Source organism: Rissa tridactyla, chromosome 7 (genome assembly GCF_028500815.1).
Source record: "Rissa tridactyla isolate bRisTri1 chromosome 7, bRisTri1.patW.cur.20221130, whole genome shotgun sequence".
NCBI classification, from domain to species: Eukaryota; Metazoa; Chordata; class Aves; order Charadriiformes; family Laridae; genus Rissa; species Rissa tridactyla.
This window is the reverse complement of record NC_071472.1, coordinates 22,476,698-22,600,244: the sequence shown is the minus strand read 5'-3', so window position 1 is coordinate 22,600,244 and position 123,547 is coordinate 22,476,698. Positions and strand designations below refer to the sequence as shown.

General features: G+C 51.8%; 3 protein-coding genes and 7 non-coding genes across 12 annotated transcripts; 8 read left to right on the top strand and 2 right to left on the bottom strand.

The window, feature by feature from the left end:
* The first annotated feature begins 13,849 nt into the window (after positions 1–13,849).
* Positions 13,850–13,921, top strand: TRNAP-CGG (transfer RNA proline (anticodon CGG)). The gene has a single exon. It is a non-coding gene; the product is annotated as a tRNA-Pro (tRNA).
* A 672-nt stretch (positions 13,922–14,593) lies between these two features.
* Positions 14,594–14,665, top strand: TRNAA-UGC (transfer RNA alanine (anticodon UGC)). Its single transcript has one exon. It is a non-coding gene; the product is annotated as a tRNA-Ala (tRNA).
* An 884-nt stretch (positions 14,666–15,549) lies between these two features.
* On the top strand, positions 15,550–15,621 carry TRNAP-AGG (transfer RNA proline (anticodon AGG)). The gene has a single exon. It is a non-coding gene; the product is annotated as a tRNA-Pro (tRNA).
* Positions 15,622–16,863: 1,242 nt separating this feature from the next.
* On the top strand, positions 16,864–16,935 carry TRNAP-AGG (transfer RNA proline (anticodon AGG)). The gene has a single exon. It is a non-coding gene; the product is annotated as a tRNA-Pro (tRNA).
* Positions 16,936–18,464: 1,529 nt separating this feature from the next.
* TRNAP-AGG (transfer RNA proline (anticodon AGG)) lies at positions 18,465–18,536 on the top strand. Its single transcript has one exon. It is a non-coding gene; the product is annotated as a tRNA-Pro (tRNA).
* Positions 18,537–19,584: 1,048 nt separating this feature from the next.
* Positions 19,585–19,656, top strand: TRNAA-UGC (transfer RNA alanine (anticodon UGC)). The gene has a single exon. It is a non-coding gene; the product is annotated as a tRNA-Ala (tRNA).
* A 593-nt stretch (positions 19,657–20,249) lies between these two features.
* TRNAS-CGA (transfer RNA serine (anticodon CGA)) lies at positions 20,250–20,331 on the top strand. The gene has a single exon. It is a non-coding gene; the product is annotated as a tRNA-Ser (tRNA).
* A 334-nt stretch (positions 20,332–20,665) lies between these two features.
* On the top strand, positions 20,666–26,932 carry FTCD (formimidoyltransferase cyclodeaminase). 2 transcript variants are annotated; one of them, XM_054209649.1, is made up of 14 exons: positions 20,675–20,852; positions 21,625–21,808; positions 22,151–22,279; positions 22,477–22,565; positions 22,818–22,997; positions 23,086–23,223; positions 23,541–23,672; positions 24,336–24,397; positions 25,154–25,283; positions 25,422–25,583; positions 25,842–25,885; positions 25,965–26,103; positions 26,497–26,592; positions 26,789–26,932. In XM_054209649.1, the coding sequence occupies exons 1-14, from the start codon at positions 20,799–20,801 to the stop codon at positions 26,873–26,875; spliced, it is 1,626 nt and encodes a 541-aa protein (XP_054065624.1). In that variant the 5' UTR covers positions 20,675–20,798; the 3' UTR covers positions 26,876–26,932. The 2 variants fall into 2 exon arrangements, 1 of the variants encoding a protein (XP_054065624.1); XR_008467790.1 differs by having other exon boundaries at positions 20,666–20,852; positions 25,965–26,592.
* A 5,081-nt stretch (positions 26,933–32,013) lies between these two features.
* On the bottom strand, positions 32,014–61,253 carry COL6A2 (collagen type VI alpha 2 chain). Of its 2 annotated transcripts, none has more exons than XM_054209647.1 (28): positions 61,043–61,250; positions 56,295–56,429; positions 54,771–55,369; positions 54,163–54,183; positions 53,379–53,444; positions 52,750–52,803; positions 52,594–52,638; positions 52,395–52,421; positions 52,097–52,123; positions 51,952–51,996; positions 50,629–50,682; positions 50,170–50,232; positions 49,842–49,904; positions 48,838–48,927; positions 47,910–47,972; positions 47,450–47,512; positions 47,245–47,307; positions 46,638–46,700; positions 46,173–46,223; positions 45,760–45,795; positions 45,328–45,390; positions 45,020–45,082; positions 44,699–44,734; positions 44,399–44,444; positions 43,702–43,854; positions 42,991–43,443; positions 42,623–42,661; positions 32,014–33,586 (listed from the first exon to the last, which is right to left on the bottom strand). In XM_054209647.1, the coding sequence occupies exons 2-28, from the start codon at positions 56,398–56,400 to the stop codon at positions 32,979–32,981; spliced, it is 3,060 nt and encodes a 1,019-aa protein (XP_054065622.1). In that variant the 5' UTR covers positions 56,401–56,429; positions 61,043–61,250; the 3' UTR covers positions 32,014–32,978. The 2 variants fall into 2 exon arrangements, with proteins under 2 accessions (XP_054065622.1, XP_054065623.1); XM_054209648.1 differs by lacking the exon at positions 32,014–33,586 and adding an exon at positions 33,673–39,609 and having other exon boundaries at positions 61,043–61,253.
* A 23,135-nt stretch (positions 61,254–84,388) lies between these two features.
* Positions 84,389–109,722, bottom strand: COL6A1 (collagen type VI alpha 1 chain). Its single transcript, XM_054209724.1, has 35 exons — positions 109,461–109,722; positions 108,522–108,651; positions 106,460–106,660; positions 105,978–106,137; positions 105,659–105,781; positions 105,547–105,567; positions 105,309–105,329; positions 105,164–105,208; positions 104,834–104,887; positions 104,005–104,049; positions 103,875–103,901; positions 103,549–103,575; positions 103,406–103,450; positions 103,107–103,160; positions 102,266–102,328; positions 101,764–101,826; positions 101,538–101,591; positions 101,414–101,449; positions 101,176–101,238; positions 98,986–99,048; positions 95,031–95,093; positions 94,485–94,547; positions 93,964–94,014; positions 93,844–93,879; positions 93,307–93,369; positions 92,755–92,820; positions 92,003–92,038; positions 91,628–91,664; positions 90,738–90,746; positions 89,775–89,908; positions 88,590–88,699; positions 88,099–88,282; positions 87,702–87,876; positions 87,238–87,267; positions 84,389–86,471 (listed from the first exon to the last, which is right to left on the bottom strand). The coding sequence occupies exons 1-35, from the start codon at positions 109,567–109,569 to the stop codon at positions 85,861–85,863; spliced, it is 3,072 nt and encodes a 1,023-aa protein (XP_054065699.1). The 5' UTR covers positions 109,570–109,722; the 3' UTR covers positions 84,389–85,860.
* Positions 109,723–123,547: the final 13,825 nt, after the last annotated feature.

The following is a 123,547-nucleotide window of genomic DNA, read 5'->3' as shown; positions in this document are numbered from 1 at the left end:
TGCTGGGACGGTCCCGCTGCCGCCAGGAGCGAGGTGCTGCCCCATGGGGCAAAGAGACACGGCTCAGCCGTGGCAAGGGCTCGGCCCGTCCTGGGTGGGGAAGGGGCAGTGGGGCACAGCAGAGCAGGACGGTGCTGCCACCTTGTCCCTGGTGGGCAGCTCTGCCTGTGGTCTGAGTGCAGAAAAACATGTTGCGAGTCTGCCCACAGCTGTCCTCCCAGTCCCAGTCCCCTTGCCGGCCTGCCGCCACCTAAGGGACACCCAGTGTCTGCAAACCCCTGAAGCCCAATGTCAGCAGCTCTGCAGGGCTGGGGAAGGAAAGAGCAACTGGGATTTTCTGGGAGAAATGAGAAAGCCAGGTAGAAGGGCAACATTGGTTCTGGGGGATGCCCCATGGAAGGCAGAAATGATGCTGCAAAGCACTGGCCATTTTAACCACTGCAATGGCCAGGGACGTGGTTTTGAGGAGGAAAACCACCGGAGACAGTGGGAATTGGAGATGCTGGGTACTAACACCCTGAATTCACCTCCAGCTTCTGGCTCCATGGACCAGGGATGGCAAGAGGGACCTCCTTGCTCCTAGAGTGTGCCAAGAGCTGTGTGGGCACCAGAGACTGGGGATGTAATCAATTGCAGCATACCAGCACATTGGTCTAGGGGTATGATTCTCCCTCTGGATGTGAGAGGTCCTGGGTTCAACTCTTGGACAAGCCATCCTTTTGGGGGCAGCCACCTTCCCCAGCAGCACAAGGGACCATGCCGTAACCAGGGCACAGCAAAGGCAGAGGTGTGCAGAACAGTGGGTTCGATCCCATGTCCTAACCGGCATGTCCCTGTGGGCAGGATGGACCCCTAAGAGCCATCAGCGAGATGCTGCTGGGTGTTTGGGCAGGGAAGCAGATGGAGGAAGGGGTGGGAAAGGGCAGTTGGAAGCAGCACTGGGCATGGTATAGCAGAGTGGGTACTGCGAGCAGCGTGTGCCCTGAGGGTCTGTTTCTGGGGTCAGGGTGCTGCACGTAGAGCAGGGTGACCACTGTGCAGAGAGGCAGCAGTGGGGTGTGAGGGGAGTTGGCCAGGCCCATAGTCTTGCCCATGCTTAGTGGGAGAGCGCTTGCTTTGCATGTAGGAGGCCCTGGGTTCAACCCCCAGCATCTTTATGTCCTTTTGCATCCCCAAAAAAACCAGAGCAGGGCAGAGGGTGTCTAAAAGGAAGGCTTGTCCAGGAGTTGAACCTGGGACCTCACACACCCCTAAGCAAAAAATCATAGCCCTAGACCAACAAGCCAGGATGTGGGACTGTGCCCCAGGAGAGCTCCTGTCCCCCACAGCCCTATAGGGTCCCTGCCCCAGCCCTGCCTGTGTGCCAGCACAAGTACAAGGGAGAGCAAGGAGTTCCCTGTGCCCAGGAGCTGCTGATACCAGGGGTTGGGGACCTCCTCCCCAGTGGAGGTCCACCTTTGGCAGCTGGCATGGCTGGAGGGTGCTACGGAGCTGTGTTTGATCCTTGGCGTTTTAGCCTCCCTGCTGGGTGGCAATGACTGAGCAGGGGTTGGTCCCCTACCCAGCTCCCCTTCCCAGCGCTGGGGTTGAGCCAGGCCAGGAGGAGATAAATGGAGTGGGGTGAGCACTGGATGTCACCGGCACTTGCTGCACCAGGGCGTTGCTCCTGGCCACTCTGTCCCTCAGTGTGTATCATGCACCTCTCAAAAAACTGAAGACTTTGGGGGTGCCTGAGCCCTCAGAAGCTGCACTGAGATTGTTTGGGTTGGTCTTGTGCACTCATGGGTGAGCCGGGCAGGCAGGTGATGTCACGGGGACCCTCAGGGTGCTGGTGTTAGCAGCCAGACAAAGAGCCGAGACAGATGCAGTCACCTCGGGGCAGTGCAGGGACGGAGGGCAGCTGGCAGGGCTCTGCCGGGGAAAGGGGAAGGGGGCAGCATGTGCCTGCAGGGGCTGGGGCCTCAAAACCCAGCTGGTGCTGGTAGGGAAGGTGTTGGGCTCTCTGTGCCAGGGGCCTGGGTCGGTCAGCAATGAGGGTGCTCCCAGGGGCAGATAGAGAAGTATTTGGGGGCTGGGGTACTCCAGACCTGGGGCAGCGGTGTGGGGCATGGGAGGAGAGGGTAGGCAGAGGGTCAGATGTGTTGGGGGGCACCCCACAGCTGAGGGCAGGGGGGCACCATGGCTCAGCTGGTTAAAGTGTCTGTCTAATAAACAGTTGAAAGAGTGGTGCCTGGGCCTGCAGGCTGTTTTTCCTCCCTGCCTCAAGCAGGGGGCTCTGCTGGCAGTTTCTGCCCTGTTGGAGCCTCCCCAACCCCTCAGTCCCACCAGCCCCACTTGGTCGAAGGATTTTCCTTCTGACCCCTTTCCCTGGGCAGCTCACACTGGAGACACGACCCAAACTATCTCCAGACCCCAAGGGATTTGGGAAATAAAGAGGTATGCTGGCTAGACCCCCACCATCTTCCACATTAATTTGCACAACTGCTGCTGAATCCAGCAGGAAAACCCTCTGGACATATGTTGAGGGAGGGTGGATGGGTGATGGTGATGTGATGGAGACGTGCAACAAAGCCTGGGAGACACAGAATTTTATGTCAAAAACAAATGCCACCTTGCCCTTTGCCATCCTCTGAATACAGGGACTGAAGGGAGCATGGAGAGGGGCAAATGAATCGCAAACACCTGCTTGCTGCCCTGCACCAGGCTGATGGGTAGCTGGCTGCCATGGCCAGGCAGATGGGCTGTCAAGGCTCTGCCTGCCCAGCCTGGCTCCCCAGAGGACACCTGAAAGGACCAGTCGCAGCTCTGCAGCCTTTGGTCAAAAAGGGGAAAAACATTCCCCAAAACAATGGGAACAGAAGGTGCTGAGGGGGCTGAGGGGGGAAGGTGATAGACTTCTAATACGTTGTGGTCTGCATGTGTGGGTTCAAATCCCACCATTGTTGCGACTCTGGGTTTTCCCCAAGCAGTGTGAGCCTTTCAGCCCCCAGTATGGCCAGCTTCCTTTTGCCTCTCTCTGTTTTGATTGTGCATGTTAAATACACGTCTGCCTCTGGATCACTGTTCCCACCTGACAAACCTGCTCCCTGTTGCTCAGGGACCTGTGTTGCCCTTCTGCACAATGTGCTGGGCTCCATGCTCCTGTGCAGGAGCAGGGTACTGTGCCCCATTCCCTGAGCCCTCCTGCCAGCCAACTGTGTGGTCTCCAGGAGGCAAAGCACCAAACCATGGGCATGGAAGGTCAGCAATGTGCTGGCCAGGCAGCAATGTGGGCACACCCTGAGCCTGGGCACTGCTTTTTTCCCCTTCTGCTCTGTCAACCAGTTTATTCCTTTCTGCATCTCATACACAAGCCCTGGGCATCCCTGTCACGCCAGTGGAAGCCAAAAGCCAACCTGGACAAAGCTGTGCCTTGCTGAGACATCGCCATGTCCTAGAGGTGCTTTCTCGAGGATGGCATAGCTGCTGTGTATTGGAAGTTCCCTCCTGTGTCTGCAGCAGTGCTTGCAGTGGGGGTTCCCATGGCAGGGGGGTTGGAACAAGGTGATCTTTAATTGTCCCTTCCAACGCAAACCATTCTCCAATTCTATGATTCCTGGGGAGAGGAGAGGGTGAACTACTGCAAGATGAAGAGGAAAGAGGCAAAAAGACCCGCTGCTGGGAGGTTTTTGATTGCTGAAATCGTGATCTTGCAGAGAGGGAAGCCTTGCATTTCTCAGAGCATGTCTGTGCTTTGATGCAGCTGGGGAAACACGTTGTGCCAGCCTTGCAGGTGTCTTCCCTGCTCCTGCTCCTTTGTTCCGTGGATGAGGATGTGGCCAAGCAATGCTGTGGCTTGGAGGCAAGGCAAGGACGCTCAGGCTTAGCTGCCCACGCTGAAAGCCCTGCACTGGCTTTTTGACCTTCCCTGGGGCCGCATTTCCTTCCTGCACCTTGGGGAGATGCCCCTGGGAACAAGCTGGGAGCTGCTTCCCTCTCCTGAGCCAGAAATGGTGATCGGGCTGCAGGGGAACACCAGCCCTGTCCCTTCCTGCTGCCATGGGGCACTGTGGTGCTTGGCCAGCTCTGCTGCCCTGGGAAAGGGGGATATCTGCGCCTGAACAGCCAGGCACCCTGCAAGAAGGATGCAGGGGATTTCTTGTGGAAAAGGCATGGGTTTTGGTGTACAGGGGTTAGAGCCCTGGAGGAACACCAGCTTGCAGATGGAGACTGTGTCCATGCCAGCACATGCCTGCCTCTGCCCTGGTGTGTGGTGACAAGGCCTCCTGGGGGGGATGTGCCAGCCTTGGTGACGCCATGGAGCATCAGCCCACCCAGGGACCTGACAATTATAGGGGACATGTGGCGGCATGAAACTGGATCATCTGCAGCCCCAGGGCGGCACATGGCAGCCGGAGCCTGGCTCTCCCCAGCGGCACTGGCCGGGCTCTGCTCCCAGGGCTGCACACAGTGGCCCTGAAGCACCCCCGAGTCTGCCCCGGCAAGCGCACAGGCAGCCAAGGATGCTCTGCGGCTGCAGTGGAGGGGCAGCTGCCCGGGTGGGTCTGTCTGCCTCAGGATGCTGCCTCCTGGCACTGGGGTGTCCCGCTTGCCCATCAGCTGCCTGGGAGTGGTCCCTGCATGTCATACTGCTGGCAGGTCAGGTGTGGGCCTGGGGCGAGCCCTGGGTGAGAGCGCTGGATGCAGGTGTTCCTTGGAGATGGGATGCAGTGGGTCTGTTGCTGCTGCAAAATGTGCCTTTGCCTTTGGCTTTCAGAAGAAATTTTGGGGCCAGGGCAAGCTTCCACCCTCCAACTGGTCTCAGAGGCATCTAGCCCCTGGGTTGTTGGAAATAAAAATGCAGAACAGTGCAACTGGAGTTGCAAAGTGCTGCTGGGGCTGGTGATGCAAAGGGAAACACAGAAAGTGTTGGTCCAGGGCCATGTTTCTCCTTGTGCCCTTATCTGCAGGAAGAACCAAAGCTTAGATGGACACACATCTTGGATCCAGGATGTGCAGAAGTTAAAAAAATGGGTCTCACATGTTTGTTTTGGTGAAATTTCCTCAGATTTGTTGTTCCTTCAGAGAAAGCCATGTCTTAAGTAGAAAGTGCTCATTCCCCAAAATGAATATAGGTTGGAAAATCCAGTCTTTGTCTTTCTCCCAAATACCTGCATTTGTGGGAAGAGCTCTTTCCCATATGGTTTTTCTTTGTTTCAATCTCATTCGTTACACAAATCTGATTATTTTAAATTCCTGACACATGCCTTTTGTTTCTCTTGTCCCCTTCTCCAGGCAAAGGACTTGTTTCAGTACACAGATCCACTCACATTCAGTGACATGCTGTCTCTAATTGCTCCTGTGCATCCATGGATATTATTCTGGGATGCAATGCTTCAATGTGAGCAGAACCTCAAGCACTTAAACTGGGTTGCAAAACTGAAACACACAGTGAGGCTGCAAATCAGAAGATCCTCGCCTGTGTCTGTAAACCTGGAAGAGAGTCCCTCAGGAAGGGCTGTTTTCCCCAGGATCACGTGAGAGCACAGAGGCACAAAAAAAAGATAGAAGATGATTAGTGAAGGGGAAGAAACCCTGACTGACAGAAGAAGAGTTTAATTCTTAGGCTGTGGGTCCAAGGTGCACCTGTGGCATCATTTTGTTCTCCAAGAGTGGTGCAAGAAACAGAAAGGTAAAGCTTAAAACAAAGCCTCATCTTTTCCTGCTCACCAAATTGCCACTTAGGAGGTTGTGATGAACCCACAGCCTCCTACCTTACTCCAGCAGGCTGGAAGGTTGCTTCTGGCTGAAGCATGTGTCCTCTGCTGCACCTTGGAAAAGCTGATTTCCTCTTTCTCCTTCCAGAATTATGTTAAAAATAGCTGGGCTTGATCCCAGCCCCTCTGAAAGGCTTTTTTTCCCTTGCAGGCAGGGCAGGAAGGAGTCACTAGGGACAGTTCAGTGCTATCAACAGTGCCTCTACAAGGCCAAGTCACCCTAGGAACTAAAATAACCCCAGAAATCCTACAAAGCATATCTTTAACAGTAATGCTGACAACCCACAGCCCCACACATGCATAGTACATGTGCCCTGGTACTACCACGGTTTATTCCAGGGCAGAAGATATTTGTGCCTTCATCTGGGCTCTGCTGGCATGAAATGAGAAGTCTTCTTTAAATTTTCTTTGCCCCTAGAGCCTGATGGCTCATTCCCCTGCTTGGGACCATGTCAGCAACTCCGTCTCCCCAATGTGCAGGTGATTCATGTTTAAGTGCAGGTCGGTATTTTTGCGACTCCCTGGCTGTTTAGCAGCTAACAGGCTTTCAGCAGAGCAATCTGGTGTCATGCCGCAGCCTGTAATTAAAAATGTCTTGACGATGTCACTCCATCACAAGGAAGAACAGCTGTGAACTTCTGTCTCACTGCTGTTAGCATATCCAAAGAGCAGGATGGAAAGGCTTTTGGACTCGGAAGTCAGCTCACTGTGCAAAATTAGTAAGTTTTAGTGTGTGTCACCTTCAAGGAGTGGACTCCAGAGCCCATGGTTACTTTGCTTTTAAAATTTGATGTGCTGTCCAAGCAGAATTCATACCCCAGACATGAGGAATAAAATCAAAAAAAGGCAAAATCCTCTAAGCGGATCCAAAAGCATAATAATTTGGTCATGCTGGGCTAGCTCAAGTCCCTGCGTCTGCGTCTTTAGCACCTGGGCAGATGGGGCAGCAGAAATGTCCCTCTGGCATTTTTCTCCCAGCTGTGCATGGTCCCCCAGCGCCCTTACCCCTGCAGCCCCCCTTGGTTTTCCCGCCATCAATGAGACCGCCGTCGCAGGGTTTACCTTCAGATGTGTGTTTCTCATGTTCAGCCTAAACCCCTGAGCTCACCTCAGGTGCACTGGGGAGCTGAATCGGTTGTGCTCGGAGGAAGGTGGGGAGTGATGTGCCTGCCCTAAATTCTGCTGAAACACTCTCCTGCCTCATGGCGTAAGACCTAAAATGTACTATGGCCTTAGGAAGCATGGTAATTAATGCCTGTAGCCTGAATCATTTCAATCTTACTCAATATTAAATGGAAGCAAAACATGACAGATGAAAGAGGGAACTGTTTAATCAGCCGGGGGAGCTTTCCAGGAGAAAACTGCTGGTTGTTGGGGAGTTTCAGGTGGAAGGTATGCACCTGCTCCCCCAGGGGCCGGAGCACCCTATAAAATCCTGACGGGCCACCTGGCCCCACCACCTGCTCTTAGCCACTGCTGCTGCCTCCACTGCCTGGGTAAGTTGAGACAGGCTTTGTCTCCGTCTCCCCATTGAGCTATTGCTTTCACCAGTGCCTTGTGCCTGGTCCTACACAAGAGTACAAGGTTAGTTACCTGACTCCCTCCTGCATGTGGAGGATGTTGGGGAAGGGTTTATTTCTGCCGCAAAATGAGGAGTCGAGGTTCAAAGTGCGAGGGGTTGCGGGATGCAGGGCTTGCAAGGTCCATAACTGCATAGCTGGGTGCATCCTGCACAGTTTTACTTGCCGAAGAAAAGAATAGCATGTTCACGGGTTGCAGGGAACGATGTGTTCCTGTTTGCAGAAGGGCAGCTGAGGTCCGTTGTATTTTGGGATGGGATAGCTCAGCTTACATTAAGTCTAGCTTGCTCATGTTGTATTGATTTTAGTGGGTTTTGCTGCAACTAGTTGTGTCTCGGTGAGTGTTTCGCTTGCTGAAGGCTTGCCATTAGCTCGAGGGCAGGCAGCATTCAGAAGTGGGTCTGCTCTTGGTGTTTTCAGTATTTCATGCCTCCAGCTTCCCCAGACATGCAGCTCAAACCAAACTTTCTCCTGAGTGGCTTGTGGGGTGAGGGAAGGGGGAAGCCAATTCCTGCCCATTTGGAAAGCCTTCCTTCAGGGTTTCTAAACCACCCAAACTCACCCTCTAGCTATCTCTCCCACGCCTCTTATTATGGAAGCTGCTAAATGAGAGCTCAGCGGGAATGGACCAGGCTCTGCCTTGCATTTACACCCTGGCTCTGGCTTTCAGGTGTACGTCCTCGTGGAGCGATGTCCTGCTACGACCTGTGTCTGCCCTCCTCCTGCAGTCCCCGGCCACTGGCCACCAGCTGCAACCAGCCCTGCTTCCGCCGCTGCGGGGACTCCACTGCCGTCATCCAGCCCCCCACCGTTGTGGTCACCCTGCCTGGGCCCATCCTCAGCTCCTACCCGCAAAACACGACGGTGGGGTCCACAGCGTCGGCGGCGGTCGGGAGCTACCTCCGGTGCTGTGGGGTCCCTGTGGCCTCCAGTGGTCCCCGGGGGCTGGGGAAGGTGGGACTGCTGTGCTTGGGTAGCAGGCTGTAGGGGTGGCCCCAGTGGTCACCTCCTCCAGCTGATGCCAGCAGAGCATCTGCGTTGGGAAGGAAAAACAAAGCGCAGGACCAAGACTGGGGAAGAGGACTAAGGAAATGCCCATGGGTTTCCCAGCTGTGGGGGGTACCTGCAGCTCCCCCAGGAGTAAGGGAACCATGCGAGCTTGTCATTCAAGACCATGCCTGTGTATACCTTTTCCTTGCTAAGCCTTACTTTATATTTCCACATAGGTGTCACACCGTGTGGTTCTACACAGCATTTGCTACTGGCTGGGTGAAAATGCTTATAGTGGGTTGTAGACAGAAGATGATAGTCGTGGCAGAGGAAAACCTTGTAGGGATCAGCTTGTCCTGGAGTGGGGTTTATCCATTTCTTTACTGAGCACTGGAAATGCACTTCTCATACTCTGAACTGGTTTATTCTCCTTCTCCTCATTAAAGTTATGCTACATCATAGCCTGAGTCTTCTGGTGTTCCTTGTGCCTCTGGTCTGGAGGCAACTTGGTTTTTTGTCTGAAATGGGAGTTTCTCCTGTTCAGCTCCTCACTGAGCTGAAGTGTGTGTTTTGCTGTGACCAGCCCAAAGGCAACTTTCTCAGCCTGCAAACATCTCCTTCTGCCCCATAGCAAGCACCTGCTTAGGGAGAACTTCCCACAAGAGGAGATTTGTTGCCTGTTTCCTTGAGGAGATGGGAACATGAAGGTTTGACATTTCAAAATGGCATTTACCCTGTGTTTTTCAGCAATTTTGGGGGTGAACTAAGAGGATATATGTGGGGTCAGGGAAGAAAGTCGGAAGTAGGCTTCTTGGGAGATGGTCCTTTGGATGGTCATCCTACGCCCAACTCACCCAATGTTTTATGGGTGACGATGAAGAGTAAAAAATTCCTAAGATATACCAGGGCAAAACCAGACCTCAAGCATTAGGCTGTTCATTCTTGCTTTTTATAACAGCATGTGGAAAAAGAGGCCTTATACAAATAAGTGGGTGATGATTCAAACTCAGATAGCCCAGATGACAGTGAAGTGTCTGCATCTAGCTGTATCTCTTAATGAAGCAGCAGAAATGTTTTGCTCTGTGCTGCTGCATGCATACGCACAGGCGCCACTGCAACATTTGCTTCAAGTGAGCCCTGTGAATAACACGACCTGAATATACCTGTGTCCTGGTGCTAGTATGAGAGCTCAGGGGATGGCGTCCCACCCCAATACGACTGCACCTTTTCCAGCAGCCTATGCCCATAGTACCATCCCTAGCCCCGTCAGAGACAGAGGGGTGCCTGCAATGTGAAACACAGTGCAGTGTTACCCAGCCTTCCTCTAGACACACAGACATTCAGGTGCCCAAATTTGCTGAGACCTGTAACCGAGTGCTGATTGATCAGAGGTGTCATGGGGAGAGGCATCCTAACGTTTGTAAGAGATGCCAAGCATGATGGCCACTCAGAGCTGTGGTAATGCCATCAGGAATGATACATAAACAGAATAATAAAGATAGGAAGAAGAAACTATAATTTCCCTATGCGCTGCAGACAGAGGTGAGAGCAACAGCTGGTCTGGCACCCAGCAGGGAACTTAGCTCTGCTGGTGAGTGGAAACACCTGCAGGTCCCATGCCTGTGAGCTGGTCAGTTAGAGGAGGACAAAGATAACCCCATCCCTGGCCCCAGCCACATCACAATGAGCTCCATACTGAGCTTTTCCCAAAGACTGAGCCCAAGATTTTAGTTGAACGCATCAGCACATAGGAGAATAATTGTTTTACAGGGAGGGCGTGCAGGTGTCTCTGGGAAAAGATGCCAGGCATTGAATAAAGCATCTTTTTAAGGTTACATATATCGTCAAGCAGAACCTTTTCAGCTGATGGAAGGAGGAATAACAGCGCAACTAAGTCCTCCATGGATATTGTTTAAATCTTCTTTCATACCTTAAGCATTTTGGTAGCATGGCAATTTGCATAAAACTTATTAGTGTTTATAATGAGGGATTATGCTGAGCTTGAAAGCATGTTGGTCTTCAAAAGTCTTTAACCAAGCTCAACTGGTTTTATTGCTCAGGAGATCTTCACAGAGGCACTCCTAATTTGGAGAAAATTTATGTGGCAATTGCCAGCAGTCAGAAAACTGGGAGAAGAGACATGTGGTTTCACATCCCTCATCCAAGGACTGCTCAGATATTTTTATCCCAGCCAATTGTCTGCAGTGATGGGATGCAAAATTCTCCTGAACGCTGCAATGAGGAAATGCACTGGGTCTCCAGCAAAAGCTTTGTTAGAAAGCTGGAGGCATATGGGACTTGCGCAACTGTCTTCCACCAGTCTGCCACATAGGACAGTCCAAGATGGAGCAGGGGGACAGAATAATGACATTCTTATGTGGCTTTTAACTGAATGACTCCACCGGTGAGATTGTACAGGTATTTTTTCTGAAAAGCTGGTGTCTCAAAGGAGACTAAAATCCACACAGATCCTTGATTTGACTTGAAAATTGTGACACCTTAGTGTAGACAGAATCGGGGAAGTGAGGCCTGTGGTGCCCTGCAGGGATCCCTGTCCCAGGGGACCTGGCACGCTGTCTCCCACAGGCACTGTGACTCCCAGCTGGGAGCCATGCTGTCTTGGCTCCCAGCTCAAGAGCTGCCCTGAATTCGTGCTGCCACATATTCCCCCCAGCCAGTGCTTGCCCAGGGCAGGACCCCACAGACCTGCTGATCAGGCCCTAAAAGACAGGTTTCTGTAAAGACAGTGCAGCCAAAGGCCCTAGTGAGAAACAGGGAACTACACACCAAGACTGAGATGAAAAATAATGCTTTGTGGGTGGAAGAATACACGTGGAGGGAAAGAGCTGGGTCCTGGGTTTTGGTCCCAGCATTGCCTACTTACGGCTTTCAACAGCAGCAGCAGCAGAAGCACTTCTAATAAAATCCTGGAGCTTAGCCCAAAGGTAACCCATTGGCCATGCCTGCATCTATTGAGTTTCATGTCTTCTCCTCACCTCCTGTCTTCCCTCATCTGCTCACGTTCTTGGAGGAAGCCTTCTCCCTGCTGTCACTCAGCATCCTCCTCTGGCAGCTTCCTGGACACCCCTATTTCCCTTCATTTTCTTTCTTTGGTGAACCCAGCTGCACCAGCAAAACTTACAGTGCATTAATTACAGTGGGATATACCAGCTCAACAGGGAGCAGCTGAAACACACTGGGTGAGGTGATTGTGTTAGCTCCCCATTGCAGGGTCACATCCATGGGAGTATTGATCTCCTCTTTGGGATGTGTGTAACTATGGGGACACCCCGGCCTGCACCACCACATGTGGCAAATGGGCTTTCTCAGGTTTCTTTGCGTTTATGTACTTGAGGAAGCCAACAGAAGCATGCAGTTGGCACCTCTGATGGTGTGTACCTTATCACACCAGGGATGGATGAGGTGGGGAGGAGGGTGCAGTCATGGTTTGAGTTGGAACAAGTGGAGAAGCGTAGAGAGTTGCCATGGAAAATGGAAGACTGGTGTGAATAGCAAGTGGGTGTGACTGTCAGGAGCGGATGCCCTGGGCAGCATGGGGCTGGTGATTGGGGTGGAGGGGACTGGTAGTGGCTGGATGATTGCTGGGTTAGCAAGAAACCAGCACATTGATCTGTGGTCTCTCTGCACATCCAGATGAGAAGACAAAAATCCTGGTGAATCACAGCAGTGGGATAGGATGAAGAGAGAGATCCACCACCAGAGCCTTTGCTGGGTTGCAAAAGGCGTATCTCACCCCAGAACTTGGGTGCCAAGTTGAGGGCAATGCCAGGAGGGCAAGCTGGCCTCAACAGGCAGCATCCCATGTCTTCCTCACCAGAGCAAGGACTCCTGTCCAGAGCGCTTGGCAACACACATACTGGAGACAGCCAGGTGGAGAGACAGAGGCCCCGGAGCTGGAGCCTGCAGGCATGGCAGACTGAGATGGCACTTGTTTGCCAATAAAAATCTCCTTCCTCACCCACCAAATCCTTACAACGCGATTTCCCATGAAAGCAGAGAGGGCACTTGTGATTAGGCTTTAGGAAGGAGAGAGAAAGTGGTTGCACAGCTGAGATAAGAGGAAAGAGAAGGCACCACCAAGAGAACATCCCACCCCAGGCACCCATGGACTGACTGCAGGGCAGGGACTCACAATGTTTTCTCGGTGCGCCCGCCCTGCCACATAAAGGGCACTGCTCCAGCCTGGGGAGCCAGACAGGTGATGGCTCCAGCAAGGGCTACGGTTCTCCCCCAGGGCTGAAAATCCTATAAAGCAGGAAAATAACAAGCCACCCGTGCATGTGAGTCACCGGGGAAGAAGCATGCAAATCAAAAAGCACTGGCATCCTGGTCTAGCCCTCCTGGTACTACCCGTGGGAGTGGGGTTCACAAGGCTTGCACCCTGGTGAGCCTGCAGCCCTGTTGGCTCCACCAGCACCATGCCTCAACCTGAGCCCAAATCATCACCAGACACTGCTCCGGGCTGTCCTATACCTCTTTCTCCTCTGAGCTTCTCCCCATGGGGAAGACAGTTCTGGGGGAGAGACAGGAATGAGCACAATGAAAGCGGAGCCCAAATCCCAATGATTTACAAGGTGAAAATGGGAGTGAAATACTTGGGGATTTGAGTTTCAAACTCAAGAATTGTTGAATTAAATATTCCAGGGCTGTTAATTCTTGTTTACTGAGAGTTAGGTGTCTGCACATTTCCCAAAGAGGAGAAAGATGATCTGATTATTGCTGCATAAGGTGGCTGTTAGCACTGGATGTGTGGGGTTGAAGGAGCGGGGCAGCTGTGGGGGGGTTATGTGACCTGGAAATAACAGGGGTGCAGCACTCCCCCTGCCTGCTCCTCCCCACACCTCCGTGATTTGCAGGGCAGGGGAGAGGAGCAAGGCTTGCCTGCACTGCCTGTGGCTGATCCTTCCTCCTGATTCCCCCCTGGTCAGCTCATGGGGTTTGGATGTGCCCCAGGGAGCGAAGCCTTGCTCTGACACAGCCTGCAATGTGGTATAATTAGCATCAGAGGCTTAATCCGAGTGGGCTGTCTGAAGATCAGCGCTTGCCCCTGTTACCCCTACAGTTGTCCTGCATGGATCCCCGCCAGCGGGAGCTCTGGCAGCAGCTCAGCTTCCCACCTTGGCACAGCTACAGGTAGCCCTGCCCTTGGGACTGCATCCTTGGTCTGCCCCAGAGCCATCCTCCCAGTCCTGTCCCCCATGGCACCTGTGGGAGCCCCAGCACCAGCACCTGCACCCTGCTGACCCCCAAGGTTGGCAGCTCCTGGGGGCTGGGAAAAGGGAATGGCTGGGTGCATTTCCCAGGAACCTGGCACTCTCAGCTCCTGTCCCTTGTCCCAAAGCCACACTGGCACCTGTGGGGCAGCGGAGAGGGAGATCATGTGAAATGGGTCTCTGAGGGGCAGTGATGGGAGATGGGAGCACCTCAAAGCCACCATCCTGTGCCCAGTACAATGGATGGCTGAGGAACAGGAGCTGAGGGCAAGAGACACTGCCTTGTCATGGCTCGTTGGTCTAGGGGTATGATTCTCGCTTCGGGTGCGAGAGGTCCCGGGTTCAACTCCCGGACGAGCCCTCCTTTTGGGCACCCAGCTTCCATGGCAGCAGCACGTGTGACCAGGGCAGCAGTACCCAGCATAGCTGGGGCAGTGCCATGTCCTGGCTTAGCTTGTCCCCATGGGCAGGATGGACCCCCAATAACAGACTGAGTTCCAAGTGGTGCATGGGGATATAGCTTACCAGGAGAGGTTGCTTTGCGTGCAAGAGGTCCTGGATTCAACTCACAGCATCTCCAACTTTTGCCTACCCAGATGCCTTCTTGATGTCTGCAGGACTGGGAGAGCCCCCCAGAAGCTTGGGCAGCCTGTGGGCACAGCTGGCCTGGGGATGCTTCCCGGCACCACAACCCCAAAATGTGGGGGGCAGAGGGGCTGGGGGTGCAAAAGGGGTGCAAGCACTGTGGCTCGTTGGTTTAGGGGTATGATCCTAGCTTTGGGTGTGAGAGGCCTCTCCTTCAACTCCCAGACAAGCCCTCCTTTTGGCATAATGCCTCCTTTAGGGGACTGCATTCCTGCTGCTCTTCAGACCCAGTGGAAGAGGGTAAGCCCTGGCATCCCCCAGCTGCCTGCAAATGGCACAATGTAGCGTGACCATAGGGTTTCTCTTTCAGATAACACTGGTTTTAAGTGTCTTGGACACTGTCACTGTGGTGTCAAAGACAATAGACTCTACGTGGGCCATTTTCTAGGGGGATGTAGCTCAGCGGGAGAGCGCTTGCTTTGCATGTAAGAGGCCCTGGGTTCAACCCCCAGCATCTCCAGTTTTTTCCTTGCTCCCTGAAAATACCCACTTTCTTGCTGCATGGGACATCCCCAAAGCTAACCTCCCTCTAGCACAGCGGTCAGGCAGGGCTGATCACTGTGGATGTGGTGTTAGCAGAGGGACGCTACCCTGACAGCCCCTTCGACAACCAGGAGGGGCCGAGCCCTGGCCACGGCTGAGCCGTGTCTCTTTGCCCCATGGGGCAGCACCTCGCTCCTGGCAGCAGCAGAACTGTCCCAGCAGAGGGGACAGGCAGCAGAGTTGATGCTGGATAGTGTGCCCCATCCCTGCAGGGGCCGTGCCCAGCGGTGAGTGGCCCAAAGCAGAGCTTGTCCAGGAGTAGAGCCAGGGACCTTGCGTAGCCTAAGGGCCAGTCCTACCCCTGGGCCCAGAAACCCCAAAGTGCAGGCTGTGGCAGGTACTGGTGGGGGGAGCAGTACAGTCCCGGAAGGCCGGGTGCCGCTTTTTGGGGACGGGCCCTGCCATCAGGCCCTGGGGAGCAGAGTGGGTGTGGGCGATGCACTGTCAAGGGTGGAGACTTTCTGAGTTTGCAGGACAAGGGTGTAGGAAGGAGAAGGTGAGGGAGGGGTGGAGAAGGTAGGAGGGTGCCAGGCGGCATGGTGATATTTTCCAGAGTTTGTATGGCTGAGGTAGGTGGGGAAGTGTAATTTTCTCAGGCTGCTGAGTGGAGTCCCCCAGGTGTCCGTTTTCCTTCTGCGTGTGTGAGGTGAGGGAGGTGACGGGTGGAGAGGAGAGGGGAGGGAGAGGGCATGAGCGTGGGGCAGCCCCTGCGTGCACAGTGCATGAGGTTGTCCCGTGCAGTGTGTGGGGCTGTGGGGCTCCCTGGGACAGCAGGTGGGTCAGGTCCAAAGGGTGCACTGTGGCTCGTTGGTCTAGGGGTATGATTCTCGCTTAGGGTGCAAGAGGTCCCGGGTTCAACTCCCGGACGAGCCCTCCTTTTGGGCACCCACCGCCCTCCTCCTGCCCAGCTGCTCCCCCCTCCACTGGCGTTCACCCCAAGAAAGACCCTGAGCCCCCTCGGGAAGGGAAACCATGTGCCCATATGCCCTACGTAGATCCCAGAGACTCCACCACCTCTCTGGGCAGCCTGTGCCAGTGCTCTTATAGCCTCAAAGTTCCTCCTCGCGTTTAGATGGAACTTCCTATGTTCAAGTTTGTGCCTGTTACCTCTTGTCCTCTCGCTGGGCACCACTGAAAAGAGCCTGGTCCCATCCTCCTGACACCCACCCTTGAAGTATTTATAAGTGTTGCTAAGATCCCCCCTCAGTCGTCTTTTTTCCAGACTAAAAAGACCCAAATCCCTCAGCCTTTCTTCATAAGAGAGGTGTTCCAGTCCCCTAATCATTTTGGTAGCCCTTTGCTGTCCCGTCTCCACCAGTTCCCTGTCCTTCTTGAACCGGGGAGCCCAGAACTGGACCCAGTACTGCAGATGCGGCCTCACAGGGCAGAGCAGAGGGGGAGGATGACCTCCCTCGACCTCTTCTTGATGCAGCCTGGGACTTCTGGACAAGCCCTGCTTTTGGCCACTGCCAGCAGAGGGGACAGGTGGCCGAGTTGTGGCTGGATAGTGTGCCCCATCCCTGCAGGGGCCGTGCCCAGCGGTGAGTGGCCCAAAGCAGGTCTTGTCCGGGAGTAGAGCCAGGGACCTTGCGTAGCCTAGGGGCCAGTCATACCCCTGGGCCCAGAAACCCCAAAGTGCAGGCTGTGGCAGGTACTGGTGGGGGGAGCAGTACAGTCCCGGAAGGCCGGGTGCCGCTTTTTGGGGACGGGCCCTGCCATCAGGCCCTGGGGAGCAGAGTGGGTGTGGGCGATGCACTGTCAAGGGTGGAGACTTTCTGAGTTTGCAGGACAAGGGTGTAGGAAGGAGAAGGTGAGGGAGGGGTGGAGAAGGTAGGAGGGTGCCAGGCGGCATGGTGATATTTTCCAGAGTTTGTATGGCTGAGGTAGGTGGGGAAGTGTAATTTTCTCAGGCTGCTGAGTGGAGTCCCCCAGGTGTCCGTTTTCCTTCTGCGTGCGTGAGGTGAGGGAGGTGACAGGTGGAGAGGAGAGGGGAGGGAGAGGGCATGAGCGTGGGGCAGCCCCTGCGTGCACAGCGCATGAGGTTGTCCCGTGCAGTGTGTGGGGCTGTGGGGCTCTCTGGGACAGCAGGTGGGTCAGGTCCAAAGGGTGCACTGTGGCTCGTTGGTCTAGGGGTATGATTCTCGCTTAGGGTGCGAGAGGTCCCGGGTTCAACTCCCGGACGAGCCCTCCTTTTGGGCACCCACCGCCCTCCTCCTGCCCAGCTGCTCCCCCCTCCACTGGCGTTCACCCCAGGAAAGACCCTGAGCCCCCTCGGGAAGGGAAACCATGTGCCCATATGCCCTACGTAGATCCCAGAGACTCCACCACCTCTCTGGGCAGCCTGTGCCAGTGCTCTTATAGCCTCAAAGTTCCTCCTCGTGTTTAGATGGAACTTCCTATGTTCAAGTTTGTGCCTGTTACCTCTTGTCCTCTCGCTGGGCACCACTGAAAAAAGACTGGCCCCATCCTCCTGACACCCACCCTTGAAGTATTTATAAGTGTTGCTAAGATCCCCCCTCAGTCGTCTTTTTTCCAGACTAAAAAGACCCAAATCCCTCAGCCTTTCTTCATAAGAGAGATGTTCCAGTCCCCTAACCATCTTGGTAGCCCTTTGCTGTCCCCTCTCCAGCAGTTCCCTGTCCTTCTTGAACCGGGGAGCCCAGAACTGGACCCAGTACTGCAGATGTGGTCTCACCAAGGCAGAGCAGAGGAGGACGATAACCTCCCTCGACCTGCTGGCCACGCTCTTCTTGACGCAGCCCAGGACGGCTGGACAAGCCCTGCTTTTGGCCACTGCCAGCAGAGGGGACAGGCGGCCGAGTTGTGGCTGGATAGTGTGCCCCATCCCTGCAGGGGCTGTGCCCAGCGGTGAGTGGCCCAAAGCAGGGCTTGTCCAGGAGTAGAGCCCGGGACCCCTAGGCCGTGATGCGCAGGTGCCTGGGCACCGCCAGCCTGTGCCAGGCACTGGGGCGCTGGGGGGCCCCAGGAGCCCCTTTTCAGGGATGGTCCCTGCTGCCAAGCCCTGAGGAGCACAGTAGGGCTGAGGGTGTGTGCAGGGAGGCACCGGCCACCCTGGAGACTTTCCCGCTTCCCTGGACAGCAGGGTGCCCAGAGGGGAGCAGGGGGTGCCCTGGGCGGGGGGCAGATGTCCCTCCCCGTTGGCAAGGGCTGGGGCTGTGGTGGCCGAGGAGTGAAGGTGTTGGCCTTGAAATCCACTAGGCATAACCTGTGCAGATTTGCTCATAGCGAGAGATTTTCCCTGGTGCCCTGGTGGGTGCCCAGGCAAGGGAGGTGAGGTGGGAGTGAGGGGAATTCCATCCCTGCAGCTTCTGCCTGTCTCCTGCACGAGGGACCGTGCTCTGCTCCCCGTCTGAGTCACCCCCAGCAATGCCTCAGGCAGGGCTTGTGATGGCCCCAGGGCAGGAGGGTGAGAGTGTCCTCTGTAGTTTTCCAGGTTTTGCAGACCCAGGAGAGGTGAGGAAGCAGCCCTTGATGTGAGCGGGGTGTGGGGGTGTGTAGCATTTTGCTGAGTTGCTGAGCGACAGCCATTGATGACCCTGCGGCATGTCCCCAGGAGACCTGGGGTAGCTGATGGCCAGAGGGCAGCAGTGTGGGGTAGCCACCACCTGTAGTGTGCATGAGGTTCTCCCGTGCAGTGTGTGGGGCTGTGGGGCTGTCTGGGACAGCAGGTGGGTCAGGTCCAAAGGGTGCACCATGGCTCGTTGGTCTAGGGGTATGATTCTCGCTTAGGGTGCGAGAGGTCCCGGGTTCAACTCCCGGACGAGCCCTCCTTTTGGGCACCCACCGCCCTCCTCCTGCCCAGCTGCTCCCCCCTCCACTGGCGTTCACCCCAGGAAAGACCCTGAGCCCCCTTGGGAAGGGAAACCATGTGCCCATATGCCCTACGTAGATCCCAGAGACTCCACCACCTCTCTGGGCAGCCTGTGCCAGTGCTCTTATAGCCTCAAAGTTCCTCCTCGCGTTTAGATGGAACTTCCTATGTTCAAGTTTGTGCCTGTTACCTCTTGTCCTCTCGCTGGGCACCACTGAAAAAAGACTGGCCCCATCCTCCTGACACCCACCCTTGAAGTATTTATAAGTGTTGCTAAGATCCCCCCTCAGTCGTCTTTTTTCCAGACTAAAAAGACCCAAGACCCCTAGACCAATGAGCCAGGACCAATGGCAGGACATATCCCTGAAGAGCAGCTCCTGGAGCCCCAAGGTCCCTTGGACAGCAGCTCCCAGCGCCCCAGTGCCTGGCACAGGCTGGGGATGCCCAGGCAGCTGCGCATCATGGCTCGTTGACCTAGGGGTATGACTGTCGCTTAGGCTACGCAAGGTCCCGCGCTCTACTCCTGCACAAGCCCTGCTTTTGGCCACTCCCAGCAGAGGGGAAAACCCCTGCAGGGACAGGGTGACAGTATGCAGCACAGGGGGGACAGACAGCCTCAACAGCTCGGCCGTGTCCCCTCTGCTGGGACGGTCCCGCTGCTGCCGGGAGCAAGGTGCTGCCCCATGGGGCAAAGAGACACGGCTCAGCCGTGGCCAGGGCTCGGCCCGTCCTGGGTGGGGAAGGGGCAGTGGGGCACAGCAGAGCAGGACGGTGCTGCCACCTTGTCCCTGGTGGGCAGCTCTGCCTGTGGTCTGAGTGCAGAAAAACATGTTGCGAGTCTGCCCACAGCTGTCCTCCCAGTCCCAGTCCCCTTGCCGGCCTGCCGCCACCTAAGGGACACCCAGTGTCTGCAAACCCCTGAAGCCCAATGTCAGCAGCTCTGCAGGGCTGGGGAAGGAAACAGCAACTGGATAAAGCCAGGTTTTTCAGGAAGGTAGTTTCAGGGGGATGTAGCTCAGTGGGAGAGCGCTTGCTTTGCATGTAAGAGGCCCTGGGTTCAACCCCCAGCATCTCCAGCTTTTGCCTCCTTAGACCCTCTCACTGACAGCTGTGGGGCTGGCAGAGCCCACAAAACCCCTTAGAAAAGCTCTGGGACTACTTGTGGGCATGGCTGTCCTGGGGATGCTGCCTAGCACCTGCAATGCACAGGGCCCTTTCCCTCTCCTGCCCAGGTGCTGCAGGGCATGGAGGCACCTTGTGTCCCTTCCCCACGGGGTTCAGGGTCTCTAATATGCTGAATTTGAGGAGGGTGGTGGGTATCCAAAAGGAGGGCTCATCCGGTAGTTGGACGCTGGATCTCTTGCACCCAAATCGAGACTCATACCCCTAGACCAACAACCCGGGGTGCCCAGCTCTCTGGGTACCCCCATCATGTGGTGGCCACTGGAGTTTCTGGGGGGGCAGTCCTGTCCAAAGACCCCAGGTGCTGCTTTTCGAGGATGGGCCCTTCTGGCAGCCCCCGGGGAGCACAGCAGGGCTGAGCGTGTGTGCAGGGATGCACTGGCCACCTCAGAGACTTTCCCACTTTCCAGGAAAGCAGGGTGCCAGGATGAAACATGGGGTGCCCTGTGTGGGTGGCAGCTGTGCCCCTTGGGTACACAGGGGTGGGGCTGTGATGGCCGAGGGGTGAAGGCGTTGGACTCGAAATCCAATAGGGTTTCCCTGCGCAGGTTCGAATCCTGCTCACAGCGAGAGATTTTACCTGCTGCCCCAGAGCCCACGCTGGGGGCCCTTGCCAGCAGCTTCCCCCCAGCATGGCGAAGTGCTGGTGGGCCTGTTATTGTGCCCTGAGCAGGACTGGGCTGTCCCATCTAGTAGCCATGGCATGGTGTTGGGCACAACAGATGCTTTATTGGCGCCACCTTCTCCTAGCAATTAATTGGCACCTGTGGGTAATTAGTGTTATAGGCTGATCCTGGTGAGCTCGCAGTGTCCTTGTGCCGACCTGGAAGGGTCAGTAGCACATTGTTTATTCAAGACCTGTTCTGTCTCCTGGATGCAGATCGATGCAGTTAATGAGAAACCCCGCATGGGGAAGAGGCAGTGGGTTGGGTGCTGGGAGGCTTTTTCTCCGCAGTGGGACAGGAAAGGGCAGGAAAACCCACAGAGCGCAAGGAGCCGAGCGCAGGGCCGTGGCGTGCACGCAGACCCTGGGACCATGGCCAAGCTGGTGGAATGTGTCCCCAACTTCTCAGAGGGGAATAACAAGGAGGTGAGGGAATGCGAGGAGGGGCTGACGGGTGGGCAATGCTGGGGTGCAGACGGCTGGGCTGCCCCGGCGGAGAGGCCATGCAGGCAGCACCTGCTGCCAGACTCTGCCCTGCCTTCTTTGAAGTGCTGCGCAGCTTTCCCTGCCTGACTAATGCCAAAAATGCCCAAAGGCAGCCCCAGCTCCCTTGGTGAGAAGTGGGGCCTCAGACCCCCTCCTCCCCAGTGCCTGCAGGTTGCTGTAGCACCAGGGCTTGGGGCAGTCTGTCATACCCCCTTAGAGAAATATCGCTTGCAGTTGTTGTGCCAAAACACACTGTCCAGGTTAATGGGCATCAGCCCTAGACAGGATTTTGGCCCTGCTGGGGGAGTTCAGCAAACTTAAAATTGGAATAAAACCACTGCTTCCCCCAGGGAACAGGCTTTATAGAGACAAATCTGGTTTGAATCTGGCAGGGGACAATATCCTCAGGAATAGCAATTTGTGATGGTGCTCTCTGACGTGCAGCAGCAGCCAGGCAGCTCTCCAACACCATGGCGGGTTTGGGGCTTGCTGGGAGTCAGGAGTGTCCCAGACTTCCTGGGTAGGAGTGGGATGCTCATGCCTCTGGATCCTGCATTCTTTGCTGCACAGGGCTGCATCCCCACTGATCCCCGACCCCAGTGCCGGTGGGAAGCGGGAGAGCTGAGAAAAGGCATCCCCCACCTTGCGAAGCCAGGGCTGTGATGGGGGTCTTGCTGGCTCAGCTGCCTTGCCACCTTCCACTGTCCGGCAGGTGATTGATGCGCTGGGGCAAGCCATCTCCCGGACACCCGGCTGTGTGCTGCTGGACGTGGATGCCGGCGCCTCCACCAACCGCACCGTCTACACCTTTGTGGGGTCTCCCGAGGCCGTTGTCGAAGGGGCGCTGAGTGCGGCCCGCACAGCTGGGCAGCTCATTGACATGAGCCGGCACACGGGTGAGCTCGGGGTGGTGCAGGAGCCAACCTGGTGCAGAGCACCCCTTGGCTGTGGTGCATGGTTGGCTCCAGGTGCACCTTGAACGGCTGGAGCTAAAATCAGCTGCTGACAGCCAAGCACCTACAGCAAGCAGCGCTGCCGGGACAGATGGTGGTGGGACCATGCAAAGCTCTTGCTCATCCTCCCAATCCAGAGAGGCTGGAGTAGACATTACTGCCACAAAAACATCTTTTCTTCCAGTGGCAGTGCTCAGTTTGCAAAAGAGGCTGGGAAAGGGCTGTCCTCCCTCTTCGTCTGCTTGCTCGTCCCAGCTCCCATCTTCATATCTGTCCCATCCCCAGGTGAACACCCTCGCATGGGGGCCCTGGATGTCTGCCCTTTTGTACCGGTGATGAACGTCAGCATGGAGGAGTGTGTCACCTGCGCCCAGGTCTTCGGGCAGCGCTTGGCAGCAGAGCTGGGGGTGCCTGGTGAGTGAGAGCCAGGAACCTCTGCCCATTCCATCCCACCCCACGTGCTTCCAGCTGCGGAGAAACTGCACACTTTTTGCAAAAGATTAACCAAGGAGAAAATGAGGTTTGCTCCCAAATGGGCAAAACCAGACCCCACTAGGATACGTACCGCCAGCCCCTGGCTGGCAGCGCTCACCCTTGGCTCTGTCTTGCAGTTTACCTGTATGGAGAGGCGGCGCGGCAGGAGAGCAGGAAAGCCTTGCCCACCATCCGTGCCGGGGAGTATGAGGGGCTGCCCGAGAAGGTGAGTCTGGCAGCACACGGCTGGGCAGCACGGACCGGGCAGAGATAAGCCGCATCTCCCCAGCTTTGGGGAGGGTGCTGGGGGCTGGCATAGTCCCTTCATACTAAGAGAAGCTGATGAAACACTTTGGGTGCTGCTGAATATGGAGGTGGCTGTGGCAGATGCCAGCTGGGGAGGGAAATGCTGTCCCTGGGAGGGTGGTTCATGCTGCTTGGCAGTGCCAGCCCATGTGCTCTCCTCCCTCCTCCCCAGCTTGCAAAACCAGAGTGGGCTCCCGATTTTGGGCCCCCAACTTTTGTCCCCCGGTGGGGGGCCACAGTGACAGGTGCCCGGACGTTCCTTATCGCGTACAACATCAACCTGCTGTGCACTAAGGAGCTGGCTCACCGCATCGCCCTCAACATCCGCGAGCAGGGTCGCGGCACCGACCAGGTAGTCCCATGACAGTGGCACATTGGGAGCAGACCTGCTTGCCCCCATGCCTCCTGGGCCATGCCTTGACTGCAGAAGTTCTTGACAGCCTGGGCGCTTGAAGAGGGTGCAGGGCATCGGCTGGTATTTGGAGGAAGAGAATATAGCCCAGGTTTCGACTAACCTGCTGGACTTTGAGACCACGCCGCTCTATGCTGTCTATGAGGAGGTCTGCCAAGATGCGAAGGTGGGTGGCACGGGACAGCACATCATGCTTGTTTCAGTGGGGGCTTCACAGAGAATGTCTCCCTCCAAGTTTTTCTCCTCATCCCCAGGGCAGGGTCTGCTTGATCTCACGCTCAGTTCAGCCAAGCTAGGCAGAGCAATGAATAGCACAAAACTCCCAAAAGCCCAGCAACTTGCTGCTAGCTCCCAGCTCCTCCACTGAAGTATTTTCCATGAGCTTCCCAGGTCCTGGGAAGGGATGAGGACAACAAGGCTTGGGTGGTAGCAGCAGCAGAGCAGATGGCTCTGGGGACAGCATATTTCTGATGTCCTTCGCAGGCACTGAATCTCCCCGTGGTGGGGTCCCAGCTGGTGGGGCTTGTCCCCAAGAAGGCCATGCTGGACACGGCCGAGTTTTACATCAAGAAAGAAAAACTCTTCATCCTGGAAGAGGAACAGAAGATCAGGCTGGTAATGTGGCTCCTCCTAGTACCAAGACAAAGGTGGGATCATGAGAGAGACACCCTCCCACTCCCCCAGCCTCCCAAAGCGGCACTGGGCAGACATTTGGGACCACAACAGCCCCCAGGCATGACACTTGTGTCCAAGGATGGTGCCTGGAAAGCTGTGAGGGCACAGTGAATGGGACAAGTTGTTTTATTGTCGTGAGGACGCTGAGATGCTCAAGGAGCAGAGAGCCCATTCTGTGAGGACAGAGTGTGGGCAGAAGGTGCCCAGCTTGCCTGCATGGAGGCCAGGAGTGGAAGGAGACCTCCCCAGAGCTCAAGGACAGTGTGTGGCATTATGGGGAACTGCTCCAGGACCAGTGTAAACTGGCAATGAGGAGACAAGCTCTGTTTTTCAGCTGCAGGAGGGAGGGACTTTTCCACCCTATGGGGAATGTGCTAGATAAGGGCAAGCTAATTATTTATCGGTGGAGTTTCCAGTCATTTGCAGGCAGCTGCACACCGCCCCCAAGTCTGGGATGGGACGGGCTGGTGACGCTGGCTGTCCTCTCCCTGGGTGGTGGCCTGAGCAACGCTGTCCTAGGGCTGGATCACCCACGGTTAATTAACAGCAAGGAATGAGGGTGCAACAGGACTTATTGTGACATGGGTGTGCTGCTCCTTGCAGGTGGTCAGCCGGCTGGGCCTGGACTCCCTGTCTCCGTTTCACCCCCAGGAGCGCATCATCGAGTAGGGACCCCCATCCTGCTTCTCATCATGGTGCCCAACCCTGCCTGGATGGGGGGATCCTGCTGCCTGCCTCTTGCATTCAGCTTGTTTGGGGAGTGGTACCAACTCCTCTTCGCACCCAGCGGACACCTCTGCCGGGTGTTGTGCAGGCATGGGGTGGTCCCTGCTCCCAAATGCTGATGGTTGTGAATGTGGGGTGACTCAGGCAGGCAGTGGGAGCAGGATCCATGGCCAAACTTGAGCATATACACATTAAATCCTCCACCCTATCCCCAGCCCAAATTTCAATGCCTCTGGCTCACATGCTGCCTTCCAAGGAGAGACGCCATGGTGCAGCGCCTGGTGTAAAATGCATGTCTGTGGGGGTAGAGGAAGGGAAATCCACCTGTGACAAGGTGAAATCAGGACTTGCGCTTCAAGTCCTTGTTGTCCCTGCCTGGGGACATGGCTGCAGGCGTGTTTCTGTCCCACCAAACGCTGTTTGCACAAGCCCACACTTTCTAATGCAGAGCAACCCCCCACACCACCAGGACATGCGCTCCCCAGCTGGCTGGCTGTCCCCATGGGGCTCTGTGTCCTCTCCCTGACCTTCCCACTCGTTTTTTTTGGCCTAGTCCCCTTCTCGGCCACCCGCAGAGCCAAGGGGTGGATGAAAACCTGTTGGAGAGGGCAGTGCCGGGTGAGAAGGGACCAGGTGGTGGTGGTGGGTGTCCCTGCACCTAGAGGGCTCTGACCCACAGGGCCTCTGTGCCACAGGTATCTGGTGCAGGCAGGAGAGGCGGACAGAGGGCTGGTGGCCAAGCCACTGGGCACCTTCGTGCGAGCAGTTGGTGGGAGGTCCGCAGCGCCAGGAGGAGGCTCTGTGTCTGCAGCCGCAGCCGCCTTGGTATGTGCCCCACACCAGGAGGGGGTCCCTGCCTGCCTGGAGGGTCCTCTGGGTGTGCCAAGCCTTTGAGGGGAGCCAACATGGCAGTAGCAGTGGGCGCTGTTTCCTGCTGGAAGACTTCCCCCTGTGCTTTTGCAGGGAGCGGCACTGGGATGCATGGTGGGGCTGATGAGCTATGGGAAGCGGCAGTTTGAGGAGCTGGACCCCATCATGAGGAAGCTGATCCCCCCCTTCCACCAGGCCATGGACGAGCTGGTGGCGATGGTGGATGCCGACTCCCGCGCCTTCAGCAGCTACATGGTGAGGTGCCACCAGCGGCAGATGTCCCATGGGGAAGTGGGGCACTTTCCAGCTGGGAGGGGCCCGGCATCACGTTTCGCTAGTGTCCTTAGGAGCAGGGCAGTGAGCTTGGCCCAAGTGAGGGCCAGGGGAAGGGACATCATCACCGATGGAGGTTTGCAAGAGCATGGGAGCTATCAGGTCTGCCCTGGCCCCTGATGCAAGACGTGCGAGGTCTTGGAGCAAACAGCAGCAAGATCTGCTTTTCTTTGCCTGCAGGAAGCTATGAAGCTGCCAAAAAACACCCCTGAAGAGCGGGAGAGGTGAGCTGGGATGGTGGGGACTTGCAGACCGGGGGAGTATGGCCACCCAGCACTCAACCTGGGGCTGTCCCCCTCCCAGACGCATGGTTGCCATGCAACAGGGGCTGAAGACAGCCGTGAGGGTGCCCTGTGCCCTGGCAGAGAAGGTGAGTGGGCTCTGGCCTGCTCTGAAGGAGCTGGCACGTCACTGCAACCTGGCCTGCAAATCTGACATCCAGGTATGGCCCTGGGCTGGGGCTTTGGAGGCTGACGGGCTCACCACTTTTCCCTGCATGGTGTCCCATCCTGTCCTGACCTCTGGGTTGCACCTCTCCAGCTGTGCTTCCCAAACTGGCCAGTGGTTTCCACCCACTAACTTCTTTGCAGTTTGCAACCCTTGTAGGAGAGCTGATCTGCACCAGCCCTTGCCTGAGTTTTCCCACCTGTGTGGCAAGGCCATGAATGGTTCCCAGTGCTGGAGCCACATCCTGAAAATACCGTGTTGGAAAGCGTTGTGTGCCACTGTGTCACAGAGGGTGGGAGTCCTGCAGCATAAGGGCCTGCCCTGCTGCAGGACTGTATGCGAGTGCTCTGGTTCAGCAGGAGAGATTCTCGCAAGTCTCTTTTCCTAGGTGGGAGCCAAAATGTTGGAAGCGGCTGTGTTCGGAGCTTACTTCAACGTCATGATCAACCTCAAAGACATAACGGATGAGAAGTTCAAGCTTGCGGTAAGCCTGGGCTGTGCATCTGCCTCAACCCTGGTCGGGGGGGTGAGGTGGGACAGAGATCGAGGTGAAGCCCCTGGGACCCCTCATGCCCAGGTACCCCCTCCCTTGGCCGCCAACAGAATGCATGGGGTGGGCGGTGGACAGCTCTTCTGTCTTGTCAAGCGGCAAATGATGCACCTTCTCCCTCCCCGTGCAGATGTCGCAGAAGATCTCCGGGATGCTGGAGGAGGCGAAGCAAGGCTCTGCACTTGTGCTGTCACTGCTGGAGAAGCGAGCACCCTGAGAGGGTCTCAGGGATGGACTGGGGTCTCTGGAGTGGCAAATACAGCTGGGAAACATGCTCATCCCTCCTGGGCTCCTTTGCTATCTGCCTCGGGAGACCTGCTCCACTCAGGCAGATCCCAGAGTCATGTCCCCTCCTAGCCTTTCCCTGGCCAAGGGTGATTTTAGCTGTCTGGGGTTCAGACCCCAGTCTTCATCCCCCCATCCCCAGGGCAGAAGGAGGCAGCTGGGCTGACAGTGCCTGGGGCCACAAGGGGATGACAACAGGGATCCTACGGCACTGCCCGGGAGGAGATGCCTGCGCACGTGCACCTCCTGACCCCACAACCCCTGTGTGTTTCTGTGCCTGGAACCCCAACTGAGACAGTCCCCTGTCTGCAGGGTTGGTACAAGACCTGGTGCAGTCCCTTTCTGCAAGGTGTCTTTTTGATGGTACATCATGAGGCTGGCCTGTCGCATTGCTCGCTGGCCTGGGAAGAGAGTGCTGTCAAATGCAGGGCAGCATCAGGGGTGTTAGCGGGGAGATGGGGATGGGATGGGATGGGAGGGGCTCTGCCCCCTCCTCATAGACGCCCTGAGAGGAAGACCTGATCATTGGCACATCCAGTCCTGCCTCCTGTCTCTGTTGACTGTGTCTGACAGCAGATATCACCTCCTCCACCCACACACCATGGCAGCACCCTGAACAGTGTCACATTAGCTGGACCCTGAGCTCCACTGTCCCACAGCGGTGCCTGCAGGCAGGTGACCCCCTCCCTGTCATTCCTCCCCTCCACCCCCGGACACTGTGCCCGTGCTGGGAGCACTGAGCCAGGGTTCATGGTGGGGACGCCTGACTCACCTCATCACCTGACGCTGGGAGGTGAAACCACCACCCTCCAGCCGCTGTTTTTATCAGCCCCGTGGGACCTTTGTGCCAGCTGGGAGCGGTGGTGTGTTGACATTTCCTGCGTGCCCATGGTGACGGTCATGGTGCAGGGAGTGGTGTGGTGTCAACCCCTGCCCACCACACCCCTCCTCGTTTGGGCAGAGCCCTGGTATTTAGAAGGTGCCTGCCACCCCAGGAGAGACGTGCTGAGGACAGCGATCAGGGGTGCTGCTGGCAGCGGTGCTTTCAGAGAGTGCTGCCAGCATCTCCTCTGCTGGGAGCTTTTTTGCAGGTCTGGTGAGTGAAAGCGTCTTCCCCAGGCCGCAGTGACTGGTGGGGTGCAGGGGAGCCGGGAAGCACAGGGGCAGTGGGAGCATAGGCACGCACGGGTCAGGGGGCACTGTCCCCATGGCTGGCCCTGCACCAAGACATGGTGTCCCCACTCCTTGTGGTCCACAAGGACATGGGCTGGGAATCCAGCCTCAGCCCGAGTTGGGTTATTATTTCCATTAATAATGGAAACCACATGCCTGGGCTTTGGGTGTGCACAGAGGTGGGGACAGTCACTCTCGGGATTGGCACTGTCACTCAAAGAGATGGGGCATCTGTTGGGGTCTGCGGGGGACGGCGCTCCCTGGGAAGCGAGCATGGTCTCTGCCTGGGGCAGACATGTGGGGCAGAGGAGCTGGGTCCCGGCTGCTGGAAGGGCGATGACCTGCCCATGACAGGAGGTGTCGTGAGGGAGCACTGACAGTGCCTGTCCTTCCCTTGCAGCTTGGCTGCCACGAAGAATGTGGAACCCAAATCCAGGTGAGGGGCCGTGGGGCTGGGCAGGGGTGCTGGTACCACACAGCCATCGGGGCTCAGAGAGGAGCTCAGTGTGATTGCCACAGGCACCCTGGTGGATTACCTGCATACCAAAGGGGAGTGGGGCATCATTTGTGAGGAGAGGGGTAGACTGGGAGCGTCCTTTGGGTGCAAGTGTACACCAGTTCCTTGCAATGCCTGTCTGGGGAGAACCTGCCTCTGCTTGCTAACAGCCACACTCTTCTTCCTAGGCATGCCCGGAGGGGTTCCACCACCACAACTGCAAATTTGCCCACCTGCCCCTCCAGGATACCCTGGTCCGGGCACCCCAGCAGGTCCCTACCCTGGCTACCCTGCAGTGCCACCTGGTGCTCCTGGAACCTATCCCCCAGCACCCCCAGGCGGCTATCCCTGTGGCCCCCCTCCACCTGGCCCCTACCCACAGGGGCAGCACCCCCATGGGCACCCCCCACAGGGTCATCATGCCCATGGGCACCCCCACCCAGGACCACCGGGAATGCCAGGGTGCCCCCCTGGCCACCATCAGAAGCACCATAAGAAGCACAAGAAGAAGCACTCCAAGCACCATGGAGGGAAGGTAAGAGTGAGGGGGCAGTGGACCTTTTGGAATCTCTGCTGTGGTCCTTTGGACCCCCTCATGCATACCAGAGCGTCCAGCCTGGGCAGCTGGAGCTCCCCTCTTCCACCCTGCGGTGGCTGGAGCAGGCTGCGGACACCTCAGTGGCTTTTTTTAGACATGGAGACTCCTGTTTGGTTAATAAATAGGCAAGCATGAGTCATTTCAAGCAACTCTTTTGAAATGTGATCCATGAAATTCCTTGAAGCCATTTGAAACAGTGACACAGCTCAGGGTGGACCACACAGTGTATTAAATCCCAGGACTTTGTCCTGCTCACCAGAAAGAAAGTCGTGCCTCTGTAAGGGACATTTGCTCAGTGTCCTGCAGCAGACGAGCAGTTCAGTTCCCTCTTAAAAAACAAAACCAACCCCAAACAAACAAATAAAAAAGCAATTCTCTGTGCCAGAGCAGATGCTGCAGAAAATGCTATTGCAGGGAGTAGGTCTGAGTGAGGGATTGCTAAACAAAACCCCAATTCCACCATTTAAATGCTCCCAGTAGAAGCATTTTCCAAACAAAGCAAACCATCAGCTCCTCTCAGTGTGTAACAGCTCTGAAAGTGATCTGTCTTGATGTTTGGCCTTGCTGGCAGAAGGCAGAACCCTTCTGGAGTTTGCTTAATTGGCCTGAACAACTTTGCAAAATAATAATAAAAAAACCAGCCCTCCCACGATATGTCCATAATTGTATTCTCTAAGCAGAAAAATAATGGCTCCAAACTGTAAGACGTAGGTTATAACAGCATTGCAATAAACATTGTGCTGATGTTATTAGTAGCCATTTTGTCTTCAAGTCCAGGTATCCTGGCTGGGGTTTGCTGTCTGAGGCCCTGGTGCTGTGCTGACTTCCACGCAGGCTCGCCCTCCGCGTGGCCCCCAGGGCCTTGACATTAACTAATGACCTTGCAATCCAGCCAGCGCGCAAACCTGAGGGCACCCTTTTTGCTAGCATGCAAAGACACCTGGGGAGAGGTGGGTCTGCAACCACCACTGCTGCAGGCTCAACCTGGACCCAGCTGGGCACCAGGAACGGGCACCCACCACAGGATCGCTAACATCTATCAGAAATGGTGTGAAAGAAGGTTGTTTCCACGCTACCCTAAAGTTGTTTTCTCTCCTCCAGCACTCCGGCAGCTCAAGCAGCTCAAGCAGCAGTTCTGACTCTGACTGAAGAGGACATCTCCCACTTGCACGGTGGTGAAGAGAAGAAACATGAAGCTGAACGCCCCATGGGAACCACCTGCATGTTGCTCTGCTCCTTTCCTCTTTCTCTCAGAGTGGCGTTTTGCCTACTGAGTGATTTTCTTGTTTTTAGCTTGTAAATTCTTTGACCTGGAATTGCTTTGAGATGATGGGCAGCAGCTCCACCCTCTGTATTTCGAGAGAGTCCACTGCAAGTCACCCCTGGGGCTGCAGGTAGCAGCGCGGGTAGTATCATATGCTGGTTTGCAGTCTGCCGGTGTCTGAGTGTTTTTTCCTTTGCAATGATGTCAGCTGTGAACGTGGATCTCAAGGCCCATAGAAGTCCTTACATTTTGCATGACCTTTCCCAGCTGTAGCAGAATGGCTGGCCAAGGAATGCCGCAACTTTCCCCTTGCTGAGCTGTATGGGTTGCCATCTTCCACACCAGGGTAATAATTAATACGAAAAAGTAGTGAGCTCTCTTTCTGAAGCCTCTGAGCCATGGCCATGGGACTGTGGCATGCTCACTAAGAAAGGTTAAAAGCCTGGCAGTGCTTTCACCACAACAATTTTAACACAGGGCTGCTTTTGCTGCCCTTTTATTTTTGTTTTGCCCATTGTAATGGCTCAAGAGGATCCTTCCCAGCCCCATTATCAAGAAGGCTTGGCCGCCAGCCAGCGTGACTGGCTGCTGGACCCAGTGGCATACACACAAGAAGCCTACTGTGGCAGAAGGAATCTCCAAAGGAGGTGGGGCAGCCCATCTCAGCCAGATTCACTGCCAGTGCAGCCTTGTTCGTCCCTGTTGCACTGCTGGCTGGGGGTGCGTGCGTGCTGGGGCAGTGGTAGTTCACTCCTGCAGCTCCTCTCTGGATGCAGTCATGTTTCATCCTGTGGCCCTTGAAGCTCCCTGACAGCTCTCCTTTCCAAACAAGGGAAAACATGGCAGTGACACTGCAGCACACGTGGGCACAGCTGTCCACTGCCATGCCCTTCCCTGCACCCGTGCTGCTGGCTCCTCTGCACCCTGTCCCTGGGGTCCCCTACGGACAACCCAAGCTCTGTCCAGCACCTCCTCCACATCCCACTTCCACCGCCATGGATGTAATCTTACCCCTGTCCTTGGAAGGTTCCCCTGCCCCACTATCCAGCCTTGAGACAAACAACTTTTGGATGGAAGAGGGGCTGAAGAAAGTGTTGGTAAAGGCTGACTCAGGTGCAATGCCACCTTCAGGGTGGGGAAGGGCACAGCCCTCCTCAAAGAGGTGCACCTGTGGACCTCTGCTCTCCTCACCCATGAACAGGTGAGGGAAACGAAGCAGGTGAGGAGTGAAGATAGGGTCTTTGTTGTGCTGAGACACCACAGTTTGATGGGCACTGGGGGCATGTGGGGACAGAGGAACAGGTCTGCAAGGGGACTGCTGTAAGCAGCAGGAAGAACTGGAGGAACCTCACTAGCATCCTGTGGTCCTTCAGGTCCTCAGCGGTGCCCTGTGACCCCTGTGTTGCAGGGACCCCAGCCTTTTGCTTCAGCATTTGCAAGGAGAGGCAGAATGCAAAGTTATCTGGACTTAACAGCTTAGCACCAGGAAAATAAGCTGCTCATTACAAATAATAAAAAAAAGACACACTACAGAATAAAGACAGTGAAAAGAGTTTATTTCTTTATTTTTGCAGACAGCGCAATTCAAGTTCAAATCTGGACATTGCTCAGCAGATACTGGTGGGAAAAAGGCACCGTGGTTGCTTTGAGCAGGGGGGAGGCAGCTCTGGTGGCTGCCCAGTATTCTGTGAGATGCTTTGGGGCATGCTACCCCTCTCAGCCAGGATTTTGGGTGCAGTAATAAATGAACCGGTTCTGATGAAGGTCAGAATGGCAGAAGGAAGAAAGGGAGATATGGCTCACAGGAAAATGAAGATCTTAAAGATAATCTGTGAAATTTAGGATAGATAGAGACCCGAAGGAGACCCAAAAGGAGCATCTGCAGACAACTGTAGAAGGCAGCACCACCTCTCATCATCCCGTTGCTCCCAAGAAAGAAGAGCAAGCCACCAAGGGCCATGCAAAAGGAAAGCAAGTTGATGACCATTTCAAGCAGGATGTGATAAACTCACTTGGTTTTCAGGACAGAAGTACTGAGAGAACAAAAAAGGTGAGATAATCTGGAAAAAGGCTTGCTAAAGAATGCGGGATGTCACAACGGTAAAGCTCCTCACAGGATGCTGAAGGATATTGAGTCTTTGAAAATTAGAGATGATCATTTGTCCTACTACACTGGAAAGGTTTCTCACTTCTCTGACAAGCCCTCCTAGGATTACAATATGTACGCAAGGTTTAGTGTGTGTAAAGCTTTACAGAAGTATGTCATATGGCTCTGTATCCTGCTTTGATCTTCATTTTAATTAGCACCATAAGTGTAAGACACACAACTTTTCATCATGAGAATCAAAAAAGAGCTCTGGATTTTGGCTAGAAAGGAGGACCCAGAGGGCAGCTGTTCTGGGCCAGCTCAGAGTTGCTAGCAACCATATAGAGGGAAGAAAATGAAACAGATAATATCAGGGGTGTGTATACTGGTGAGAGGAGGACATGTGTGCTCCCTTCATTTAACATATCCACCTAATGAACCTGTCGAAAAAGCTGGGTTGGGAGAGGCTGTCATAGTCCTTCTCCCGGAAGATGGCTGCCCGGTCCCCGAGGCCAAGCTTCAGCAGGACGTCCATGTCTACGTCACTCCCAAGAGCCACTACTGTGGGCATGACATCTTGCTTCTTCATGGAGTTGATGGCCTCCTCAAGGTTCTTGCTTCCTGTGATGCCATCAGTGATGAAGACAAAGGAGAGCTCAGCATTGCGCCGGGCGAGTCGCTGCCCATTTCCCGGGCTGAGCACGATATTGTTGATGGCATGTATGATGGCTGACCCAATGTTGGAGGATGAGTCCAAGTACTTGATCTGCGCCAGGGCGTTGGAGATTTCCGTCAGGTTGTAGGTCAGTGGGAAGACCACATCCTGGTCTCTCTCACTGCCGTACTGCAGCAGCGCAATCCGGGCATTCATGTTGTCACTGTTGCTCCTGGCCAGCGTGAGCTGTCGGGCCACCTCCTCCACAAAGTGGTGGGCCCTGTGGAAATTCTGCTCTCCGATCCTTTCAGAGCCATCGAGCAAGAAGACGACATCAACAGGGCGCTGTGTGCACTGGGCCACTGCAAGCTCTGCAGGAGAAAGAAGACAACAAGGGTTGGAAGTGTAAGAAAGCCTACACGATAAGGTTGGAGCTTGCCCTGGGCAGTTTGGGCTGGAGTCACCTCCGTGCATCTTTGTCCAAAGAAGGACCAGCCCCACGCTGCTGCCAAAGCCTGCCTTTGCAGCTGGTAATGTAGGAGCTTTGCTTCTGATTCCCTCACCTCCTGGGCACTATGTCTTAAAGAATGTTAATTCTGAGGCCTATGACAGACCTCCACAAGCACCCATGAGATTAGACTGGTTTGTACATTTCAGACCCAGAATTACATTCACCTTTTTACAGCAATGTCCAGCTCTTATCTGTAACAGGAATATTCAGAGATCGATATCAGGCAGTGTCTGCAAACCTCTCAGTTGCTTCTAGAGAGTGGTTTACTTTCAGAGTTACTCTTCACACATAGGTTTGTAGGACAAAAGCCATATTCATAGCTTTCACCCGGATTAGTTTAATCAGCAATCACTAATTCCTGAAGAGTTTATCAAGGTTAGGTCATATGGTTGGAAAACAAGACTATCCTTGCTGATGAACCTGTACTTAAAGCAGCTTTTGTAATATATAACAGACCAATATTCAAGTGAAACACAGTGGGACATTGTTCTTCAGTCAGTCAGAACAGCACTTGTCCACAAAGTGGGCATGTTGGCATATAAATATAGACAGTGAATGAATTCAGAAAAAAAAGGGAGAAGAAAATAGCAATCTTTGGAAACAGCTGTTAGTTAGGGACCATTATTTTGTTCCTTTGCAGTAGTTATACATATTGCCTTTGGTGTTCCTCTGCATGCAATGCTACTCCAAGAAACACTTACATTACAGTACTATTGAATTTTCTTCTTCTTTGAGTTTCTTTTTCTGCTGAAAGCACTAGCCAGGAATATGATTGCAACAGCAGTATTGACTTGTAATGTACGTGCCGCAGCTTGCCACCCCCTGAGTGGGCAGGGCAATGGCCACATCACTGTCAAGCAATTCTTTGGCTCTAAGACTGAATCTCAAAAGGGTGAAGTACTGGAGCCAATGTCATGTTGTGTAGCATGACTTGGCAAGGAATAGGAGATTCTGGAGTGGCCCCAGCTTGAGCAACCATTTCTGGCAATGAGGGGTAACTTTCGGGATAGGAGTACCACAGTAGGTGGTACTCACAGAATTTCCGTACTGTGAGCAAATCCAACTTGACAAAGTGCTCCCTCAGTGCTGAATGCTGTTACACCCGGATTCAACATGGCAGGGTGCTGATCCGGCGTAACTCCTTGTATGAGCTGAGCAACAAATGGATCACTGTTTAGTACATTAGTGCTGTGTATATAGTCAACATTCGGCAAACAGTGAAGTTATATTTTAAGCAAAATAGACCCATGCACTCTTGAGACTACAGAGACAGTATCCAACAGCACAAGATAGCGTAGCAGGAGCTCTGATCGTTGAATTTGGCATCACTTCCATCCATGATAAAACAGTCAAACCTGATATAGGAACTTCTGCTGGTACTTGTGGTTTAACCTAGCTCATTGGACATCGCAAAAGTCTGTGGTTGGTTCTGTATCATGTTCCCATACCTTGTAGATTAGCATTTCTCCTTAGCCCACACTGTAAAACATATCTACAACAATAGCATGCCTTGAACTGCTGGAGAGGGGACAGCAAAGGGCTATGAAGATGATTAGGGGACTGGAACATCTCTCTTATGAAGAAAGGCTGAGGGATTTGGGTCTCTTCAGTCTGGAAAAAAGATGACTGAGGGGGGATCTTATCAACGCTTATAAATACTTAAAGGTGGGTGTCAGGAGGATGGGGCCAGGCTCTTTTCAGTGGTGCCCAGTGACAGGACAACAGGTAATGGGCACAAACTTGAACATAGGAAGTTCCACCTAAACATGAGGAGGAACTTCTTTTCTTTGAGGGTGGCAGAGCACTGGAACAAGATGCCCAGAGAGGTGGTGGAGTCTCCATCTCTGGAGACATTCAAACCCCACCTGGACACGTTCCTGTGCAACCTGCTCTAAGGTGACCCTGCTCTGGCAGGGGGTTGGACTAGATGATCTCCAGAGGTCCCTTCCAGCCCTGCCATTCTGTGATTCTGTGAATGGTGCTTACTGTATATTATCTTACTATGAACAACAGGCTTCTGCAATGCCAGTTCTGACTGCAGTAGAAACCAATCTCCAAGTGATGCTTTTTTCCCCCATGAGCTTTTTGAATATCACATTTCAAAATTCAACTGTGAAACTCCACTCCTTTACAGCAATAAAGGTAAATACTCACCTCTGCCCAACCTTCCTTGAGAAATGTTGTCTAAAGGTACGCTGGTGCTGCAGTTCCTGGTATGCAGGTACTGCTGCCACAAGGATACTTTGCCTTGACAGTACCTGCACTCCTGGTCCTCACCTGCGCTGTGCAGTCATAGAGAGGAAAAGGAAGGCAGGCATGCCCCTTGCAACCGCACAGTCTGAAATCTATGCAGGGTCTGCAAAAGCAGGTGGAAACAAGCGGGTGGGAGTGAGGGCTGCATATCGTGTTGGAGAAGTGTTACCAGTCTGTCTCCCCCAATGCTTGTCTACATGTAGTCATGTTCCTTGAAACAACAGGCAAGACCCACCCACCTCCCGCATGACCTGAAGCAAACCTTAAGAGCTCCTAGTTAAGCAGACCGGGGCTGAGTAGCATCACTCCATGGAGCTTCAGTGAGAGCATAACACACGTCTGGCTCTCGAGGCAGCCTCAACTGCAGGAGCACTCCCCAGAGACACTCTGATTGCTGCTCAGCCCTCACAGCTGGAGAGTCTTGCCTTCAAAATGTGTGATAAGACGCCTTTACATACAAGTTATCCCATGAGAACATAACATATGCGAGGCAGCGCAGCAAAACCTTGGGTTTGTCCTGTTCAGTGTCACGCTTCAGTTGTGGCTTGTTCCTGTTTCTGGGAGGCTGAGGACCTGAGCGCCCTTTGCTGCATCAAGGAACAAGATTCTCATCCTTAACTGGGAGATAAGCTCTCAGAGGCACCACCACGAATCAGGCCAACTGAAATCTTCACATCATGCTTTTATAATTGCAACACCAGTCCTTCTCATTTAGCTTACAGCAAGGCACGAACGCCTGCAGCTCACTGTACTGCATACCATGTACTAGGACACAGCTGAGGACATCTAACAGAGATAGCACAAAAAGCAGAAATACCATCAATTTTCCTGCCATTAGCAACCCATACAGTTACGGGCATGTCAAAGTAACCCCACCCATTCACATCATGTTCCGGCTTCTTCTAAAACCTGGGTAACTTGTGTTTCCCCTATTGTTTCACAGCATTGACAGTGGAGATCGGGACTGATCTCCCAGCCCTTTCTGGGGGTACCCCTTTCACACCACACCCACACAGCCCCCCTCTCCATATCTCTGAGGGTGTGGGACTGTCCCTTCACCGCCCCCTGATCTGTGTCCTTCCTTTACCCAAGAGCTTTGCTGAAGGAGCTGCTGCAACGATGAAATCTATCTGGTTTTGTCAGAGGGATTACCCAGGATTATGTTAGCAAAACACCACTACACCCACTTACCTCTTGTTTACAAGGGCCAATGCAAATACTGCTCAGGCAAAGAGACATTTTCTCTCTCTTTTTTTTTTTTCCCCATAATGAGCTGAAGGTTTTTGAGAGGTAAAAACTTTGTTTCCAATGTTGTAAGTCTTTGCCAGGAAATATTTCCGAAGGAAATGAAATAAACAGCCCCTGTGATGAGGTCTAACCCCCCTTTGCTGAAGTCTTGCTGAATTCTTTTCTTGTTCAGCAAGACGTCCCCGCCCTGAGATGTTCTCTTCAGATCAGTGTTTCTTTGGTGCTTTTCCTCTAGCATCATGGCTGGAGCGGCTTAACTACTCTGACTTCAGTCTTCTTACTTGCATCCCAGCAGGCTGATCACACACTACTTTTGGGGTAAAAACCAAAACAGAGTAGGGAGTTGGCTTTGCACAGACTACCTAGAATATGTAGATTGTGACAAGACGCTAGCATATGGACTCAGACACAGGCAGATCCTCATCCTCTTGCCTTTCCCTGAAACTCTAAGTACACCATTTAAAGTCCTCTGAACAATTTTCCCTCCGTTATACACCAACGGTGGAGTTCTCTGAGCCCCCTGTCCCTATAGACTGGGAACAAAAACTGCTGAAACCTTGGGAGAAAGACTATTTTTGTGCAGCTCGTCTGACCCGCTCATGTGCTGGGTGACAGAAATACCTCTCCTGCATGCCCATCACTGGACGGCTTCTAGCCTAGACTGGCAAGCCCCAGATGTTGAAAACACTGCAAGAAGTTCCAAGTGGGCAAGTTCCTCATTCCAATTCCCGTGTCTGAGCTTCGCAACTGGCTCCACTTTGCATGCCTGGAAACATTATAGCCCAATCACATTTTTGAAGGTACATCTCCCTTCTGCCCATTAAATATGACATTTGCTCAGTATACTTTATTGCAATAATACCATGTCAGTTTGAGAGGCTGCAAAATTCACTTGCCGGCAGTAAACACTTCTACTCTTGTGTCTGCACATGAAATGCCATTTTCTTTTCTTACAGCTTGAAAGGGTAGTAGTTATTCTGGAGGCAGGAATGACAATCACCTGCCTGACTTTTTGTGAAAATCAGGGTCAGCTGAGCTCATGGAAATATCACTCCTCATCTAAACGCACGTACCCATAGAGCAAGTGGTGGGTCTCTAGTCTTTCTGAACCAAACTAGCACTGGGTATGGATTGAATGGTTTATACTACAAGTTTAGATACTTGCTTTTGAATAGTCCACGTAATGTATCACAGAGGTTTTACTGTGCAGTCATGGATTTTTGCTTTAGACTGCCCGGTCCTAGATAACGTCTGCCTCTTGGATATAAACAGGCATGTGTTGCTAATTAAGACAGAAGAAACACAAATGTAGAAGCAGAGAAAAAGACAGAGAAAGCTCATACAGATTCTGAGAGAAGCACTCCCCAGGTTTTGGTGCTCTCAATGGAAAGTCAGGGTTGACCCCTCTCCTGTACTGTTTGCTCTTTCCCCTCAATATTCCCAGCTGTCTATTTATTAGTTGTACAGAGACACGCACGGCGGTGAGAGGAGATGCCCCTTGCTTTGCCAGTCTTGCCACACAAATGGTTTGCAGAACCCGAAGAGACCCCTCACGGTAACCCAGCAAGAAGACGCAGAAAATGCTTTAGAAGTGGTCAGCAAATACATATGTAGGAAGGCAGGGGAAAAGCACATCGTTAGGCTCTCTGCAAACGAGGGGTTCACTCTGGCCCTCAGCCACATGTGCGCTGGTAGTATCCAGGGTGGAGCCTGGTGCTCGTGTGTGGCTGAGGGCTGGGACACGCTAGCCTGCTGGAGCAGGGTGGGAGTACAGGAGGGCTGGAGGGAAGAAGTGTGGCTGGCTCAGAGACTGAGGCAATGCTTCTGCAGAAAAGCAGTGGGCAAAACAAGAGCATCTCTTGCCATTGCTGGAGAAAGTCGCCATGCTCATCAGACAGTCAAGCCAGGTAGGACTGCCCCTTGTGTCACAGCCCCGAATGAGCGCTACCAAGCTGCTTCACTGCCTGTGTTTCTCCTAAACTAAAAGCATCTACGAATGTACCTGTCCCCTCTGTCAAACAGGCACACAAGGAAAGATGATTACCACCTCCACTCAACCTCTGCCTCCACCATCTCTAATGACATGTCAGCAAAGCCCTAGCACGGTTTCTGGGTCCCCCACGATCTCACTGTGCACCATTTTGAAGGTGTCAATGAACAAGTCCATCCACTCTTGCCGCTCATTTCCAGTGGCAAACTTGGCTTTTTCGGCGGTAAAGGCCAAAGTGGCCACCAGCTGGGTGTACACGCTGGGGTCCTGGGTTTCCCGCGTGGAGTTTAGGAACTGGGCGATCGAATGTATGGTGCTGGGGAAATCTATGTTGACTCCCTCTTCCATGGGGCGGAAAATAAGTGGGTTTACGTTCCCAGGGTTCCTGTCATCTGCAAGTGAGCGTTAAAAGAATATTTTCAGGGCTTGCTAGCAATGGCTGCGTCTCTGAATGCTACCTGGCTTTCCTATGTGCACTGCACTAGAGAAGAAGAGAGCTAACAAGGGACAGAAAAGTAAAGACCAAAAACTGATTTTAAATCTTACTGCCACTTTTATGTGTGAGGAACCATGGGATTCATGCCAAAACCAATCACACATCAACCGAGCAACTTCAGAAAATGACATGAAATCTTAACTGCCCTGTTCCTTCCCACTCATCCAGCATAGGCACAACGGAGAAAGAGCACCAGCATAGGCACAACGGAGAAAGAGCAGCACTCAGGAAGAGGGCCACAAGGTCCAGCTTCTTTCTTCGTGTGGGATTCAGCCATCACATAGCTTTGAACTGTGCTATGTGCAAACTGTACACATGGCGCTGTACAGCCAGAAAGACATCTAAGGGACATCATTATGTGAACTTCTTGCCTAGCACTCAGCCCACTGCGCTTTGGCTACAGTTACTGCCCTGAGGTGTGCAATGCTCCTGTGCAGTGTCCAGGCTAGTCAGGACCTCAAGAGTCTCCACCTCCACCTGGCTGTGCTGAACTTAAATTCAAATAAGATCCCAAAGCTCAAAGCAAAGCCTTTCGAATGGGTTAGAAAGAGCATCACAGAGCACCATGCAGTTTCTATTGAAGCAAGTGGTCAGTTCAGATTGCTCAGCATTTAACACTCCAGCATCCTGTTAGTACCGCAGTAATTGATGGGCGGTTACAGGGAGACAAGGGTCTGCCCTGAAAACAGGAAAACCTGGATTTCCTTAGGCAAAGCCCTTAGGCAGCACACTTTCAGCTGCATACGTGAGCCTGAAGAGCTGACATGCCTGGCTCTGCAAGGCAGCAGGGAGGAAGCCAGGGCGTATGTAATACCTGTCCCTCTCTGTGCTCTGTTGACAATACCCAGGCTGGAAGAGGGGTACCTGGCATGAGCAATTGATTTGCTCCTTCAAGTGCCGGACTGCACCTCTGACCGTCTTGGGGCCAAGAACAGGGCTGGCTCCCTGACCTGAACCTGTCTGGCCTGTCTACAACTGGACATGCAGTGCATGTGCACGAAGCTCACTCACAGACCCTGCGAAGGGCACCATCTTCATCCAAAGAGTTTGCATGTAAATTTGCACCAATTCTTGAGATGTTCTCAGAGAACCAAAGGAAGCTGAGCACTGAGCAGAGAAGATACAGGCTCTGTCACATGCCTTATGTCACATCCCATCCAACACATTCCCTTGCCATGAGCCAAGTGTGATCCTTGCAAACTGATGACAGCAATGTATCATGGACCATCCAGTGCGGCGGGTGGAAGGTGCTTTGCCCAAAGGGCCCTGAATCACTGGGTATCACTTAAAACTTGATCTAGCGGGCCTAGCACAGACCCTTGCCACACCAGGACAACTTTTGCCCCTACTGAAATAGGTGTACTAGCACTTTTGCAGGAGGCCCACGTCTACCCAGCCACGTCACTCCACCTCCCAGATCCTTTTGCGTGCAGGTAGTAGGTCTTCCCTTGACCTGGCCTGCCTATGGCATGGCTTGATGGATTCGTCCAAGAGGGAACCCCCTCAAATGCCTCCTCAAGCCTCTTCTGGTCCTCAGGACTGTCAGGTACCAGAGAACTGTTCTCACCTTGCATCAGGAACAGAAACACCCAAGTGCACAACTGGCAAAGGACTACCAGCTTCGCTTTGCATTGGAAGGCTTTGATGGCCCAAGCCTAGGAGAACATGAGCGCGCCACTGCTTGGGTCGGTCTCTCTCCTGCAGTGTTGCTCAGAAACAGGGAGGCTGCAAAGACCAAAATCTTTGAAGACACCTGAGCAGTAACCAGTGTGGCATGGGGAAGCCACCTCCTTGTGCATGGATCCGCAGGACAAAGCTCCTCAGAGGACACTGCAGAGGAGCCTATGTGGATAGCTCAGCATCACAGTTGGACATCGTGCTCTCTGCATGGCCAGGTGCAAATACTCAAAATACTAGCAAGAGATTTTAGACAGGAATAATTATAGCTTTTCTGTGTTCCAATTTCTGAGCATCCTGGGATCAGTTTTCTTTTGCTTTGTATGGAAATAAAGGGACTTTGAAAATTGAGTTTCAGATTCTGTATAATACTGAGCTGAAGCTGGGAACTTTCACAAAAACACTTACGGCAAGAGTAAAGATAAAAATTGCAAGAACTGGCAAAACTGTGTCCCCTATAAGCTTTGTGTATATCAACAAAAAGTGTATCTATTGTATTAAAATAGGCACAGAGACTCAGACAGACAGGATCTCTATGAATTCAGGTTGCAGAACTGCCCCTTAACAAGCAAAGTGTGATCAAGTAAAGCTACCTGCAGTGAGCAGCAGCCGTCTCCTTTATACCAGAGGATCCTTACAGACTTTTTCCTTTAACCCAACACCCTGAGTTAATTGTTAATTAAATACAGCCAGTGTTAGAGAAGCCAAAGCTCTGGGTCCACTACAGTGTCATTTTCCAAACGGTCCCTACCCCCTGCTCTGCCCTTATCACTCCCAAGGAGCATCCTGCCCATGGCCACAGCTTTGCGGGCTTTGCAAAGCTTTGGGCTTTGCATTTCAAAGGTTACACGGGTGGGAGAGTTTAGCAAGGGGGTTTTGATTTGATGTATAATAGAGACATGGAACAAGTGAGAAATTAATTGCCAAGTTTGGAGGTCAAAACCTGGTGTCTTCCAGGAACTGGGACGGAGAAATATCAGGGCTGAGCCATGCTGATTCACTAACATGGTGCGCTCATACCTACCTGTGCAGAGTACTCAAAGAGACAGGAAAAGAGCAGGAGATGAAACCCGGGAGCCTCTCCTCATGTAAAGTAACACTCTTTCCCGAACTCCTGCCATTCAAAGGGAATGAACAGGGTTGCACACCCTCTTCCCACTCCTGAGCCTTGTGCACTCTTCCCCAGACCTACCACTTTGTGCAGATGGCATAAAGCTATTTGTAATGTTTACCTGTCTGACAGGGCAGCTCAGGGCAGACGATCTGTGGATCTGGAAGGAAAAGAAACAAGGAAAACTGAGTCATGTGCTGACATCCCCCTTCATGGCTTGCACAGACAGGGTGGCAGGGCAAGGTCTCTTACAAGGGGAAAGGACTCCAAAGGTCTGCCCCAAAAGGCTGGCCCATATCTAAGGAAGAACTGCTTATCCAGGGCTACATAAAGCTATCACCATGAATGACCCAGCTTATGGACTGCTGGCAAACCTGCTGGGACACAGAGTCTCTGCAATCGTTGCAACAAACCATATATCCCCCCATTCCAAACCCTGGGGGTGAAAACGCCAGTTCCAGTAAGAACTGTGCAAGGACAGGTACAGACCTGGGCAGAGCACATCCTCCATCTTGTCAATGAATTCCTCTGCCACCAGGTCTGAGAAGAGTCTCATCTTCTGGACTCGCTGGGGTTCATTGCAGGCGATGGAGACCAGAGTCTCGCTCTGTTCTGGCTGATCAAACATGTCTCCAATGCCAATGGTGTTGACGACCACATCTCTACCACAAAGAGCCCCTAAATTCTTGTCGTCATCCCGGGGGTCGTAGCGCCCATCTGTGATCACCACAGCAAACACTTGGGCTTTCTCTCGCCTGCTTTCCTTGATGAGCTTGTTGTAGGCAAACTGAAGGGCAGATGGTGTCCAGGTGCCCCCAGCAATCCACTCCAGGCGCTTCACTGCTTCCTTGAAGCTTGACAGTGAATCAATGCGCTCATCATCAAGCTTGATGGCTTCGAAGGTCCCCTCGTGACTGTACTGCACCACCCCAACACGGGCACCTGCCAATGAAGCATCACATTACTTGGCTTTGCGTCCTCAGTGAAAAGTGGAGAAAGTCAGAAAACTTTCATATCAGCAAAGAGCTGCCCGATTGGCCTACAAAGCTGGGAAGGGAAGAGGGAAGAGCAGAAACTGCTGTGAAAATGCTGGGCAGTTGAACTGCAGCCCAGGGCAGCTACAGACAAACATGGAAGATGGAGGGATCCAAGACCCTTTTCTTTTCCCCGTGTCCCATTCTGTCCCCACAGAGTCCAGACCTGTCTGTGACTTGGGATCTTTGGCAATAGAGCCCAGCCGACTGACCACGTTGACAACAAAATTTTTCTCCAGTGTGAAGTTGGTGTAGCCAATACTCTCCGAGCTGTCTATGACAAACATGATATCCAGGGCACCGCAGCGCTTCTCACAGTCTGGGGAGAGGGACGGGAGGAGGAAAACACATAGGTCAATCATGGTGGGACAGAGACGGTCAGCCATCACACAAAGCATCTACAGGGTTTGTGGTGCTGCCTGCCGCTGTCAGCATAGGGAGGATTTTGCAAGCATCTTTCTGTCTATGTATATCAAAATAAATCTTTTTAATCTTGCTGTGTAATACTCTCTATCCTTTCATCTGGACCATGCAGCTCTATATTACAGCTCACTGCTCCTGCGACGGCAGAGCTAAATTTTGGGAGGTAAGCGAGGCTGCCCCTGCAGTGCCACTGCACTCAGTGGTGGGCTGGGACTGGGGTGAGCAGAGAAGGGCTTCCCATGGTTTTTCCTCTGCAGGGCGCAGCACTGTGCAGAGTGGCAAAGAGCCCGCCGTGCCAGTAGCTCAGTGCAAAGGGCAGTTCACGGGGCAGAGCTCCCTCAAGGGAGCTCCTGAAGAAGGAGGCAGCCTCTAGAGACCCCCTTTCCCCATCCCTTGAGTAGTTGTTTCCCTGCCCTGGGGAGAGGTGATGGTCTGCTCACCACAGCATCCGCACGTCTCTCGCACATAGGTCATCACGTCACAGTCCTGCCAGGAAAAGGATGCAGGGTGAATGCCTCCCTCCCCTTAAGCAGCATCTGTCCCCTTTAAGGGAAAGGCTTCCCTTTCCCTTCCCACCCAGCTGGCCCCTCTTTCCTTGGCTCCTGTGGGAAGCCACAGGCCACCTCTGCTGGGCAGCAGAAAGACCTGTGATGCCCTGTTTCATTCTCAGGCTGTGCATGGCAAAGCCACGGTTGCCTCAGGAGGAAGAGCACCGGGGGCTGCAGAGTAGAGCTACTTACAGTCAGGCCAGGATCTCCTGGTGGGCCAGGGGTCCCCTGTAAGAAGAGCACAGGGATTTCATGCAGTTTTGCCTTGAGTTCCCTTTTTGGGAACTAGATGTCAGAGACATTAAAAACATGGCTTTTTGCGGAAGTCTGCCACGGGAAGGGTAGGAAAGCCTTGCTAGGAGCCAGCAGACATGTCTGGTAGTTGGTGTCCCTTCCAGCAAGCCCTGCTGCAGGGAGACTCGCTGGGCTCCTCTGGGCTTTAGAGCATCAAGAAGTAGGGGGGAGAGGAGGGAGCTGCAGCATCTGCTCAGACATGATGGCATGGTACTGTACCTCGGGGCCTGCTTCACCAGTTGGACCACGGGGTCCGGGCTCACCTCCTGGGCCAGGATCACCCTAGGAAAGAAGCAAAGAATGGTCAAATATTTCCCCAGCAAGGCTAACAATGCAGCCACTGGTGTTCAGTGCTCCTCCTGACCTCCTTGTCAGACACAGCCCTGCTAAGCGTGGTCACCAGCCTGCCACAACTGAGCTGGGGACACAGGGCATGCAGGAGAGCAGGCAGTACTGTCCCCAGCACACCTGGCAGAGGTGTGGGAAGGGGACACCGACCCTGCAGGCAGTATAGGAAGTCTGCTTACCGGTTCCCCCTTCTCTCCTTTGGTTCCTTGCACTCCTTTTGGTCCAAGCTCACCTCTTCCTCCCTGCTCGAAGGAAGGAGAAACAGATCTGCCATGGAGCGCATCTGGATGTGCTCAGGCAGAGGCACTACTGCTATGAGCTCATCAAAAACACGTGCCTGCCTGGCCCAGGAGAGCACCCTCTAAACCAGAAGCTCAACGCAGAGCAAATAAACGGTGTTTACATAGGCATTAACTAAGAATAAAGAAGTTTTGCAAAGCACATTTCAGATGGTTTCAGAAGAAGATGGGCTTGGAAGATACACTGCAGGGAACAGCCAAGGTGGCTGCTGGAAGAGCAGGCTGCTTGGCCATGTACCCAGAGGGTCAGGTGACAACCGCTCAGAATTTTAGTCTGTACAAAAAACAGGCGACTGAGACAAACACACTTACCTTGGGCCCCGGTTGCCCCTTCTCACCCTTGTCACCCTGTGAAGGGAGAGGAGGGAGAGGTCAGCTGCCGACCAGTACTGGTCCCCCACTGTGCACGCATACATCCAAAGTTTGCAGTGAGGGTCACAAAGCTGAACAGCACATACAGCTTCAAACTGATGGTTGGGGGGGCGGGTGCTGCCACCTCCCCATCACCGCTGTTGAGGCTGGGGTCCCCAGCACCTCTGCGACAAGGCTGATGGAGCTGCATCCAGGGTCAGTCCCAATGTTCAACCCCCTCGCCCCCATTGCGGACCCTGACCATTTTTCTTCGTCCTTCCCTCTTCTCCCAGGTTGCTCAGCTCCAACAGTAACCTCCGCTGAAACCGGCTTCCTCGAGGCACATACATCTGCTCTGGATGAGGCACACATACCTGGGGTCCTCTGGGTCCAGGGTAGCTAAAGCCAGGTCTGCCTCTATCACCCTTTGGTAGAAAAAAAAATGACCCATCAGAAATCAAATGCGGCCTTTCTGACCTGCAATGCCACTGATAGTCAGTTTTCAGCTGTTTTCAGCTTCTTTTGGGGTGAGACACCACCAGGAGCCATGACTTCTACAGTTGGCCCTGAAATGTTAGAAACAGCTGTGTGGAGTAAGGCTTTGCAGGGTCTTGGAGACCTCTCATGCCAGGGACACCCCTGAATCTGTGCAGGGTGAGGGATGTAATCAGAGCTGCCTTGGCCAGACCATCTCTGCCTCAAATGGAGGCTCAGGCTTGAGCCATTCTGTTTCTGAGGCACAGAAGTTTCTGCACTGGAAAATGCCTTTTTTTAAAATAATTAAGAAAAAGCACAGCAAAATACCCTTTCAAATGCAGAGTTGCATTCAAGTACTTTACCTTTGGTCCTGGTGGTCCAGCGTCACCTCTTGGGCCCAAGTCACCAGGGTCCCCACGTGATCCCTGTAGGATAGTGTTGGGAAGAGTGGAGGAAGCATGTGAGGATGTTCCCTGTGGCTCCCTGGCCACACGGGGGACTGTGCTGGAGAAACCAGCTCTTGAGATGATGCTGTGACACCATCTCCCCTCCTGATGAGGTTACTGTGATCTTGACTGATTTAGCACTTGAGTTCCCACATCCTGTGGACCCACATGGATGTCACGGCACTACTGCCACAGTGGGGTGATGGACTAACAACGAACTCAGGACAAATGGGTGGCCAGAGAGCCCCATCTTTCCTTGCCCCATGACCCATTCACGAGCTCTGAAGTGGTCCCTTCCATGTTGTCATGGGAACACCTGGGACGGGGAGTGGTGGAGAAGGAAGGACTCCTGTGTCCCACAATTTCTCCTTGTCAGTGGCCTCTGGGCTGATTTTTGAGCCTCCCTGAGAAAATGGCAGGCAGGCTCCCCTCGGGAGGGACAGTGCAGACATCTTATGTCAGTAGGGCAAGCTCTCACTGCAGAGGGAGGACACGATCCCACAGATGCCTCAGGATGACTTACGGTCTTGCCTGGCTCTCCCACACCACCTGAAGGGCCTCGGGGTCCTGGCAGTCCTTGGTCTCCCTGTAAAGCAAAGCAAGATGCAAGAATTTGCAGAGGCAGGTACTGGCAGGTGTGCATGAGGAGGAAGCTAGGTGAGCTGCACCAAACAGCAGCAGCACTCTCCCTCCTTCCTGGTTGTCACCAACCCCTGCTCCGTGCTTACCCTTGCTCCTTTGCTTCCAACCTCACCAGGCAGGCCACGAGGACCCTCTGGACCAGGATCTCCCTGTGAAGAAGGTAAAGATATTCCCAGTTAGGGATGTCTCCAATGCTGTTTGTGTGCATGGCAGCGATCCTTGGAGCGAGGAGGCAAAATGCTGTTCTCAAATCTGGTGTTTCTTGGTTTGAAACACAGTGTCAGGGCAGTGTGCACTCTGCACATGCCTCTCAGCCTTGGGGTTTGCTGCCCTTCATCCCCGCTCTGGATCAAGCCTTGGAAGGGGTGGCTGTACCTGCTGCCACCAGAACAGGCAGCAGGCACAGTGGGAGCCGCGTACACATGCGGAGCCCACTGGGATCTGCAATTCCCAGCTCTGGTGTGGGACACTTCATGGCTGAGATACTGCACATCGCACACACATCTTGGGCTCATTTGCAATGATCTGGGCAGTTGCTTTACTTACCCTTTCTCCTTTGGCCCCAGGAGTGCCTTTGCTGCCTTTCGTCCCTGGATCTCCACGTCGACCCTTGGCAGACACAGAAAGTCACATAAATGGGATGTGAAGATGGATGCTACCTGAACAGTGATGTGTGACTGCCTTGCCTTCTCACTCCTGGTCCAAGAGACATCTCCTTGTCCCCTTAGCAAGCATGTGCCTGGCAGCAGGGGAGCAGGGATGCCCATGTTGGCTCTGCTTGGGGGATCTTGCCTTTGGCTTTTCAGAAGTCACAGTTCTTTCAGGAGGGTGGTCACCACAGTGACAACAAACACTCGTCGTTCATTCCCTCAGGGTTAAAGGCTGCTTTACTTCCAGCTCATCCCGTGTTTCTTTCCCCACCAGATCTCGCATAAGGACACGTGCCAGCTGGGATCTAGCTTCTTGGTGCTGGTGGAGCTGTGCTGCTGTATTCTGCCAGGGAACATCATCTACAAACCACTCCCCAAATTTTACATTGCCCCATCACATTAGCTTGGGTCTGTATGGCACCATTGATGTCATGACATGGCTGTGATTTGAGGCTGCCCTCTTAAGAGAGCTATACTGTAACAACCACCAGATCTCATCTCTTTGAGCTTTTATGAGAAGACAGAAGTTTGGGGAACTTCCTAGAGTACAGCCAAAGGGTCCCTGGGCATCCACAGAGGCATTTGTTGTTATGTGGGAATATAGGATGCTTCTCTAAGGTGAGATGGTTAACATCAGGTTTAGGATTATGGAAATATTGCTCTTTGAAGATGAGGGACACAAGGAGATCAGCATCTGCACATCTTTTGGGAGGCAGAAGGCAGGGCAGGCAGGCTAAATGGGGCAGTTTCTCAGAGCTTATCAATGAAGTTGCATGAGGCTCCCATGGCATGCCCACTGTCCAGAGTGCTATTCAGACACTTACAGGCTCTCCTTTGGGTCCAGGAGATCCTGTTTCACCTTTTCTTCCCTTAATTCCAGCAGGCCCTTGAGCTCCAGGGTTGCCTGGAAGTCCCTTGTAGAAGAAAAAGAAATATAATTTGTCAGAAGGGAGGTAAAGGTGCACACACACATACCTCTTGTCCTGTGTCAAGCAGTCCACCCTTGAGCAGATGTGTGTTAAGAGCACACGACTTACGCTTCCACACACCCACCATGCCTACACGTCAAAGCTACATGCACAGTCTCCAGCCTTGGAGCAGCGTGATGCTGTGTCACCTTTTCTCCATCAATCAGTGCAAAGGCTTGTCAGCTCTCCCTTACAGCATTTGTCCAGCCTTGCCTAAAGCCGGAGGGCTATTTCAGCCGCCTCCACTATGTCTGAAGTAACTGGCTACTAGCATAGCAAGCCCTTTGGCTATAAGGTCAAGTGCAGTGGGTAAAGCCTGCATTAGATTTCTGAGCTAAAGTTTACTCACATGAATAAAAATAGCCTGCAAACACTGGCACTGCCTCACACACTGAGGAATTCATGAGACTGTGCCAGGGGAAACCACAGCCAAACAGGGCCTTTCTACTCAGGAGAAGATGGGAAGAAAAGGAAAGATGCAGTGCAATAGATCAGCTAGAAAGGTAAATCCTCCTAAGTCTACATTGCCTGTTTTTCTCTTCTCTGGACAAACACTCGAGATCTATTCTCATTTTGCTCTGGGCACCTGCAGGGATGTTGCATAGTCCCCTCTCCTGTTGCCACATGACATTTTCCACTGTACCGGTGGGGACACGCATGGTGGGAGAGTTCACTCGACCACCCAAGGGCTTGTGCTTTCTCCATGCTGCTAATTTGCAGAATCACAAGGATGCCTTGGCAAGCAGTCATCTTCGTGCTGTGGCTACCCCACGACCAGCAGTTGGTATCACTCCGGCTCAATGCCACATGGAGCAGACCCTAGTGATTGCTGGAAACATCTACATACTGCATGGACTTACCGGGCTTCCTTTTTCTCCTGGAGGTCCTAGGGGTCCGCTACGACCAGGCCGGCCAGGATCTCCCTGAAACAGCCAGAGAGCAATGGTCATTGCCTGCGTCATCAGCACATTGCTGTGCACCACTGATGTGCACCATGAAAAGCCCAAGGAGCAGGGCCAGCAAGGCTTTTCCCTTGGCTCCTGTGTCTGGTGATGGGATCCAGATCCCAGCCAGCCAGAGCCTATGGGCTCCATGAGTAGTGAAGGATTTAAGAGCAAGTACAGGCAATGAAGTTTAGCTGTCCCCACTGGTGGCCTCTGCCCACACTCTGCTTGCTGTTCAGGGTACCTTTATGCCTTCATCTCCTCTTTCACCTTGGTCTCCTGCATCTCCTGGGTAGCCATCAGGGCCCTAGGGAGCGAAAGGACAAAGAATCATACGTTTTAAAGTGGCAACACGATGCACTTTCCCTGCAGAACAAATCAACTGGCTTAGAAAGTTACTCCAGAGACTAAAATAGTTTTTGTTTGTTGCTAGCATTGATAAAAGAGCAGCTCCTCCTCTCTGTGTGGAGGGGAGGGACACTGGGGGATCCCAGCTTACTTGCCCATGGAAAGGAGGCACAAAAAATTCAGGCTGTGCTCCCCACTCTGGGGATCCCAGGCCTGGTATCAGGTCATGCAATTGGTTGCAAAATGGGCCAGTAACCTCTCATTGGCCGTATCTCTCTGCATGTGTAACTCATTCAGCGGCTAAAGTTGGGGCGATACATCTGATGTGCCTAGTCAAACAGTAAAGCATTCCTACCTTGTCACCGGGGTCTCCCTTGCAGCCTGGTGGTCCAATTCTCCCCAGCTTGCCCTAGAGAGGTAGCATTCAAAAGAAGACAACAGAGAAGCTGTAGGTGTCTGAACGGAAAATACAGCTTTTCCTGCTAACAGTTACTAATTTTTAACATCATCTGCTGACTGTACCTGTGATCAGTTAAAGAATAAATAGCAAGTGTATTCCTTAAACAGGAGTGTGATGTGCAGAGACAAATGGAGGAGGAGAAAGTAGTCGAAAAACCCCGAGTGGCAGCATGGATTGGTGAGAATTCAAGCATGCTCACCCCGCACATATGCCCTGGGTGATGGACACGTCCCTCAAGGCTGGATTTGGTGGTCACTTATGTCCACGGTTGTGCTGGTCCTCCATTGTACATCTCGCATCAGAGCGGCTCAGGTTCACAGGAGCCACACTGCCTGATGGACGCCGTGAGAGCAGTGACTGCCTTACTCTGCACCCTGCTTTACCAGCAGTGCTTAGGCAACTCACACCAGCTAGAGAGCAGTGGTGATTGAAGGACTTCTGTGTCTTAGAGCTTCAGCAGGCATTTTAGGAGTGGGAAGAAGAACTGGCATTATCTCGCAAATGTACTTGGCTGGGTATATGAGAAAGTGCAGGGCAAAACCTGGCCTAGTGGGAGGTGTCCCTGCACATGGCAGAGGGTTTGGAACTAGATGATCTTTAAGGTCTCTTCCAAACCAAACCATTCTATGATTCTATGAAAACCGATGTGTGCTGGCCAGTGGACAAAGCCAGTTTGAAATCATCTCAGATTAGGCTATCCCGCTGAGGTACATCTGCAGAACCATAGAGGCGACAGAGGATTTCAGGGACTTTTTTTTTTTTACAAGGTACTTGAACCTGGCTTTAGGGCTTTAATATTAAGAACAAGCAGTAGCTTAGAGATGAAATTTCAGATTCTGTGACAAACTGCCTTGAAACTCAAATTTCCACAAAACTTTCTGTGTATGTGTCCTGTAGGGGTCACTAACACTCATGATGAGATATCTGCACCCAGATACTCAGGATGTATCACCTCCTGCAGCAGGAGCACAGCCCAGGTTCCACATATAATTCCTGCAGAGAGCTTGCTGATGAAGGGATAGCACTTCTGTGACCTGAATTAAATCATCTCCAGCTAGCTCACCTATTTCTACAGGACATGCAGAATAATGTGCAAATAAGTTCACAGAAACCTCAGTCAGAGGGTATGGGAGAAACGAAACAACCTTTGGAGACAAGGGTGGGTAAAGAAATGAAACAGCAGCAGTGACATTACAGGGTGCTCCCATGTGGCATTACCTTCTGTCCATCTGTGCCGTTCCTGCCTGCCAAACCAGCAGCACCCTGGGATCAATGGGAAAAAAAAGAGGGATCAGTGATCTGTTAACACACACTGAAGGACTGGTAGCTGGAACAACAGACGAGTTAGAATGTCCTTTCTTACCCTCCGTCCATCGGATCCAATCTCTCCCTGGGGGAAGAAAAGGACAGGAGTCAGCCAGTCTGCCTACATTGCCTCCCACTCATTTGCAATGTACAAACATCACCACTTCACACCAGGTAAGCAATGCCTGAAGGAGGAGACAGGCTTTGGAATGCCCCTGGAAATCCCTCCCCATGTCCGCTACATATTAATAGGGTTGCTATTCTCCCCATTACAGCTAAACTCTCCCTCTTTGCAACAGAATGGTGTCCCTCCCATCCCAGTGCCCAGACATGCCATTTGGTCTCTTCTTTCTCACCTTCTCTCCTTTCAGCCCTGGAACACCCTAGACAAAAAGAAAAGAAGAAAACCCCTGTGTTAGTGCCTGGGGATCAGCAGGAGCAGAAGCAGCAGAGCTGTGGGGGTCTTGTGTGGGAAACGGGCAGGTGAGAGCTCCCCCTGCTTTACCAAAAATCAATGAATGTAAAGAGCTCAGTCACCGGCTATGGGATTCTTACCTTGGGACCAGGGTATCCGATCGGACCTTCAATACCTGGGTCACCCTTAAGGGAAGAAGACACTGAGAGTTAGCTTGAGAGAAGCAGAGATGTGGTCCCAGCTAATGCAGGGACAGCACTTCTGGCTGTGGTGGTGGGGGACTTTCCACAACTCACCTGGCGTCCCTTCAGCCCAGGGGAGCCTGGCTCACCCATGTTTCCCTTTGCACCCTAAAGAAAGAAAAAACCCAGCATAAGTCCTGGCTTAGTGCTGACTGTGAGAAAATGGCAATTTCTAGGAGCATCAGGCTCACTTCAGCCGTTCCTACAGAGCTTGGAGCAGCACGCTGGTGAAGCAGGACCTGCTTTATTCTGGGGAAGCCAGGGAAAAGCTGTATGGGGAGGGAAGTACACAGAGCTGGGGGCAGGAGAGTGAGACACCCTGCACACGTGAGAGCTCTGCTATTGAGGATGGGAGAATTGGAGACAACTGCTGCCTCACTCCTTTCGTCATCGGGTGCTGCAGGTGCCAGCTGTGGCTAGCACAGCTGATGCTCAGGTGCTTCTCTGTGCTGCTGTCAATGCATCAGCCTTGCACGGACAGGAGGAGACACTGGTGCTGGCTGTGTGATCCATTCACTGCAGCAGGGCAATCTCCCGGGGCCAAATCAGATGCTGGGGAGTTACTTCCCACCTGGGTGCTACGCCTGTGAAGGCTGCTGCAGTGGAGGTGAGATCTAGGGCATCCTGCAGAGTCTTTGGCAGGCACGGGCATTATTGTCTTCCCACAGGTGAGGGCGACTTACCTTCTGTCCTCGGTATCCCTTGGGACCAGGTGGACCCGCAATCTCCAGACAGCTCATCTTGTAGCACTGAAATACAAATTAAACACATGTGACTGCTGTGCTGCAGCGTGCTGGCTGCTTCACGTGCTGAGCCAGCACACACCTGAAGTTCAGCCCTGCGCCATAGCTCTCCACACACCTCTCGCTGTGACTGCAGTGCTGAAAACTACTATGGCTCCATCTGGGTTAGAGTTGGGGCAGCAACAAGCATGCTGAAAAATGCTGCCCGTAAATTAAAAGCAGGAAGTTGCCATAAACACGTTCTTTATGGCTTGGCTCTGGGCCCAAACTGAAAGAACAGGACCGCTAAGTGTCAGGCAAGGTGGTGTACGCCCGGTCTCTGGGCCCATCAGGGGATTCGCATGCCCTTTGGAGCACTGCTTTGCGCACTCCTCCCTATGTATGCCAAACCCTGTCCGTGTGATACCAGCAGGGTAGGAGCTTCAGCTTGCAGAGCACCTACAAAACATGCCTCCAAAGTGATAAAATGAGTCTACTCAATAGACCTGAATACATTGCAGGGGAGGGGGAGGCAGAAAGCGAAGAGTCTAGTAAGCCTTTTTAAATACTGGGTAAAGGGATGGATTCCCAGGGTCTGTGCTGACCCACGGGTGGGCTGACACCTATCCCGTGCAGCTCGCTGCAAAATCTGGCCTGCTACTTTGGGGTACAAGCTGGTCTTCTCTAAATGAGGGAACTTAAGCCTGCGTTGTGTGGCAACAGCATAAAGATCCTGCTCACTCACCTCTCCGTAGGCTTCGTGTTTCTGCAAAGGAGAAAACAAGATGGACAGAATCAGTTAAGGTGGAGACCCCCAAAGGAAAAGCAGCATCACACCTCTGAGGTGTGTGTGACAGCAAGGGAGAGGAGGTAGTAAAGGTCCCATGGCTTTAAAGACGATCTCAGTAGAGCCCTCAATCAAGAGTGCCTCACAGGTGGGTCTCAAAGACCATGCTGATGGTGAGCATGTCTCGGTGCTGCACACTCTTCCATGAGCCCCTGGATGGGAGGCAGGCTGGGGTATGGGTCTGGCCTTGAGCAAGAGCCAGGACTAGGGTGGCAGTCTGCCCAGACATGCAGATATGCCGGGCAACAGAGACACAAACCAAGGAGTCCTGGTTAAGCACCACACCAGAGAAATCAGAGATGCTCAAGACTCCATTTGGCCCGTAAGTGCTGAAAGGACATAGAAAAGGAAAAGAAACAAACCGTAGGCTTTTCCCTGCTAGAGGTGCTCTCTAGAGCCCTCCCAAAACCCAATGCGGGGCTGCTCAGAAAGCATTCCCCCCATCCATGTGCTGCTTCTCTTGTCCCCGCCCTTATACTCCCTGCACCTCAGCTGGCACTCCGTACCATAACTTGGATTATCCTCTCGATGGTGTTCACATCAATGTTCAGAGTGTCTTTCTGCGTGATGGCGTAGTTGTTGCGGTACAGCTCATGTGGCAGGTTGGCGATCTCCCGCAGTCCCTGCTCATAGACGTTCTTGCTGGGGGCCACTGCGAAGAGCTTGATCCCCATGTCTCGTGCCCTCTCAGCCTGCATCTTCATCCCCCCGCAGGGGCTGCCAGTGACGTGGCCATCAGTGATGACTACCGCAAAATTCACACCTGAGGCCATCTGGGTCTGGATCTGCTCTGTCATGTTGGAGATAGCGCAGTCCGTGAAGGTGCCCCGGCCAAGGTAGTTAATAGCAGACAGCCTGGGGAGGTATATGTCTTTGCTGCTCGTTAAAGGGCTGTAAATTTCCACCACATCCGAGTAATGAAGGCCACCAAATTGCCAAGTGATGTAGACCTGGTTCTGGTAGAGTTCATTCTCCAGTTTATTGATGAACTCAGGGATGAACTGCTTTATTTGATCCACGAGGCTCTGGATAGGCACAGTCTGCAGAGCAACACTCTCCGAGGTGTCAATGATGAAGTACACGTTGATGGGGCAGTTCCTCTTTTCTGCATGGAAAAAATTATTCAGACCATGTCGAGAGCACTTCATGCACCACTACACTCCCTCCACCGTCTCCCTGAAACCTGGACCAAGATGTGTATATAGACAGCACATAAAGGACAGCATATAGAGATGTGAAGAGAGCAAACCACAGCATGAGGTTTGAGATTCAGCTTCCTGCAAGGGTGTTACAGCTCTTACTAATCAGGACTTATTTCCTCCTGGGTTGGAGGAAATGAGGAAATTGAGGACTAAGAACCAGGTTTGAATAACTCTTGCTGTCCTGCACTAAATGAATGCCTGGCCTGACAGGCTGCTGGTTGCTCTCTGATTTATACACATTTTCAAAAAGATCATGCCCAAGTGTGATACTGGAAAAAGCACAAGTCCCATTAGCTCTAGCAGTAACATCTGTGTTTGAGTCAGACAACTCTCCAGTGCTCAGGAATTCAAAATGCTAAGATCTGCTCACTGTTGAATCAATCTTGAAAGTCTTGCTATTTTTTGTAAAAGTCAGGCTGGACATGTAAATCACCTGCTCCACATTGCAACTGAAAAGCGCTGAAATTGGCAAATTCAAAATGGACTATTCTCTGACATCAGATACAGAGCTGAACGCTGGCGATTGATTGGCTGGTATTTATTACTGCATCAGCTGGGAGAAGGCACCACTGGCAGAGCCTGGCTCTTCAATCTCTACCTCTCTGCACTTCAATGCAAACCCAGAAACGGGAGTTTTGGTGGAGGACGGTGCTCCCTATAGATGGATTGCTACCCCAGGGCACTGCCCAGGAGTGCAAAGGGGCAGGAGAGGTGTAACGTGCCACTGTCAGTTCCGTGTGAGCAGGCTCTACAACTGAGCATGACCATTGCTTTTGGTGAAATTGCTGCCTACAAAGGATAGAGACACACAAATTATCTGGTTAATACCTGTACAGGAGGTAGGAGTGACATCTCCAGGATCACCATCAAACTGAGCATGGAGAGGAACTAGAGCCACACAAAAAAGTGTGGAAAAAAAGGCTTCTCGGAACATCTCAGCAGTTCCTCTGGATATTTAGATGCCTGTGGGAAAACATAAGTTACATGTTAAGCACACTATACAACCTCCTAGCTCTGCTGAGAAGATACAAAGCCAGCCAATGCTCCTCGAAAACCCTGTGTGTGAAAAACACCTGTCCATCACCATAATGCATTACTGGGCCGCTAATGTAGATTTTTATATTGACTTGAAAGCTAAGCAATTAAAATATTTCCTTTGTTGGAGTATGGGCAAATTATTCAAAAGTGCTTTAGCTTCTTGGTCAGTCTGAAGGGAGGGATCAGGTCTGATTTCATGGTTTCTCTCCAGGTGTGTGTCTGTCCACTCCATGACCATGTTGACTCCATCAACGTAATTGACACCACCATGTAAGCATCCATGCTCATTTCTTCACCTGCTTAGCCTTGTCACCAGTGAAGGTGTGCAGCAGGTCCTTTCCACCTCCAACTTGCCATGTTGCTGTGGTGATACCTGCGTATATTGAAAATGTACAAAAGCCCGCTGCTTTGTAGGCTGCATGACCCATGGAGTGAAGGGATGAATAAACAAGCACTTGAAGAAATGCACATCTTTAGCATTCAACCCATCACTAGGCCTCCAAGGCCCAGCTGCACCTGGGAGTATATTTTGTGTAGGGTTATAACTTAAGCAGCAGATAAGTTAGAGATTTAGTCTGAAAAGCTCTTAGGAATGTATATATAAGTGTTCAGAAGCCCAGGCTTTGAAAGGGTATTCATGGACAAATCCAAGCGACACTTATCAACAGCAAAGAATATGGAGGAAGGGGTGATGCTTGTCTTTATGTCTGGAGGACAATCGCACTAACCAGCACGGGCCCTTGAAAGCACACAGACCGAGTAGTAGCATAGACACTTTTCTGCTTGGTGGTCAATGCAACACAAAACAAAAAGGGGCGTATGTGACCTCTGTTAGGAAAAGAAGGCCTGAGTCCAGTCCAGAAAGAGAGCTTCTTCCTTAAATGGCTTTTCTGGGTAGCTCTTGGAAGAACCCAAGGCTTGAACGGACACTGAGAGTGTATTCAGTTGCAATGGCAGTGCAGGGGGAGGGGAAGTTAGTAACGCAGCTGAACTGCTGCCTTAGTTGCATGAGAAACTGCATCACATGAAGAATACAGGCAGCTCAGCTCCACCTGCGTCTCTCTAGAGACGTCTCTCCATGTGGTGACCAGCTATTCCCTGGTGGGACACATCCCATTCCAGTTTACACTGCAAGCTGCAGCGCATCACAGGGTTCTGCAAACTGGTTTATGATGGAAAGGCTGGTCCTATTGGTGCTGCCAATATCCTTACAACAGTGACAGCTGTTCTCCTTACTAAGGCTTGTGCATATACTAACAAGCCTGTGAGAGCCAGTGCTCAGGCCAGATTTTAGGTAGGGGAAGGAGAAACCCTCCTGCTGTTTGGAGATTTCCTGGGAGAAGGGGACAAGGTGTACAGAGATCCAAAAGCTTCAGGAACACCAACTTGAGGTGCTTCACAGACATGGCTCAGCAAAGCTCTCTGACATTGAGGGCCTCTCACGCGCCTCCAGCCCAGCACCCAAGTGTCCCTACCAAGTAGTTCATGGGTCCTTTCCCCCCTGCCCCAGCTCAGAGAGGCTGCACAGCTGTTTGCAGAGAGACATGATGGTCATGAAGTTCCTGCATAGATAAGTGTGGCTCAGCTTTCATTGCGCTGCAGAGAACAGGATCATAAGGATAAAATACTTACTTTAATGCTAAAGGGGCATTTTAGTTAAGATCAAGACTTCCTCCCTCTAATCTTATTATAGGCTTCCCTTGTCTTGCTTGCCCTCCACAGAGCCACAGGAGATCCTGCTCTCTTGTAGGACACAACAGCTTTGTGCCTTCAGTAGGGCCAGTCTTATGTGATGTCTGAGGAAGCTGGAGAGATCAGCTTTTGGAGAGGCTGAGAGCACTGGAGGCTCTGGCCAAGTGTCTGACTCACAGATCACAGCGTCCTGAGTTTAACCACCTCCCTCCTTCCGTTCTGCCATGTGTGCGTGTGTGCAGAAGAATGCTCTCCAGGCAGAGAGCGGTGAGGAGCAGTTAAATTGCACAGGCAACCAGGGCCAGGTCTGGCACAGGACTGCCCCTACCCGCAGCCATCGAGCCTTTGGGCTGGATCAATGAGGCACCATGGCCTTGGCCTCTACAGGGGCAGAGAGGCGAGGCAGAAAAGTGACAGCTGAAAACACCAGACACACTCGACTTCTTTGTAGTTCTGTTGCAAACAATCTGCTTTACCGCACTCTGTCACAGGCACTGTCTCCCTCGGACGGGATCTCTGTGCTTCGAGCCACGTTAGCCTTCTGCTATACCAGTCATTAACAGTGGATGGACAGATAGGGAGGAGACCCCTCTCCCCACCTAAGGGGTCTCCAAGGCTGGGGTGGGTGACAGTGCCTATTTTGTTATCCTCAGAGTACTATCAGCTGTTGTGATTCTCTCACAAATTTCGTAACATTTGATATTTTCCTTAAAGCTCCACCTCCTGCTGTGAAACGCTCAAATGGAAATCTCAGATTTCACCAGCAAAAGGGTATATTTCAGACGAAGGCATTTTCTGAATGTTGAAGACAATTTTTGAACACTGACAGTCCAGAAAACTAATGGAAAGGGCAAATTGGGAGATAACACATTACATTTGAATACTTGGGTCTGCCCATCCTGTTCTTCCTTGGCCTTTCTTTCTCTGCAAGAGCAGAGCCATGATACTGTAGGAGCAGGGCCTTACCAAGGATTTCTCTTGAAATTTCCTTCTCTCTGTGTTGTTGAGTGATGTATCTCTTTCCCCATGAGACGCACACAAAGCAAAAAACAACACGGCATCTTGAGCAGGGGTTTTGGGTCCTCTGAACAGATTTTGAGGGCACTGCTTTGCACCATCCTCCCTGCACTGAGGTCTATGCTCCTACGTAATGCCTTAGGTGCTCAGCAGAAAAAAGTGTGGTCTTCTCTGCTGCTCCCACCCTCAGATCCCAAGTGACCTGACTGTTACCGACATAATTGCAAAAGTATATGGAGTTATCTACACAGAGCCCTGCAAAAATGGTGGTCTTGCAGGAGGACCTGGGTTCTCTGTTTGTAAGTACCTCTTTCCACCCTGAGCAACTGAACAAAATGTAATATTATGGCAAATGAACACCTTGCAATGACTCTTTCAAATGTGCAAATTACAGTTGGCCTATTTGCGCTCTCACATATGATTGTCAGATAGATCAGATTTTAATGGACTAGAAGGGTCACGTCATGTGCCTGGGCAGGCAGAGCCATGGTCTGTCTTATCCCACACATTGATATTTCTGAAGTTCCTCCTGGTGCACTGTGTATTTCTCCTTCAATACTATAACACCTATTATAGCTGAGCAAATGGTTTCCAAATTCACAAATTCACAGGTGCTCTGCTCTCTAAGATAACTCTGCCTGCAAGGAGCTTATTTAAGGCCACAAAATATGCATTGCTCTCAAGAAAGGAGAATTATGCTCGCTATGCCATATGCAGAATAAAGTTTGAAACTGCACTCCTGCTCTGACATGGACCCGCTCCCAACTTTTTTCATGGCCATGCCCAGTGGGCAGTGCTTGTGGTGCCATCCACTTCTGCAGGCAGCCTTTTACTCCGCTCAAATATTTGCTAAATAAAATAAAATCAGGGAAAAAAACGCGACCCATTTGGAACAAAAGCTCTTATAAATGCACCTCCCCTTCCTCGTTTGCGTGCCCATCGTTTGCACATTGCATGCATAGGGAATTGCAGTGTTTCTTGCAGTCACTACCCAAACACGCCCTGTAGTTTGAGTCCCTGGGCACACCACTCAGGGGCAAGGTTTCCCCACAACTGCAGGGAGCCCTCCAGCTCTCCTGGTCCAACTGTCCCTGAACTTCAGCCAGGGGAAGCCCATGCTGCACCCAGTGCTCTGGCCGCGGGATCGCGCCTGCCCCCTCCGGAGCTTCGGCACTGAAAGCCAGAACCCTCCATTTACAGCACTCATGCAGACCCCTGCCACCCAAAAAAACAGCTGACCCAAGGAGGCAAGTGCAAGATGCTCGCAGGCATTTCCAAACCTGCTCTTACCCCTCAAAATAGAGGAGCTGATGAAACTCAGCATAACAAGGAAAGACGAATCACAGGTTAGTCTAATCCCTGTCTTCTGAAATTCCAAAAATCATAGAGGAATTGTGCAACAGAACAGTTGCTCTGCTGCACAGCAACAGCGGAGTACCATGCTGCTACTGCTGCCATCACTTCTGTGTAGCTGGTGAACTCAACTTAGTTGCCCCAGGGAAGAATTTAGTTCAACAAGTTCCTCTGAAGGGATTTTCTAGACCTCCGGCCCTGGCGGATGAGAGTGTGGCTCGTGCTACCCGCACCCGGGAAAAACTCTTGGGAAAACGCCCAAACTAGCCAAAAGCTGAAAGCAACGGAAAAATACCTAATCTTTTACAGCAGGTATTGTCTAAACACGATGTTCCTGAAATGAGCGGCAAGAGCTGTGCAGTTCGCAGGGGAACGGGCTGGGATTTCAGAGGCTGGCTCTTCTATTCCTAGCTGGAGAACCGTCAGGAAATAGCCGCTATATGACCGCTATAGGAGGAGAGGAAAACTCTGCCTACCTGGAAAACGAGGTCATCAAAATTTCCTCCAAAAAGCCTCCGAAACGTCAGGAAAAGGACTTTGTGGAGTCACTGGTGTCAGGAAGGCTCCTGCATCCCCGGCTGGGAGTGTGAGCTCCCAGGCTTCGGGGTGTGCGGGGAGGAGCGGCCGGGAGCAGCAGGGGCGTCTCCAGCCCACTCCCTCTGCTCCCTCGCAGGATGGAACTGCCCTCCGTATTCCTCCTCCTCCTCCAAAATCAGGCAGAGCCTCATTTGTAGTAGCTGCGGACATCCACGGAGAGCCGCTGTGGGTCCACCGAGACCTCGGGCGGCGTCCTCCCACCCGCCCCTCTCCCAGGGCGGGTGCTGGGCTGCGGCGGGGTTGTCATCTTTGGAGCTGAAGGCATTTTTGTTTTAAACAAACTGGAAAAAGTCTAATTTTTCCATTATGAGAGGCTGCTTTTCGTAGTTGGCATTGCTGCCCTACATATTTATACCATCAAATAGTATTCCTCTTCCTTCCCCCCACCCCGTCCTCCTCCTCTTTCCATCCTAGTAACATGTCCTGAGTGGAACAAATAAAACAAGAACATTTCAAAAAAAGAGCAACTTGCACCTTAGCCTTTGCAAATATCCCAGTCTTGCTCAGAGTCATCCAAGTTTGAGTGTTACCTCTTTCTATTGATTCATTTCTTTGTTTCGGTTTTTGTGTTGTTGTGTTGCAGTGGGTTTGGGTTTTTTTGTTTTGTTTTGCTTTGTTTTTTAAAAATTTTTAATTTCACAGGCAACTTCTAGCTCTGCTAAATGAAAAATAGGGGCAAAAGTCCCAACAAAATATAGACAACAGCAATGACTTTCATTGCTGCTATCCCTTGAGCCATGACTTTGTCTCCAAACTTTTATGTAAATGGACAGTGTGAAGGGAACAGAATCAGGGAACAGCTGCCAGACAAGGTAATCACAATGGGGAAACACAATGCAATTTTCATTTCACTCTACTGACTCCCCAGTAGTGACAAAAGCAAAGGATTTGTCTCAAGAGATATTAGAGTAAGCTGCTAACCCACCAGTCTTGACGTACAGGAACATATTGCTTAGGCTGTTTGTGTTTGCAAAAAACATCTGAACTGCCAGGTGAAAACAATAAACCCAATTCTGTGTAGCTGCTAGTGCTTAAAAAGGTACATTTCTGGAGTATCTTCTGTATCAGCAGCTTCACCAGGAGTACTCTGGTAGACTTGGCAGTGTTAGGTTTATAGTTGGACTCAATGATCTTAAAGTTCTTTTCCAACCTAAACGATTTTATGATTCTATGATACACAAGCAGCACCTATAGGGACCTTAGCCATAAGCTAGAGTTCTACGTGCCAGTTTCCCCATTCATCTCAAAGCTCTGTGACAGAAGCAGGATGAAGGTGCAGCTTCTGATAACAGTGATTTACTGAACAGTACGAGATTCACCTTCCAGAAACCCAGCAAATACACCACATACCAGGCCATTTCTTTTGCCTACTTCACTGCTCTGTGCAAGGAAGAAAGGAAGGAAGGAAGAAGAAAACTACTTGATTTTGTGCTCTCCTCTATGACTCTGTATAGAGTTTCAAGTAAGAGAGTCAATCAGGCATGGATGGCTTATCATGGTTGTATCATTTACATCCCCTTGTAGACTTAAATGTGATTTATGGTGTGTTTAGTTGTTACTTTGTAAACTGTGTATCTGCTCCTTTTTTTTTTTTTTTTTAACATCTGAGTTGTTGCCCCCAATAAAATGCAATCTCCTAGTTTCAAATCACATACATACATCTGAAACAGCTTTGTGGGACTGCTGCGGTTCTCTGGAAAACAGCTACTGTAGTTTCTTTGTGTCTGCAATTGCATCCACCCTTCATGCGATTCCGAGATTACGCAGTGGCCTCCAAGGGTCTTGTTTTCTAAATACGTGAAAAGAACCAAAACTGAGGCCAAGATTGTTAAGTGCTTAGTGAAACTAATGAATTCTGGTCTTCAAATAATTGTAAGTATGCAGTTGATAATTGTAGCATTTTCAGCGACAACAAACGGAAGGATGGATTTTACGCTCTTTTGTATTTGCCATTTTCTGAAATTCTTGCTTCCTAACTCAATTCATACAAGGCATTTGTGTTCCTCCCCTGCAACAGGTAAATGCCTGCTCCTCTGAGGTTCAGGGTTGTAATTCTGCTGTTTGTCTTGCTGACTTCTCTCATCACCCTAAGTGCCACAGTCTGGTAGTCCCTGCAGACAAGGCTGTCTCCAGCCTTCTCATTTTCATCCAGTTCTTCCCCGTATTTAAGTAGGGGGTCCAAAAGAGCATCTCCCCTAGTTGGTTCATTCATCACCTCCATCATGAAATTGCCTTCAAACCATTCCAGAAGCCTTTTGTGGTGGTCATGCCCAACCTCAATGCTCTCCTAGCAGATAGTGTGGTGGTTAAATCCACTCATGAGTAGCCAGACCTGTGGATGTAAGGATTCCTCCAAGTGCCTAAAGAAAACTTCATCCACCTCCTGTTCTTCATCAGGTGGGCTGCAACGGACACCTACTACAACACCACCTGTGCTGGTCCACACTTCCATCCTCACCATCCTATGTGTGGACACTGGGTGCAGGCATGGCTGGCTCTGAGACGTTCCTGTCAGGGCTTGCCTAGCCTCACCAGTACCCAGGAGAAGGCATCTGTTAAAGAAACAAAAGAAGAAAAGCCATTTATTTTTCTCAATTAACCCAGGTGATGTACGTAAGTAACAGCCCCCCCGTGTTTGACATTCTTCAGTTGTGGTAAAATGAGACACAAAGGGGAATCTTTCTGAAGGAAAAAGCAAATGTTCATTTGATGCCATATTTTAGCAATATTTCCTGTGATTTAGGCCATTAAGGCCAACTGCTCCAGGATGTTTAGAGATTCATGACAAATACTCAAGTGCAATCTGAGGCTCTGCATACTTTTTCCTATGTTAACTTTTAAGTCCCCTATGCTATTGCAGTTCTTATTTACTTAGTTCCCTACTTTTATATACAGCATTGGTGTGCTCATAAGTTGTTGTTTGCTAACACATAAGGAAGTACCCTTTGGAGTTTCTAGAATTTTATTTTAAAGAGCTCCAAGGATTTCCCAACCTACAGCACTATTGAAGCCTTGCCAGATGCAGGCCCGTATCTGTGACCTTGTGTTTTTTCGCTAGAGCTCAAGATCCTTAGAGAATGATGATATCCCAGAGACACTACGTTGTTTAGATACAGTGGTGGGAAAAGGAGCGGTCAGAAATTGAGGTGGCGGTCCTCTATCTTCCAGCTGGTCCCAACCTGCACAGACTCCAGAGGAGCTTACAGGAGCCACCCTTAATGCTGCTAGGAGGGTATTAGCATGGTGCAGCATGCTTTTGTTGGTGGGCTGAGGGCCAGTTTTGGCTCTGCTCTGCATAGCAGAGGTTTTGTAGAGAGAGACCACCCAAGGGAACAGCATGCTCCTGACTCTCTGTCTCAGCCGCAGGTTACTCCTTGCCAAGGCTTTGCTCCTGCAGCCAGCTGTGAGCCTGCTTCTCCCCCATTTCTAATAATCCTCCCGAAGCATTTGTTCAGAACTCACTAGTGCAGAGACCCTTGCTCCAAGTTTTATTTCCCCTCTGCTCAAGACCTCCCTTCCCAGGACCAGTTTGAGTATGCAGGCTTGAAGAAACAGCAGGAATGTTCCGGGGGTCCTGTGCCAAGCTGCTCTTGCTGCACAATTTCTTAGGGTACAAAAGTTTGCCCTTTTGTAATTGAGGCCATACTTATGAACTTGTTAATATTTTACCTTCAGTCGCTCAGTCCAGACTAATTGTCTAGAGTCAGCTTTTCTATAGTGCCCTGACGGCTCACCACTCCCGGAGCTGCTCCCTCCCAACAGGGTGAAAGCCCAGGGCTTCCAGCTGACCATTTCTGGTGTCTCCTTGCCACTGTGCAGTGGGTGGAAGAGCCACCTCGGGAGTTTCAATATGAGGGGAAGTGAGGGTGCCTGGGACTCACCCAGAGCTGCCAGGTAGCAGCAACACAAGATTGTAAGTGAACCCAGCAAGCAAAATATGGGTGGACAGAAAGCAGAGTGAGTGGGGAAAGGATGGACTGAAACCCTTTCTCCCAGCATACTTCCCCTTTTGCCAGTTTCACAATCCTTGCTTTTTCTTTCTTTCATCTCTTACAGCACATTTTTTTCCACACAGCCAGTCAAGATGGTTGAGTCCCAAACCTCATTGACTCATTGGGAAGAGCCTTTGCATAGTGAAGCAATTGCGTTCCAGCTCCCTGGCAAGGCAGGGCCTCAGAGAGGCAACTGATGCCTCCGTGGTCTGCAGTACATGCTGGATAATCCCGAGCTATCTTTGCGGAGATTTCAAACCATCTTTAGTTTGGTAGCCCAGGGTAGGGAAAGAGTTAAAACACACAGTTTATGTCTTTGGAGCTTCGTGATGAAATACAGCAAGAGCAGAATGACCCAGCTGCATTTGTTTTATTTTCTTGTCACCAGAGAAACGAAAAGGAAAAACTTGCAGTGGTGTTTCCATGAAATTAAGAGAAAAAACCCGCATAGTTTATAGAGGAAACCTCATTCCTCTCCCCAGCCTTTTACCAGTGATGGTTCAAAAAAATGTACATTTTTAAACTTAGTCACATCCCGCCCCACCCACAGTCCTTAACGCTATGTACAGACCTAAGAAAGACATTACAGTTTAATTCTTCTGCTGATGAACTTCTATCTAAACATTTGTTTTTTCACTGCTGGAGCCTGGAGGTACTGCCTCCCCATGAAATGACTACTCTGGCTAAGGTTACAAAAAAAAATAGACTTTCTCTGTTAGATTTCAACTAACTGTATGAATAATATTCCCTTAAGACATACTCATTATATTGAACCATAAATCTACCGGGGGACAGTTTTGCAATGACTAATGGGTATAAATAGAAAGGAAAGGAATTAATTAGTGCCTTATCCTGGGAAAAGAGGGGGCTGAAAGGGATCAGATAGGGAAAAAAAGTCTTTCCTCTGAATGTGGAGGTACAGCATTGTGGGCTGCTGGTGAGGGAGGAGGCTGGCTCTGGTTGGAGTGACTTCCCTCAGGAGTCTGGTAGCCTGGCAAGGACACATTAAGGCTCAGCAATTGAGCTAATTTATTTGAAATTATAATCCTGTTTTTAATCCCAGCTTTGTCTCTCTGTAACCACACAGTTCTCCTGCTCCTGGTTCTTAAACAAATGTTTCCAACATCAACCCTTGTATGGAGCTGAATCCTTGGGACCAATTATGTGTAATTCTCATTTCCATGGGACCAGTAAAAAGGAATTAGAAAGAAAATATGAAAAAAAAAAAAACCCAAACCTTGAAACCAATGAAAGGCTTTTTACTGGCTTTAGGGACCCGTGATTCAGGTCCTAAATGACAATCTGTGACTTCAAGGCTGCAACTTGTAACTAAAGATGTTCACCAAGAGAAAGCATTAAGCTTAGTTTCTTGAAAAGCAGTAATCCTCACAAACCCCCAGGACATGGTGGGGGGGTCGCACTGAGAAATGAGCTTGGGATGCTTTAGCACATGGGTACAACAGTGTAGCAGTCAAATATCAGCCCAGGTCAATACTGAAGGCAGCAGGTAATATCTGCCAGCATAGTACCATCCTGGTACACTGGTAGCAGTATTTCCGAAACCACCTGAAAGAGGCTTGCCTTGCCTTCCAGGAGCACAAAGCCGCTGAAAAGCCTTCCCTTGAGTCTTTTTCTGGCAACACAGTAAGCTTTTAATTTTTATTTTATAGAAGTTAAGGGAAAATATAATCCCTCCCTTTCTAAACCACAGGACCTTTTGGATGTAGGCAGCAAGGAGGCCAACAAGGGTCTAGAAGAGCATCTGATTGATGCTCGCATGAATCAATGGATTGACGGTCAAGACACTGCATAGCTAAACAACAGCGAGTAAGAGTGAACAGTAGCATCTTCTGGATTTTCTGCAGTGGTAAGGAACTGTATCTAGCTACTCACTAACAACATTGCCCCCAAACTCTGTGGAAGACGAGTGCAGTCCAGGAGCGAGGGACTCATCATGACCCCTTTCACGACCTGAATGCGGGGCCAAATTTGTCACAGGTTAAACTAACAATAATTTGCAAAAATTTTGCACAATTTTGCAATCATAATAATTTGCAAAATAATTTGCAAAACCAAAATTTTGCAGCTAATTCAAGTCTTGCTAACAGAGTATGCCACAGGCATACAGATGTACTTCTGAACTGGAGACACAGAGACCTCTGAAGACTGCACCCACCTCAGCCACCGTGTCACAAGGCAAAAGCCCAGCATGTCTCCAGCCCTCCTTGGACTGACTTTATGTGCTGAGCCCTCCTGGGACTTGCTTTCCTCCACTGGAGTAGAGGCTGTGGGGTGCTGCCCTGCTCTCCAGACATCCCTGTGCCGGGGATCGTGGTGGGCAGCCACCCAGCTGCTGTTCCTCGGGTTGCAGAGTTTTTCCACTGCTCAATGGCTGTTGCTTTTCACATACTTGATATGAATCCAGGGAACCCTGTGCAGTTCTTCGGCCTGGGTCACGTACAGCAGAGCACTGCTTGTCTGCTTTTGGCGCTACACTTAACACCTCTTCTTCCCTTGTGCATGCTCAAATTTTTGCTCTAACACAAAATGTTAGCAGCCCTTGTTTCATTTGTAGCTATGAACTTGTAGCTATGTACACTCAAGAAATGCCTAATTCTGTGAGGAAGTTTCCTCCTGGCCAAATACAACATCGCAATAAAATTCCCCTCTACCATCAGGCGAACCTGCTACTACTGACAAGGAAAATGGTATTTGCACTGAGTGTAATAAAAATTTGAACAGGAGTTTTATGCATGTAAGAAACGTAATATAATTAGATACATAATCAGTGTTAAGAAAAAGATTCTTATCTGAGTTGGTTTCAAAGGTCCTCCTACAAAATAAAACAGAAAAAAAACCCAAATCAGAAAATATGCTGCGTTATTAACTTGTATCCCTCTGAGATAAAACAAGCAAACACTCTGCAGAGCAAGATAGCATTACAGAGGTACAGGAGGAGGGAAATATTCCATCCTTTATTGGATCCTTTTTTATGATACCTTAAATCAGCCCAGTAGATCAGGGTCACAAGGAAGTTAAAATATTTTTGCCAGGGATGTGACATACTCTTTTACCAGGGTAACTGAACATCTGTGCTCTTCATTTGAGCATTGATGTGAGCCCAGTCTCCAACATCAAATGAAATCATTTTGATCACATGCACACAATAAATAACATCTTATGTTTGTACTACTCATGCTCAAGACTGCCAGTGGAACTCGAATGCTTATCTACAGTCAAAAGAGGCTTGAGATTTTCCAGCTTCAGTGTGTAATAAACAAAATTAACAGTGGGGAAATTAAAGTGCAGGCATGTACTCAGTCTTTTACATACAGTTCTTTGCCCTCCCTTCTGTCCCTCATCCACCTATACTTTGACAGCCTCCATCTACAAAGATAAAAATATAGAGAGAAGCAGAAATGAACAAGAAACTATGCATTATTTGTTTCTTTTATAATTACCTTCTTGGGCACAGAAATCAGATTTTCATTTTACATTGAGATTTTCCCTGCATTTCTCTGGCGGTCTAAACAGTCCTGAAATTGTTGACATTACCTACCCTGAGTGCCTTTTCACAGCACAGCATAACTAGTGTAACCACATTAAAAATGTGCCCTGCCATGAAGTGACAAAGGAAATTGTATGTGCCTATCCTAAATTCACGGTAGCGATTGTGGCAGGCTCACCAGTCTGCTCACAGAAGAAGCTTCAATGCTTAACAGCTGAACCGTGTATGAGATCAGGCAAACGTGAGCATCCTTAAAAGCAGCCTGCTCATATTTGCACACCTTTCTGCCTTGCAAACGCAGAATTGGTGTCCTGTCTGCTCAGAACATCTCTGTCAGACATGAAAAAACCAGAAGATGCATCTGTGATCAAGATACGATCTAGCATAGCCCACCCTCAGGGAGGCACAAATACAAGCACAGCGAGAAAAAGCAAAGGGTGCTGGAAGAAGGAAATGGGTAAGGGAGGACTTACAGGATGTGCTGGAAATCCTGCGGTGAAATCAGTCACCCACATCCCTTCTGGAGAACCCAGATAATTGAAGGCTGTAGGAGTGCTTGATAGAAAACCCCAGATCGGGGACAATTAAGTTCTCTGGGCCTCTCATCAAGAACACATGGATCCCATCAAGAGACCACGGCTTGGCCGGTGGTGAGCAGACATCTCCCTGGGAGAGGACTGGGGGCTGGCAGCGTCTGGCAACAGGAGACAGCAGGCAGCAGTTTGTTTTGGCAAGGCCTCTGTCATGTTTCATCTCTGTGAGCAAAAGCAAGCTTGTCTCTGGTCCAGGGTTCTGCTCTTGAAACCTTTGGGAAGAGGCAGGGGAGCATGGGAGGCGCCAGGTCTACATTTACCCCTCTGCAGCCTTGATTGTAGATGCTGCAGCTGCCACAGAAACCTGTGTGGGCTCCCTGCCCACCATCAGTAAGAGCAGGGGCTGGTGCTGGCTGGCATGGAGCGCACCAGAGAGCACCCGAACCAGAAACACCAGTAAAGATTACAGCCTGGGTTTGCTACCTCCGAGCTACTGATATCTATGAGCAGCATCAGCCCCAGTTTCAATTGCATTAGGATGACTTAAGAGTCCTGCTTTCAGGGAAAGCATGTTTCCAGAACCGGGAGCTGCTTTCACGCAGCCTGAAGTCCACGCTTCAGGGGAACACATATTTAAGGGATGTCGTTTGAATATACATTCATTACAAAGTCTTTTAACATCATCACAGCCTTAACATACACATGCTACAAGCTCTACCCTTCCTCCCAGACAATTCAGATGGACACGATAACGCTGTGTTCACGCACTCAGTAAACAACCCCCCTCAAAAGACCAAAATTAAGAAGGTTACAAGTGTAAACACATATACATGATAATCTCCACCCCTTGCCCCTACGGAGCAGGGTACAAAGTTCATGCTGTAATAAACTCCATCCCTTGCCTGGGAACAGCCACCCCTGAAGATGACAGCCGCTTGAGTATTCACCTATTGCAGACTTCACCTGCTGTCCCTGCACGGGGGTATCCCCTCTGCAGGAACAGCAGGATCGATCCGCTGCTCCACATATCCCTTCACTAGTCCCTCCCCTGCACAGGACACCACGGGCCCCAGCAGCCTGCTCTCATGAGACTTCAGCTGCATGCCACCAGCTCCAGTGTCCCAGCATCCACTGTAGCCACTGTAGGAGCACCTCCCCATTTCCCTGTCCCAAGTCTTGGGGTCCCCCTCTGGGGGGTCCCTTCCCCCCTCTCTGTCTGCTCCTGCAGCAGCTCTGGGGGAAGCCTCAGCGCTGACTCCCAACCAGGATCCCCCACTAGTGCCCTTGTAGTGCTCATTGCATCCCCTAAGGCCATTGGTCAGACTCTCCAGTCCTGCCAAGAGGGAGCCAGCCCTGGACGCCCGCACAGCAGAGCAGCACCCGTTTTCCCTGGGTCTGGCGCTCGGCACAGCCCTGCTACGGCTCCTGGGCTCGTGCCTCTGGATCCTGCACATGGTGATGGTCCCAGCTCCGGGCCACTGGGGCAGAGGCTTGTAGCAGGACCCATCCCAGGTCTGTCTTCCCATCTGGGGAGAGCGCTACGGGGTGTGCCACTTCTCTGAGCTTCTTTCCTGTTCTTCTCTCTACCCAGGCGAAGAAAGGACTGGGTAGGACTCAAGCTTTTGAGAATGGGATAATGCGCATGCTCTCTGTATTCTGAGACGCGGGTTAAGGGATGTTATGCCATGACTTGATGGTTTTAAATGGTTCCTGTCTTCTTCTCTTGAAGCTGTGTCATAACACAGGCCAGAAAACCAAGAGCTGTAGACAGGACTTCATCAACAGGGCCAGGCAATAACAACACATTTGTTCTTCCCACAGTGGTTCTCAGTTCATAGGAGCTGAATGCTTTGATTGTAAAGGAATCAGCTCTGCCAAAGATTAGGCTTTTTTGGTTGGAAAAATCGATGATCTGTTTTCAAAAGGTTTCTCCAGAAATCACACGTTTCTACAGAATATGCAGAACTGAGCCAAAGATTTGAAAGGAAACAATTCGGACATGGAGAAGTTATCCATAATCTGATGAAGAGGCAGCTGCCAGGTCAGTGCTCTGGTTTTTGCACCCTTTCTGCCTTGCTGAGGGGCAGGACTGGAGCCCTGCTCCACCTGCAGCCACCTCTGGCCTGGTTTTGCTGAGGGACATGCTTAATTTCCACAAAAGTACTCCGAGTGGGAGTAAAAAAGCACGGGGTTTTCAGTGCCTGGCTGAAATCTGGCCTTAAATTAAAGATTAGTTATGTTTCCGATCTAGTGCCCTGGTTAAGGAAAATGATTTATTTTTTTTTTTCTCAGGGAATGGATCAGGGAATGGGGAACCAGCAAGCAAGATGAGGTGTGAGAGCAAGATGGGGGTGCCACATCCTAATGCTGTTCCACCAGAAGCTTCACCCCCAGCCATCACAATAAGCTCACAGCAGGCACATGCCTTTTCCAGCTCAGGTCACGACTCTGTTTTATCTGCCCTAAAGCTCTTCATAAGCTGGGAATGCTTTGTTTCCATAGGCTTGCTGGAGCACACTGCAATGTAAACCTGCACGTCTGTAATGCATGGAGGAAATGTGGATTCCACATGCTGTCTCTTTCTCTCTAACTGGATCCTCTCTTCCTGGAGGCCAACAAGGTGTATTCAGGAGCTATGGCTCTGGGAAGAGGATGGGCACGGCCCCGAGGGTCTCCAGCACAGCCTGCTCATGTGGTCGCCCCTTCTCCAATGTCCCTGGCAGGACCAGGCACAGCAACCAGCTGCTAGCAGGGACAACCGGGTCAAATGGCTGCAACTTTCTCCTTCACAGCATATCTGAGCCCTGGGCAAGGAAAATATTGACAACCACAGTGACATCAGTGCTCTTGCCACCAGACAGGCACAGCACCCACTTCTGGCCAAAATGATCCCTATTGAATCCCTTGAGCATCCTGGGTGGTGTGCTTCTGTAAGAGATACTTGAAATGCAAGGTATAAATACACACAGCTGGTTTCTTCTGGTATAAACGTTTCTCCTGATTTAAAGGTTTACATCTCCCAATGCAAAGGTTTCTCCCCTTTTGCAGACTTCCCATCTGTGTGGCAATTGGAGGCAAAGGGAAATAAAAATCGCAGCCATAAATGGAAACATTTGCAAAGGAAAGGGGGTAAGACCAGCTGCCAAGCTACAGTTACTGAAGTATGACTAAGCAGCAAAATCAGCACAAGATACTGTACTTTCTGTAAGCTGCTGCCCTTTCACACAGACGAAACCCATGCACGTCCCCCAGCCACTCCCCCACCGTCCCCAGCTAGAGTTTGGTAACCAGAAACACAAAGACACTGGGAGCTAGTAAGCAACAGGGTGCTTGGCTCCTGAAGCTGGGCTCCGGGTGCTCTGCAGCAGGCATGGTTGCAAATCCAGCAAGATTACCTTGAAGTAAGAAGTCAGGAACCATTTCAGAGTTTATAAACCTTACTCCCCGCTTTCTGAAGAGGGGAGAAGATCCCTCTTTAATTTTCCTCTGCCTCATGTAATGCTTTAGGATTGTGGAATGCTTTCCTCCGAAACCCTCATTAGCCCAGGGACCTGCAGGGAGGCAGAGTAGATGACTTTCTGTTGCCTCTGGTAAGAAGGGGACCAGCAGAATCACAGCTGAATGGTTGAGGCTGGTAGACACCTCTTCAGATCATCCAGTCCAGCCCCCCGGCTCAAGCAGAGTCAGCTGAAGTCAGCTGCCCAGGACAGTGTCCAGTTGGGTTTTGAGTATCTCCACAGATGGAGACTACACAACCTCTTTGGGCAACAGGTTCCAGCGTCTGACAACCCTCACAGTAAAAAAAACCTGTTTACTTGTGTTCAGGTGGAATTTTGTGTGTTTCATTTTGTGCCTGTTGCCTCTTGTCCTGCCACTGGGCACCACTTCTTCATTACTTCCCATAAGGTGTTTATACACATGGAAAACATCCTCCAGGTCTGAACAGTCCCAGCTCTCTCAGCCTCTCCCTTTTAGGAGAGATGTTCCAATCCCTTCATCATCTTGATGGCCCTTTGTTGGACCTTCTCCAGTACGCCCATCTTTCTCTTGTCCTGGGGAACCTGACACTGGACCCAGCTCTCCGGTACTGAGCCAGAGGTGAAGGATCACCTCCCTTGACCTGCTCCTCCTAAAGCACTCCTCCTAAAGCAGCCCAAGATCCTGTTGGCCTTCTTGGCTGCAAGGGCACATTGCTGGCTCATGTTCAATTACAGAACTCATCACATCATGTTGGGCAACTTTAAAGTCAGAACTGGTATGAATTTCATGACATAGACCTAATTCTGCTGGAAACCATCCAGATTGGGAAAGAACATGAGCAAAAATATTCAGATAGAAAAATTATTTTGAATTCAGCAGTGAGCTCCTTACAACATCCTACTAAAATCACTTGTTTACTAAATTTCTCTTAATGTACCAGTAAGAACTATCAGGCCCCTATTAACTGAATGATTATTTAACATATAGCACTACATTTCAAGAGTTTTAATGGAATTAAAGTGACTTATCGGACTGTTTTGATGAAAATTTCCTGGAAAAAATGTGCAAAGTAACAAATCTGTTTTTAGTAATGCAGCACATATGTCCTCTCCAGTGGCTAACAAGCACTTGTTTAAGTGCAATAAGAAAACAGTGTTTGTGGGTCAACTGAGTTCTTCAGTTCCAATTTCGCAACTGCGCAGTGAACACATGCCTCTAATTTGGCTATCAAAATCACTGGAGTGTAAAAAACCTGGAGACACAGTGATTGCAGGCTTGATTCAACTATCTGAGTTTATGAAAAATTACACAAAACCACATGATAACACCGTACAAGAGCTGAACGGCAGTGTCTACTCTTGGGATCGTAAGCAGCTGTGCACTTCTGAAACAGTCACCGTGGCCCCCTTCATAACCGGTGGAGGGAAATAGGACTTCTATGGACCAGTTTGTCACCCTCTGACCTGTCTGATAGGATTCTTGTTAATTTTACTTCAGACAGGCTTATTTCTTGTCCCTGCTATGAAGAGTCCTAAATGATTGGCTTAGACTAAGGTGTCTTCACCGAAGATAGATGAAGTTGTAGGAAATAAATACCTCCACAAAAGACCTATAAAAGAAGACATCTGGCCTGGCAGTGAGGTACAGGATTCAGCCAGTATAGGCATCTCAGTAGGGTGCTCCCATGCTCCATGCACAATGGGGAGAGAGCAGAAATTATTAAGCCAGAAGTATATCTGAACAGAAGCTTGACTTTTTTGTGCGTCACTGCCTTTGCCTTGTGTCCACTGTGCACTCAGGATGGTTTTCACAGAATCAAGGGAGAATCAAGGGAGAGAGGTTCAGTTCCCATATCTCCTACAGTTTTTAGGTTGAGCAAACAATTCCTTTGTTTTGCAAGACCCCACCAACAAAAGAGCTCTCAAAATATTTTTCTAGCTCTTGTCTCTACCTATTAACCCACCAGACATCACAAGCAAAAAATACGCAAACAGCTTTGTTAACCACCTTGTTTAAAGTATCTTCTGGCATTACCTGTAAACCAGGCACAAGACAGTCAGAAACTGATCTTGTGATTTCAAAGCAGAAGTGTTTGAATTGTGCGATGCCTTCCTGATGCCATACAGGTATGACATGGTCATATCTGTCTTTGCTATGCAGGCCAGACACTGCTGTTTTAGAGTTTCTCACACTAAATTGCCTTCTCCTGAGAATTCCCTTCCCTACACCGAAGAGGATACAGAAAAGCTTCCCAGATAGATAGCACACTTTCTGCCTTCCATGCTTGAGTGGTGCCTGTCTAGCAGCCAGCCTGAGTCTACCAGAACACCCACACAGCAGCCTGTCATCAACTGGATGAGGCAGCCCCTGGGGTGTGGCAATGTCTATATTCTGCATAAAGAACGCCATGGCTGACTCCCCCTTCAGTCATGCAGCATCTACCAGCAGAGTATTTCTTGGCTATGTCTTGCCACATGCATGAGGGTCTTCCCAGGCCTTGCGCAGAGCATACAACAATGTGAATCCAAGCGACCCTGAATTTACAGGAAATCCCAAATCCTCTTGTGACTATGAAGAGTGGAGCCACTCAATTTGGGTTTGATAGCAATAAATTCCCAGTACCCACCCACTTGCATAGCAAAGGGGATAGCGTGGGCTAGATGATGAGACATCAACTGAAACTGGAAGCTGCGGGGCCCTGAGAACCTTGGCCAGATGGCACAAGCTTGAACCATGTGTGGCCTCAGAGCAATATTACCATCTTTGCAAGCAGCCCTCCTCCTGCACCATGGGAAGCATGTGGTCTTCCAAGACCTAGCATGGGTCTTCCCACGGGATGTGACCTGTGAGACCCAATGTCATGGTTTGGGCCAGACTGGCCACTGAGATGAAAGACGGGTGCTCTCCCCCACCTCTCCCTGAAGGGAGAGGATGAAGACAGAGAAAGAGACTTATGAGTTTAAAAGTAACCAAACTAATTAAATATTAATAAAATAATAAAAATAAAATAATTAAATATATACAATATATATAAAACCAGTATTGAGCTCCCAGGATGACAATCATGTCACCGACAGGCACTGTGAGAGTCCCAGACTGGACTCAGGGATGGATGGGAACTGGATTCTGTATCTGGATTGAGGAACACAGGGATCGGGATCAAGGGCAGACAGAGTCCTCCTTGGACGCCAGGCATTGAAGAAAAAGCGCTGGCCCTTTCATCTCTCAGCTTTTATACTGAGCATGATGCCGATGGGATGGTTTTGGTTTGGTCAGTTTTGGGTCGTCTGTCCTTGCCCACTCCTCTCCACAGGTGCAACCCCTCTACGCTTTTCCGCTTCTGACCCTCAAACGGGGCAAATTAAAATGGGACAAAGTTAGCTGACCTTGATTCCTATAGCAATAAGTAGGAGTCTCTCTGCATACCGTTCCTTGGAATAAATTATAAACAATCAGGTCCTACTGCTCTGGTAGCGAACAGTGCCTGAACAGTGTACTGCTAATTTCAGAGACTTCAGTTAGTTAGGAGGGGCTTAACTGAAAAGTAAAATTACTGAACAGAAAACTGGTTCTGTTTTACCTCAAACCAGGATGCCCAGGAATGTTGCAGAGGGAAATTTATGCAAGGCTAGTCTGCTCCTGCCTTGCTTTGCAAGGTAGTAAATGACACTTTCAGCAAGACCCCATTGTGCCCTGGGGGCAGCGTTCAGGTCACACCCCAGGCTGCTGTTGGGATGGCTGTTTTCAAGTGTAGTAATCTGCCGCATGTTCTCATTTCACCCACACGCCAGACCCCTTTTGACACACTTTTCAAAGGAGCTGCGGAGCTCCAGATGGAACTCATCCAGCTGCCCTCGGCTGTGTCTTGTTAAGTACGTGCCCAGCACTTCCACATTAGGCTCTCGCAGCCAGAACAAACTGCAGTCTGCTGCTTGCGGACCGAGCTTTATCCGGGACAGGCTTGCCCTAGAAAAGCAACATGCTGGTTTTACAAGCTGCCTTTGAAAAATCTCTAGTACTTCAGGTCCTGTGGAAAATACGGTATGTGACTGTGTTTAGTTCTCACATTAACCAAGACATAATTTTATATGCAGGGATGATTTTATCACCAGAGGTACTATCAGAGATCCAGAGCCCTCAGAAACACTCCGGGCTGAATTTCCCATTTACGTAGAAATAAGTACAACTCAGATGAAGGAGTGAATGCTTTGTGGCTCCTGAGGGTTTGGATTCTTTTAGGGCAAGAGAGAGATTTGCAGGGATTTCAGAAGCTATAGACCAGCACTTCGAGTTAATATCCGTGTTTATGAAGATTTGAACTGCTTTCTAGAACTGAGCCAGGAACAAAACACCAGCCAGGCTCTGACAGTTACGCCTTTCCCCCATGGTTTTGAAGCAGTGAAAAACTGTGGGATCTACGTGCTGGCCTTGCATGCTTATTCCTACACTGTTTGCTTTCCCTTAAGCCATGAAAAATACTAGTCGAGGGGTATGGGATTTGATTGTTGGGGCAGAAGAAAAGAGAGACAGAGAAAAACTTTAGAGGTAAACTTTGTATCATGTTTAGGATCTTTAGGATTACATTACACTAGATTTGTGCCATGTAGAAAAGCCTGCTTTCAAAATGAGGTGCGCCAGACCCACATAGCCTGCAGCCTGCCCTTCCGCTGATGCTCCACATCAGTCTCAGGCCAGGACGAGGGCAGTAGCAGCACAGGCAAAGGGGACTGCGGGCTGCAGGCAAGGACCTCCTGCTAGGGCTAGCCAGCGTCTGCGCTGGATGTGCCTTGAACGTGGTACAAGGTCATGCAGTGTGGGGCTAGGTATCTGACACCTGATTTGGTTCAGTCTGACTGCAAGAGATGCATTTGTGACATTGCAGAAATCCCTTTCTGGCTTACATCAGCGTCTGAGGTTTAATATGCCAGTAGGAGTTAATCCCCCAGTCCTAACACGAGAAAAGCTTGTTTCTGGAAAGCTGGAAGAACATCAAAGAGCCCTTACCCCCCATGCAAAGGGCAAGGAGGGATTAACAACAAACTAGTGATATTCAGCCTGGCAGCCAACAGGGAGCATCCTCTGTGGAAGTAAAAAATGCAGTAGCAGGGATAATCCTGAGATCACCCCAGGAAATGATAGGCTCTTCCAGAGAGGGAGCTTGAAAGAAAAGGTTTGGTAAGATGAGGGTCTTTGTCCTCCCACCACAGAGGCTGGATGAGGTCAGGGTAGGTAGCTGCCAGTGCCTGTCCCAGTCAGTCTATGAAACACATAAATCTGCTTTGATATTTCATTTTACATCTCCCTGAGGGGTCAGAGGACAAACTGGCATGCTTAGGAAGGACAAGTCCTGGTCAGTGCCTGAAATTACTGTAAGGCTTTGGGGGCTCTCACGTGCTGATGTAAAAACTGTTGTAGGCGCGTATATTTTGTTTCTTTTCATGCAGAGTTCGTCCTCTTTGCAGAGGCTTTTGGGGCCATTGGGAGCCATGCTCCATGCTGTAGCAGCCTGTGGTCCTTCCCCCGTGGGACACAGCCCCAGCAGGAGACCATGCCCTCGTGGCGGGGAGGGAGTACTGGGAGACATGGGTCATTGCAAAGCTGAAACATCAGGCTGGCTGTTTTGATACCAAGTGATTCAGGAAGCACAAAGTCCACTGATGGCTTTTGATCCTTGGCTTCTGGGCTCCACCATCCCTGCGCGCTGCTGCAGCAGCCAGGTTCACCTGCACATCGCAGTGCGCATCTGAGGGATGTGGGTACCTCAAGGTATGGCAGGCTGTCTCTCCTCCTTAGTTTGATTCTGTGGAAGGATGCCATTTGTTTTCTTTTGTCAAGTATCTCCAGGCCGCACCTCTGTGACTGGGAGCTCTCTGAGGCCCATATTTTCCAGGATAACAGGTCAGATTTCAAATTTCAGCCGCAGTAATGATTTGCTGCTGGCTGGCATAAGCTCTTTGATGAAGATGGCTAACTCTGAGCATGTTCTACGGATCCATATGTAAACCAGAGGTTACCTTCCACAAAGGTTGTTTCAAAGGTGCCTGTATACAACAATTTGTGCCTTAATCCCTTCCTAGTCTCGAGGACAGCTCTGCAAAACAAATGTCTCGAGGTTCTCTTGTCAGAACTCTAGTTTGTGTTATTAATCGGCTCTGTGGGGGCTCAGAAAGGTTTTGCCCTGTCCCTCCAATACCTTAATGATGGGTAGAAGTCTCAAAATTAAGTAATCATTGTGTAACTAACCTGTGGGCCAAATGGCAAAGAAAGGTCATCCATGATGGGTGTTTGACAACATTTGAAAACAACCTCAAATAGACCCAGGGATAAGGGGACCCCCACTGCCATCAGACCCCTTACCAGTTTGGAGAAGTTTTTCCAGATTGCTGTTGTGATGACCATGCCTGCTACGAGGACCTTATCCATAGGTGCCATGGCTGGGAACAAGCCTCTGGACTTTTTGCCATAGCCTTACCTTCGAGTGCTCCCACAGGCTTCTGGCACAGCGAACAAGAATCGTGTGTTCAGGTCATGAGAGAAAGAAGAAAATACAAATAAGAGATCTCAGCTGCTAAATGAATCTGTAAGGGAGGGAGGAACATGATCTCTGTGGAGACGACAAGGAGTAACAGGTTTAACAGCAGCAGGGGGTACTTAGGCTGGACACTAGGACATGTTCTCTAGAAGTTGCACCAGCTCCATTATTTGCAGCACTGTAAGTAGCAGCAGTGATTTGCACTAGAACAGACTGTCTGCAGACATAGCAAAGCCTCTATGTTCAGAGCAATTTAGGGCTGGACAAACACCCATCTGACAGGGGAACAAATATGCAGCCTGTGGGCTAAAACATACCTTTAAGGTAAAAAACGGGCTTAATGACCTCTTCATGCCTTATTTCTCAGTGCTTCAGTGTCTAAAGAAACCTAAGTTTGATGATGCAGCATCTTTTATTTGGCCAGCAGATTATGGAAAAAAAAAATAATCCATTTTTTAGACAGGCTTAAGTCCATGGCTATACCAGGACTGCTACAGCGTACACTCTGTGCAGTAAAATCAGATGATGTTGTAAAAATAGATGTCCCCCAAAGTTTCTTGCATAGTTTTTCCCCACTAGAAAACTCACCTCATTTCAAGAAACAGTTTATCTCCCAAGACCTTTGAAGTCACTGAGAACAAAGTGCCATAAACAAAAGTGAAGAAAAAAGAACAAAAAATTTTCTCCAGAAGCACGACAGGTAGGATGGTGTAGGATGTGCCTGCATTGCCTCCAGCTTCTTTTATTTCATTCTATTTTCCCGTTTGATATATTACCATCAAGAAGAGATACCCCAGCTGTGTTTTCATTTGGTTCAGCAGCTTGGGTGTTAAAATCTAGCATTTTCACAGAGATGACAAAGCCGAGAAGTGTTTCTTGTGGGTGTCTGCAACAACGTATGGGACCAGGAACACTGCCCTGCTGAGATGGTGGGCAGGTGGAAGGGCTGCAGCGATATTTCACGGGGACGAGTCTCTCCACACATTCCCAGTCCTCTCTGGAAATGCCAGGTCATTGTCTCAGGGTTCTCCTGTGAGCACCTCTGTAGTTTCTATGTCTGACAGGGATGACCTCATGTGTAAGAAGCTATTTAAATGAAACAAGAAAAACAAAAAAAATAGAAATTAGCATCGATTGCTCAGTTCAGAAGTATATCAGCAGGCCTCTCAACTTCTTGGTGAGGCAACTGCTGGGCCACCTGCCTGCAGCTTTCCTCCTGCTACACATCCTCCAGAGCTCTCTGCTGCCAGAGGTCCCAGGAGCTCTGCCACAGCATGCCGGGGGCAACCCAGGAACTGGGCTGATGCAACATAAGCTTTCTGCAGAAAAGCATGGAAAGCAGACACTCTGGACCCAGCTATATCTCCTGACAGACAGTGAAGAGAAATTTTGAGGGGAAAGACCCTGGAAGAGCATGCTTGTTGCATGTGGGCTTAGATAAGGGCAACCAAAGAAGACACTGTTAAGTGTAGATCTAAAAATTCATTGTTTGTCTAATTAACATCTTAGCCTAACTAGAATACAAGAGCTTATTTAGTCTGGTTATTTTATAGGTACCTATACTCTAAATGACTTAACTATTGATAGGAATTAGCAAAACCTAAAATTGTTATATACATATCTCCCAGAGATACGGTATGCAGCATGCTTTGGTGATGCTCCCCTATATGGAGCATCTATTGGACAACACTACTGGAGGCCATCAGCTTCTCAAATCCTTTACTTGGAGAAGTGTGATGATGACTGTGGGAAAGTAATGGAAGATCAGCGAGGAGGACTGTAAACACACTCACGTAACTCACACCTGGGGTGCTGGGAAACACATATTCACACTAATTGTTGTTCAGTCTTATGTGCTTGCAAGCAGAACACCTGCACTTAGATAACATAAGTCTGCTAAGGACTCAAGGACACCTTATCTGCTGCTTGAGAATCCTGCCCTCTCTTTGAAGAAGATCAAAGCACAGTGGGAAAACTACGCCTGCTCCAACCCTTGAGATACTGGCAAGAACAGGGAGTCTGAGCGCGCTCTCACTCTCTTGCTAACAAGGGCTCTTTGCCTTTCATCCGTGGTTTTGTGGTTGTTCCTGCATCCTGCCTGCACCAGTTCACACAATGACAGTGCGTGTTCAGGGGGAGGGGATCGTCTTCCTCCATGGTCTTGAGTTTGCTCAGAATTATTTCTGTGTGTCAACCTTGTATTTCTTAATGGATTACAGTCTTTCCTCTGCTGTTTGCCCACAAGCTGACGTACACCATGATTCTTTCTTCTTATACAATATGATTTCTTTTAAGGGGGAGATCCATGCAATCGGACAAAATAATGCAAATCTTAAACTGAGACACATTTGGGAATAATAGAGTTAAAACAAACCACAAATGCCAGGATAGCAAGAGGCATTTGAACATTCAGTTATTCTGCTGTTACAGCTGGGAGAGGCTAGACAATGGACCTCTGCTCCTTGAGAAAACAGTAGGCACAGGAAAGGCTCTTAAATAATTTTGAAAATGGAGTTCAAAATCATCCTAGAGCAGCTATTTATCGTTACACAGCTTGAGGTCTAGCACTAACATCGTCAACAGCAATTTGGCTGGGTTACAGGGCTGTAAGCTGGGGGAAGAGTTGCCCTGGCAGTCCTGTGGTCTCCAGGAGTCCCGTGCTGTCCAGGGCAGTGCCTCTGGGGAATGGAGCTGCCCAGGGGTGTGGAAATAGCGGTCATGATGCTACCATGCCTTCCCATCGGTGGTGGGAGCAGGCACTGACAACAGTGCAGGGAAATGACGTGGACCTCAGGGCTGTAAAGGTACACCACAGGGTGCCAGGCAGGGCCTCACGCCATACTTGATGCCCATGGAGAAACAATAACCAGGGCAATCAACTAATCTGCAGACCTGCTCCAGAGCTGCAGCCACAAAGCTGGATAGGTCTGGACAGATGATCGGTGCCAGTGGGCAGGTGTAGCTGAGCCTCTTGTTGCTTTGCAAGTGCAAGCAGTCTTATGTTCTCATTTACAAGAGCTAACTGGGCAGGATATTCATCTCTCACTTATCAGTTCACCTCTCTTTTATCGCATTTTGCTCTGTCCTCTAGGATTGCAGTCCCACAGTATTGTCCCAGCCTGTTGCATTGTTGATTTCTGCATTGCTTGTAAGGTCCGTGTTCTAGGAGTCCTACCACATTGGTAAAGTGGCCTCAGTGATTGCCCCCTTCCCCAGCCACCACATTCCCATGAAGGGCTGTGAATCAGCACTGCCTCAAATGAGGAGAATTTAGTCAGAGGAAAACAGAGAAATGTGGCCCAAATTCTGTTGTTGTTACATAAACCCCCTTGCTGAACATCTGGAGAACATCTGAAGTTTAACAAAGCAGGCCTGCAGGCAGAAGCAATTTTGACCTTCCCTGTAATGTAAGCATAAAAATTGAGACTGAAAAGAGGGGAGTAAATATAACCAGAAATGGAAGACAAAATGGGTCCAGCATATCAGGGCCCACTTTGGCCCAAACACCCGACAAGGGCTCCCGCGATCCTGCCTGGACAGGGCACCAGTGTGGGGAGAGACAAGGCAGCACGCCTAAGCACAAGGCATTGCGCATTGCTGAAAAATACCTGCTGGTCTGTGTCTTCTGGGAAAGACAGCTCTTCACCGGACTCTGTTTAAAACTGTGTCTCTTCTGGGCAAACTGGAATTTAAAGGGAATGTTTAGATTTTTCTCCTGGGCAAAACTGACAGACACTCCAGAACTGAGGCTTGGAAACTGACAATTTCTGCTGGTCTGGGATTTTCTTCCCCTTTCAGTAAGGGGAAAAAGCAAGGGCATGGTTGGGGTGGGGCTGAGGGTGGGGGGCTGTAGGGCAGAGGAGGGGAGAGAGCACACAGAAGCAGGAAAAATCCCTCCTGCCATCTGCTTTTTAGCAAAAAGTTATAAACCAGCCCAAAGACAGAGAGAGCTTTCTCCAGGTGTCTTTTGCATCCCTGCATTTGACATGTCCCAGCTGGGGTGTGAGGAGGGCATACCACCAGGAGGGTGCAGGACCTGTGTGGGAGGGGGCAGCCCCTTTTCCCACCCCCTCCCTTACTGGCAGCGCTGCATCCTGCCAGCTGGGCAGCCGTAGCAGTAGGTGTGTAACCCAGGGGCTTGTCTGTGTCATGTGCCCTTCCTTCATGGATGATTCACCATGAGGATTGAAGTGGGCCGTTAAGAAATATTTCTTTAGCTGCAACAATTACTGTCTTTATTAGGGCAGACGTGAAGGCATTTTTTCCTAACTTTCTGTGGAGAGAAGAGTGGGACATCTGATACAAACTGCAGCCACCGGCGGAGCCTCCCCAGAGGTGCTCCTCAGACTTTCCAGCTGTGAATGAGGTGTCCCTGGCACTGCGGGACAGCCAGGGAGCTCAACAAGCATCTCAACTGAAATGCTTGGCCAGGAGAGAGCATGACTAAGAGGAGAACATGAGATAAGGGTGAAGCAAGGCAGTGCCCATTACAGAAATGGGACATGAATGTGGTCTACTGTCTGAGGAGCAAGTGACTGTGCATGCATCCACGGTGAAAGGCTGCAACAAGCCCCTAGGACGTACCTGTATGGCCTGGAAGCTTCCCCAAAGACAGGCACCTTTTAGAGCTGTCTTAGGCTGTAAAACAAATGTTTGGGCAGCACTGAGCTTGGCAAAGCTGGATGAGATGTTTGAGGTCTCCACCACTAGCCCTGTCTGCAGATCAGCATCCCCACATGCCCAGAAAATGAGGTACTAAGTAGGAATGCTGAACATAAGCAGAAAGCAAATGCAGCTTACCTCTTCACCGCGTGATCACCATCCCTCTGCACCTGGTCTTCTGGAAACAACAGTACTCACCTGTGTACATTTGGTTTTATTGTTTGTCTGTTTGGGTTTGTTTTGTTTTTTTTTTCTTTGAGAGCTAGGTGCTTTTCTCATAAATTTTTTATGCATTATTTAATAGCTGAAGAGATTTCATGGTATTTCTCAAATCCATGGCATCCAATAATAGCCAGATTTTCAATGCAAAAGCAGTAGATCTCTTTTCTTCTATTCCTTACAGTTTTATGTGAGAAGTTCTGCTGGAGTCCTCCCAGATCCCAGCAACCTCTATTTTACCAAGTGACTTTTTGAACATCCGTACCCCTTGAAATTCAAGCCAGAGAAATTTCCAATGAGACTGTGGAAAACAATTTATTTGATAAATTTCTGAAGTGGAGAATTTTAGTAAAACACAGGCATAAAATAAAACTAACTTGTACACTGGGTTTTTGGATACAAAGTAAAGAGTTTGGGATGCCGATACCTGGCAATCACTGTTGCTTTCTCAGAAGCGCACGAATTCATAGCAAGAGCACCAATGGAAGCACTGAAACAAAATTTCACCCAGCCAAACCACATCTTCAGTGTGGTCCTGGAAACAACTGTGTAAACATCAAGGGCCCACAACACCCACGTAGTGATAGCACCTTTGTCAGTATATCTATAGAGTGTGAGTCAAAGATCCTGGCAGATAACGGCAGCCTTTCCCTTGACTTTGCCGGGCTGTGGATGAGGCCCTAATTCAATATATAGAACAGTTAGTGGGTTTCCCTAGGGCCCAGGTGCCTAACTCCTAGATGGTGCTATAGAAAACAGTACTCCCAGAGAGCTCACTCGGAATTAGACAGCTTGGCACTTTTGGAAAAAAAAAAAAAATATTAAAAAAATCCCACTATCTGGGCTCAGAGAGTTTTTCCAGAATGGAGCTTGGACCGTAACACAAGCCATCAGGTTATTCGTGAGGTTCCTGGTTTCACTGTAGGACCATGAGATCAATTAGGGAAGGAGTGCAGTTATGTAGCTTCTTCTAGGGTTTCCCCCCTCCCCGGTGGCTGCTGTCCATCTTCCGTTCGGTTGGTGCTCAGCCTCCCTGCCCTGAACGGGAGTGTCAGCACTGAGGGACGCTCCATCACCGACCTCCACCACAGCCCTGGGAAGTCAGTGTCCCATCCCATGGCACTGGGGGCCAGACATGCTTCCACCTAGCTTAGGTAATGCAGTCCAGCTATTCTCCGCCCCCCCCCGCCCCAAGCACGGGAGATATGAAACAAACTTGCCAGCCATGACAATGATCCCCTCTCAACGCCTGCTGAAGTGTTGAATATTTCACTTGAAGCACAGCATTGGGTCAGGACCATTGTGAGCTCGGCAAGTGTTCAGCTGATGTATGAAAGAAAAAAGCAAATTAATAAAACCCCCTGTATCTGAAAAGAGCATGATCAGCCCTATGAGACCAGGCTAGTCCTTAGTGGTACAAAATTCCTCATCCTGATTCTTTCTTGGCAAAAAACAGCGGGATGAGGTTGGTATTGGTTTTCTGGCGGCTTATTGCTAGGTGTGCTTGTCTTTGCCTGCTGTGGGAAGGGAGAGGCAGTCATAGGCAGGGAGGGAAGTTTGAGGCTAACAGAGTAGAGATGCAGATGATGAAGCAGGAGGAGAAGGAAGGGGACTATGCGCAGCCAGGCTGTGGCATTATGGCTATCTGCATAGATGCAAATTCCTCAGGTTGGTCAAGAATACTGTTAATTTTTTTTGGTTTGGTTTGTTGGTTTTCATTTTTAGGTGAGACAGAAGCAGGCATGGCCTTGGCAGAAACCCACCTAGACACTCAGTCAACAGCTATCTTCCTGGAGACGGTTTGGTAGAATACACCACGCAGCAGAGAGGTATAGTCAGGCACACGGAAGAGGTGGCGCTCCCCGTAGACCACGTCATAATCTGCGCTCTTCCCCGTGACCAGGACACGGATGTTGGGCTCGTTGGCTTGGCTGCCCACTGCCAGCACGTAGATCTCGATGCCAGCCTGCTGAGCTTCCTGCACAGCCCTCTCAATGGCCCTCGCGGTAATCCCTTGAGAGTTGCCATCAGAAAACACCAGCACCCTCTTCTTCGCCCCAGCACGGGAGGATCGCTGATACAGCCCTGTGACATAGCGCAGAGCGGCGTTGACGTCTGTGGCGTCATTAATGAACTCCATGTTGTCAATGGCTTTGGCAATGACTGTGTAGTTGTACTGGAACTGAGCTTCCACTTTCTGCTGGTTCCTGCCACTGTACTGGACCACTGAGACACGCACAGAATCATCTGCAGGCTTGCCGGCCTCCAGGAACCGCTCCGCCAGCCGTTTCACGAACTTCTTGGTAGTCTCGAAGTTCTTGCTCCCCACGCTGGTGGAGCTGTCCACCAGCAGCGTGATGTCTGCCAGCCCAGCAAAGGTGACTGCAAGGGGAAAGGCCCAGGGCTCATTATGCTGTGTTTCTCCTCCTGCCTCTTCCACGGAAAGCCAGTGAAGTCACTGGCTGTCTCACAGGCTTCCTGCCTTGTCAGAAATGGGAAATCCCCACTCTCTGCTAGCTTGGTTTCCCCTACCCCGGTGCCGTCCTACACTTGTCCTTTTACCCTTTCATTCCTTCTTTTATTTAGTTTATGACAGGCTGCATTCTCAGGTTCTTATCTGGCTTAGATAATCTAGTGACTCTTGTTGCTTAAATACAGTGCTGTCCTTGCATGTCTGGGGAACCACTTCATCTCCCAAGGCTGGCTTCTTTCCATGATGAGTCTGAGGATTGTATACACTTCTGACTTGGACATGTACCCCACTAAATTCCTCCCTGTACTCACTTTTCAAGTACTTTTCTCAAATATCCCTGCCACGCTGCTGATTTTAACTTGTGCTCCCACCACCACATCGTGATTGATCTCATTACTTGCCTCAACTAAAGCTGGTAAGGGCTAAAATCTGGCACAGCCTCCTGTCTAGGTTTGGGGTACCAGAACAGCAACTGCCTAGGCTTTTCCCCCAGGTGCCTTGGGCTGGCGTGTGTATAAGAGACCCTGAGAATTACTGACAAGGCTTGCTCACTTCTCCAGCCCAGGAGCATCCCTGTTGCGAGAGGTCTCCAAGTCACGCATTCCCACAAACTCTCAGTTCCCCCACCACAGCACCCACAACCACCTTTGTGTGGCACGAGGAGTCAATACTCACTTGGGCAGGTGTAGTCCGGACATTTCTTCTCTGTTAAGAAAATTAGAAAGAGTAACGTCACCAGCTTACTCAGGAAAACCACTTCTCCTATAGCTTCCCATGGAGCCAGAGAAGGGACCAAGGGAAGCCAAGAAGCTTACTTCGGCCACAACCACATTGTGCAAGGCACTGTGCAAAGGTTATAAATGTGCACCAGAAAGAGCAGAGGTGCGCGCTTGAAAAATTCTGTGGACAGAGATGTCCTGCAGCAGGAGAGGACCTGGATCCAGCTGCAAAGTGTTCTGAGACATGAGACGTCCTTGTCCCTTATTTAGCTAAACCTTGAATGCCATTCTCTACTCTCAATGCCTGCTTAACAACATGACTGGGGGAAGGCAAGGGAGGGCAGCCTGCATTCCTCACCCTTTGGCTGAGGCAATCCTCACTGCCTTCCTTATTGCCTTCAGCCACAGACTTTCACCCACCTTGACAGACATATGAGGTGATGTTCTGCAAGAAGGTGTCATCTAGGAGCTCAGCGTAGTTGTCCCTTTGAATGGACAGTCCTGGCCTGGTTGGTCTGCTTAAACAGGCGATGTCATTCAGGTGATCTGGATTTGGAGGGTTCCGGAAAATGTCACCTATCCCAAGGGAAACCACCTGCAGGGAAGTTAGGGTCCATCACCAGATGCATTCATCATCTAATGCATAATAAACTTCAACGCCTGTCACTCTGTGAGAGTGCTTCTAGTGGCATGTGTTCCCCCTGCCCTAGCCTTGGGTAGCAAAGACATGGAGTCCCCCAGAAAGCCTGCACTACTCTGAAGCACAGCTGCCATGTGGCAGTTCCCTGCAGGCAGGGTGCTTCCCACGTGCCCTTACTGGGGTGACATCACACAGAGAGTTGAGCGGTGTAGGGTCCCGCAATGTGTCAGAGCGTCCGTCCGTGATGACAATGGCGACGCGCTTGTCAGAGGTGAATCTCCGCAGCAGGTTGTCCTTGGTGAACTGCAGGGCTTCTCCAGTGTACGTGCCCCCGGCTATCCATTTCAGGTTCTTGACTGCCCTGCAAGAACAGACACCAGTGAGCCTGCAAGCCCTGCCCCATGGATACTGAAGGAGACCCTGGGAACACATATCTCTGACACACTTGTGAGGCAGGGCAACATCCCTGCATGGGGCTTTGGGTGGAAAACTGGCAAGATCCTTGGCATCAGCACCACCTACAATGCCACCAACTACTACTTTCCACTAAAGAACTTTTAGCATCCTTGTAGTTGCAGGACCTGCTGGCCTGGAGATGGAGGATTGGAGGTCAGTAGGTGTCCCTGGGTCGGGTCTCTGCATGATGCACCAAGACCACACAGACTCACTGTTTGAGTGCCCCTATGTTGTCTATGTTGGCATCCCCCATGGCCACCAGCTCCTGGGTGTTGTCATGGCTGTACTGCACAACGCCCACGCGGGACTCGCCAGCTTCAAACTGTTGGAAAAAAACAAAAGCCAGTTAGATTCAGATAACTTAGGGGACACTGAAGAGTTCAGAAATCCTGCTGGTGGTTTGTACCAAATGCCTTCACGGCAGGCCCTGCCACCTCTCCTCTACAGAAGGCACAGGTAGAAGGAACCCCAACAGGGGTGGATGCACATGGGGACGAATTTCGTGAGCCAGCCAGTGAAACAAGACCCAAACCCAGGTTTCCCTGCTCAGCTACGTCAACACAAGCCTTTGGCCATGGTGGGTGGCTAGGAATAGATCTTTTTTCAAAACTTTTTTTTTCTTCCAACACAGTGGTTTTGCTGCTCAGCTCTAGCCTTTCTGCTTGTTACTGGCCCATGCATGTCCACACAAGTGTCCAACGGCAGGTCATTGTGGCTTTACAGCCTGTGTGTTCCAGATGTGTCTGGTTATACCTTAAGGAAAGACTGGATCCCAAACATCCCTTCCAAATCACAGAGGTAAACGAAATTTCCCATACAGAGCAGGTTACCAGAGAAGAGTTAGGAGAGTAAGCGTTCATGTCCCTCTTCAGACAGAAAGACTCACTACTGGGACAATGTTTCTGGTTTGGGCTGCAAAGGTCCTTTTTGGTAGTGTGCTTAACTGGTAACCTAAACCCAAGCTTGGGGCAGACAAGGGTGCATGGGGGGCTGGCCATCAGGGAGCTAGGGGAAGTTGCAACACACCTCATGTGTTGTCTACTCCAGCCACCTCAAACGCTCATCAGGACAAGGAATAGACTGAGAGACTGACTGATCAGGCAAACGCTTTATGAGCCATCTGCTCTGGGACATGAAGGAAGAGTTCACATCCATAGCAGGTAGAGCCCATTTGCCCAGAAAGAGTGAAATGTCTATATTTTGGGACAACGAACTGCTGTCTCATCTCCATCACATTATGGATCTGGGAGGAATCACGAACCACCCCAGTTACACACTTGAAGCTAAGCCTTGTAGAGGCTCTTTGGAGCGGGGGCATCTCCCCATTTTTCTGCCTGCAGTGAAAAATAAGTGAGTGCACAAAAGCACTGTATCCTGGCACTCCGTGGAAATCTCACCTTCACACGCTCATCCTTGCTCAGGCGGTCGATGACTTTGATGATGAAGTCCTTGGCAATCTGGAAGTTCTGCAGGCCGATGCTCTCCGAGCTGTCCAGCACAAAGAGGAGGTCGACAGGACCGCAGGTGCACTCTACAGCAAGGCACAGGAGCAGAGGGGCTTGTGTTTCCTATCTGAACAGCTCGCTCAGAGCAGTGTGCTTTGCAGGGAGGCATACCAAAGCAAGCAGTTGATGTCTGCTGTTGGTCCTGACCAGGTGGGTGCCTGTGCCCTATCTACCCACACAGCATGGTGTAAAATAAAGTGGTAAAATAGCTGCATAGGAAACTCGAGAATCAGTTCACAACTTTTTCCATTTGCATTTTGCTCAGCACCACTTATAAGACACGTAGCATTTCCAAGCTGTGAGTACCCTGAAAACACCCAGTAATTATTCCAAACCCCATTTCCTCATAGTTTTCTCATTTCTTCCATTCACCCAGCCCAGGAGGACAGAGGTGGGCTGGAGGAGGCTGACTCAGCTTGTTCCCCTCTTTCCCATGGTTGAAGGACATCATGTGCCGTTGCTTCCTTCAAACTTTTGGACTACAAACCCAACCCATTGGGAGAGTATCAGAGAAAAAAAGCCAGTACATTTCTCTGCAGACCAGCACAGGGTTTGGAAGGAGGACGACAGAGCTGGATCCACAGCATTCCCTGAACTGACATCCCTTTCAACTGCAAAAAGGGTAGAGAAAATCCACCTGCAGGTTGCTGGCACAGGGAACCTCGACAACACTTTTCAACCTTGACAACACAGCAGCTTCTGAATCCACGCAGCCCTCCCCTCATGCTCAGTCCTCCCTTCAAGGCTCTCACCACGTTTCCATAGCAGAAGGCAAGGAGCAGGGAAAGGGAGGGATGCAAGCAAGGGGAAGGGCTAGTAAATCGTTGCAGAGCGACTTTGCCAAGGAACACTCACCGCAGCAAGCTAGAGGAGAAGGGAGAGAAAGAGAGAGCGTTAAAACGCTTGACACAAGGGTTTTTCACACGCTAGTGCAGACTGCAGGTTTGTGTTTCTGAAAACCCAAAGACACCTTGTCTGGACAATTGAGGTCATGGAGGTTTCCCTCCCCTTTGAAATATCCAGATCTTGCTCCTGTTCTAGACTGTGTTGCACCAACCCATAGCACGGCATGCAGCAGAACTCCGTTTCTGCGCGCACTGATGCACTCTTATTTAAATAAAAATAAAAGTTAATCCTGGAGGGATTAAGTAAATCACCAGAGTATGAAGCTCAAATTCAGTTCCCTAAGAACCCTGTGTCCTTCCAGCATTTCATTACTGCCTGTGGGCCAGAAACCCTTTGCAGGACATGTGTACTGCTGCTTCCCATGCAGGACACCCCAGAACAGACCTCCCTTTCCCATGGGGGAAAGTCAGGCCCTGCTATTTAAGAGGAAAACATTGTAAAATGCTCCACACAGATTTTACAAAACTTTGCTTGTATTTTCTCTGAAGGATAATTGTGTATGTACTGAGGCACAGACAAAGCAAACCAGTCTGCAGTGTGCTCAAGTGAAACGCAGTTGCACGACCTACTCTAGAGATCATGCTGGAAGTCCCTGGGTCAAGAGAAAGGACAGCAATGTTGCCTCTTTTGGGTTGCTGTTCCAGCTGCAGGGAGGACTTCTCACCTCTCCCCCAGCTCATTAACTTAATTGTGACTCGTGGAAGGGGAGTGATGCCCATGGCATCCCTCTGCATGCTGCCTGGGGATGGCCCTGCTCATCATGGGCCAGAGAAAAAGCAGCTACTTCCCGCTCAGCAAGAAGTTGCTCAGGGTGGGAGGAGAGGTATAGGGATACTCACAGCACATCTTCATGATGATGTCCAAGATTTCACATTCCTGAAAACAGAGGTAAAGAAATGGTTGAATAACAGTGAAGGCAGCTTCCTGGCTCCCACCTTCCTGCTGCCCACCACCCCTGCTGCTGCTTTGTACCCTCAAAGCAGGTCCTGATCTGGAAATGAGTGACGTGCAAGTGGGGCACACTACAGAGGGGACTGGCTGGTGGCAGGAACGAAATCTGGCCAGTGAGACTTTCTGGAACAGTAATGGCGGTAAGCAACCACCCAGCCCAGGAGCACAAGGCTCCCCCAGCAGTAACCCCCTCCCAGGAGCCATCCTGTGGGGCAGGGAAAGCACAGACCAAGCAAGCAGCGCCCTGATCCTGTCCCACTCACATCTGGTCCTGGAGGCCCCACAGGTCCTTGTGGTCCCTGTCAAACAGAAGCATGGAGAGAGCAGTTAGAAGAGCAGCCAGTCCTATCTGCAGCATACTCTGCTGATACCTTGCTAAGCAATGCAGAGCCTGGAAAAGTCTCTTGGCTTCCCAGTTGCTGTCCCCTGCACTGGGCTTTGTGCAGGTATATCTGCTTGCTTGCACAATGCCCTGGGGCCGTGTGGGGCTGGGGGGAAGGAGACCCACTTCCACATGTGCTGTGCACACTGAGGTGGGAAGGCAAGCTCTTGCTGCAGGCAGCGAGCACACATACCACGTGAGACATGGCTTGGCATTGCCCCCACAGCACCCAAGGGATGGATGGATGAATGCTATTTTCTTGGAAGATGCCTCTCCTATAGCCTCCAGGCCAACGTGAGGCAACGCAAGCAAGTGGCAACTCAACACAAACTGAAACACTTTCATGTTCAGGGTGGCCACTCAAAAAGGCTGCTTGCCCTTGCTGAACCTGATCATATGAGAATGCTTTGCTCATGAAAAAGCACAAATGCCTGCATTTTCTACCCTGATTTGGGATAAACATGATTTCAGAGACCCGTGTACCAGGCTGCAGCAGTGGGTTTTCAAACTGCCTTGTTCCTGCTGTGAGGAAGGCCAAGCACAGGAGGTCTGAGGAGACCCCTGCTGCTGGGAGCTCCGTCAGCCCAGCACACTGCTCTCGTCGGTGCAAACCCTGCCAGGGTCCTTGCTTACCGGGCGGCCTTCAGGTCCCCTGTGGCCCTTCGCTCCTTTGATGCCCCTGGGGCCAGGGGTTAGGTTCTGGAATGAAAACAAAACCAAAATCCACTAATCTGCGGGTGTCAGTGTGCAGCACCTTCCCCTCCAGATGTCTGCTGAGCCCTGCTTAACCACAAAAATGTTCTCTGAGATTTCTGTACCCAACCAAATGAGTTAGGACTTGGGAGGGTCAGGATGGACACTGCGAAAATCTCCCTCCACAGGACAACGTTGCAGCATAGGTGCAACCATTGGTGCTATCTGAAAGCACACAAAACCTTGCAGAGATGATACCTACCTCAACCTAACAGATCTGGAGGTCTGTCAGTCATAAACTATAGAACACAAAATGAACATCTGGAAGGAGCTCCCCTTGCCATCAGACACTGCTCAGTGGCAAAGGTGCTTGCAGACTTACAAAGTCTGATGGGCTCTGATCTACAGGCAAGGTAGTGTCAGAGATCCAGCCCAAAGCTCCTGCACCATGTTCATAGAGAAAGACGATTCAGCCCTATAGAGATTACTCACATCATTGCCAGGGTCTCCAGCTTCTCCTTCATCACCTTTAGGACCAACATAGCCTTTCGTTCCCTGAAAAATAGTACAGAAGAGTCTCCTGCATGGACAGCTGTTGATAGTGTGGTGAAGTTGGTCCTGGCGTGCAGTGACCATGTGAGAGCTGGTTGGAAGGGGAGTGGGTGTGAAGAGCAGTGTATAGGCTCCCTAGCACCAAATTGCAGCGCTATTGAGGGTGGCTTTCACTGTTATAGCACCATCCGATTTCTCCTGGGTGGCACTCCCAACCCCAAACTCTGGCTCCAGGGCATCAGAGAGCACCCAGCCCAGGCTGCAGCCCTTGGGTGTTACTACTAGTGCACCAAGGCAGAACAATTCCACTAGAAGCATCCACTGCAGGGAAAGGTGGGCAGAAAGAAAAGAGGGCTTTGGAGGAGCAAGGCTGCTTCAGGGAGTCCATTTCACCATGCAGTTGATGGAGAGGCTCTAGGTGCCAAACCACTGGCTAGGGCAACTTCTGTTGGGCTTATGCGAAAGCAGCACACTTACATTAATGCCAGGGTCACCTCTGTCTCCTGGCTGCCCCTGGGGATAAAGGAAAGGAAGCATATTAGGTTGGACAAGCAGAAATAATGGTCTTAGAGTTTCAATGCAGCACAAACAACTTACCGGGGCACCTGTGAATCCAATTGTGCCATTCCCAGGAGGGCCATCCTCCCCCTGGAAAGCAAGGAAGAAATATATGAGATAATGAAAAGTAGAGCCCCTAGATTGCAGGGCAGCAGGATTTTCCCCTCCTTGGACAGTTTATCTCTACAGCAAAATGCCTGTGCAAAAAATATATGACTGGTGGTTTGGACAGTGGTGCAGGCAGGTAAAAAGACCACCTTGCTTGTGTGTGACCTGCACAACCACTGTCCCTCTCAGAGAGTGGGGATATGGCCACAGGCTGGGAACAGACTGGGAAGTATCAGGTCTCTGTTGCTGGAAAGTACGTCTCAAAATACAGCACTTTGAGCCTACAGATATGGTGCATATTCAAAAGCAAGCTGCTTGCAAATTTTCCCAGCGTCTCAGCTGTGTGTGAATGTAATCTCTTTTCTCTCTGAGCTGGATCATACTGTGTGGAACCAGCCTGCTCTACATCCTTTCCACATGGTGTGCAAACCCCCCAGACAAATACCACTTACCCTTTCTCCCATCAGGCCAGGGTCTCCAGGCAGCCCAGGTGCTCCAGGCAATCCCTTTGGGCCCTGAAAAGAGCAGAAGCAGCAGTCAAGCACTGCACACTATTCTTTAATCTGGGAAGACAATACCTTATGAGGCAACCAGATGCCATCATGAGCCCATCACGGGAGGTGTTTTGCAATGCAAAGCTCACGGCTGAGTTGGGGATTCAGCTTGCTCCCTGCCCTGGGCATCAAATCTGCTGGCAGATTCAAGTGGTTGCCCTTGGAGAGCGTCTCCAGAGCTTCTGTGGTGGGAAGCCACGTGGCTTGTGGTGTGGCTATACCCTCTCCATGACATGGTCTCTCAGAGGTGGGGGAAAAGGCAGCCATGGCCTTAAGGACCCATGAAAAATGCCTCAATATGTCTGCCAGGAAACTAGCACCTGAGTTTGTACATACAAGTTTCTAAAAATCCAAGGGATTTGGTGACAGCCCTGTCAGGCAGCATGTCCTGGACTTCCCTTCATTCCCTCCCCCCAGAAGATGCTGTGATGAAGCAGTGCTGACCTCATTGCCGCGGGGGCCGTCGTCTCCCCTGTAGCCTTTGGGTCCTGGAGGTCCAGCCTCGCCCTATGGAAACACAAAGAGCTCTCACAACAGGGATTTTCTCTTGATGCTGCTCCTACCCTGAAGGGCTGGTCCCTTCATTTTGTGATGTATCGGGTGGGGGCATCTGCCTCATGCCTCACACCCATCAGTGAGTTGCCTCTGCCAGCCTCACAAGAAAGGACCTGTTGAAAGGGGTAATGCAGGTGGGGAGGAGCAAGAGCTGTGCCTGGCTCCCCCTGTGCTCCCCTGCCTTCCCCTGCCTGCACAGGCTGCAACTCCCCACGCTTCCTTACGCCCGGCTTTCTCTGCAAAGCCCTGTAAGAGGCAGCCCTGGCCAGATCCCTGCTGAGTGTGAGCAAAAACTAGAAGCTTTCTGGGACAAGGCGTGACTCTGCAGGCGTAGGTTGAACATTATATGCTTTCAGTGGCAGCTGGGCTGGGGGAGAGAGTAACCTCTGAGCAGAGCCTCCAAGGCCCTAAAAGCCATCCTTCTCCCCCACACCTCAGTCCTGTAACAGAGGACCTGGTTTGGAAGAGGACAAGGGAGACAGGGGTGATGCTTCTAGCAGCAAAGCACAGCTGTGTTGCACAGTGACAACTCATCAGCTGTGACAGAGGTGCCCCAGGGGCACCTTGGTAGAGCACGTCACCCTGAAGGTGACACAGGCCTCCCTCCACAGACGCCCTCTCCATGCCTCAGGGCTTGGAGATGTCTGGGTCACAGACGGGCTGGCAGAAGTCCTTTTGTGGCTCTAGGGAGTTTCTGTCCTCAGGAGGCTGCAGAGCCCTGGCAGTGTGTGCTGGAACAGACCAAAGCTGTCAGTCTGCCATATCCCATCTAGGCAGCAGCCACTCACTCCATCAGCTGCGGGGCTGGCCAGAGACGAGAGAGGAGGTGGAAGGAGGTTTCTTTCTCCGAGGGCTCCAATAGATGTACAAGGGAACCCCTCCAATTCTGCTTGGTGCCAACAGCCCTTCACGGGGTTTACTTGCCTTTACAAGATTGGTAATGATGCTGGGTAAAAATCAGGTAATGACACTTTTGCCCACAGTTTCAAATGCTTGAGCAAGGTAGCCAGGTGTGCAGCTGGTCCCCAGGTGGTGGAGATGGCAGAGGTGGGCAGAGGAAAGGCAGAGAGCAAGCTGTGGTGGGAGCGAGTGATGGCTTGGCAATTGGCCCCTACAGCATCATTGCTGCAGGCATTGGTCATGCCAGTTCAAGACTCTTGGCCTCTGAAATATTTCCTGTGACGAGCCACATGACTACAGCCTCCTGACAGGCAGAAGTCAGCAATTGCTCGATGGTACTTGGGCTTCAGCATTGCAGTGGCATGTGCCCAAGAGCTCCCTCCATATTTTCAGTGCATCATCAGCACCTCCGAGCTTTTGTGGAACTGCCTCAGTGTGGGGGCTCAGCCTAGGCTCAGCCAGACTTTGCAGATGCTCTCTTGCCACCCGAGAGCTGAGGAATCCCTTCCAGCTGTCATCTCTGCTCCTCTTCGCACGGCAGCAGCTGGGAGAAACTGGTGCCAAACATCCATGCATGCCACACACACACTTCTTCCAAGGAAAGGTGTGCAGGTAGGGGCAGAGGACTTAAAATTACACAGTGCAGCGCAGAGCACTAAACTGCCCAAAGGCATGTGATCTTATTTCTGCAGAAAAGCCCAGAAGACAGAAAGCTGGGAATGAGGGACAGGAACTCGTGATCGTTCAACATCAGCCAAAGCTGGATCCACGACACCCTTGGCTTGTGCTAGCCGTACGCAGCCTCACTGTAGCACACAGCACAAATCCCTCACAGCCCTCGAGGAGTTCATGAAGATCCAATATTTCAGATTGGGAAATCTTTAGCAGCTCCCTGCCTACTACCTTTCTGAGTGCAACAAGAACTGCAAGAGGAATGGGCACCAAGGCCAGGAAGAGAGAGGCACCACCAAAGCTGCCTGTGAGGATCAGGGAAAGAGCGTGCTGACCTTTAGCTTCTCTCGGATAGAAAGAGGATGAAAGGGAGTCACAGGTTAGCAGGAGCCCATTCCCCTTGCCAAGAGAAATAAGCTCCAAGAGCCAGAGGTTGCAGATAACATGGCTTGAAAAACACTTGTTTGCCAAAGTCCTTCCCCTGCCCAAGCCCAATTATACATTTATTTTCAATTTGGCCAAGCAAAAGCATTCTTCCACAGCTTACGGAAAAAAAGTCCTCCGTTTGCAACTGCTTTTGAAATCTCCCTAGAGCAGTGGAGGTGCTGGGGCAGTCTCTGGTCTGGGGAAGCATTGGAGCTGCTTCTGTGATGCTTCCCTCTCTGGCAGGGGTTTCACTCAAGTTCAGTGCTCCCCAGGAGGGAAAACTGGTGTCCCACGGGCTGAGTGACAGCAGGGAGACTTCCTTCTCCTTTCTCCTCCTCCTCCCCACCAATGAAGGCTGGCTGGAGGCAAGATCTATCCCAGCCTGGCTCCCCACCATACTTGCACAGCTTTGGCTCCTGGGCTTGCATCAAATCCCCACCTTAACTCTGTCCTCTTTTGCATAGTCCTTCTCTTGCCTTGAACCTGGAATGAGCCTCTACCACACAGAGCGCAGCTCCAGTCCTTCCTCCTTCACTGATGTCAGCCTGCAGCTCCAGTCCATTACATATACACCCCCAAAAGAGCTGCCAGGGCCATCTCCTGAAATGTCATCTCTCACCACAGCAGTGCCCAGCAAGCTGGATGCTGCCAGACTCCCTTTTGTTGTGGCAGGAGCTCAGTTCAGCTACAGACAGTAGGATGTGGACAATTTGGTGCTCTTCACTAGCATGAGACAAGCTTGAGGAAAGCCCAACTCTGGGCAAGCACAACCATGACACAAGCATGTCTTCTGCGGCATGGTGCAGGTCTGCCATAAGGGTCACTCGTGCTGGGGATAATGTGAACGCAACATCTGTCCTGCATTCCAGATCTTCAAGGCTCTTCAACACTTGGTGGACCATAAAGGAGTTCAGAAGCTGTCTCATCTTTGTCTGCATGCTGCTTTCCATGTTTAATCCCTTGGGGAAGTCCTGTTCCACCAGTGTGGGAATGTTTATCTCAATACTTCCCTGTATCTTGGGCTCTGTCAAAACTCTGATGGTATGGGTGGGAGGGGAGTTTTCTTATAGAGCCCCGTCCAAGGGTGATGTCAAAGCATGCTTGCTTGGGTGGAAAGACCCTGTTGGCCATTGCAATTAGTGCTGTTGCCATGATGGATTAACCCAGCAAAACTTCCAGACCCAGAGTTATCCACCGGAAGCTGTATGTCTTTGGGAAGAAAAAGCTTTTAGTTGTGCAGAGGACAGAAGCCTTCCTCAGGCTGGAGGTACCTAGCTTTGCTTTCCAGAAAGCCCATGGGGTCTGAGATCTGTTCCTTGAGGCACACGAGGACAAGCAGAAGCTTGCAGTGAGAAGACTTGCAGTGAGAAGACTTGAGAAACACTGGCTTTGGGACACACCATATCTGCAGATGTCAAGGGTGTCAGGGGCACCACTGGGTCCCCATCAGGCTATCCTCACTGACACAAGATGTATCATTGACTCCCTTGACTGAAGTGACCAGCATCTGGCCCCGGGCCTGAACATTTTGTGTGTTGCTGCAGCTCGCGCTTGCCAGTTTCCAAATCTCTCAGACGTGTTGACATCTGTTTCCATGGGATTGGGAAATGGCATGGAGGTTTCTCTGTCTCCAGCCCAGCAGCCAAGTCTCCATTTTTTTAGCCTTGTTCATATCCTGGCTTCTCCTAGAAATCCCTGCCCCTCTTCAACAGCTTTGCTACCCGGTCCGGAAGATGCTGAGAACTTGCCCCAGGATGCTGCGGCATCAGTTAAGCCCCCTACCCCACTGTTCCCACTGCCCCAGCCACTTCCATCTAGGATGCAGAAAGTTAAACCAAGCTCTTACCTGGTCGCCAGGGGGTCCGAGAGGTCCTTCCCGCCCTTGGTCACCAGGTGGTCCAGGCTCTCCCTGAAAACGCACACAGAGGGAGTGAGAAACTCAAAGAGGGGCAGGTGTAGAGTGCAAAGGACCCTGCATGCAATGGGGAGTAGTGGTGCAGCACCAATAGCACATGCTGGATAGGAACACAGTAATCCAGACAGCGAGGTTTTGGAGGCAGATTCAGGTCTTGGGTAGGAAACTATCAGAGTGTGGCCACCTTAAAGCCAAAAGGAAGACCTTCTGAAGGATGGGAGTGCATGAGTGACATGTTTCAGCCTATTTTGTGCCAGAAAAGCAAATGCTTGGAGAGATCCATCTCGTGATGCTTCTACAGATTCATAGATCTGGCCCTGGCCCCAAAACCATGTAGCGGCTCCTCCCAGCCACACTCTGCAACCATGGCTGCTTTTCTAGAGCAGCTCCTGCCCTGGGCAGTCTGCTTGGAGAGGAATTGCTGTCTCCATGCACGGGCAGAGACTCTAAGCTTGCAGCCTTCTTCCTCAACGCCCTTTTCCTGCAGCCTGCCAGCCCTCTGGAGCTAAGGGGATTTCCAAGGGAATGAGCCAGCAGATGAGGAGGGATTTCCTGACATCTCACTGTTGATACTCTCCCCTCTCCTTTGCTAACACTCAGCACCCTGAGCCGGGTTAGGGCTGTTTGCAGAGAACTGACAGCACAGGAGAGCCTGAAAAACCTGAGTCTGGGTGTTTTTGCACCCCAACAGCCGCAACAGAAGGAAGTGACTGAGGGCTGGACACAGATTAGTTCCGCTTTCACTTAACCAGTCTGGACAGGATCAGCCTTCTACCAGTCCAGCAGAGCTGTGTCCCAACAGAGCAGCATGTCCGCCAGACCCAGGCTGGCTCCGGGTCACCCTCCTCATCTAGACCCATGGCCAGGAGCAAGCAAGCTGGTGAAGCAAAAGGAGAGCCAGGAGGCATGACACGTCATCCCTGCAGCCCAAGGGCTTACTGCAAGTTCCTGGCAATTCAGAAGAAAGCTTCCCCCCCCGAAAACTGGACTGTTACCCCTTGCAGAGCTGAATGACAGTTAAGCACAAAGCTTCGCACCTTAAAGACAAGCGACCCCTAAGATCAGCCAGCACCATGCGCTGCAAGACAAGCATCTTTGCACGAGGTGCTACTCTGCCTGCAGCCCTGGGACACAGGGTGAGGCAGCTCCCAGCCTGCAGGGAAGGGAGGCATTCAGAAACTTCCTACGACTGTCACACCTGACTTAAAACTTTGAGGAAAGCGGTTGAAAGCTTGGCGACCTAAAGCCATTTTTTGCAAGCTCAAAGCTTCCAGATGACTAAGCCGAACAGTAAATATAAAACGCAACTTCCAAAGAGCCCTGAGCACCAGTGAAGACGTTTCTGGCGAGGTTATGCAGCCTCGTGCTTGGACTAAAACTTGGAAGGAAGCAGACCATGATCTGCTGAACAATTTAACTCCAGGACATTGGCGTGCCTTCATCTCCTGCGCACATCTGCCCCGCACACCACGTGTGGTAGTGCTGCCGCTCCCCAAGCAGTAAACAGGAAAGGGGGAGGCTTCCAGCAGCCTCCCGCCAGAGCTGCCCCTCCCCAGAGTGGACCTTTGCCTGCCCCATATGAGCTGGTGGTAGGTACTGGCTGTCCTCGCACCAGAGACAGGGGAAGAGCAGCATGGTGGCAGCTGCCCATCAGTGCCAGGACACGGCTGGTCACCCACCAGGATGCTGCTGCTGGGAAGGGTGTTCCCCCTCCCATCCGCACCCACGCACGCTGCCCTGCCGCTAACGGCACCGGTGCCCTCCTTCCCAAGTCACCAGTACATCACGCAGCCCCCCAGCATCTGGAGGAGGACATCTTGCCTCTTTGCTCTCCATCAACTGGTTTTGCAGCCACAAGGCAGTGGCTGACCCTGCTCTTGGCTCGCTGGGTGCGCTCTCCTCTGGCTTTTGTCTGTTTGGTGATCAGCTGCCAGCATAAAGGCGCAATTGCTGGTGGACGATGGCACACCCCCCCGAGGCTGACAGGTAAAGGCACTGAGCTTGCCTGTTGGACCACAGGCTGGTGGAGTTAGACACTGGGCACCTATTTGCAGCCCCTGGCTGCCAAGCATGACCCCATTTGCAAGCAGATGCTGAAAGTCGCCCTGCAAATGCAGTTACCAGCTCTCCTCTTGGCCCGCGGTCACCTGGTGAGCCCGGAGGGCCTCTTTCTCCATTGCTGCCCTGCAAGGAGATGGTGGGAACACAAAATCAGGACCTGCTCACAGCAGGAGCAAAGTTCTCCCTCATTGCCCGCCTCTGAGCAGGCTCACTCCCAGCCCCCCTCCTCCTCTGCAGGATACCAGGCACTGGCCCATTCTGTGCTGGCACAGTGCCCAGCATCGGTGCCCTCAATTACCCGTTCTCCTGGAGGACCATCTGCGCCTGGAGGGCCCTGCAGAGAAACAACAGGGGTGGTCAGGTGGTGGGGATGGTGGGCAAGCAAGCATGGGGAGCGTCATAGGCATGGGCAGAGGACTTACCTCGTCGCCCGTCTCTCCTGCTGGTCCAGGCTCACCCCGGTTTCCAGGCGCGCCCTGTGTGAGCAAGCCACAGGGGTGCAAATGAGAAAAGTCAGCAGGTTTCAGAGCAAAGACCTGTGTGCTGGCAGAGCCTTGGGCAAGCTCTGCTTCAAAGCCAAGGTTGGAGCAGGGGACCCGTTCCTCTCACAGAGGGCAGAGGATGCTCGTGCACAGGTGTTTCACCCACCTTTTCTCCAGGGCTGCCGGGAATCCCCTGTCGGCCAGGTTTTCCATCGTCCCCAGGCTCCCCCTTTACAAGGACACAAGGCACTGTCAAGACTGTATCCAGTGCCCAGTGGTGAACTTCAGGTCCCACAGCACAGAGGCTGTCAGGATCCTGGTGCACCCCAAGCCCCTTTCTTGGCTGTGGTCTCTCCCCAGGGAGCTCCCCATCCCCAGCAGATTCCACCTGCAACTCCATGTGCCCAGTGCAAGCACCTTTTCACAGCAACCCCCTGCAATATCTCAGGGATGCTTGTGCCGGGCTTGCGGGCACCTGTTAACCTTGGGCACGCTGAAAGTCACACCAGCCAGATCTTATTGTGGGTGATTGTCAGTGTCCTCTAGCAAAGTCTTGCCCCCTAGCAGTCCAAGGAAGCCAGCAATGGGTCGGTTGCCACCCTCTCCCTCTTGTAATAGAGGGATCCCAGCATCCCTCCTTCCACATGAGGCTGGGCAGAGTGGCTCACCTTTCCTCCCTTGGGTCCATAAGCACCGGGATCTCCCTTTGGTCCAGGCGGGCCTTGAGCTCCCTGTTGAAAATAAAGGCAGCATCACTGAAAACCAAGACAGTATCACTATCTGCAGGAAACTGGGCATGGGCCGAGCATGTCAGCAGCCTGGCCCACAGCTCCCCAGTGGGACAGACAGGAGGGACATGTACTCAGGAGCAATGCAAGGGATGGCATGGTACTCTTGCACCATGGAGCCATGCAAACAATGCAGTGGCCACGTTGCTGAAACACCGCAAAACTGAGTGTGCTTCTGCAGCTCAGAGGAAAATAGCAGAAAAGGTGGTTGTTGGGCTGCTGTGGCTGGACCGCAGTGATACTCGTGCCATTATGGATGTGTCATCCTGGGAGCACAGAAATAACCAGGGAAACTGGAGAAATGCAATGTCAGAATAGTGTTTTCCAGAGTCCTCCAAAACCTCCAACATTTTCTGGGTGGCTGGTCACAGCAGGCTGAAATGGGTTAATCCTGGGCTTGCCTATCTGAAAATGAGCTCTTCTTTGCCAAGTTCACTGTGCTGAACAGCCTCCAGCCAAATGCTCCCTCACCATGCAGATTCCCAGGCAGCCCCAGGCAATGGGGGACAGCTTCCAGGCAAGGACAAGGCAGACTGCCCTGGGGGTACCCCCAAGGTACTATGCCCAGGATGAGCATTGCACACCTAGAGGCCTATTTCCAAGTGCAGCAACTCCCTCCCACAGCTCGCCTTCTTGGGGGGCTCCCCGTTTCCATGCGCCATCATGGCAGACCTGCTGCACTGGTTCCTTCACATCCAAGGAGCACCCACAGGGTACGTACATCGAATCCGGGTGAGCCTTTGCAGCCAGGTAAACCAGGGTATCCAGCTTCACCCTGTCAGACAGACAAAGCAGGGGTCTCCATGAGCGGTGCCCGTGGGAAGACCCCATCCATCATCCCAGAGCCCTTAAAGGAACATTCGAGCCCTGTCCCTGACTGGCAGATCGACATCCCCCCAGGGAAGGAGCACCACTGCTCCACGCAGGACACTAGCTTCATTCCCAGACCCCAAAATGCTTTTGGAGGGGCAAATGTCAGGGTTCTCAGGCTAAGCAAAGTGCCTCAGAGAGGAGATTTACCTTCATGCCATCGATGCCATCAATTCCACGCCTGCCTTTCTCACCCTGAAACAGAATAGGCACCATGAATAAGTAATTTCCAAAGACCCTTCTTCCCCGGGCCTCAACCAGAGAGAATAAACGGTGCAAAAATAGAGTCTGACCTTGGCTCCTTTGGCTCCTCTTGAGCCCTGCAAAGGGAAGGAGAGATGTTAGGTCCCCATGCAGAGCAGATTCATTCCCCTGCCATGCTGTGATCCCCATGCCAGCTGAGTCTGAGGGTGCAGGCATTCACCATGCCCCTGCACACCGCCAATCTCTCCCATTCTGCCTGGCTGTGCCCACTGCATGGTACTTGTCTGATCCCCAAGGCTGCATCAGCTGCAAACTGTCTGATCCCATCAGATCCCTGCTCCTCGCATGGGCAGTGCCCAGAGTAACCAAGCAGGGGGACACAGAGATCTCCCTCCAACATCCGTGCTCTCCTCACCTTTTCTCCTCGACTTCCTTTGTCACCCTAGAGATAAAGGAGAGAGGAAAACGGGAAAATGAAAACTCTTGCAACACAAAGCCTGTGCCCCGCTTAGGTACCATGCCTATGACCCTGCAGCCCTACATACCTTCATTCCTTGGTAGCCAACAGGTCCCATGTCTCCTGGTCTGCCCTAGAGGACAGAAATGTGGTGTTACGGAGGCAGATACTTTTACCATCATTGCCATGGGGCAATTTCCCCCAGGCATTCGATGTGGGGCTCAGGCCCCAGCTGCCATACCCTCCTGCAGGAGGCTCTCCCATAACTCCTCTCCTCATTTGCCTGGTCTGGGAACACAGAATCATTGTGGAGGACAGAAGGGACCTTGCCTTCACCTCCACCATCTCCATCCCTTCCTGGGGGCAAGGGAAACTGGGCACTTGGGGACATCATTGGGGATGAAAGGCAAGGGCAGAAAACCCTTGGGAAGGAAAAATGCATGGCATGGGGTTTCCAAATTGGGAATGCACAAGATGAGTAACTGCACACTCATATGCGTGGGAGAAATGCACCTCCCAAAAATAAGTGTACCCAGTAAAAAAAAGGGAGGAGAAGGGAAATAGTTTCCTCATGCTATTAGCTTATTATTTACTGAAGTGTTCCCTGTAACACTGCTGTACTTGTCATGTCAGAGGACACAGGAGGGAGCCCAGAGTCCACCCCTGGGCTGGCATACATGAGTCAGAGATGTGTCCTTCAGGAGGAACAGCTATTTTGGGTAAGGAACAAGGAAGCCTTGTAGCAGCAGAGGTGGGGACTACCCCGCTGCTCAGCAGGGTGGCTGTTGAGGGCGTCAGCTGGCCGTGATCCCACTGACTACCCATGGAAACAGGGTGATGGAGGGGCAAGTGCTGGTGAGGATGCACCTGAGAGGTCTGGCCCTGCGCAGAATTACCAGGGCTTGTCCTTTACTTACTGGGTCTCCAGCCTCTCCTTTCTGGCCAGGAAGACCTGGCTTGCCTCTTTCTCCCTGCAATACAGGACAGAAACAAAGTTAGCTCATTATCCCCAGGAACAGAAAAATGACCTGTTGAAAGGAGAGCAGGGAGGATGGTAGCAACAATGCTCCATGGATGTGGGGAGCAGATGATGTCAGCTGCATGGGAGCATGGTGTAGGTCCTCATCCACCTCTCCGTGGAGCAGTGGTGGGATGCTGAGGACCTGTGCTCCAGCAGTCTCTGAGCGTGCCCGGTGAACCCATCCCACCACCCCAGTCCCACAGCATGGCCACGGCCAGTCCCTCACCTCATTGCCCGGGTCACCGGGAGGTCCAAGGAGTCCTCGGGGAGGCTGCAGGAGAGAGGTATGGGTTAGACCAGCCACCGAGGCACAGCCTGGGGCCATGGGGATGTGAGGGAAGGGCACAAGGGGTCTCAAAAGCCCGACTCACCTGGCACTCAAAGGAGCAGCACTGCCCAGAGAGGAGAAAACAGCATTAGAGGCAGCAGGCAGCACCAGGGCCAGGATGCACCCTCTTTGAAGGGAGCTCCCCAGGCTGGCAGGAGCCAGGTAGGGGCTCCCTGCAGGACAGGACTGTGCTACTGAGCCCCTCCTTGGCTGTGAGTGACCCGCAGAGGATGGGCTTAGGCACAGGATCAGGGGGGAGCAGGGCTCTGGGGGACACTCACCGATTGCTCTGTGTTAACTTTCTGCAAGACAAGAAAGCAAAGAAAGGGGGTTTGAGAGGGGTGGGTAAGCCTGGGGAGGGGGTGGGCTGGGGAGGAGGCAGGTAGTGCTCACAATCATGTCGATGATGGTGTTGATGGTATCCTCCACGTCAAGCTCACGGGTTGGCTTCAGGCTGGTGGCAGTGAAGTTGCGGCGGTAGGCATGGTCTGTGGCAATGATGTTGAGCCGCTGGTCCTACAGTTGGGGGATGAGGACAGCAGAGTGAGACCTGCAGGCACCTGTGCAGGGCCCGTTCCCAGGGGCCACCCTGGGGACCCACATCCTCCCTCCAGGGAGGGGCTCTGAAGGGCACACAGAGCCATACTGAGGGTCCTGTGTGCCCGCTTGGGACAGCATCCTACAGGGAGCACCCCCACTATGTGGTCCCTACCAGGTGGTTGGGGGAGATGGCAACAGAGAACACTTTGATCCCTAAATGTTTGGCTTCATTGGCGGCATCATCCAGGCCTCCGCAGGGCTCCTTGTACCCTTCCAAGGGGTGTCCATCCGTCACCACGATCAGGTATTTATTTTCTTTGTGATGGGAGCCACTGCAAGGGTTTAAGCACAGGATTTAACATTGCAAGGATTTAACAGATTTAGCTGGAGAGGGGTGGTTTGGGCACCTCTGGACACTCACCCCAGCCAGTGCCCCAAGCTATGGTCAGGGGATGCTTCTTCCCAGCAAAGCCAGAGCACTAGCAACCTGCCAACCCTATGCCTATTTTATGCCTAGGTGACCTCCTCTCCCACCCTGGGGACAGCTCTGTACAATGCACAGGGATGTCTTAACCCAGAAGCTCCCAGTCTCCATCCACCAGGGCCATACCACCAGCATCACCCTCTCTGCCTGCCCCAGCCCCGTTACCTTACCTGATGAGCAGCTCCTCAATGCCCCGCTTTATGGCACAGTCAGTGTAGGTGCCCTTCCCAATGTAGTTCACAGCTGAGACACGGTTCTTCAGCTCATTCCGGCCACTAGGCATCGAGGTGAGGCTCTTGATGAGCACAACTTCATCGCTGTAGTGCAGTGCCCCAGCATTCCACACCAGGTTGCGGTCGCAGCGGTAGTACCTGTGCAGACACACCAGAACATGTGGTTTCAGCACAGCTCCCACCTTTGCCTCACTTGCACTGGCCTCCATGCAAAATGCAAATCCTCTGACAAACACTATGGGGCTTTGCAAGGGCTTCCTGCTTTCTCGCAGGGCTGGGACGTGCTTCACATGCAGATCCCAGCCATGGGAGCAGGGCATTTTGTCCAGCAGGTGGAATGGCAAAGGAGTGTAGCTGGTGGGCATCCGCGAGGGTCAGACAGTTTGGCAGAGAGGCTTTCTGAAGAGGTACCGGGCTGGAACTGATCAGGAGATGCTGAGCCAGAGAGTCAGGTGCATGCGTGCAAGGCAGGTAACCACTGAAACACCCCACGCAGGACTGCAGTGAGTTTTCCACTGCCTGATGTGTTAAAATCTGAGGGATGTCTCCCTCTGAAGGATGCTCTGACTCAGAGATGGATGAGTGTGTGTATTGAAGCCCTGTCCTATGCGCTGACACAGCCTGCACCTGTCACTCCCTGGGACAGAGGCATCACGACTACCTGTGCTTTGGCCAGTGCCCCAAAAAGGGTCTTTTCACCATGCTGGGGCCAATCCCAGAGGGATGGGGTTGCACAGCTTCCTCACTTCCCCAAGCTCATTTTCTCTCTGCCCAGCAGGATGTCTCCTAAAGCCACCAAACGTTACCCACTGCTGTCCCCTCCACCCGACCGCTGCCAGTTGCCTCGTCATCACCTATGCTGACCACACTGTGCACACCTCAGGTGCCTGGCAGCATGGGGTGCATCGTGGTGGCTTGCAGAGCCAGAGCAAGTAGAGAGCAGCAGAGTGGGAAACAGGGGCGTTTGGGGTGGACTCGGGAGGTCCATCTGTCCATCTGCATGCAGCAGGGACTCTGGACAAAGCCCAGAGCCTTGCTTAGGAGAGAACCATGTTGCGTTGATGGAGGCCTGGCAGGTTGCTCCCAAACACAAGGCTTCTGGTCACTCAATGCCTTGTAAGGTAGTGCTCCTGCCTAGGCAACGGGCAGGTGAGCTGCTAACCACCCCCCACCTGTCTTAAGGTGTGGGTGAGCTCTTGCAACAGTGGGACATCCCTGTGGTGACCAGCACTCATCTCCTGCTGTCCTGAGGGGCTCAGCAAGACCCACGTGCCTCCAGGACTTGTGGTGCTCCTGTGCATCCCTGGGTCTCCTGCCAGCAGGCGAGTCATGGCCTTTGCCTGCAGCCCTTCCCAGCATCACCCCCCTCCAAGATCTGAGAGCTTTCATGCTCCTGGGCACCCCTGGTTGACCTCACCCTGGGAAAGCCAGGGTGAGACCTGGATTGGTGGCTGCAAGGGTGGGTGAAGAAGAGGCAGATGAAGATTTGAGCAGTGGGGTGGATAAGGGGCACCCAAAGCTGGGTTCAATGCTGCAGGGTGTCCTGGGATATGCCAGTTGCAAGGGAGGGTTTGCTCTGTGGGGTGCCCATGAGTGCTGGGTTTAACATCAGAGGTGCCCTGCTGTGACCCAAGCACCTGGGTTGTTCGGGCCTGAGCAGCTGGTGGCACAGGGATCTGCATTGCTTTGGCACTACAGAATAACCACTGGGCCAGCCAGATGTGGTGAGGCTGAGGTGCTGCATCTGCCACTCCAGGAAGCCCTTGCTTTCCTGAGGGGGGGCGCGGGCAGCCCTGCTAAAGGCACGCTGCTGCCCTCAGCGTGGATGGGGTGAAAATGGGGCGGCCGTGGAGTGGGAGAGGGAGGAGACGCTCCCACCCTTCTCCCCGCATCACTGATTTCTTCCTCTCCCTCCATGGATGGGCGTGCAGGGTGATCTCAGCATCCCCACCCAGCACCCACTCCTAAAGCCACCTGGACAAAACCCCAGGAGATGTACCTGTTTGTCAGCTTATCAATGAACCGGTTGGTGAAATCTTTCACTTGGGCAACCAGGTCCCCAAAGGGCTTCACCCTCAGGGCGACACTCTCTGAGGTGTCCAGGACAAAGAACAGGTCCACAGGGCAGTCTGGGAAGAAGCAGAGAGGCAGGAGTTGGTGGGCGGCCCTGCTGCACCGCCTCCCCGGCCCGGCTTCCCGCACCGCCGCCACCCACAGTTGCAGCCCAGCTTGCTTCCTAGCAGGCTCCCAGGGTCTGTGCTCAGGCGACCGCTTTCACATCCTCACCCCATGCGAAACATGCAAGCACACAGGCACGGGTGAGGTTGCTCATTTCTGTTTTGGCACCAAGGGTAAGCTGTATCGAGCACATATTCAGAAACCATCCGTTTCTGGCATTTAACAGCCTCCAATGCTTTTTCTCCCATTTGCATTAAAAGACTACCTTTGCAAGACCAATACTATTTTATATAATAATAAAAAATAACATGGAGCTGCAGCAACCACTTAGAAGGATAAAACCAAGACATGATAGCAGTTAACACAATGAAGAACTAATGATTTTCTGACACACCCTGGCACAAATGTCATTGCAGAAGAAAGCAAAGGCACCTTAAAAGCCAGTGCCAAAACAGAATCTTTCAGAAAGCTAAACTGGTATCAGCTGTTATCCCCCCCCCACTGCATCCTATTGCTACTAGTAACACCTGATAAGAGCCAAGGAGAAAGACCCAAAAAAAGCATTAAAAGTGGGTACGTTTTGCAGATCGTCTCTACTCCTACATTGCTTTCCTCAGTAAACACAACTCTTCCCCCAAACGTCCCAACAAAGCTGTGTCAGTGGAGGCAGCGGAGGCATCCACCCGGGAGGGAAACAGCAGCCAGACTTCTCTGCTGATCCCAGGGAAGAAAAACGCTCTGGGAAGCAGCCTGGGCTTACCTTCTGCATTTGCGATCCGAGTGGTGATTTCTGGGCGCTGAGCCCATGAGGCCCCCCCCAGGAAGACAACCGGGAGCAGCAAAGTGAGTAGAAAGCCTCGCAACCTCATTTTGCTTGGTTCAGATCACCATCGAGCTGGATTGAAAATAGAAGCAGGGAAGGAGAACCCGGCAGCTGAGAGAGGCCGCCGTCTGGAGGCAGGAGTCACTGAAGATATTTTTTGCCGCTTTCCCCTTGGTTTCCGTGGGAGGAAGAGCAGGCAGGAGGGTAAGGGTGAGGAGGAGACTTCTCTAGCCCGAGGACAGAGGGAGGGATCAGGGGCTGTCAGCTGTGAGTCAGAAATGAATGAGGCATTTCTCCTTACACTTTTTCTGTACCTTTGATGGCACCCTGGCCACTGGTGCCTGGGAACTCCACAAGCCTCACACAGGGACCTCTGGTGTGGCCATTGCTCAGAATCAGCCCCCGCCTTGGGGGATAGACTGCTCTGTGGAGAGGGGCATTTGGGGCATTTGCCAGACTGCTTCCTCCTGGTTCCTGAGCTGAGAAAGCTAGGGCAGAAGGACAGGCATTCCCATCACATCCTCACCTGCATGAGAGCTTGCCTGTCTTGTCCTGCTAGCCAGGAGAGTCCCCACCACAAGGCAGAGGTGGAGCTGTCCCACAGCCACCCAGGGATGGGGGCCACCATGGAGGCACCTCACCTTCCTCCCTGACTTTCAGGGCTTTCTACTCAACCCAGTCAGACCCCTCAGGGACCCCCACAGACTGGGGACAACCCCCTGAGCCACACTCAGGGCAGGTAGTGGGGATGGGATCAAAGCTATCCAGCCCAGAAGGTAGCAGCAGGAGCCCACACCATTAGGGGTGCCTGGAGACGACCATCTTCCCACCCTGTAGGATGGCAGGAGAGCCTGAGGACCTGCAGCAGGGGGGAGATGGACCCCCACAGCAAGGCCCCCCAAGTTGTTGTAAACTATCTGCTCTCCATGACCGGCACTGGAGACAAGTCCCATGCTGCTGAACTTGGACCCAGAAGCAGGTACTGCCAAACCCCTCATCACAGTGGGAGCATTACTTGCTATGGGGGAGACAGGTGAAATGCCTGAAGGCTGATCCTGCTACAGCACAGCTGTAACCTGCTCTGATAAGTACGGGAGGGAACTAAAGGCTGTCATTAAATAGCAAATTGATGGGTTGTCCAGGCCAAGGAGGCACCTTGCCTTTGAAAGCTGAAATGATACCCAGAGAAAGGCTTGGTCTGGGCCAGGCAGAGCATCCTGTGGAAGCCCAGAGGACCAGGACAGCTCCGAGGGGCACAGAGATGACAGCGCAAACCCAGCCAGTACAAATGGTTCGCACACAAGTTGGTTGCATGAAGGCAGCAGGACACCTGATGTGCTGCTTCTTGGGGCCACACAGGACTGGCTGCTACCTCCATCACCTTGCCTTTCACGCACCACTACTCTGCCAGCATCTTTGTATGAATGATCTGGAGAAAACATTGTAGGCTTGGCTGTAGGAAGTTGTCTCAAGTTGAGACAACTGGAAAAAAAAAAAAAAAGCTGTAGCTCCACTCACTACGTTACATCAGTGGAGGAGCCTGTCCATACCATTGAGGCAGATGCATTAAATAATGACTCTGGATAAACAACATCCAAACTCAGTGGCAAAAAAACCCAGCCAGTGCTGAACTGAAACCTTGTAAACAGAACAGCATAACAGACACTGTTTTTCATACCAACAGAAATTTAGGTGCATCTGTGGAAGCTGATGTTAAAACAAAGGAATGAGGAGAAACTGGTGGTCTCAAGGAGGGGCAGGACTGCTGCTGGGCATCCCTGCACACTGTCCCTGCAGCTCCTCCAGGCCTTCAGGTGCCATAGGCTTTGGCTGAAGGGTAACCCAACCAGCAGGCCTCCTTCTTGGAGGCAGGCTGGGCAGCATTGGAGGTGACAAAAAAATGTGAAACAAAACTCTGTGTACGTTGTGGGTGGAAAGAGATACCACAGCCCCAAAAGAGCCAGGTGTTTGTTGTGCTGAAGAAAACATTCTTTTTCCCCCCTGCTGAAAAACTTTAATACCAGCATGAACCTGGCTGGTGTAAATAACCACCCAGCACAGAGACGGGTGGGCTTTGAAGAGCTGTGCTGGTGACACCAGGAGATGAGGACAGTAAAAGGCAAATTTTCAAGGCATCTTAAACCTACTGAAAATGCTCTCCAAGAGAACAAGTGTGTCCAGGGACAAATCCTGATGCATGACAATTCACGGAGGGTCAGACCTGATTTGCCTCTCCAGCACACCTCCTCGGGGCTCCCACAAGGGACCTTACCTGGGGTTTTGAAAAACAGACAGAGGGTCCCAGGAAGGGGGTGCTGGGAAGGGACCTGTCTTCATGCATCAGCTCAGCAGAGGCATCCTGTGAATCTGCACACCAGAGACATTTCCTCTTTGCTTTATCTCTTCCTCTCACCCCTTCCCTCCCAGACAATTACCCCCAGCAGCAGAAGAGCTGATATCCCCGCTCCTTACAGGAAGGGAAAAGCACATCCATATCAGGAACAGCCCAGCCACTCCACAGAGCCTCGCAAGCTGGAGGACAGTCAGCCGCGCCAGCAAAGACTTAATGATAATGGTATGGCTTGTGCAAGGCGCCTGCTGACCGTATATGGCTTCACGCAGCTGCACTCTGTCAGACCCTGTGCACCCTGGCACGGGGAGCTGGCGAGGCAGGGCTCCCCCCACCCCACCAGGGACCCTGCTCCCTGCCCAGCACCCACACGCCAGCCCCAGGGGCTGTTATGAGGTGTGATGTCCCAGGTGCATCCTCACTGCCATCCAACCAGACCGTGGGCTTGGATCCACGTCCAGCCTCAAAAGCATTTTAAAGCATTGCCTTTTCCAGGTCTGTGGTGCTAAACCAGGGCCAGCAGCCAGCAGTGTCCCCAGGGCATTGAACGGCTGTTTCCTTGGAAAAGTATGGACTAGTTTTGCAAAAATCCAGCTGATAGTTCAGCAGCAGTTTGCAGGCTGACCCCAGGAGTGTTGCAATCATTGGGCCTAGCAGCATGCCATCATGTCCCGAAATCTAGGAACACATGACTGTGAAGCATGTCCCCTTTCCCTTCTTCAAATGAGGCCAGGGAAACTGATCCCTAGGGCTCTGCCACACCAAGTCCTCCAGGAGTGGGGGACCCCCTCCATCTACCTGTGTGGAGCTGGCATCCCTACAGAGAGCCATGCAGATGGCAAGGGGTGCCCTGCCATGGTGTCTGTATGCCACATGGGACGAGCGTTCCCCATCCCAAGTCCCAGCCCACAGCACTGCATTGCACAGTGAGCAATAAACTTTTAGTCCAATTGTAGACCAAACTGGGGTGCAGGGAAAAAAAGTGTACTTGGGACAGAATTTTTGCTTTTTCTCCTCCCGGAGATTGAGAAAAGAATGAGTTTGCTCCATTTTTCTGCTGTTAACTCTTTTGTGCAACCTTTCCTTCCCTTCCCTTCAATCAAGTCCACTTAAAAATGGAAAATGCTCCTTCCGTAGGAAATATGGAAATGAGCCGAAATGAATTCCCCTGGGAAAAACCAGGATTGAATCTGCCAGCACAGTCATAATGAAAGGGTGCTTTGGAAAGCAGGGAAGGACCAAATGCCAAGTTTCCAGCTCCATCTTCTGCGCCTGGGACTACTTTGTCCTCTCACACAGTCCTGGGAGATGCCACAATTAACGAGCACCGAAAGTTCCCTGGTTGCAACCAGATGAAGCACATCAGCATCCTGCCAGCTGGCTGCGTCATCTTTCCCCCACTCCTCAGGACATGAGCACCCAAGTGGTCGTCCAAGTTTGGGATGGTGAAGGCATTTGCTAGGATAGGTTTCTGTGTGCTCTGGTTAACACATGCTGCACCTCCCCAGGCTGGCTGTAGGATCCCGGCCCCACAAAGTGCATGACCCATCTTGCCCATGGCTCAGCTGTATCTCCACTGACTGCCCCATCCTCCATGCTCAGACCTGCACAAAGGGAGCAGCCATGGTCCAAGCCGAGCACTGTGCCAACCACAAACCCTGCTGGAGAATGTAGCTGATGGTGTTTCTGCACATGACCATTTAGCTTCCCACAGCAGATCTCTGCAGGAGGAGGCAGCAGAGAAAGCCCCTCTGAGCAGGACACCATCACCTCTCCCAGCACAGCAGCAGCTGCTCCCCCAGGACAGGCGGGTGGTGCCTTGCGAGCGTCCTGCCATGGGCATAGAGCAGGCTCAGCAGTACCAGAGGAGCGTCTCACACTCATCCCCCTACCTGCAAAAAGACCCAGTGTAAGAGCTGACCCATGCCATGCGGCATCTTCCAAATCCCTTAACATCCCTATTCCAAGTGGCACCTTGGCACCTTTTATTTGTGTGGCGCTCGTATAGACCCTGCAAGAAGCAGGACAACCAGGACGTGGCGCTTATCCTCCGCTTGAATCACTGGCTCATCTGACCTGGTATGAACTTCCCTGTCGTGAGGTTTGCCAGCTGGGCTTTGCTCCTACCAGTTTGAGCTGGCTTGGGGGGGACCTTTCCCTCCCTTCCAGCACCGTTTAGGGGCATGCTCTTCCCTTCCCCATCAAAGCCTTCCGAAGCCAGTGCACATGGGATGCAAATTCCCCCCACCCCACGCCCCCGCCACCTTCTGCAGACCCCTTGTGTGCTGGTGTAGCCAGGACATGGCACAGCTCCATGAGCAAAGCCACAACCCCACACCCAGGCCGGTGCAGGGTGGGTTAATATTTTTCCCGTTACCTCACGCTGGCCTCTGGTCCTATGGAAAATACAAACCATCTGGTAATAATATTTCTCTAATAGCTGTCTGGTTCTGTGGGAAAGCTTGGCTCAGCTTCTTAGGAAAGAAGAACGAGTCGAGTGAGAGGGGAGGCTGTCGATGTGTCGTGGGAGCTGAAGGAGAGGAAACAAACCTCCTTTTTCTGTCCCCCCCACCCCCCCACCCCAGCTCCTGCAGGGGTTCTTTCCTCTTGGGGGTGCCGTGGGATGCCGGGATGTCACATGTTCGGGGTACTGGGAAGGGCCTCCCTGGACGCTCCTGGGGACGAGAGCCTCAACATGGAGGCTTCAAGGTGAACAAAGCAAAACTCACTTTCAAGGTTCTTTTTCCTTTCCTGTAGGGAAAACATACACTTTTCAGCAACACCTGCAGTGTCCTCCTGTTCTTGGAGTAAACAAAACCATGAAAGGGTGGTCTGGTTTTCTGACAAATCTAGAGAAGAAACAATGGGAGGGATTGATGCTTGAGAGTCGTTGCCTGCTAGCTCCTGGCCAAGCCCTTGGTGGGCAACTGTGCTTGCCCCAGCCAGCCTGCGCGGTGTCAGCAGCACCCCAGGACACGCCACCTTTACTCCTGTGGACACTGCTGTCAGGGCAGGGGACAGAGCACCCACCTCTCCCACACAGCCCCTCATGGGGCACGTCCATCAGGCACAGCATGAAAACTGGGTGGAAAAACACGCGCTAAGCCCTCCGGCAGTTGTGTGGAGAATATTTTCCATTTCTCTGCAATAAAACGTGTCGCTTGGGCAATTCCAAGGGAGCAGAGCGTGCTTGCTGGGCTGGGCAGGGCACATCTTCACAGGGAAGGGAGGCACTGGGTGCTTGAGGAACGGCCAAGCAGCCGCCAGACCCAGCCCTGGCTCCAGCTGGGGGGACTAGAAGCGCTGACTCCTGCCCATCCCCACATCATGGGATAGCACAGTGCACCCCTGCCCTGTGGTTTGCAGAAGCCAAGCCAGCCTGCATCACCGAACTGCAAAGAGATGAGCTACCCAGGCAGAAAACCTGGTTTTCCCCTGCAGTGGATTACAGCACCACTTCTAAGGCCCCTTCTCCACATCCGTGCAGATGCTTGGCAGCTCATTGGTGTACAACAGCACCCAGGACTGGTCCCAGCAAGCCCCGGGTGGAAGTGGTGGCACAAGGTTGGCAGCGCTCCCTGTCCCCTGCTGAAACCACACAGCAAAACCCCTGATGCCCACACAGTGCCGTGCTTCTCCTTTCCTCCCTCACCCATTTTCCACCAGCTTGTCTTGTCTTTCAAGCTGCAGTGGTGCTCATCTCTTCTCCCACGGAGCCAAAAGGCCACCCTTAATTGCTTTTCATTTCATTTCTGCCTGCTCTCGAGTGCCCTCCACTCCCCTAAACATACTTTCATTTTCCTTCCATGCTGGCAGCAAGCCCCAAAGTCCTAGGAAGCACAGAGGTCTATCTTTCTTGTTGGATACCCTCCAGATAATGTACCTCAGCTGGCTTCATGGCACGGCACAGTGCTGGGCCAGCCCAACCCTTTTCCACGCTTTTCGGAGGGATGATCCACCCCTACCCTGCAGCTTGCATGTGTCTGGCAGACTCTCCAAGGTCCCAGTTAGCCCATGCCCAGACTGTTTCTGCTCCCAGTTTTTTCAATATGCACTGTTTATACTCATTATTTTTGTCACTTCAGCAGCCATCACAGCTTCTGGGGTGGCTGTGCCCTTTGAGAGCAGTCCTAGCAAACAAGGCTTGCAGCTGAGCTCTCTTTACACCAGAGCCAGACCCAGCCTCCAGCCTTTTCCTAGAAGTATAAAACAAGTCAGCTACTCTTCCTGGCAAGGACACCTTCCCTGCCAAGCATCCTCCTCAGATCTTTTGCAAACAATGAAAAGCAAATGTAAAATATCCATCCATTTTGCTGTCCTCAAGCCTATTTCCCCTTCTCTGTGCTTAGCCATGGCTGAAACTGCATCAACAATGCTGAGTTGGAGGAGAAGCAGGGAGGACAGCTGTCCCTCAGGGGCACCACTGAGGAGGAGCAGCAGAACTCTTTGACTGGGGGACGGTCCTGTGGACAGGCACCCCACCAGGGATGTCTCTGGCACAACCCCCCTGCAAAGGGAGAGGAGCAGCCACGTTTTAAAAGATACCAGGCCACAAAGCAGGCCAGAGGGCTGGAGCACAGCACACAAGGAGAGGCTGAGCTGCTCCATCCTGGAGCAGAAGCAGAACTTGGAGAATGTTACAGAGAAGATGGCAGACCAGAGGCCCTCAGCACAAGCTGCAGCAAGGGAAATCCCATCAGGTCATAAAGATAAGCATCTCTTCTTCACTGCTTTATTTTTTAGAGGAACAGCCAAAGGTAAACAGACTGTTTCAAATCTCCAAACATCCTCTCAGGAGGAAGCCACCGAGCCCTGCAACCAGCCGCCTTGCAGCGGCAGGCTGGATGCAATGAAAAGGAGCATGGGGCATCTATATCCCTTGATGCCTTCACAGGGACACAGATGCTTTGTGTTTCAGCCGATGCATCCTGCAGAGGAAAAGCCAGTGCATGCAGGTGAAGGACCTGGGCAGTTAACTCCACATCCCACCTCTCCAGCCTGGGCAGGGATTCAAGCCCTTTGGGTGGGCAGCCACAGGTATTTGTACTCACAGCTCCATCAGCTCCTTCCCTGGGGCTGTTTTGAGCCCAGGCTGTCTCTATCTCTTGCAGCGTCTCCAATCACCATGCAAGGGTGTACGGCCACGCAAGATGCTCATGGATGGCCTGTGGCTTGCAGGGAGGTGGGAAAGGAGACCTGAGGCAGGCTGGCCCATGTTTCCCAGAGCACTGTTCTCAGTTGGTGATAGCTTTGGGAGGGTCTCCACAGTGCCGCTACTCTGAGGAATGGGACAGGAGCAGGGATGGAGGTTTTTCTCTAAGCCAAAGCATATGGCCAGCTGCTGGGTCAGAAGAAACCCAGAAAACCTGTGTTTTTAGTGAGAAGTGTGTGCCAGGCCTGGAGCTGCATGTTGTGGGTGGCTTTGTGGCTTCCCTGAGCCAGGCACCAAGCCAGGCTGGCTGCTGGCCTGGGGCACTGACAGGCCACAGGAGCCAGCACAAGTAGCAGTGTGCATCTTAGGACCCCGGCAAGCATTGCCTTTGCTGTGTCACCTCATCCAAAATAAAAAGATTTGTGAAGGAAAGCAGGAGCAAAATGATTTTTTCTAGGCAAATTCCCATTTCAGGCAAGATGCTTTTAAGGGTGGCACCAGCACCTTAAAAGCACGCTCTTAAGGATGGCACCATCTGAGTTTTTACTGAGTAAACTCCCTGGCTTTCTGCAAGCTGGCAAGGGCAGCTTTTCCTGCTGGGGATGCTCTGGGATACACATTCTGGGATGGGTTGGGATGAGCATCTTTTTTGCCCGTGGGCATATAATGCTGACTATAAGCTGAGCGAGACCTCCCCAGATGGTGCCACAGGGTGACACCTTTACACAGGGCCAGCGTGCTCAGCCATGGGGCTGGGCCTGCCAGGGATGGCACAGACGAGAGGAGGATGACTTCCCGCTTGGAGGCTCTTGGAGCAAGCACCAGTGCCCATACAGATTTGGGGCTGGTGCTCCCTCCGGAGCAGCAGTGAAAAGCAGCCTCTGGCAGAAACGCTTGAACTCGGCCAGCTGCAGAAACCCAGAGGGGCTGCCTGCCTGCCCACAGCCCCTTTGCAGGGCCAAACTGCAGCAGAGGTGATGTGCACTGTGAAAAATAAAACTCCAAATGGAGAAAAAGGTCGAAATAGGAATTTTTGCCTTTGGTTCCACACAGGGCAGAGGTCCGGTCAGGCAGTACTGTCTTCTCCTGGCTGCCTGGCTGCATTTCAGCCCTGGGGCTGGACCAGCTGGGGATGGAGAGCTTCATTGGGGTAACAGGCAGAACATGGGGCTTAACTGGCAGCTCCGTTTCTGGTCATCATGGGGTGATACGCCCTGCACAGGGACAGCTTTACCCAAGGGAGTGGGCACGGGTGGGCACGGAGAGGCACTGCCGGGGATGGTTGTGTGGCAGGGGGACGCATCACTGGCATCACTTCTCAAGTGAGAAATGAAGCATCCTGGAGAAAACACATGCTCTGATGCAGCCCAAAATAGCACTGGGTCTGCTCCAGGGTCCAGGGCTGGCACATGGAGGCCCTGGGGGGGGGGGCTAGCTTGAGAGCTGCCATTATGTGGGGCTGGATGGGCAGCCTGTACCCCGTCCTAATTGCTGGCAGCCCCTGCTGTGGGCTGCTCCCATCCAGGGGGCCCGGCAGTGACTCACGCTTGCTATAAACATGTCTCCCGACGGATAATGAATCCCGTCTGTCACCGCCTTCGGGGAAAGCTCTGGATTTTCTTCGCAGTGCTCCCCATATCCCATTCCCCCTCCCCTCCTGGCAGCCCTGCTCCCGCGTGGGATTGTTTCCTGATGCAGAGCAGAGCCAGGGCTCTGAGGCCCTTTTTCCAGCTGGTTGTGGTTTGCTTCATGGGCTGCGTGGGCTGAGTTTCTCCATTAACCCTTCCGGGGTGACAGAGGCTTCTGCACTGCTGGGCTGCCCCACAGCATCCCACCACCCTCCCTGTGGGTGCCGCGCTGCCCAAAGCCACAGCTGTGCCAGCTGAGCAGCATGTGCACCCACTGGGGACCCCGTTTGTGCTCTCACCCCAACCTCCTCCTGCTTACCACGGAGGGTATCTCAAGCAACAAAAGCTTTATTGCAATTACACAAATAAGCCACAAAATACATTGCAAAGCGGCAGGGGAGTGAGGGGTGATAAAGAAGCGCAGAGAGGGGCAATGGGGAAATACTTGCTTGCAGAAGCAGGTACTGCTGCACGCTGGCTACAAGCTGCTGTCCCCCTGCAAGCTGCTGCTCAAGCGCCCCGGTCCCACTGCTGCCCCATACCACAGCTGAGGGAGGAGGTTCTGTGCAGCCATGGGCAGGGGGCTTCAGGCAGCTGGCCCAAAGGATGCCACGGAGGAGAAGGAGAAGCTCACAGGAAGCTGGCAACGTCTTTGGGGGGAACTCAAGCGTCAGCCACTGGCACCACGTCTGCTGCGATGCTCTGGTCAAGCGGTGAAGGTGTTCCTCCCATGGGGATCAGGGTCTGGAGAGCTAGGGGTCAATCAAGGGAGATGGTCAGGTCTCAGCCAAGGCTCCAACACCAGTCCTTCCCCCACCCAGCCCCAACCATGCCTTGGGCTACGCGGACATGTGGCCCCACACAACGCCTGGAGCAACTCTCCAGCATGATGCTGAAATCATTTGCACCCTGAAGGCCAAGCCTGGGCAAGCTGTGCCCAGGCTGAGCTCTGCTACACCAACACAAACATCCCTTTGCCACTGGAGCTCACACATCCTACACGAGCACCCTGTGCTGCCAGGTGAGCCGAGGTGGTTGCCCGGCGGTGCTGCAGGTTTGCCTTGTAGGTTCCCACTGGGTGCTCAGAGGAGCTCCAGAGGAGCTATCTGAACGTATCGAGACCACAGACTTTGTGCAGGAAAAATGTCTCAACCCCCCCAGGCTGTCCCTGGGCTGAGCATTGCCCCAGCCAGCCAGCCGGTCTCTCTCTGCCGGCCTCTCTCTGTCCTGCAATCGTGGCTGCCAGGATGGTGACTGAGGAGAGCTGGTGCTGCTGGCCCCCATCAGCCCAGGCAGCAAGGTTTGGGGGTGATGGGCAAGGGTGAGTGCATCAAGGGGCTGGGGTTGATGGGGAGGAGCCAGCAGCTGGGACAGGAGCACTGGGGAAGGGTGCACACCCCTGTCCTACTTCTGCCTGTGAACAGCATAAGGCCTGTGAGTAGGTTTTGTGCTTGGTGTTGCACTAAGGGGAAAAAAGCATACCCTGCACATGTTCTGGCTGACAAGGAGCCAGGGTCACGCAGCCCCAGGCTGCCCCAGCACAGTGGGGACAAGCATCACAGGCTCAATCTTGCATCCCAGGTACACGACCGCATGCATGTGAGCAAATGGTTTTTTCAGTTCAAAAAACCCCCTCTGAGCATTGCTGCATTTAATGATGTGCTACACCATCCTGTGCACCCTGAAATCATTGCGTCTCAGCCTGAAATATTTGGAGGGGAAATCTACTAGAGGCAAGAAAAGAAATACTACTATGCAACTGAAAATTTGTTTTAAACACAGAGATGGCGGTTTGTCTGGGGTGTCAGGTTTGCATCTTCAACTGGCTTTTTATAAGGCAGTGAGAAGCAGCACACCGTTCCTCTGCAGCACTCCTATAAGAGATTTGGGAGCACACAACAACGTCCCTTAGGAAAACCACAGCACCGGCTGCAGCAGTAACCTCCAGTTACATCATTGCAATGTCTGAGTGGGAGCTCTTCCCTGAAGGACCCCACCAAAAAAACCCCCACAATAGTAAATAAGAGCTTTTGGGTGAGTGCGTCACGAATCTGCCTTGCTCTCCTTTGCACTGGGAAATCCTGTTGGATTTCCATTGCAGTTTGACCCCATGCCATGCATGGAACCCTGAATTCAGGAGTAATGCTGCTCCATCCCTCCAGACCACTGTCCCTGAGCTCCTTGTGCTTGGCCATGCTGCCAGCTGGCTGGTAGCCCACCACCACTGCGCCACTGTGCCCGCGCTTCCCTGAAGCATCCCACACCCCAGAGTCTCCTCTGGAGTATCAAAACCCAGAGAGGCTCCAGAGCCAGGCGTTGCTCATTCCCTTTTTGGTCCAGATGCAAATGCTCTTAGACACAGCCTTTCCTCCAGGAATAAATAATACCACTAAGATGCTGCCCACAGGGAACCAGAATACAGTGCTTCAGAAGTGCTTCAATTACTCGAGTCCTCATGCACATCCTGGCTTTCCCTTTCGGGATCAAAGCAGTTCCTTCTAGAAACAGCATGCATGTTTTAAATCAGCAACAGGCCACAGTTCAGCATGGGGCTTAGAAACGAAGCCTCCTCCTTCCACTCCATTTTTATCTCGCTCATCTCCTAGCTGGTTTTGTGCAGAGCCATGTGCAGAGCCGGCGCGAGCACCATTTCTGAGAAAAGACATCCCTGCAGTTAAACTGCCTAAACAGGGATGTGGGAATCCAGAGTCAGTGGTTTTGCACTTGGCTAGATTTAGTCGATGCTTTCTGAGCGCTGATCTGGTGTCTCTTGCTCCCCTTTGCAGGACAACTCTGCTGAGGTGGTGCGGTAGGGGGGCTGCACATCTGGAGTCGAAAGAGTTGCACATCTGGTACATTCAGTACTTCCTACAAGTCACTGCCACGTTACCCTTTGGATGGAGGCCTGGGGCTCAATGCATAGCAGAGTGGATTAAGATCCGCAGCTGCATTTTTTTTTTTGAAGGGAAAGCAAAAATAACCCTCTCAGCAGAGCCCCAGCTCCCTGTGATATCCAACATGGGAGCAGGGGAATTGCACCAAGACCGTGACCTTTCTGCAAATAATTCCACCCCAAGCTCTGCACTCACACCAGCTGCAGACGCTCCTGCCTGTGCACGCCGACCTCCCTGGGGGACAGAGAGGACTGGAGACCCTGGGAACCTCTCCAGCAAAACCTTGTCCTTCTGTTGTGAAATGCCAGGCCAGTGAGACGGAATGAGCTTGAGCCAGCATAAAGTGGGGGCTTATGTCACCAATCTCGTCCCTTGGTGCAACTGGTATAACCGGAGAGTGCGGGGACATCCATGGCCAAGGGATCTGATAGCCATGAGCACTTGCCCAGGTGGGCTAGGGTGTCTCCATGAAGGTCCCAGCACTGGTGGGACCGTTCCTGCAGTGGGACACAGTGCCAGCTGCCTCCTAGGTGGATGTGACCGCTGGTCACTGGTGAGGGGGACACAAATACCCACTCCCTTCTCACGTCCAGCAGCATGGCATGTCTTCTGCAAACGGAGCAGAGGCTGGGAGCACCCGAAATCCAAATGCTGCCCACGCCCCGGCTGGAGCAGGCTGCGAGCAAAAAGCTGGTCAAGGGGGACACCTAGTGACAAGCCTGAGGGGGCTCAGGGCCGAGGACTGGGGTACCTCTTCGGGACTGGTGGCTAGAGCCAGGCAAGGTTCGGGGCGATGGGCTGCTGGGCTCTCATCTTCTGCAAACGGCATGAGAAAGGTGTCAGAAAGGGTTTGCGCTAAGCAAAAGGAGAAAATGAAATTAAGAATTCATCCCTCCCACAGCACAGAGCGATCCCCCAGAAACCCTACCTCTGCCAGCACTGGAGCGGTGAAATTACCCTTGCTAATGGACAATAAGCTTGAAATTAGCATAATTAAAAGTGACTAGCACGAATACATTAAAAAACCCGAATTACAACTAAAACAGAGTATTAAATTTAAAGACTCTCCCTGAAGAAAGTCACTTTCCCTTAGGGGAAACATTCTATTTTTTTTCAACCCCATTACATACTAGACTTGCAAATACAGACTAGGAAAAAAAGGCACATAACAATACCCCAAACACTTAATTTTGGGAGCATGACCTGGGAAGGATATGAGGGGGAGTGGAAACCTTCAGCTGAAGCCCAAGGGGTAAAGCTCAGACCTCAGCCGGTCCCTCTCTGCTGGAAAGCCACACTGCTCCGAGGGCAGGGGGAAGCATTGGACCAATACTTTCCCGCCAAAGTAACGATTTCCCACAAAATAACGCATTCCCAAAGAGTCTGACTGAGTAATACTGAGTCATTTACTTCCAGAAATGTTGAATCATTCTGTCTGGATAAAATGCATTGCTTTGAGAGACAAAAGGAATGCATTAAAGCTATCCTGTTGATTAACTGAGACTTTCACCTTGTATTGAATATTCTCTCCAATATTACATATGTGCATATATTTTTTTCCCAGTGGCATGGCTATGGATGCATTACTGGAGCATTTTAAGTTCATATAAAATGCAAACCCAAGACATAGCACAAGTAAAAGCAAGACATTGAGGCTCCTTCCAAAGAAAACAGCAAATCTCCTTTTAAGCCATACCAAAGAAATCAAAGATGAGTTTGATACATTCCTTGCGATTTTGTTGTTATCCTTGTTGTCGTCAGCATGTTCCCAGGAGATATTGCAGTTGTTTAAACACCTCTTTCTCTGGGCCTTGATCAAGCCCAGATCATGATGGATAAGCTCCTTAGATTCCCACATAATACTGGAGTTTCATTATGGTCTGGTTTTGTTGGTTTTTTTAATTTGCAAAATAACCTGAGAAATGTGACCCCAAAAAGGAGCCACAAAGTCAAAGGTAATGTCAGAAGTAAGGATGCCTCGTCCATGCCAGTGCAATTGC

Coding starts and splice junctions, on each gene's coding strand:
- COL6A2 (XM_054209647.1), bottom strand. CDS start 56,400: ATGTTCCGAGAAGCCTTTTTTTCCACACTTTTTTGTGTGGCTCTAGTT. Junction 46,701..47,244: donor TGGGAGAGCCAGGCAAGACC/GTAAGTCATCCT, acceptor ACTATCCTACAG/GGATCACGTGGGGACCCTGG. Junction 45,796..46,172: donor CTGGACCCAGAGGACCCCAG/GTATGTGTGCCT, acceptor CTCCCTTCACAG/GGTGACAAGGGTGAGAAGGG.
- COL6A1 (XM_054209724.1), bottom strand. CDS start 109,569: ATGAGGTTGCGAGGCTTTCTACTCACTTTGCTGCTCCCGGTTGTCTTC. Junction 104,050..104,833: donor AAGGAGAGGCTGGAGACCCA/GTAAGTAAAGGA, acceptor TCTGTCCTCTAG/GGCAGACCAGGAGACATGGG. Junction 103,576..103,874: donor AAGGAAGTCGAGGAGAAAAG/GTGAGGAGAGCA, acceptor TTCCCTTTGCAG/GGCTCAAGAGGAGCCAAAGG.
- FTCD (XM_054209649.1), top strand. CDS start 20,799: ATGGCCAAGCTGGTGGAATGTGTCCCCAACTTCTCAGAGGGGAATAAC. Junction 20,853..21,624: donor CAGAGGGGAATAACAAGGAG/GTGAGGGAATGC, acceptor ACTGTCCGGCAG/GTGATTGATGCGCTGGGGCA. Junction 25,584..25,841: donor GCGCCTTCAGCAGCTACATG/GTGAGGTGCCAC, acceptor CTTTGCCTGCAG/GAAGCTATGAAGCTGCCAAA.